The 108,288-nt window shown below is 39.6% G+C and overlaps 2 protein-coding genes across 5 annotated transcripts; one reads left to right on the forward strand and one right to left on the reverse strand.

The window, feature by feature from the left end:
• Window positions 1-10,208: 10,208 nt before the first annotated feature.
• On the forward strand, window positions 10,209-12,758 carry LOC132142481 (ras-related protein Rab-9A-like). Of its 2 annotated transcripts, none has more exons than XM_059552381.1 (2): window positions 10,209-10,466; window positions 11,393-12,758. In XM_059552381.1, the coding sequence occupies exons 1-2, from the start codon at window positions 10,294-10,296 to the stop codon at window positions 12,033-12,035; spliced, it is 816 nt and encodes a 271-aa protein (XP_059408364.1). In that variant the 5' UTR covers window positions 10,209-10,293; the 3' UTR covers window positions 12,036-12,758. The 2 variants fall into 2 exon arrangements, with proteins under 2 accessions (XP_059408364.1, XP_059408365.1); XM_059552382.1 differs by lacking the exon at window positions 10,209-10,466 and adding an exon at window positions 10,736-11,212.
• Window positions 12,759-14,320: 1,562 nt separating this feature from the next.
• On the reverse strand, window positions 14,321-100,843 carry LOC132142486 (neuronal membrane glycoprotein M6-b-like). Of its 3 annotated transcripts, none has more exons than XM_059552390.1 (7): window positions 100,691-100,843; window positions 21,349-21,535; window positions 20,313-20,469; window positions 19,036-19,204; window positions 18,662-18,735; window positions 17,695-17,760; window positions 14,321-15,353 (listed from the first exon to the last, which is right to left on the reverse strand). In XM_059552390.1, exons 1-7 carry the CDS (start codon window positions 100,692-100,694, stop codon window positions 15,198-15,200), a joined length of 813 nt encoding a protein of 270 aa, XP_059408373.1. In that variant the 5' UTR covers window positions 100,695-100,843; the 3' UTR covers window positions 14,321-15,197. The 3 variants fall into 3 exon arrangements, with proteins under 3 accessions (XP_059408373.1, XP_059408372.1, XP_059408374.1); XM_059552389.1 differs by lacking the exon at window positions 100,691-100,843 and adding an exon at window positions 56,947-57,315; XM_059552391.1 differs by lacking the exons at window positions 14,321-15,353; window positions 100,691-100,843 and adding exons at window positions 16,488-17,426; window positions 56,947-57,311.
• Between the last annotated feature and the right edge of the window lie 7,445 nt (window positions 100,844-108,288).

Raw genomic sequence — 108,288 nt, forward strand, 5'->3', positions numbered from 1 at the left:
TATTTCTCTATGTGAGAGCTAGACACCAGACACAAGTGTGCTTTTTTGTCTATATGTGTGTTTGCATGTTTGCTCAGCTCAAGACACAGAATGTTATGTGTTTTGGTTGTGATAACAAAGTGAGATCATGGTCAAATCTAAGTCAGGCTCCTGAAAAACCACTCATACACAATGAGGTTTGTTGTTTGATCATTAGTTTTGAAGAGGATGTCTTCCACAGAATAAAACCACTCAATGACTCGTCCAAAACCACTGAATGTATGTTAAGTTATGAGGCTTTTAATCATCAAAATCAGCAAAACTCCATCAAAACTTCATCAGCTTTCTTACTATGCTTTCATTAACCTATAATAAACACTACAGTATCTCTCAAACAATACTTAAATGAAAAGTTGAGCAACTGGGGAGAAATTTAAACCAGAGAAAAGCATTATGATGTAACAATGCTAATAATAGCCTACTAATACCTTATTCAAATCCGTAGTATGTAATTTTAAAGAAAAAAAAAAAAGCCAAACTAACTTTCCCAGTGAGTCGGACTCAAGCCTTTGTCTTTGTCTTGTCTTTATTAAAACTGTGACTTCAGTAACAAAGATCGCTGGTATCATTTAGTTACACTGATGATTCTCTTTGATTTCAGGCAGACCAGAGACATATTATTGCCACAGCTTATGGATATTATTAAGTTACTGCATGTAAAACAGTGTCAGTACTGTAACAGTGCAAGCTAAAGCTACAGAAGAGGAAGAAAGACACACAGTTCCACAAGAGTTCTTCTTCTACTGAGTCAAGTTCCCTACAGTCAAAGGTTTACTGAGAGTCGAGCACTTCTGCAATCATCTCTTGGAAAAGGGAAGTGCAAGATTGTGTATACCTTTGCTAAACTGTTTCAGCACTGATATGAATAAAATCTATTTAAAATGGCTAAGAAGTGAAAATAGGGACCTCTTCCACCATCATTTAAATGATGATAATTTGTGTGTGATGTCAGTAATGAGCTCTAGCTGTAAAAAATAATTCACAATCAAGTTTTTATTTACTTGTTTCGGCATGTGTTTGTGCACATGGATAAAAAAAATGACTACAAATCGAGGTTTAGTCAATTAAACAATTCTGTTTAATTTTTTGAAAAAATACTCTGCCTTTTTCCTTCATACATTCAAACAGGCACAGTAGAGGTCATGGCTGGTATTCTCAAGATTCAGCCTCACCTTTATCAAAAACCATCTGTGGAATTTGGCCGTGTATTTCTGCCCTGCTCCCATATGGCAAGCATCTCGCTAAATCAGCTGAAATATAAACATGTCTTAAGGAGTTTTCCATTGTTTATATGAAAATGTACTGTTACAGTAATTTTGTGTGTTCTTGAACATCTTTGTGTAATGCAAGGTGTTTAATCAAAAGTCCTAGAAATTACATAATCTCCCTTTTTTCCTATATTTTTCTTTCTCCTTTTTTGTCCCTCCCATTCCCCACCCCCATTAACTCAAAGAAATTCAGGAAGGTCAACCAACAGGGAATTTTACTATGAATGTGAAAAGAGTTACTTCCTCTGAAACTCTGCTAGACAAATACATTAAGACTTTTTTATGTTTTTGCATTTATTTGATCAAAAATACAGTAAAAACAGCAGTAATGCAGCCTTCGGTGTCACATGATACTTCAGAAATTCTAAAAAACAAAAAATGCTGATTTGCTGCTCAAGTAATGTTTCAGATTATTCTGAAAAAAATAAAAACACATTAAACCTTCATTACATTGACTTCTACAGTATACAGATTTAAATACCTAGTCTCTCTCTCTCTCTCTCTCTCTCTCTCTCTCTCTCACTCTCTCTCTCACACACACACACACACACACACACTCATTAGAATGTATCCTTCACACTCATGGCTGCTCGTTCTCTTTCTGTCTCTCTTTACTTTTCTCCGTATTTCACTCTATTACTCTCAGAGCAGAGTAACTAATTCTGACATGTCTAATAACTAACTGATCAGAACAGATAAAGATGAGGGAGGGGATAAGGAGACTTCCAGACTGTTGTGAAATCTTGAAGAGGCGGCGAGACACCACCACGTTTTTAGAACAAAGTACAGTCACAAAACATAAGATTTGCCACTTGTTATGTTTTTTTTGCCGTGTATTGAGTCAAAACCACCAACAGTTTATTGTTACAGATTCATATTATATATTAAAGAAATTCTGCAACATTATGAATAAGTACAAAATCCCCCCCCCCCCCCCCCCCCACCCAAAAAGGAAAAAGAATTCAGACCAATTTAAAAAAATAATTGTTTTGACCTATAGTTTAAGAAGAAACTAATTTTCTGAACTTTGATATCAGTGCACATGTTCACAGTGTTTTACTATCAGGGTAATTAACCCAGTTCTAGAAACTGTATGTGGTTAGTCTGCAAAGTTTTAATGTTGAGATGATGTGTTTATGTACATAATACCCATAAACAATAATTATTTTAACCTCATAAATAAATGAAGCAGCTGTGAGAAAGGTGAGAAACAATTCAATAGATTACAGAACCTACTTAAAAATATGAATTTTAGATGGAAGACCCCTGACAAGATGTAAACAAAAGAAAAATATACTTTTTCTACACTGACAGCCTTAAATGATTGCTCAATTCCCTATCAACCCTAAACAAAACAGGGTTATACCTTGGTGTGGGTTTAGACTGGATGTTCATGTGGAAGTACGTGTTTATGTTTTGTTTTTGTTTTTTTTTGCAGATGTTTCGTTTTTCTGCAGAGTAAACTTTAAAGATAAGCATGGAGAATCAACTGAGACCTTTATAGAGGGAGGAAATGACATTATAAACCATACAACTGCAGACCTCGAGCTAACAGTCAACAGAAATAATCATTGCCATAAACTAGGCCCAAAGCACGAGCAATGAGTTGAGTAATTTTCAGCAATTTCTCTTTCTTTTTCTCTTTCACTCAAGGTCACACTCATAGCAGCAGGGCTTCAGCTCCCCCCTCTGCCTGTCTTACTATGTTTCTGCCTGCGAGAGTCTATCCTCATCTCACTCTGAAGCCTGTAGGACCTGAAGCCTGTCTCACTGCATCTGCCTGTTGAGACTCAAACCTCACTGTCTTCCACCCGGCCCTGTCTTGCTCTTACTTAAAGGGATAGCTCACCCAAAAACTCATAATTACATAATTCTTTATTTTTCTTTCAGTTTCACTTTATTTTATTAATATGTTTTTCATTATATTTAATTTATTCATTTCATACTTTTTACAGTGTAATTACACAAATAAGTACTGAGTAATATTGATTAACAATATAATTAGGGTTAGAGTTTGGATTAAGGTTAGCTGCTTGTAATTAAGGATATGTAATATGTGTAACATGGATGCAGTAAAATAACAGAAGAACATATTTTGTGTAAGAAAGAAGACATTTTTAAGAATTATGGTATAGTATAACACCTGATCACTGACTTCCACTGTCTTGAAAAAAAAAGAAAGAAAAGAAAACTTAAAATATGTTCTTTCATGTTTCACAGAAGAAAGGTTTGGAAGTAAAGTGAGTAAATGATAATAAAACATTTAATTTTTGTGAACTATCCTTTTATTGTCACTGTTCAGAATATAGGCTACTACAGTGAAAAAGTGGTAACATCTAAATGAACTGGTTTTATGTGAGTCAGAAATATTATATTTACTTTATTTTATTTACAATATCTATTTTATTTATTTACAGAAAAATGGCATTTTAGTGTGATCTGAGCTCATTTCATTTAAACAAAATGTATTGTATTTATAAAACATGATCTGGATAAACGGTTTTGCCATTTGGACTAGAAGCTGTGGATTGTCAGAGTTGTCAGAGTAACTGAATCTATCAGTTAAAGTGTGTATGCCTCCTGTTCTCTCACTTATCACCATCATGATCAACAACAATGCATTTACCCATCTTAATCTGGGACAAAATATAGGGCTAACAACAGGATAAACTAGTTAGACTGTCTTATCTAACAATAAGTTTAAAGTCCACAGCATTTTTCCACTACATAGATGTGTAAGCAGACTCTTACAATCATTTGGAAACCCAGTTATCTTTGGATGCCATGAAAAAACCTTATACAAAACTGCTAATGGGTTATATGTGATGTCACATGATGATGACAGGACAAGATTATAGAATGGGTGGTGTTTACAATACAGTGGAATAAACACACTGATAATGTAAGAATCCAAGTAGTGCAAGTAGCCATTGCACAATATACGGTTAACAGAATAAATAATTAACAGCAGCGTTCTTACATTCCTCATAACACTTGTATCTAATGTGTTTAAATATAATCCTAAAATAGTATAACAAGGACCAGGAGCTGGACTCCGGAGGAAATGAAAGTATTGTAAAAAAAAAAAAAAAAAAAAAAACATACAGGAGATAAATGTTGTGCCATTTTGTGCACTGTTATCTGAACAGGCTGCAAAATGTTACTCAAGGGGAAAGGTCATGCAGTTTCATACACTGACAAAAATGGTAACATCTAAATGAACTAGTATTATTTAATATTGTTGATTCAATCTACATATATTCATTTATTTATTATACCAAATCTACTTTATATGGATTAAAAGATGTAGAAATATCTCTTTAAAGTAATAGTTGCAGGTTAGCACATGTATGTCCTTCTGCAAGTGCCAGCGTGTAGAAACATGTTTCACTTTGTAGTGGAATGCTTTGTTGAATCTGAATAGAATTTAGTTTGTAGACATATGGTTTGTAGACCAATCTCCGCCTTGAATACAACATGTGAGCCACCCGGAAATGACAGTATTTGTTTTATTTCCTAATGGTCTGAACACAAAACTATGTATAAAAACTATGGTTGGATCCCCCTCTTGTGGTACAGTATGTGAACTTAATAACAGTACAAAGCCCTGTTAATTTCCATTCAGTATTAACAGTAATTTATTTGACAGTAAGCAAATAAATACCAACAATAGTGGGACCCCATTGGGACATCAGAAAAACAACAACAACAACAACAAAAAAAACCTCTCTGTAGGGAGAACTGGAATACATGGGAGTTGGTGCAGCTCCACCCAAAAGTCTAAACAGATGGAGCACTGAGTTGGAAGTAACAAAGAAAACAAGTTTGAAAGACTTAAAATTCTTTGTTTTAACGCATGGCACCCTCAGATTACACCATATGGCTCTAGTTACACCTGTTGAAAAAAAAAAAATTTAGAATGTGCTGTTCTGTTATGTGAGGACCCATACAGCTACAGTTAAGCCATTCCGGATATAACAGAACCCCCTGTGAGAGTTTTCATTACTTTTTATTTCAAAATGGAAAATAGTGCACCTGTGTCTGTTTATGCAAGAATATATACACACACACACACACACACACACACATATATATATATACATACATACATATATAGTGTTTGTGTGTGTGTGTTGATAGATAGATAGATGGACAGACAGATTTATTAGCTACTTTAAAACTTACTTAAACATGTTTAGACAAATGTAATTACATCGATTAATTTATTTTTAACTTAATAACAATGTACATATTATAACAAAAAGTAAAGTTGTACAATATGATTTTAGTGAAAATATAAAACCTGGAAGACGCACTGCGCCCTCTGTAGGACGGATGTGCTGCGTGTAAGTAATATGAAAGTGAAAAGTGAAGTGACATTCAGCCAAGTATGGTGACCCATACTCAGAATTTGTGCTCTGCATTTAACCCATCCGAAATGCACACACACAGAGCAGTGAACACACACACACACTGTGAGCACACACCCGGAGCAGTGGGCAGCCATTTATGCTGCAGCGCCCAGGGAGCAGTTGGGGGTTCGATGCCTTGCTCAAGGGCACCTAAGTCGTGGTATTGAAGGTGGAGAGAGAACTGTACATGCACTCCCCCCACCCACAATCCCTGCCGGCCCGGGACTCGAACTCACAACCTTTCAATTGGGAGTCCGACTCTCTAACCATTAGGCCACGACTTCCCAAATATGTAAAAGTATCAGACATGGCTGAAGGATTATCATTATCATAGACATGGCGAGTAATTTATATATATATATATATATATATATATATATATATATATATATATATATATATATATATAGGGTTGTGTACTGTTGAATGTTTTAGCAAGAAGATTCGTCTTTGTTTGAAGGTAAAGGCAACGCAACGTTAGTCTGCAATTTATAAATTATTTTTTGATTCATATTTTGCAGCAGTTTCTATTTTTTTTTATAAACCCATGTCTGCAGGCTGTAAATGCCGCTACAGCCAAGGACAACATATTTTTTTCTTGGAAATGTTGGTGTAATGTTAAAGAGGTCTATGAAGATATTATATCACTGATGACAGATCTGAACAGCACGAGTCACATTAGAGCAGATGCAGACTTGTTAAGGTCCTTTATAAGCTACTTAAGTTCTGTCCAATTGTGAGAGCTAGAAAAATAGCAAAGGACTTGCAGTCAAAATGGAAAAAGTTGTACAAGTTGTCATCTGTGATGAAAAATAATAATAAAGACATGTGGGAGGACAAGGAACTATTCACACATGACCTGCCTGATGTTGAGGTGCCCTTGAAAATTCCACCTGTAACCAATGGATCTCGGCACTTAAAGGAACAAGCTGAAAGTGCTACCACCAGACCCGGAGATCAACGGAATGGATTCAAAAATGGTAAAACTCAAATGTTTAACTCTAGTGGAGTGTTCCTTGAAAATGGGGAATAAGAATCAAGAATTTACATGCATCACAGAGCAAAAAGATAGAACAAAGGATGTAAACCAGGACAAATGTGATGTATGCTCAAATAAGCAGTCTTTTGAAAGGCCTAGCCCAGCAAAAGAAGCTGCAGTATCTGTTCAATGTGAGAAAAAGATCTTCACTCTATAGCTTCAACATCACATAGCTCTGATACAGAGAAAGATTCTCAAACCCCGATTCCTCAAAACACCAATTAGCCTTGGGTTTGCCTTTGAGTGTGTATTTTTGATAACTGTAATAAAGCTGAATAGTAATATTATTCAGTGCAATTCAACCTTTTTAGTGCACAGTTAAACCAAGTTAAGATTTTTCACTGTGGCCATCGGTTTGGTACAGTGTACCCTCACAATGATTCTTCTGCACAATCTGACTTTGCTGCAGCCTGGAATTGAACTACTGGTTTCGTCTGGTCAGAGGAGAACTGCCCCCCCAACTGAGCCTGGTTTCTCCCAAGGTTTTTTTCTCCATTCTGTCACCGATGGAGTTTCGGTTCCTTCCCGCTGTCGCCTCTGGCTTGCTTAGTTGGGGTCACTTCATCTACAGCGATATCGTTGACTTGATTGCAAATAAATGCACAGACACTATTTAACTGAACAGAGATGACATCACTGAATTCAATGATGAACTGCCTTTAACTATCATTTTGCATTATTTACACACTGTTTTCCTAATGAATGTTGTTTAAAGCGCTATATAAATAAAGGTGACTTGACTTGACTTGACAATGCATACGGGTCTATTTTTAACTCAGAAGAGATACAGACTTAAATGCATAGGGTTTAATGCAGGAACCACTCTGTGCAAATGCTCCAGGACTATCAAATTAAAAAAAAAAAAAAAGATATATAACTATTAAAAATGTTAGACCATTCAGGTTTATTTTGACCTGGGTATCAACTGAGGATTTACGGATGATGTTATGCAGATTTCTTTTTGATCTACGTGTTAGATTATCAAAAATACTTTTCCTAAATATATTTAGCCTCATTTTTCATACAAGTAGGCTTTTGGGACGGAATATTTTTCATTAAACATACCTATTAATGAACCATTGCATGAAAAACTTTTTAAAACTTTTTTTATCTGAAAGTGAACATTTATGCAATTAAATGTATTGCTCTAGAATCATTGTAGAATTAATATTTATGATGTCTTGTTAGAAAAATATTATGTAGGCTATATTTTATAAAAAAAAACAATTGAGTAGTTGTGAGTTAAATTCAAATATAAATACACATTTCATAATAATATATTCAAATGTTGAAAAAAGTACTTAGGAATATATTGTGCAATAATATATTTACTAAATAACTGTCACTTCCACAAACTTCATACATCATCATTTGTTAAAGAACTGTCACCCCGTCCCGTATACGGGACGCCTAAAATTTACTTCACTATACTACAATTAAATTTAATCAAATCTTGACAAACTATATATCATTGGAAAGGTCTAAGACTCCCAAATATATATTTTACCAATGTTTTTTGTTAAAAATTATGTAGGAAAAGTAATAGATTAATTTATGACAAGAGTGCACCCTCAGAAATCTACATTATAACACTAGTTCTGACCTTTGTAAAAAAAGAAAAACTTCTTCATTGCCTTTTTCTCTATCACATTTTAGAAATTATCAGAAATTATATATCAACTGAAAACTTAAAATCTCAAAATTCATCCTTTAAAACCCATTTTAAAATCAGACATTGCATTACCATGTAAATGATAAGTCAATATCATGTTTTAAAATGTTTTCATTCATGAATTATAAAAATTTAAGTTTGGATCGTGCGCTATTAAGTCTATGTTCAAAAATGTGAGTGACAGTTAGATCTCTTACTAAATGTAAAGAGATCTTTTTTTGACTTTCTCAGTTTGTGTACATCCACAAAGGGTTCAGAATATATACATTTTATATATATATATATATATATATATATATATATATATACACAGTAATTTTACAGTTGTCTTATATAAATATTTCACTTTGCTTCATAATTACAGTGTATACGTTTTTATTTATCTACCCTCAAAAAATAGAAGTGAAATGTGACAACATGCCCCATAGGTGGGGTACATTGTAACATCTGAGGGGCACGTTGTAACATGACCATATGACAGGTTAAAATGTTATCTGATCGAATGAAAAAACATATACATGAAAAACTAATATATTTTGATAATAATAAAAAAATCTGCTATCAAAGCAATAAAAAACACAATCTGATTAATAACAGATTGGAGATTAAAATAATAGCAGATTTGTCTCATTTTAAATTAATAAAAAAAATATAAGATGAAAAATTTACTTAAGCAAGAATTTTAATTTTACTATGGTCAAATAAATGTTCAGGGATTTCTTCAAAAGATTATTGAATTTTGCCGCACATTTTTTCTATATAATGTTGATACAGTAACTAATAAATACTGTAAATTTTGTTATGCTAGCATGTGTGGAAACATTCAAACCACGTGCGTTACAACTAACCCCGCGTTACTTTGTGCCCTGCGCTCCCCTACTTAATCTGTGACTCTGGTAAATGGTCATTACTAACTCCACTTCCTTTAACTTCTCTTTCAGAGATCATGAGTTTGGTTTTTGCTACTCTATTTATGACTCTGACCACAGTTTAAATTAAATGAATGCATTAGAGCCAGCGATGTTACTTTCAGATCATCCAAAAATGGGGAAGCACAACCCATGCAGCATGAGCCAAATGTGATCTTGTGTCTAGGCTCAGCAAACATGTGACAGAAAGTGTGCCACTTGCAGAGAGCATATGACCTGGTAATCCGCCCAAGATAAGGTCCAAAGGCTGATTTCTTTGGATGCCTCAGTCCAAAGAATGTATGCACACAGATATCTCAATCAACACTGTTGAACATGAACACATTTGTAATGAAAAAATCAGGTCTTCAATGTGGAAAGGTCCACATGGGAAAATATATTTTATATAGGTCATGTTGTTATTAGCCAGAATTATCTCTTGGTAGAATAATTACAGGTTTAACCTCATATTGCACCTTATGTTTGATTTAGTGCTTTATATAGCCTATTAAAAAAACAGTTTTATTACTAAGGTAGCCTATTTGTATAGCTGTTCAAAAAAAAAAAACATTCCATGTTTTAGATAATCCACGATGAGGCAAACATTATTGTAATCTTTAAGATAACATTATATCCTCTGGTACAAGTTCTAACAAGCTCTAAGCTTTATGATGTAATGACATGTTGATATAACCTTGTGTAGCCTACACAAGAGAATTGGTGCAACTAGCAGGGAAAACATTTGGTTAGTCACTCGCTGATAATGCTGTCGTGAATCAGAGACGGTTAATAATTAATATCAAACACCAACCCAATATTAAGGGCAAAGGCATTTTAAAGGGAATATATTTAATTTACAATGAACCTTTCAGCCATTGTTTTCCGTATCAGGCCTCAGTTATGAAACTAACTTCATTCATTCCAGTGTTGTTTTATTAACCTGATTTCACGTTACATGTCTTATATATATATGAGTACTCTGGGTCATATGAGCTTCAGTAGCTGTTTGGCCAGCCCAGGGCGCCATGTCTTGGACACGCTCCATACTGCTTTAGATGCTTGTAACGTTACTTTACGGAATGGCGCTGCTAGCAAAGCACTTCGATGCTCGTTGCGGAATTCTCAACGGTAATGTACTATTTTTAAACTAGCGGTCTGTTCCTCGCGCAACAAACGTTTGATATGTACATAATTCAATGTGTAGAAATTACCTCTAAAGAGCTGCCGGTTTGATCATGCGATTGAATGGAAAACCACTGAAGCCATGTCTTGCCACAACATTACATTTACCTTTGACGATTTGCTTAACGACGAGAAAACAGTCGCATTGTAGCAGTTGTTTAGCTTGTTCGAGTAAAAATGGGCTCGAATTCAGTCTACGTCGCACTCCAGTATGTTTTCTGCTGTAAAGGCATAAACAGCGCAGTATGCTTGTTAAATGTTTGCTATACGTTAAAATATAAAACAGCAGCCCAGGCTTACATTTCATCTAGCTTTAACGTTACATCGTAAATCTATCATTTCCTTAAACATGTTCAGACAGGCTCGGGTCAGCCTTATTTTGTAGTGAAAATGTTAGGTGATGTAATAAGTCCGACATTAATTACACTGTGATTGCTTACATTGTGAGTTTTATTATTTATTTTCATATACAAGTTATGAGGACAGCACAATCTGTCAAGATGTGACTCACATGATCAGCGCTTCCTGCTCCAATGAATGGACTCCTGTCACAGGACATTACTAAACAGAATTATTACCATCTCTGTGATGAACAATGTTTAGAGACAAAGGGTGTATCAGAACTCCATTATAAAGATACCAGTAACTTTAACCCAAGCCATGCTGATTTCAAGTCACGCTGCCATTAAAAGGTATTTTAGGCTAGTGAAAATCATCACGAGGCATATTTTCTAGAACCAGCCTCTCTTACCTCACCTCTCACAAAAATATTTTTCTGCTTTAACACGTTTCTATGGTAGGCCTACATTTAGTTCACTTCAAAGTGAATTGACGTGCCTTTCAAAGCTTGTTAATTCTGATTTTCATTTCAGGTCTGTAGGTGAGGTAACCTATCAAAAGTTCTTGATCATGACCACCAAGTCGTCTTTGTTAAAGGTGATTCTGCTGGGTGATGGTGGTGTGGGAAAGTCCTCCCTCATGAACCGGTATGTCTCCAACAAGTTTGATTCACACCTGTTCCACACGATCGGTGTCGAGTTCTTAAACAAAGAGCTGGAGGTGGATGGTCACACGGTCACTCTACAGATCTGGGACACAGCAGGCCAGGAGAGGTTCAGAAGTCTCCGAACGCCTTTTTACCGTGGCTCTGACTGCTGTCTGCTTACGTTTAGTGTGGATGATAATCAAAGTTTCTTGAACCTCAACAACTGGAAGAAAGAGTTTGCATTCTACGCAGATGTCAGGGACCCAGATAAATTTCCGTTTGTTGTTCTAGGAAACAAAGTAGATGTGACGGAGCGTCAGGTGTCAATGGAAGATGCTCAAAGGTGGTGTCAAGAGAATGGTGGATATCCATACTTTGAAACAAGCGCAAAGGATGCCACTAATGTTTCGGGTGCATTTGAGGAAGCAGTTAGACGTGTGCTTTCATCTGAAGATCGCGCAGAACACCTGCTGCCCACAGACACTGTTGACTTGTGCAGGAAGCCACGGGCCAATGGCTCATGCTGTTGATGTTGTGTAATGATATGAACACAACTGAAACACTCCTTTGTGTTATTGAAAAAAAAATGCATACTCATAAGTTCTCAACAGCAGATGCCAGAAAAACGTCTTGTGTGCATTATGCAAATTTTGCTACATCATTTCTGTCATTGTAGAGTTACAACATCTCAAACACTTGCTCTGAACAATGAACATGTAATGGATCACTGAGATCCTTTAGTTTTAGCACTCACACTAGTTCTAATGCTGTTTACAGTTGAGAAATAAAATCCAGCTGTTACACTCATAAACACTAGAACATATTCAAATGTGTTTTGTCTCATTTTCTGGTGTTGTGCTACTTTAAGTGCCTTTAGCACTGGTTTTTTGTTTGCCTTATTTTAACAATCTTGCATTTTAAGATATTTTTTGGAATATCTTGGAGTCATGAAGTGTGATTTGGTAGCATATTTGCAAAATATATTTTGTATTAATTACCACTTTTAATTTCCACAGGCTTTTGTACCTTATCAGGGGTAACAATTTATTTTTTAATATGCTAGAATATACAAGCTGAGCACTGAAATGATACCATTCTAAGAGATTTAAGGGTTAATTTTATTTTACATGGACATGATTTCAATGTTACACAGTGATTCTTATAATAATCCTGCACGCTAATCCAAGTTTGCTACATTTGCGTGTATTAAATATTTAATTGAAATAATGCTGAATTAAATGTATTTGATTATTGATTATCCTCTTCAATGTTTTTATTTATAGTTAAACCACAATTTTATCATCGTGCAATGAAATATACATTTGCTGAAAAGATGTAGATGTGTTTGTTTGTTCATGGGAACAGATTTGGAGACATTTAGCATTACAACTCGCTCACCAAAGCGTCCTCTGCAGTGAATCGGTGCATGTCTCCTTATTCTAAGTCTGATTAAGATCATCAGCTCATGATGGGGTGCCCAGTCCTGTACCTGGAGATATACCTTTCTGTTAAGTTCAGCTCCAAACCCAACTGAACCGAATACAGACAGGTGTGTTTTATCAGGTTGGAACTGAACTCTCCATAATATTGCTTTCTCATGTGAAAAAGTTGCCGGAATCAGGAGAGAAATACGCACATCAAGCACTGTGAAAACAGTCCAAAACGTGAGAGAGGACAACAGGAAACTTTTTTACTGGATGAAGTGTTATTATGGATTAAGGACTAGTATATAATTCAGACGAATTTTAAGTTAAAATGTCTTGATCAACACTGAACAATTCCTTTAAGGACAATGTATTAAGCATAAAAAATTACACCATGTTCTCATTCCTACACCAGGTGGCGCAACTAGAAAAAAAGAACACATTTCAAATGCTCAAGCTGCAGAAGGATTCAAAATAGAAATGATGACGTTTCCTTGCAGAGCAGTGAAGTTATAAATCCGTGTTGCCAAGATATGAAAATTAATCTCTTGCACAGGTGCCTTTTTAAAATAATAATAATACACACAAAACAGTTCTTCAATCATATAGATCATATAAAATATTTTACTAGAGAAGGTTACAAAAATCACTATACAGGATTCATAAAACATCTGACTTAAAATCAACTATGAAACATCTAAGAGTACAATTTCCAATAACATACAGTTTTTTTTTTTTTTTTTCGGTGAGAGGTGGGACATGTCAAATGTAGTTCATTAGAACAATGGACTACACATCACTTACAGTATTTTAAAACTAAATGAAATATCTCTCCTTCATGCAATAATCAGGGCGCTATAGAACATCCAGGCACACATCTTCTTTTTCAAAAACAGGGTAATCAACATCTTACACATCCCTGTAAGCTCCCTTTAACAGAATTTAACATACAGCAAAAAACAGCATATAACTGGTATTAAACATATGTATATGTGGACAATACTAACATGCTTATACAGTATTTACAGAGACATTACAGAGAAGAATTCTTTTAGTTAAAAGACAGATTAATAAAAAGTCTTATTGTAAAAGTAGTAATAGAAAGAGAGAGAGACCAGTTAGGAAAAAGGTACACTGCAAAAACAAGGCTGTTAATTGATATTTGACTGTAAATTCAAAAACCATTTTCAGAGTTTCACGTCCACATAGCAATAAGTCACAATCATCTCATTGAACTCGTGGTAAACATCATTCTTGCCATAGGAACAAATTCTAAAAGACTGAAAAATACCTAGATTTATCAACAAAACTGAAGGAAAGCATATACTCTGTATAGCTGTGAAGGTAGCTTCTATTAGACATTATTATTAGTAATTAATTTAGCATTAGTTTTTCTATCTGTCAGAATTATATTGGTCATAGATACTGTTTTCAGAATATCATTTGGAGTTTGAGTACTTAATAATGATACTTGACAGCTTTGAGAAAATGTCCTTTTAAACATCCCTCAACTATATGTGAATGTATGTGTGTTAATATACCTGCTTTCTATTACAAGATTAGTGCAATTTGTAAATAACCGGTACTGTCCCCCACCCCTTCCAAAAAATAAAGTAATAAAGAGAACTGGAAAAAGAGGTGAATTCAGACATGTAATATAGCCATAGAGACCAGAGAAAGGTTTTAGATAAACAGAAATTTTCAATACACCCATAAAAGAAAAAAAAAAAAACATTCATCCACTTTCACACATTTCGATATATTTATATTGTATAAAACACCAAAAAAGGAAGTTCCTGCAAAATGTCTGTGAGGAGTTAGTGCACACAGTCTATCATGTAAGCAGCGCTTCACCGAGACAATGCATCATAAAACCAAACATAACCTAGTTATAACCATGACTCTACACTGTACATACACTTTCTACCAATTCAAAAATACTAGCAAAATGACAGTACAATACTAGAATACATACACTTTTATACCAGTGGTAATATGAACCATGAAGTAGACGAGCAAAACACATCAATTGCATGATTCCACTCATCATTTGTTACAGATGTTCAATAACTTGTCCGACATGTTTCATCATGATTATAACCAACTTATAACACTATTATGATGTATAGTCAGGATAGCGCAGCGCTTAGCAGTGTTAGTTTGCGTAGTGTTTCATTTGAGGGTGGCAGGTGTGTGCGTGTGTGTGTGTGTGGTTTTGAGCAGGTTAGATAAACAGTGGGTGGGGTAGATCTGAATTGGGAGAACTGTTTATGAGTAGGAGGAGTTCAGACCCTCCTTGGAGTGTGACTGCACATCCTGCAGCTCTTGATCATCTCTGGTTTTGATGTCCTGGTAGGCATGAGTCTGCTGACACAGTCCCTTGAGATAGGCCCAGTTTGCTGCCAGGATCATCAGGTAGTGGATCTGTGGACCGCAGAGAAGGGGAGGAGACAGACAAAATAGACAGAGAGAGAGAGAGAGAGGGAGGGAGAAAGACAGAGGAAGAAACAGTTGGAGGGAAGGATTAGTCATGAGTGGGTTAGTTAGCCAAAGCCAGCTATAAGAGTTAAGACAGTATTAATTAGTTATTAATAAGAATCCCTAAAGAAACCAAATCTAAGTGAATTGTTATACCTGCACCACACAGAAATCAAATGTTAGTTGATCAGAATACATTAAAAAAAAAATGGACCAATTTTATATTATTTATTTACATTTTGAATAAATAATATATATGGTTAACTGATTATCTTTAGACATCTTGTATAATGTAATATTTATTTTATTGTGATGTCTTTTAAAAATATGTGTTATATATTCTATTATAAACTTTTGTGACATAACCTGAAATTATATGTGTATATATTAGGGGTGTAACAGTACACAAACATGATGGTTCGGTATGTACCTCGGTACGGTTTGGTTTCAGTATACAAGCTGTTTTATTAAACTCTTTCCATGGTTGAAACACTGTAAAGTGTACTATATATATATATATATATATATATATATATATATATATATATATAAAATGTTTTAGCTAGTTGCCATAGGGCAATATTTCTCATTTTCATTTAGTTTATCTAGATGTACTAAAATAACTCAAACTAAAACTGAAATAAAATTTATGGTAACTACATAGACATATTAAAAAAAAGAGAAATGACAACTAAGAAAAACACAAAACAAAATTACTAAAACTAATTAAAATATAATTTTTTTTTAAACTAAGTCCAAGTATTAATTAAAAACTAAAATAGTATCTCAGTGATACCACATTAACCCTGGTGTCAACAAAACTGTTTGTTTAAAAAAAAATTCTACACAAGTATAATTTGGTTTTATACAAACTGAACAAAAAAGGTTTTTTGATTTCTGATTAGAACAAGATAAACATGCACGTTAAATAAATGACATGGTCATTGTACCCTTTTCAGTGGATCTGTCGTCACATGAAATCTGGTTATTTCATAAGTTGGCAAATAAAAGATGAAGTAAAAACTACTGATATCCAAAGAAATTTAAAAACTAAAAACTAGCAAATAAAGAGAAATGAACTTCTCCACAATCATTTTTTATTTCTGAAAACATGAACTATACTGCTTTGAGAATAATACAAAAGGCAAAAACTATATGCTGTCTGAATTCAATATTAAACAAAACATTAAACTAAATAGTAGTTGGATGTTTCTAAAAACAAAGGCTCGGAAAGACAATGGCATTTGTCAATTCTATGACTCCAAAACATCTCATAAAGAGTTAAAAAGTACAGTCACACCCTTCACAGGTACATGTAGCATAGAGTAAAAGTTTATGAGCACAAACACAACATTCCAAAATATCTTCCATAACTCCAACAACTATGCCCTTCTCATGTACTGTACTTGACCTGCCTTTTCTATCTGACTGGATTCTGGACTACGGGTGCCTCAGGGTGCATATGATCCAATGTAAAGACATCATTACCAAATAGTACTATCTTTATTTAATTTGAATCCTGTCCATTAAGTGTTGTTGGACTGTCAAAGAGTTAGATTCTCACTACTAAAGTCATTTTTTTAATAAACTGTAAATAAGTTACATTATTCTAGATTGTTCATATACTATTCTTTATTTGAATTTGTACCTAGATAAAATGTATGTAAAACACTTATGTATGATGTAATGTCCTTGTTTTGTTAAGAGATCCCACCGTGTCAAATTAGTACAGAAACACAAAGATACAAATGATATGAACATTAGACAATACAGTTAATATGCACTACACTGGCTATACATTAAGGCCCGTGCTATGAATTAATATCTCTCAATTTATTTCTCTCCTTTGCCTATTTCTTGACCTCTTTTACACACTCAATTCATCCTTCTCCCTCTCTATCACTTTCTCTCTGTGTCTCTGAGAGCAACAAAAGCTCAAAACTTAGTGGAGTGACTGTGGTCGTAGCTCTTAAACTTCAACACTGCAAAGTTATACGTTGTGGCCATCACATAGATGAGCTGAATGGAAGAGAGACAAACCAGTGGGTGAGACCAAACATAGTTCTAGATGTACAACCACATCTCTTGATAACAGAAATTACAGTTGTTCAATCTGAGCCTATAAAGATTCTAAACCGATGACAGGATTTAAGAATATAGCTTTATATTGTACCAATTCTTTCCTAAGCTAATTTTCAACATCAATGTAAATAATTCTAAATATGTAATAGCTAAGAAAGCAAGTATGAAATGAACAAGTGAATGGATTAATATCATGAACTCTTACCAGTGCAATCACAGTTGCTCCAGCTCCAGCACAGGCAACAATATAAAGATGGTAGGAGAGATAGAACTGTAATGAAAAGAGTTCAGGAAGTCCATTAAACATAACCAACACAGATCTACAGACCTTGTGTAGAAAATGTAATATATTACTCATTCAAAATAAAATGTACCCGTCATACTTAAAAAAAAAAAAAAAAAAAAAAGGATATTTTCTAAAGGCGAAGAATAAACATGTTTTACATTTCTCTGGTCTGTCAAGATTAAAACAAGTCAAAATTGCTTAAAAGTCTGTCTTTAACCCTAAAAAGCCTACAACCTTAAAAAGCCTAGAGGGCCTGATCAAAATTTGCTGTCAAAGCTGTTGGAAACAATCTACTACTTGCCTTCAGTTGTCTAACTGATGATAATTGTACAAACATTCACATACAGGTCATGGTTCACAGTTTTGTTTTGTTTCTTTTATATTAGCTGTGAAACTTTTACTGAGTTTTATAAAGTAAATGTAGGAATTACTTTGATAATGTTAGTAATATTTGAAGATGAACATTTACTTAAGTGAAACAACATTTTTTGAAAATTCATGTTCAAATGTATCAAATATTATCCATCAGGCTTTTGAGGAATGTTTAATCATCATTGTATTGCATTGCCTTATATGTTTTTATTTTTCAAAAGCATTCTTTCAGACATATTATTTGATTTAGCATACAGAGTGACTGATCTGATATTTATATATTTTAATTGAAATAGTCTGCTATCAGTGTATCATACCATTTGAGCCATAAAAGCTTCACATAAACACATGCAAATTTTTTCTTTTTAGATTTTGTCTAAAGTTTCAATAAACCGTTCCATTAAAAAAATGAAACTATTATTTCATGTGCCAGGCTTTACAGATATAAACATGAAAAAGATCTTCCTGTGAGTGCACATGTGGTGATCTTCAGGGACAAATGAGGTATCTTTACCTCACTAGTATTGCAGATGTCGCTTAGCGTGGAGCCACAGGCTTTACCAGGAGTAGCGTTCCAAGGGATAATTCCTGAAAATGATTATATGCATTACATACATTAATCTAAAAAGATACAAAGACTACTAAAGCAATGAATAATTATAACAGATTATTAAATCTATATACACATTCATTTTCCCACTGATAGGGATTTTAGTAAATGCCAGAAAAGGAAATATCTGACTGTACTTGTAAAAAGAAGTTTTTTTGACAGATTTATCTCAACAGATACATTCCATTAGAATAACTCACTCCTTACACTGTAAAGTGATGTTGATTTTGCAACTAAATATCTGTTGATTCACGATTAAGGATGGTCAAAGTTTTTACCATACTGCCGCACATCGACACAGATGTTGTCCACAGAGGTGAGATTGGCAATAGGGGACTTCATGGCTCCACATGTGGTCCACATGTTATAAAACAGGAAAACGGGCACTGCAGAAAAGCCAAAAATACCCAGCCATCCCAAGCCCAGAATGTAGGTGAGGAACACAAACTTCAAAAAAAAAGAGAGGCAGAAAGTTGTGGCAGTTAGCCTCTCATGCTCACATATTCATTCAATACCCATATCTCTAATTTCATGATGACTAGAATTATCCCATAGTTTTTAAATCCTGCAGTAAATGTGACCCAGAATCATGGCCTATTTACCGCCAGATCACCTTAAATGTGTTGCCACTTGATTATCAAAGTCACTCTTGTGAACATACACATATGTTTTTCCAGAATAAACACATGGCTCATGCATATATGGCCTAAAGGCTTAAAAGATGGATGCTACTGGACATCTGCAGCTATTAAAGCAATTGAGGCACATTGCACTGATCGTGCCAGATCTGTCCATAGGGGTCGGCCCATGTTTTTGTAGTGGGCTTATATGTGTGTGAATGTGCCAAGTACCATGTTTATGGTTGGGAGGAAATGCATTTGTATGAGTGTACATGTTTATATAATTATGTGTAAGAGTATTTCAAACGCGTTTGGGGCGATATTTCTGCAAAATTCATTTTACAAGTTTTATTAAATAGGCTGTTGTACGTATCGCAACAGTTTGGAAAAAGGCTAATGTTCTATCAGATTTGAAAATAATGTACCATCTACATTAAACCCTACTGTAAACATAAGTGCAAAAGTGAGATAAAAACACATTTGCTGAAGCAATGATGTCATTTTAGCTTACTTCTACAGGCCTTTGAGCAGGATTTGTACTTGAGCTCAACACATCACAAGTACAAAGCTGTACCAGGTGAGATTCTGAGCAAGTTTACGCTGTCAAAACATGTGATGCAAACATCAAAATGTGTTTTTACAAATCATGTGTTATGGTAAAAGTGTCTGAAGTCACAATAGAAGTACTGTGCAAGGAACTGTATGAAAACAAGTGTTTAATAATCAATAACCTACCATCATACTTTAATCATACTTTGTGTGAAAAGGAATAAAAGTTGTCAGTAGCCTCTAGTGTACATTTTCGCTGGAAACTTGAACTGAAATGTATGTGTAGGTACGTTTTTGGAGTTGCAGAAACATAGGTAGAGAAATGTTTTTCCAATGAGCCTGGTGTATTTTTTATGCTCATGCTTGTATGTGCGCCTTGGCCTCACCATGGCACTGATGCAGCGTCCACACACAGTGGTCTTGAACTCGCTGTGCATCTCTTTGACAGCACTGGTTGTGTAAAAGCCCTCAGCCAACAGGATGATGCCGTACAGGAAGAAGAAACAAGCAATTCCATAGATGATGTACTGCATAATCTGAACCCTGTATAACAAAACAAAACATTTAGTGAAAGTGATGTGACATACAGCCAAGTATGGTGATCCATAATCAGAATTTATGCTCTACATTTAACCCATCCAAAGTGCACGCACACACACAGCAGTGAACACACACCTGGAGCAGTGGGCAGCCATTTATGCTGCTGTGCCCGTGGAGCAGTTGGGGGTTCAGGTCCGAAACTCGAACCCACAACTTTAGGGTTAGGAGTCATACTCTCTAACCACTAGGCCACGACTTCCCCACAAATCTAGTAAACATACTGATGTGAGAGATGTAAGGTGGGCATAAATCTCTCAACATTATCCAATATTTATATAGAGAAACTGAGATAATTAAATTCTCGTTCTTGATGCTGTCAAATTCACATGCATGAAAAGGTACCAGTTTAGATGAAATGATACAAAAGTAAAGTCGTAGTTTATTTTAAATCAAATTTACCAGAGTTCCTGCTCAGTAAACAATGGTGGCAGTGATTCATTTGACTTGTATGTGAGGGGATAAAGATGTACTCCTGGCAGATTTTTTTCAGAGGCACAGGGCTACTCACAGTAAAATGTATACAGGAAATAAAAGGTAATTTCCTAGTAAAGCTCCAGATGACATGATGGAACAGAGAGTTCTGCCACTTATTTGCTGGCATTCTAGAGGTCATTACTCACCACATACTTATCCCTAGTACATGTCATGGACAGAAATTGAATAAGTCAAAATTAGCTTTTTTCCCTTTCATCTCACTAAGTTTGCCTCTAATAATTATCATAACTCACAGTAGTAATCTTAATAAAAGAACAACCATCACTGGGAAGTTATTATTTATGGTATTTGGTGTATTTTAATGGCTGCTTATATGAACACACTTACACATCAGTGAGAGTAGCATGGTCAGAGGTGATGCGAGAAAAGTGGTTTTCCACCATGGTCACAGTGCCCGTCAGTGCCACATGCCCACAGCCGCAGAACAGAGCCACTCCCGAAAAGCACAAGATGGTGGCCACCAAAGAGGCGTAGGGGACACCGCCCAGACACTTGATGCAACACTCGAAGCAGCCTGCAGGGGGAGAAAGTAAGATTAGATGTTTTGACGGAATTCACTATAGCAGTGGTTCCCAACCTTTTTCAAATTGCGGCCCACACAACCAAACACAAATGTTTGCGTGGCCCACTGCAAAAAAACTGACCTTCTATTGTTGGGTTAATAACTTAGTACTCAGAAGCTAGATTGTTAACTGTCTTTATTGAATGAACTGGCAATGAACAGAAAATAACTCCACTGGCACCGCTTGGCACAACTGCTGTTGTTCTGTACCATATGTATTACACATACATAAACATATTTGTATGGGCTGGATATATATACGCTACTATATGAATTTTCTTTCCAATTTCTAAAAAGTTTCATATATGTTTTTACTTATATGACAATATATTTAATATGTAATATATTTACATATATTACATTTGTGTAAGGGTACTAGGACTTGTATTTGCAAAACCACTTTCAGACTAACCAAACATTTAGAAAATACAAAATTCAACATTTAGAATAATTTGGAAATACTTGGGAAAACATATTGCTGTTCCCACTTAAGCACTTCCCTTTAAAAATGTGAACGTCAATCCTAATATATTCTAAAGAGTGAGAAATATTCTGTGTGCAGTGAAGTCATTTTGTTCTTTGCCTATTTATCTTCTTCCAGAGACTTTAAACAACACCAACTCCCCACATACATGAATAATTCATCACAGATTGACTGCAATTTATGATCTTATAAGACATCAATGGTACACAGAAAAAGATTGCTGAGTGTCTCTCTGAGGAACTAGATTTTGATGTAACTACACAGTGATGGGACAGATGGTAATTTTTTTATTTGTATAGAATGTTTTACATTAAGTAAAATACTTTAATATATGAATTTTTACCAGATTAAATGTACTAAATGACCATGGTAGATTTTCTAAGTAAATAAATAAACACCCATGGCAATAGCATTTTTTTGTGTGTGCTTGTTTTGCAAGTTTACTAAAGTTTGAGGGCTAAATGTGTTTACAACTGTTGGTCTGAAGCTTTCTGCACAATTTAAGAGCAAAATGGGCCTCTTACATAATCCAAACAGGATGAATGTTTGTATGAAGACAACTGATGTAAAAAAACAGAAAAAGATTTTTACACCTTGCTTTGCTTTATTGATACTGCTTCCAAACTGTACATAGATTAAGAATTAATAGGGATTTTGACCGAATAGGGGTCTTTGGAAACTCATGCTAATAGAAGAAAACAACAGCAGGGTCATTTCTGACATCAGTGGGCCCTTTGACCCTCCTGTCACACACCCACATTAGCGATGCGTATTCATTTTTACAGTGAACAGAATTTTATGAATATACAAAACCATCTGTTCCGCACTGTCATCCTGTTAGCTACTACGACATCTGCTGCTCAGTTCATAATAGACCATTTAAAAATGTAAAATGATTTCTCAACATGAAGAGGATGATTACAGTAGCTACCTGACAGCAATTTGAAATTTCATTTAATGTGTGCCGTGACTGGTTAGATCAGGAGTGGTCGTAAAAGAACATATGGCTACTGCAGTTAAGCCTGGGAATGAAATATGGCAGGTTAAGATTTTTCTGAAGTGCAAATAGCTACATTCTATTTATACTAAAATAGCAGGATATTCTGCTAATTACTTATTGCAAATAGTGGCAATTATCTGCCAGTATGCAGTAATAACTCATTTCATTTATTTCAAATAAATATATGAATTGAATTCAAATTATTAAATGGATGCCACCTACTGGATACTTTATTTTCAACTTTTTGATTATTTCCTTCATTTTTATACTAAAATAAACGCTATTCTGATTTGATTTGAAATTTGAGTAGGGAGAAAAAAAGTTCGCCATAAGGCAGATTGGAACCAGGGTCAATTGTGTCAAAAAGAATATGTCACACACTTTATCATCTATGCCACCAAACCTGATGCCTGATGAACATATTTTGTAATGTTGACTAGTCCAATCACATGTTGATGGGTGAAGCTGGTACTGTATCTCTGCCAAAAAGGTGACCTATTCCCACTTAGTGTAAACAGATAATCTGATTTTTTTATCATTCCCAACAATTAAACAGTTGCCCACAGAATAAAGACACAAAATTCCTGACATTTTCAGGCATAAATGGCACTAGAGAGTGAGGTTTTCAGAGAATGTGCTGTGTTACACATGCAATCAATCAGAAATTTGGACATTCAACCAACCACATTTATTATTATTCATAATGCTCATGCAAACTCATTTCCTTGAGTGAACTGAATTAAACCAGTAGTGTTAGTCGTAGGTCAGGCAAACCTGAAGAATAGAGACAACAGAGCGAGGGGAGATACATGCTGCTTGTGACATAGAGTGGTTATATAATGCTTGTTAAAAATAGCTTCAAACACACACACACACACACACACACACATGCTCACAAAGAGGAAAAAAGATAAGCGTAAAATTGCACGCTCTTGCATGTACCACTGGTGTTTCCATGGCAACCTTGTGCATTTGGTCTCCTTAACACCTCATAATTGCATCCCTATGAATATCTTTGGGATATCTTTACTGCTTTAGAAATGTTTTTCATAAAATAATGCGAGAACATTTGCTCTCGGGAAGTTAGTAAGACACTGTGAAGTGACACTCTTTCACATGAAATGTTCTGCTTTGTACGGAGCCCCGAAAGGGACCTTTGCAAAAGTAATTCATTATTACTGGTTATTATTAGGCCTACTGGTTGCAGAGTGTGCACACACACACACACACACACACAAAATTTATGGTGGCCGATATGAGCTAAAATTCATATCACAATATTTTACACTGTCCAGGTGATATCGATATTATATTGCAATATGAGAAAAAAACTATAAAAAGTGATAAATTTGACAGGAAAAATTTGTGCCGCTTAATATTTTTGAGGAAACTATTTTTTCACAATTCTCTTAGCTATGAATATTTGAAACTGTTCTTTGTGTCAGAGCGCTGGAGTTCGTCAGAAATAGAACGCGGCATCAGTTTACTGTCATGGATTTGTCGTGTCACACAGCATCCACAGCAGAGAACATCACTGGGTTCTATTTGCTTTTGTCAAATCACGCCACTCACGTATTTAACGGAGCACACACACACGGGTACTGTGAGTCATGTTGGGGTAATTAAAATGTTAAATTAATATTTTGCACTTAATATTTACTTATCAGGTAAGTGGCCACATAATAAACGGGAAATTACGCAGTGTAGTCTTTATCACCCTGCAGAGGTTTATTTTGAAAAATAATCTACTGACTGTACACTATCCCTCAGCCTTTCCGTGCCCCCTAGTTTGGGAAACCACTGGACTAGGCGATTTGTGCTATATTAATCTGGTTTGTTACGAATCTCCATATTTTTGATTACTAATGACTCTGTAGTACGGCGTTGCATACAGAGGACAAAAAAGTTCAGCCTTGACTCTTTATCATCATTTGTGTTAAAATTTGCAAAGCATACCAAATTGAACAAAACTATATGAATGCAAAACTTGAATTCATGACTATATAATGGTATTCACGGTATAGCAAAATCAATATCATGGAACAGCATAATACTGATAGTCACTTTCATACTGGTATAGCACCCATCACTAGTCTATAGTGATTTGTACATTGTCATCAAATGCACAAATGTAAATTCTCTGTTTTGACAGTCAACTCAAACCATAAAGCCCTGCAGAAATATGTTGGTCTGAAAATCTGTCAGGGGATTAAGCTCTGAGAGCAGCAGCTGTGCGACTACATTGCATAATAAATCTATCCCATTAATGTTAATGAGCTAATGAGGTTAAACCAGAGGTGTTGAGATGCTGCCTGACACTGTAGATACACGTGGGGTTACAGTAAATCTTAGTGGTGCTGACAGAACACTGATTACAAATAATGAAATGAAAATGTAATGTACATTATGATTTCATAATTAATTGGGATAAAAAGTGCTTTCACTCAAAGCTTTTCACTCAAATGCCTGTTGAGGACCTCCAATGGGCATCTGTGATGGTGCCTGAACAGTTCTCCATTTATCAACAGTGTATAAGAGCTTTAATAGACCATAGACAGGCAAAACAGGGCAGCTCTCTTTGCAGCCATAAAGGAAATCAATGAGCTATTCATTAGTGTTGAATTTAGAATGCAAAGATTACACGGGTCATCTCTCTCCGTCTCTACACTCCACTGTCTCCCTCAGCTATTTAGTATCTGACAAAATACATTTTTCAACTACAGTACATACAGAAGACCTAAAGTTTGGCACTAAAGGAAAACACAGAAAAAAAATAAAAATTATCTATATTTATTAAAAAAAAAAAAAAAAAAAAAAAAAAAAAAAAAATATATATATATATATATATATATATATATTATAGATAATTTTTCTTTTTTTTTCCTGTGTTTTCCTTTTTCAACCTGTCCACTGTAACAAAAAGGGATTTGAGGTCTCTTCATTATTAAACTGGAAGCTCTAGGATGTTCTATGGAATAAGCTCCACATTAAAAAGGATTTCTTTTTCTAATGTATACATTTATTATTTATTTTTCAAATTATATTTATTGTTTGGTTCAAACCTTCCATTGAGATTTTATATTAATCAAAAATACAAATTTTTACTTAAGATAAAACAAAAAACATTTTGTTAGTCAATGTTTAATTTAGTTTACGTACTATAAATAAAGACAAATCACCTTAAAATGACCCAAAGCAGACGGTCTTGATGTTTTTTTGTTATTCACTAAAAAAAAAAAAAAAAAACTGTAGAGATATTCCTACATGATTTAACCTGTACAATGTGGTATATAAAGCCATATAAAGTATTTTGGTATAAATGTATTTAGGTTGTTTCTGCGATATTAAATAATATTTTTGACCTAAATAAAACCAGTTAATTTAGATCATTTTTTTCAATTTTTTTCAGTCTGTTCTGCATATTATCATTATCAAGCCAAAATACTATTTTCTTTTCTAAAGGATGTTATTTGAACAATTTTTGAACCAACTGAACAAAACAGCTTTAAATTGATTTGAACAATAAAAAATGCATTTTAAACAAACAACAATCATTTCACTTTTTTCCAGTAAAGACACAATACCAATTAAATGGTAATAGTCTTCCATCAATAAAGCATTGCTGTCAACATTATAAAAATGCCAAAAACCAAGTTTGAAATCTTGAAAACACAGAGCCATCAGCCTAATGGGACTATAACAAGAAGACCAATAAAGAGCCGATTGATCTGAAGCTCTGCTGACTGTTCCTGGTTCAGGATCATAGATCAGGTCAGCTTTCATCTCTGTTTGACATCCAACACTAAATAACCAAAAGGCGAGCACCAATGTTCATTTTGCATTTGGCATTGCTGCATTTGGTAAATTAGTTCAGATTATTCGATGTCGGTAAATCAGTGCATTTTGATGGAGAGAAAGAGAGAGAAAGGCAGCCAGGAGTTTTATGAGTTTAACAGACCTAGATGGGTAATGGTTTGGAATTGCTTTCATCCACCCCCACCTCAGCGGCCACTGCCAGATGCAGCTGCTATGGCTGGGAATTGTTATTTGAATTTATATATATGTAGCTGGAAGGCAGCAACAGCTGTAAATAAAAAAAAAAAAAAAAATTTGAATGGCTCTATGATAGGCTTTAAATGTAAACTTGGCCAAACCTTGATGTTTATATGGTCCAATAACAAATCAATAAATGATTACAAAATAGCTTACCTCTTTTTGAGCACATAAATGCCTCAAACCCATGAAATATTGCAATAGGGAAAATAACCCAATAAAGTTTTACACACTTTTTTCCATAAATTTCCAAGATGCAAATCTGATTTATAATAAAAGACAAAGCTCAAAAATGTTCGATTCAGAATAAAACAAAAAGCCCTCTACCCTGCAAAACATGATAATGTAGGTGTAGATTTTCTAAAGGCTTCTGAATTGTTGTGAGATGTCTCTGTGAGATGTTCTGCAGTGACAAGCAATCAGAGCGAGCACTTCCCGCACAGCCAGTGTTGGGGAGAATGCATTACAAGTAATGTGGGTTAAGTAATCAGATTACTTTTTCAAGTAACTAGTAAAGAAATTCATTACTCATTACTAGTAAGTGCAGAGGCGTTGTGACATGATGATCACTGAAGTTCTATCTAGACTAAATGACAACATACATTTACTCATCTCACTTGCACAAAAACAGATTCAGTATTCCTCCAAAGGAATAAAAACAGTCAAATGCAAACTAATTAACTAATCAAATTTTGTTAACCAGTCTCTTTGCTGCTGACCTTTGATGATTCAATTCGATAAAACTACTAAGCAAAAAACACTTTAGATAAACATAGCATTTGTGTTTAATTTTGTATTGTTGAAGCGTGTTGAATCTCTTCTTCTGCATCCTTTTCTTTATGCAATCCAGAATGGCAGTACAGCTGTAAGGTTTGTTTGAGCTATGCCCTCTACTGTACAGAGATTAATTAACACTTCCTTCAGCCTGACGATTATTCAACAGTGTGTCAATAATGCAAAAAGACAGGTAAAGGCAGTTCATCATTGAATTCAGTGATGTCATCTCTGTTCAGTTTTAGTGTGAAAGGCAATGCATTACTTTACATAATAAGTAAATAAGTAACGCAATTAGTTATTTTTTAAAGAGTGATGCAATTTTGTAATGCATTACTTTTAAAAGTAATTTCCCCCAACACTGCTCACAGCCTCTTTTCACAACAGTACAGTAGATACTCTGCCGCAGAGTTTAGCAAGGTTTTCTCAAATGAAAGGGAGCGAGAGAGACAGAGAGATAGAAGAGAGGAAAGAAAGAATGAATGCAGATTTTTTTGGCCCGGAGGCTGCTAAAAAGTAGTTGCCATGGTAGCATTCTGCCCACGACCCAGTTGAGTGCATCCACATCTGACTGTCTCCGCAATGCCATGGTTTCTACATGCTTCCCACTCATATACTAGCCCAGGGGAAAGAGTGTTTGTGTGTGTAAACCTGACCTGAACTGTGATTACTGGAAGGCCAGAGATATTGGTTTGGCAAGCTTTAGTCTATTATTAATCTTTACATTTATTGGGATAGTTCATTCAAAAATCTGTTTAGTTCCAAACCTGATTTTCTTTCATCTGCAAAACATTTAATGTTTTTTGTCCATATATAATGAAAGTCAGAAGAGGAGGGCTGCATGATTATGACAATTATGATTATTGAAATTGTAACTGTGATTATTAATTACGATTATCGCAATTTACATTGAATGATTTCATGGTTTATACCATTGTTTGAAGCAACTGCATGCCAAATTTTTTTATGAATTTTTTTATGAACTTTACACAGTTATTGAACTGAACTGAATCCATACAGAGCTGAATAATGACAGTATTGTCTTATTTGATGATGATTGCATCATTGATTCTGTTCATTACTGAGAAGCTGCTTTGAAAGAATATACTTCATATAGATTAAATCATGTAGAAATATCTCTAGTAACAACTGCAGCTCACTACTTTTTGCGGAGTATGGACCAAATTTTTTCAAATTATACTTTTGTCTGTTGAATGGGAAAAAAAGAAAAACATACAAAATCATCAAAAATCTAAATCATTGGAACGACATGAGAGACAGTAATGCTGATGACATAATTTCCCCTGTAGGACAGTCCTCACCAGGGTCACCCCCTCCCACTTTGTCTCCTTTTCTGCTAAATGGGAAATATATAAAAAGTCCCACAGGTAGAGCTACGCTCCTAACAATGCACTGAATTGTATTAAAGAGTGCTTTCCTAGATTCAACATGCACTTAAAATAGCACTTAAATATTTCAGTTAAATTAAATCTTAACATTTAAGCATATTAATTAACAACACATTGTATGAAAAAAGTAGAACAAGAATCCGAACATCTTTATTTAAGGACTGGTGAATATTTAAAGGGTCACGTGCATATTTCTGCTATAGGCCATTCCTTTTTAGGAGTGGCATATTAATTTGTAGGCCAATTTCCTGTGCACTCTGACAAGAATTCTCTCTCAAGCGAGAAAAACACTGACGTGATGTCAGTTTTGGTAGAGACACAGCCGATCTGTTCAAGCTGTTGGAGCCCTGCCATCTCTCTATGCCCTTATGGTTCATTATACATTTCTCTTTAATTTCTGCCACTGGCAAAATGTCCCATATTCACCCTATGCAAAGACTATATAATGTAAGCCTGTATATTCATTCACGGCACTGAAGAGCTTTAGATTGAAAGATGCTCATTTATCTAACAAAGCACCAGAGAAATTATAATTTTAATGCTTGAATAACACTGAGCTCCAGGTTACAAATATTGCCAGCTCCTTTCATTTCTCCATTTCATTACAATTCTTCAGGCAAACCAGGTATTACATTAAAAAATGGTAACATCAAAATCCATCTAAATTAACGGACTTTGAATCAAATATATTAGGTTATCTTTCATTGCTCAGTCAACCTAAATACATTAATCTATTCCACTTAAACTACTTTATATGGGTTAAACCATGTAGAAATATCTCTTCAAAGTAACAACTGCAGGTTACCACTTTTTGCACTGTAGTTAAAAAAGGTTGTATTTACGAATTTCAAGCAAATTAATGTCCAGTAAAAGACATATTTACAACTGGAAATTTTAGATGATGAACAAGTTGTGATGTAAGAAGGGTAATGAATGATTTAGCAAAGTACTTTGAACTTTCTGATTTTTCAGATATTTCTACCTGATTTAACCCATATCATTTAGCTTTATTGGTACATTATTTTACAGAGGGTAAAATACTGTGGAAAGTATGTGTATAATTCAACTGAACAAGTGCCCATCAAATGATCTTTTTTATTTATTTGATTGAGTTATCAATATATTTTGTATGTGTACCTGCTTATATCTTTCGTTTGTTTTTCAAGCCTTTGTACAGCTTTCAATCTATTCACTAATGCGTTGTGACTTTTTCTGTTTCAGTTTACCTTTACTGATTTACTAAAGTTGTAAACCAAGTTATGTTACAAATTTAAATATGTTGATTCAGCAATAATAATTGCATTGTTTTGACTTGACTTTGATATAAAAAAAATTCAGTGCAAATACACAATGTTTCATATAACCACATGACTTCTTATAGCTGTATATTACTGCCAAATGGGCATTACTTTGACATACGCATCTCTGACTGATTATAGAATACTTCCTGTAACACTGAAACATCCATTTTCGGTAAAGCTGCTTTGAAACCATATGTATTGTGAAAAGTGCTATACAAATAAAAAAATCAATGTTACTTAAATGTAAAGTTAATTCCTTATTATAGGATGCAGTTTAAATCAAGCTTTTTTGGTGGCTGATCAGAGATCAGTTTGGTTATATCTTTTGATAGTTAACCAATGTTTTTGTTAGTAGAAGCTTGTCGTTGTTCAGTGTGGAGGAGGTGAGGTCTGACCGCTGTGAGAGCCTGCTGAGAGACAGACAATGGTGAGTGTGAGTAAATGGCTGTAATTAAGTGGACAGCTTTTTAAGTTGTACCTCCTCTCAGCACTTACACAGTGTTGATCGATGCTCGATGCTATGGGTTTTAGATCCAGTTCTGCATGTGTTTTTCAGTTTATGTGTAGTAGCTGAATGTCTGTTCACATCCATCAAGGATGCTTGAGAGGAAAGTTTGTCTTGACCTCACCCCTGCCCTTCCAACATATTCAAATGCTCATGTACACATACTCAACTCAACATATAGATGACACATACACTGTCCTTAACATCAGACAAAATTAAATACATAACGCAGACTCATAAATCATAAATTCAGACTCACAAACTGAGCCTTTCACATTAAAACACTGAAAAAAATGTTAACACCTTAATTAATAAGTCAAAAATATATATTTTAATATCTCCAAATCAACCTAAATAGATTCATTTATACCACCCAAACCATTTTATATGGTTAAATCATGTAGAAATACCTCTTTAAAATAACAATTGCAGGTTTCCACTTTTACAGTGTGTGTACAATTATATGGGCATGCAACATTTACAAGATATATATAAGCGCTTGTCTATTAGCTACTTTAACTTGTGCTCACAACTACAGTACATTCGGAGCAGAGACCTTCAGATTTATGATAATGTTCCACTAACAAAACATACTGAGGGTGAGAAAGAAATGCACTGTTCAGTAATAGTTTATTTTACAGTGGTTCACTTTACACACATTACTATAATTAGATAAAATACTACATGGAGTCAGTTAGAATCACCCCTATATTATATATATATATTATATATGTAAATACATGTCAACCTGAACTGTGACCTACTCTTCCTGTGCTGAAATTTAAGCAACTTTAAATTACTTGAATTTACTTTAAAAATAGGTATGATGCTTGTTCACTTGCCACATAAGTAACAATTAGACACAAAATATTGATTTGAGTTGACATATTTGAACACAAATCTTCTGTGAATACAGCAATTGCTAGCAAGCAGCAAGTTCAAACTACGGACATTTAAAGGATACGGTGCAGTCATACCACTTATTATGCAACAATTTTTCAACGCATAAATAATTATGACGATAAAAGATACTGATTTAAGACAAAACTGTTTTGAAATCTTACCAGTATGTTAGTTATCTTATAATCTATTACTGTGTACAAACCAATTGTGGCAAAATGGCAGTAGCTGCATTGAAACGAGGGAGCGAGTCTGTGATACCAGGATGATAAAATTGTAATCGTAAAGATAATATTGAATTGTGTTTTAAGTTTTTTTTAGCTGACCAAATGCAAAGATTTCACCAAGAAAAACTGTTCCTGGCAAGCATATAGCACCAACTTCAGTTACCCGGATGAGCCTGTGTTATCAGCTTTTACAGGTTGTAATCGAGGGATAACATACCTTGGAATGTCATGACTGACCAATCAGAATCATGTATTTCACAGAGCAGTGTAATAAAATTAGCTATTAACTGCATGAAATCTGTTTAAAATAGTAACATTTTTACTTTATCCATTTGCTTTGGGACTATGTTCAAAAAAATATTAGCCAGGATGCACTGATGTAACTGGATGTGAACATTATTATTTTTTTAATCAATAATATAAAAAATATTGTGACGTGTGGCCCGAGCTCTCATCAGCGTCGCCCTTGGAACAGAGCATTACGGGCTGAGCGGTCACACCTGCAGCCCATCAGGGACGGGCTTTATAAGCTGCACCGACGAACACAGAGGTGATAGATGTCTTCAAAAGACTCTGCTAATATTTCTCTGTGTTTCCCTCCAGACAGCAGCGTTGTGACCGCCAGCCCTCATCAGACAAGTACTTCACGGACCCACACAATACTGCTCACCGAGAGAGAGAGAGAGAGAGAGAGAGAGAGAGAGAAAGAGAGAGAGAAAGAGAGAGGAAGGCCGAGCACTGAGCACCAGAAACCCCTCACATTGGCTACTTCCCCTTCACAGTTATCAATAAAAATCCACCCTTCGGGGAACTCACCTTGATCCTCGTGTCGTGTACTTCTTCACCCCGTCACACTGGTGGAGAATGCGGGCATTACAGTGAAGAAATTACCGACCAGGATCCCACTACATCCATTGTCATCGTTTTTTTCCGGGTTGTTTTGCTCACGTCCTCTTCCTGTTTCCCCAGGTGGTGCTCCTCCCCCAATGATGGATATCTGCTGAAGCACCTCACCGAGGTGAGCATCCGCCAGCAGCAGATCATGGAGCACATGGCCTCCCGACAAGTTGAAACGGAACGATAGCTCGCCGCCCTCCGCCTGGCCACCGCCCCGCGAACTCCGCTACCTAACCCCCGAGTCCAGGCTACCCAGCTCATCCCCAAAATGACGGTGCATGATGACGTCGAGACATTCCTTCAGATGTTCGAGGCAATCGCCACCTGGGAGGCGTGGCCCAGGGACGAGTGAGCGCGGATTGTGGCGACGTTGATGATGGGAGAAGCGCAACGGGTGTACTTTATGCTTACCCCTGAGCGGAGCGGTTCATATGAAGAGCTGAAGAAGGAGATCTTGGAGTGGGTTGGACTGTCGCCCAACTTTTCCAAGACTGGTCCTACAACCCACGGCGACCCGCCTGTGCGCAAGTGACTGACCTCTCACGCCTCGTCCAACACTGGCTACTGGCCAGGGGTCCCACCACACACCAGGTAGCGGAGCGCGTAGTAATGGACCGCCTCCTACGGGCAGCTTCCCCGCCCTGTCTGGCAGGCGGCCGGTATGTGGAACCCCACCAACGTCGATGAGCTGGTGGAGGCCACCCAACACCGGGAGGCTGGGGAGCGAGCGCCGCCCTTTCCCCCACGGCTGGTCCAGGTGCAACGCACGCCGGAGGGCACCCAGCGACCAGTTGGCATGCCTACTGAAGCTCCCCACTCCCCTGGACGCGCTTGGCTGGAAGGCTGTGCCGTACATGCAGAAACTCCGAAGCAGGCCCAACGAGTGGAAGTGAAGATAAATGGCTGACCGGTGTTTGCCCTCCTCAATTCTGGCAGCGCGGTCACCCTGGTCCGGCCGACTGTCCTTCTTACACGGCCTGAACCCAAAGCCAGACTGCCAATCACCTGATGCCTGGCCGGTAGAAGTCGGGATCGTCAATGATCTGCCAGTTCCGGTCCTCCTCGGCAGGGATTGGCCGGGATTCAACCGCCTGTTCGCCTCTGCTAGCCAGCCTGTCAGCCCCGCCGGGAACCGCCCCCAGCGTCGGACGACCACGAAACCCCAACGGCGCCCTGTGCTGCTGGCCTCGGACAGCCCCAGAGAGAGTGAGTCTTCCCATCATAACCCTAACCTCTACTATGACCTCTTCCAGCAGGTGACTGGGGCTGGGGCCTTCGCCCGGGAGCAGCACGATGACCACCTCAAACACTGCTGGGCCCAAGTAAGGGTCGCCGATAGGAAGGACCTCCAGCCGGCACCCCACCCAACACCACACTTCATGGTCAAAAACGGCCTGCTGTACTGTGTTGCACAGCGAACGGGGGAGGAAATAACCTTGCTGGTAGTCCCGCGGACCAGACAGGAGCGGTGATGGAGCTGGCGCATGCCCATCCCATTGCCAGCCACCTGGGGCCCCAGAACACCATCCAACGTATATGCGACCGTTTCCACTGACCAGGCCTGGAGGCCGAAGTCAAACGTTTCTGTCAGGCCTGTGCCACCTGTCAACGGACGTCTCCACGCACCCCTCCCCACCGCCAGCCGATTCCGCTGCCCATCATTGAGGTGCCCTTTGAGCGGATCGGAATGGACCTAGTGGGGCCGCTGCCGAAGTCTGCCCGTGGACACGAACACATCCTGGTCATCCTGGACTACGCCACTCGCTACCCTGAGGCCATCCCCCTCCACAAAGCTACTGCGAAAGCCATTGCACAGGAGCTCTTCCTGCTGAGAAGTCGGGGTGGCCTACCATCCCAGATACTGACTGACCAAGGCACCCCCTTCATGTCCTGGGTGATGGCTGACCAGAGGGACTTTATAGAACAAGGAAGACATCCGCACCACCGTATACCACCCGCAAACGGACGGCCTGGTCCAGCGCTTCCACCAAACGCTCAAGCAGATGCTGCGGCGAGTGGCTGCTGAGGACAAGCGTGACTGGGAATAGATGCTGCCCTATGTCCTGTTCGGCATCCCGGAGGTATCCCAGGCTTCCACCGGATTTACCCCCTTTGAGCTCCTCTTCGGACGTCCACCGCTCTACAATCGAGCATGTCCGGGAGATGCGGGAGAGGTTTGACAGGGTCATTCCCATCTTCCGGGAGCACCTTGCCAAAGCCCAGCAAGCCCAGCAACAACATTACAACAGGGCGGCCCAGCCACGGGAGTTTCAGCCAGGAGACCACGTCATGGTCCTAGTCCCAACCGCCGCCTGTAAATTCTTGCGGAAGGTGCTGTCGGAACTCAAGAACCAGTTGCATCGATTTTCGGATCACCAGTAGTGATGGAAAGTTTGGTTCTTTTCTGCGAACCGGTTCTTCCGGACAGTTCGATTCAATAAACCGGTTGAAGAAAAGGGTTCACCGGTTCTTTTGCGCTCAAAATAATGACGTCATTGGCGATGATTGCCCTTCATTCAAGCCTTCGGTTTACCCGTGCTCATAACATTAGCACAGAATCAGTTCAGAATCAATCACCAAAAGAATCAGTTCGGTTCAGAAGCTCTGTGTGTCAGTCTGCTTCACACTGAATCACACATGCGCAGTATCATCAGCTCCTCGGTTCTCAAATCGGACGAGTCTGACAAAAATGGTTCTTGACTCGAGAACGAGTCAATCATTCGTTCGTTATCTGGCTCTGCTCGGTGTCATCTTCAGTTCTCTCTTCACAGCAGTTCAGTCAGTGTACTGTTTGAGTAAATGAATTACTCTGGGATATTGGTTTGTTTTAACACAGTGTTAGGACTGTCAGCCAAATTAAATAAGTTAACAGCTTAAGTCATTTGTGGATTAATGCTTATTGGAGACGCGAACCGTTTCAAACGATTCAGTTCAAATTGGTGAACTGGTTCAAGATGATCCGGTTATATCTAGTGATTCGTTCGCGAACCGGATATCACTATACTGCAGTGAACGCTCTCACAACAGACCCGGAAGAGAAGACAATGCTGAATAAATTCATAGCTTTTGCTATTTTTGGACCAAAATGTATTTTCGATGCTTCAAAAAATTCTAACTGACCCTCTGATGTCACATCGACTACTTTGATGATGTTTTTATTACTTTTCTGGACATGGACAGTATACCGTACACAATCTTTCAATGGAGGGACTGAGAGCTCTCGGGCTAAATCTAATATATCTTAAACTGTGTTCCAAAGATAAACTGAGGTCTTACGGGTTTGGAACGACATGAGGGTGAGTCATTAATGACATAATTTTAATTTTTCGATGAACTAACCCTTTAAAACCTACCAGAAAAAAATTAAAGAACTGTTTAATTTGTATCTGTATCTTTGTTCTTGTGCTATTAGTGGTCATTTGTTTAGCTGTTAATATTTTATTACCGTGTGTTTTCTTTTTAATGATGTTTAAACTTTGTTAGTTATGCTAGTAGTTTTTTGCTGTGGAATCGGAAATTGGATAATTTTTAAACAAATGGGTTCATAAAACCGTTTTAAATTCATTTATGAATGTAAAGTATGAGTGTGTAAAAAAAATGGTAACACTTTATAATAAATTTCATTTATAAATCATTAACAAACATTATAAAATGTTTAACAGATCATTAGTTAATATATATTTACATAGCTAGAAATGTGAGATAATGTTCTTGTTCATGTTTGCCAATGAACTTACTAAACATTACCTAATGATAAGCATAAGATAATTTAATGTAAATTGAAATGCTTACAAATGTCAGTAAACTTTTCAGTAATCTTCTTTGTTGGTATTTGTTGTATAGACCTTTATTTATACATCTTTACTAATAATTTATTAATCATTTGTTCATGTTTTTGCAGTAGTCAGTCTAAAATAGAAACTATTCATCATTTGTAAATGTTTCTAAACAATTACTAATCATTTAGCATATGTATGGGCATTGGACTTTTAGCTAATGTAACAAAGTTTGTGTAAAAGGTGGCTGGTTAGGTTTAGTATTACTACTTTAGTATACTACTCTTAAGTATATCATTAAACAGGATATCATAAATAAACACAGGGAAAACAAATAATTTGTTAAAAGAAAATACTTGATCATTTATCAAAACAATATAATATAAACAGTTTGAACCGTGTTCCCTTATAACAGGGGTGCCCAACCCTGCTCCTGGCGATCGACTGTCCTGCAAAGTTTAGCTCCAATCCTAATCAAACACACCTGAAGCAACTAATTAAGGTCTTCAGGCTCACTTAAAAATGAAAGGCAGGTTTGTTTGATTAGAGTTTGTTTAGTTTGTTTGATTGGAGCCAAACTTTGCAGGACAGTCGATCACCAGGAGCAGGGTTGGGCACCCCTGCCTTATAATAATCAAACTGACCCCTGTACACTGTTGACCCTTTAACCAACCCTTAAACCTTAAAAATTCTGCAGTACAGAGAATATCTACACTGGTGCATTGACTGACAGCCCATACCACACCTCAAAACATTAGATTAATTTGCGCTGAAGAGCCGTGCCAACAACCGAAGCACAACCCACGCAAAGAAGATAATTACGCAAATGACTGCAATTGCAGGTGTCAAACAGAGATGGTAACAAAGAGGCAAAACTTACAGAATGCAGCTTTAAAGGTCCTGTTCCTCGTGATTCCATGTTTCAAGCTTCAGTTAGTGTGTAATGTTGTTGTTAGAGTATAAATAATATCTGTAAAATTATAAAGCTCAAAGTTCAATGCCAAGTGAGATATTTTATTTAACAGAACTCGCCTACATCGAACGACCAGTTTGGACTACATCCCTCTACTTCCTTCATTAATGACATCACTAGAACAGTTTTATGACTAACCTCCGCCCACAGGAATACACAAAAAAGGGGGCGGTGTCTTGTTGCGCTCTGAGAGAAGTGGAAGTGTTGCGTTTGTGTTTGTCACCATGTCGTTGAACCGCTGTTATTTTCATCTTGGAGTCCAATCAGCTTTGTTTGGCCTTCCCAGGGACGCTGTACTTAGAGATAAATGGTTACAATTTATGTTTAACCTGGTTCCCGAAAATTATAATCCACATGTAAAACTATGTGCAGCACATTTTACAAAGATTATTCTTGAAAGATGGAGCAGTTCCCTCTTTGTCTGGAGAAGGCGTTGTTTATGGACCACGACCGGTAAGTGTATTCTATTATTTAAGTTGGTGCGTTTAACAGTTTCTGTAACTTATTACACAAAGGGCAAAGGGTTAGCTTTGTTAACTAGATTGTAGCGCTGTGCAAAAAATCGAACGCGTCAGTAAAGGCGTTCTGTGATTAGAAGTACATCTCCAGCACGTGCGTTCAGATCAGGATTGCCAGGATTTCAAAACAAATCCTGCCCACTTGCTCCACAAAACTTGTCAAAAACTAGCCCAATCGCGTTTCCAGGAGGGCAGCGTGCGCTAAGCTGTTGTCGAATCACAACACAGGAACCGCTGGCACAATCAGAACTTGTTACATATTTCTGAAGGAGGGACTTTATAGAACAAGGAAGACATCAGCCCGTTTTTATGACAGATAAGTTAATACTGTGTTTTTTTACACGCGAAACATGAACACATGTTATATTGCACACTGTAAACACAATCAAAGCTTCAAAAAAACACGAAAAACGTGACCTTTAAAGTCACAATTGCAGGTTGCCCCTTTTTGCAGTAGTTCATTGGCTTTAAACTTTTCTCTAAAACTGGACAAAAGCTTAATGCATAAATAATAAATAAGGCATCACTATGAATACATATGTTTTCTTTCACTGATAGCGAGATGGTAAAAAAGGGATCAGCGATCAGCAGATTGCGCAACAGTGGGCCGAGTGGAGAGGATCCATATACAGGAGGATGAATGGTATCATGCAGGAAAAAGACATGCTGTGCCAACCTGCCTTTTAGTGCTGTTCAATTCATACCTAAATGCAACATAAATGTATACAAACACAGGCCAATATTCATACACAGGTACATGTAAACACACAAAAGCATTCATGCACAAGGACAACTATAGAAGCACTTGCCCATGCTCATTACACATACACAAAAGTGGCTAAACAGCCATGTGAGAACAGCATGCCCTGAATGAACTGTTCCAAATGAAAGCCACATGAGGTTGTCTTTCCTCTCTATGATTACTCTCACATGCTTACAGACTTGGTGACCATATCAGCATTTGGGACTGAGAACCATTGAAACTGTTTCAGAGAAATTGTTTCACCTTTATTTATATAGAAATTTAATACAGGTTGTGTCAAAGCAGGTTTACTGTCAAATTGTCATGTTCATTCAAAAGCACAGGAGAATCCAGCCCTTTATTATACAGCTCTGACTAATGCCTGGAACCACAGTGACAGTGATAAAGTTATATCAAGGATACAGGTTTACATAAAACTGAAAAAGTTATTTAATAAATGGGTTAAATCCAGGTGCAAGTTCACCTGTAAAATCATACTACACAATCTACAATCTACTACAACTACAAAACTACACAAGTATAGGTACAAGCTCTGGTCAAAGACAGAGGCTGGATCTGAAGCCTTTAAATAAAAAACTGCTCTGTCTGTGTTAGCTGGTAATATCATGGAACCCCAGATGAAACAACATACCTCACTCAAGATAATATTATGATTTCCACACTATGACATGACAGGGAAAATTATAGTATTATTCTGTACACACACACACACACACACACACACACACACACACACACACACACACACACACACTAGTGAAGACTCAAAGACCTCAAATATTTGTGTCAGATAAGAGAGACACCAAAAACGTGCAGTGCTGGGGGTTCTCCAGGATCAGGATTGGGAACCACTGTATTATGAGATTAATGTTTTGAGAATAAAGGTAACATTTTTAGAGAATTTAAATAATAGACAGTAAAGTTATAATATTTTGAGAGTATAGCCTCAAAATAGTATAGCACCAGTCCACCGTAATTGATTTGAATATTGTTGCTTTCAAGCGGCCACATCATCATACTTGGATAAGGAAGAGTAAATTTTAAGGACTCGCAGAAACAGTTTAATATCAAGAACATGATATTTATTAACAGACTGAACAGGAACAACTTTTTATCTTAATATCAGCTCACACCATGGCTGGACTGGCCATTGGGCATACCGGGCATTTGCCCGGTGGGCCGATGTGCTTTTTGGGCCGATATCTCATACTCATATTTTTTTTTTTTTTTTTTAACGGCCCATAAAATTTGTACATCGGCGGCCCATTCGTTTTGTTTTGTTTAGCTTGGCGGCGCTGGGTTTGTGCCGGTGTAATGCATTGGTCAAAGTCAGTGTTAGTTTTTTTTTCTGACAGACCAGCCCATGAAACACATAGATCAGCGGCCCATTGGCTCTTTTCTTTATTGACACTGGGCTGGCCCAATCACAACTTTAAACAAGTGAGCAAGCGGCAGCAGTGTCAGTGTGTATCTGTAAAAAAAGATGGAGAAGAAACGCAAGGAATGTGCAGATAAATAGCGAGAAAAAATAGAACCAGGCCCTTAATGCAGACACTGTAAACTGTGTCAAAATATATGTTTTCATCAGCTCCTGTGACAGATGATGATAGTGAGGACGGAGGATCAGGACAGAGATGAGAAAGTGTAGAGCCTGCGGTAAGCATAACTACTTTCAAAACACTTAGTCCATGTCATGAGTGTAGATTATTTCCACATCTGCATAGTTGACGATTACCGCAATTCACTAGAAATTTAATAAGAGGCGTTTGTAAACCATGTTTTCCGCCAAAATAAAAGCTTGATGCAGTTTGTGTCAAAATAAAAGATCATGTGCTTATCTCTTTCAAGTATAGAAATTGGTACAACTAATTAAGAAAGTTTCCTTTATTTTTTGTGCATTTGTTTTACAAAATATGGCTATTACTGTCATTGGATTCATAGTATAACTATTATTATGTATAGGTGTAATGTAAATAGAAACTGTAACTAAAAGAGGTTTGGATTTTTCTTTGTTTAATTTGCACACTGAATATGGGTTGGAGCTTTTAATTTTGAACTCTCAAAGTGCACCAGATTAATTAATTTAACATTAAAATGCACAACATTTTCTCACGGGGGGGCATTCCCCCCGAACCCCCCTAGAAGGACAGAGGACACACCACCATAGTTTTAACAAAAATCCTGTAAGAAACACTGGTATTGCTATGCCAGAGCCGCTTATAGCTTGTTTTAGGATTTACCGCTGTGGAGTATAGTTCGACTGTATTAATAAATATACAATTTTGACTTATTTCATCTGTTAAATCTCACTCGTTCCTATACTCACTCATTACAGGCGTTAGTGGTTTTAATGAATAGGAGTTAGTATGCATATAATTAAGGGCGTGCAAAGATGGGTGGTGTTTATGATCATATAGTGGGCCGGTCTGGGCAAAAATGCCCGGGCCGATTTTTTGTCCCAGTCCAGCCCTGGCTCACACACCCAATTGAGATTCCTTTGGGGGGTGCTGTAGCTCTTTTATTTAACCCTTTTTTTAATACAGTATAAATATATTTGGGATTATTAGCAGAAATCATACCATGTGTCATACTAGTGGGGCAGGCAACCTGTAACTAGTGGTCAACCGATATGTGTTTTTGACAGCCGATGCCGATATCTTGGAAATCCTGGAGAGCTGATATGATTTTTATTATTATTATTATTTAAGAAATTTGAAATCATTTGACAATGGATTAAAAAATAAATGTGTAAAAGAAACATGTTTATACTTTAGATGGTATTTTTCACAAATAAATACATATTTCATACAAATATAATTAAAAAGAAAGCAGTATTCTGGGAAGTTTGTGTGGACTGGGAATCACATCTTTCAAATAAAGCCAGGGTAACCCTCATTTTACATACAGCACACAATGATAATGACATGAATATGACAGTGGGCAAACGCATAAAGCGCAGTATAATTTGAAATCACAAGTATATAAAGTTTAAAGCATTCAATTCACACGGACTGACCATCACACAAAGAATACGTGATCATGCTGGATAAAAATGCACACTTCATAAGATCTCACAGCTGGATTTGACTAAATTTGCAAGGTTTTTGAAATTAAATGTTGATTAGTCATTCAAAGATTTGTTTAAATTATATAAACGCATATTTGCTTAATGCTGATGGCAACCAACAAGAAAGTATTATATTGTTTGCCTTTCTATTACTAACAGCCCTAATATATAAAAGCAATCGTTATAATACTTTCTGTACACATTAATTTCTTTGTTGAACCGTTCTATCTGATTATTAGACAGACTTCTATCTGTGTTAGACAAAACTGTCAACGACGATGACAAACAAGAGAGAGAGTGTGAGCACTATGTGTGCTCAGGCACTGCCGCTCTCAGCACCATCAAAACAAAAGTCCCGCCTTGAACACATCGTCCCAGCAGAAAAACTTATCGGCCAATGCCGATATTTGAAATTTGATATTTTTCGTCCTTGGCGATTGATCAACCACTACCTGTAACCTTTGAAAGTGTACTGAAATGGCAGTCAAACGCCTGACTTTCCACCCGTGAACTCGTATTAGGACTCCCAGTACTGCACTCTGATGTCACATAGCCTGCAAAACAGCAATTGCAGCCCCTACAAATGCGGTGTTTATGCAAGTGGTACACGGTGAGAAATAGACTTTAGGACAATGTAACAATGCACTCAAATTAATATAATAATAATAATAATAATAATAAATAATACACACATGATTATTTATTAAAATGTTATGTGTCTGAAACGATAAGTATATCGTGAAAGTATATCACCACATGGAAATGTTGGGCATAGCTAACATTAAGGTAACGTTAGGTAAACCTGAACTGCAAACAATCATGCGATAGAATTTAATTTTAAATGAGCTTAAGCCCGTATGGTCCGCCATGCTGGTTTGTTTAAATCTAGGTACCACAGTTATTTGCGTTCTGGCAGTTTGGCGTGACTTGCCTGAAATGCTAAAAAGTTGTGAGTCATGACTTATGGGCTCAAAAACTTGCCTGGAACGCAGCATAATATTTAATGTCTTCCATTGCATTCTTTATTTGTAGTGTGCCAGTCACCCAACGGCAATAAGCTTTGTGCTCTTGGTAGGCCTACTTTTAATATAAGTCTCAGCTTTCAAAATCAGTTTTATAGCGAAACACAAATTATGTGTCTTACAATAATGTGTTTTTCAAGCTCTTTAATGATCAGATCATTGTATTTATGGGACCTAATTCATTAAATTATAATGTTTTCTTTGTGCAAATTGCAAAATTCTACCACCTACTCCGCAAAAACGTCTTTTATTCCTCACATGTACGTAGGCTGTTAAATTAATAAAACATTTTAAAAGTTGAAGTGGGCTCCAACTCCTTAACATAACTTATATTGTTTTCTTTCTGAGGTAGCCTGTAGGCTATAACATGTAAGTGACTATTCACAAGCTGTTTAATTCATGGTATAATACAGTAAATGATTGGACATAATATTTAACTTCTTCCATTCATTATTTGTAGCGCGCCAGCCACCCAGTAATTGCAATAATTTTGTGCTTTGTTGCTATAAATAACACAGTTCAGCTTTCAAAAAAGCTTAAACAAAATACAAATTATGTGTTTTTCTTCTTTATTTCAAGTTTATAGCAGGATATAAAAGTGAAGGAACATCAGAAGGCATGAAAAAACAGTATAGCTTAATTTATAATGAAAATAATGTCTCATTATTGTAATTGGAAAGACTCACATGCCGTTTAACTGAAGCAAATATACAGGGATCTGTCACACCACATTAAAGAGCATTAAAAAACACATTATAATATACATATTGTTTGTATTTCACTATAAAACTGACAGATTTTGAAAGCTGAGACTTTGGAATATTTAATACTATTTACTATTTAATAGCGCTCAATCAACCTAAATACATTATTTCATACCACCAAGTAATAATTGCAGGTTACCAACATTTGCAGTGCAGCTCACAACATTTGAAAGTGAATTCTCTATCAATTATCCCATTATTGACATGGCAAGCATACAGTGGGCAATAAACATTGCAGGTTACCAGCATTTGCAGTGTAGCTTAGGTTGCAGTTCAGCTTAGGTTAACTTTTTTTTTTTCATAACATGAGAAAGAGAAACCTGAAAATTTAAAATCAAATCATTTCAGTTATAGAATGCAGCTGTCACTCCTGTTTAAAACCAAATAGTGGGTAAATGTAACCGTATATAGTACTCTGAAACTGTAAAACTGATAAAGGGTAATGAAAAGCCCAGTGTATACAAAAAAAATGGTAACCTAAAAATGGTAACATCTACATTAACTGATTTATTAGAGTCAAAACCTATTACTTAACATCACTGAATTAACCTAAATGTATTTATTTATACCAATAATCAGAATCAGAAATAGCTCTTTAAGGTACCAATTGCTGGTTACCACTCTTTTACAGAGCAGAAGAGAGATGTTAAAAACACTGATTAAATCAACAACAACGATCTGATCAGTAAATGAACAATAACCAAAAACAGAGATTTTCATTTGAATTTACTTATGAAAAAGGTATAGTTTGCTGCCAAAAGTTTAATAAATAGTTACTGTAATGTAAGTACAGAAATGTTTTTCATTAAAAAAAGAATTGTAGATTCATGTGTTCAGATTACAGTTAATGACCTTTAATTACATACTACTTGGTACACATATTTGTTACATTTGTGCAAAAATATTTTGAATGTGTATTTATTCATTCACCTCCAATTGCACTCATAAGAACTATTGACTTATTCTTACTATTATTACACATCCCAGTGTATAAGAAGAGTTAGTAGGGTTTTGGTAAATTACTTTTAAAAAAATCGGTAGTTAACTATTTTAAGTAACTTCCCCCACACTGCTATATTTAACACTAACAGCAAATAAATGTTCCAAGAAAATAAATACTGTACATAAACCTGAGAAACTGTCTTTATCTCCATGTCTGTGCATCAATTCTTTCATCTATAGAGAAGTTATCTAAGCTGTGCAAGCTTAAATCTATCTTGACATGGTCCAACCATGGTCATCATCTGTTTCTGAACATCCACAAGTGTACCTTAATGTCAACAATGTCAATATTGGTCTAATGGCTAAAAGCAGACCACAATCCCCCCCCCCCCCCCCCCACCCCTTTTTGTAATAAACTAGACAAAAAATCAGAACAGTTATTTCTTGTGAGCCAATTTATTGAGTACCATCCTACATATTTCCTAACTGCAAAATCAGATTTTAAAGATACAATGACTCTTATGGTAATGAGAGCCTTTTTCTTTTTTATCTTTCCCACATTTAGTATTACTACATGTCTCTCCCCTTTCATGTCACAGGAATGATGTAATGCTGTTGATGTCGAAAGTGCAGTAGTTATGTAAAAAGCGAAGCGTATACATGCTGCCTCTTCTACCCATCCCTTTTATCTACATGTGAGAGAAAAGAGAGAGAGAGAGAGAGAAGAGAGAGAGGAAGACTATACTCTATCAGTTCTCCCATCATAGGTGTGGGAAGCATAAACAAGTACTGCAGTACACTATTACAATAACATTGTCAAATGGTATTGGTATGGGATTAAAAAATTTGATGGACATTGAACTATGTGTCCAAAATAAGGAATGATGGAAAAAATGCTATATTATCAAAAAGACAAGCATATGAGCCTGCAGCAAATGAGACTTAAAAACACTTGTTTTTAACACTTGTTTGGTCTAGTGTTGTCACAGTACCAAAATTTCAGTATTCGGTACTGATACCAGTGAAAATCCACGGTTCTCAGTACCAATTTCGGTAAAAAGAAAAACACAAAAATTTGCTAATTAAAAAAAAATTAAAACTTTTTATCACTAAAAATAAAACAAATGCCATTCTTTATAATTATTTACAATTGTGTTTAAAGTTTTTCTACAAGTAATATTTAATTATGAAAAACAGTAAAGAAGTTTCACCCAAATTTAATTTGTCTTTTAATTAATAACATTTAAACATTTTATTTTTTGGTAAAGAGGATTTGCTATTAAAATTAAAACATGGAAGAAATATTTTGTGATTTACTTCTTTAAAAAATTAAGTTAATAAAGTTTCAACAGTAGTAGCAGTATCACATACATTCTACTAAATAATAGTAATATTTCTAGTACAATGCCTTAATGTAAAAATGAACTTTTATTTTGATGGGTTACCGTGAATACCTTTATTTTGACACTGGTTTTACTCAAATGAAACGGTAAAATGCTTGTGAAGTGACTCAGAACAGTTCTGGTGATGTTGTTTATGTATTTATGTCCTCATTGAGATGGCAAATGCTGAAATTAAAACGTGCTTCAGTCTATGTAGTAAACAAACCCGCACGCCTCTGCCATTCATTCATTCACACAGAAATGCGCAGAACATGCAGGATTCATATTTCAACCAACTTTTGCGGCTTAACATTTACAGATACTGGTCCATATGGAGATTTGATTTGATTAAAAGGTTAGTTCACCCAAAAATTAAAATTATGTCATTAATGACTCACCCTCATGTCGTTCCAAACCCGTAATACCTATGTTCATCTTCAGAACACAGTTTAAGATATTTTAGATTTAATCCAAGCGCTTTCTGTCCCTCCATTGAAAATGTATGTACGGTATACTGTCTATGTCCAGAAAGGTAAGAAAAACATCATCAAAGTAGTCCATGTGACATCAGAGGGAGAATTTCAGTTAGAATTTGTTGAAGCATCGAAAATACATTTGTTTGGTCCAAAAATAACAAAAATTACGACTTTATTCAGCATTGTCTTCTCTTCCGGGTCTGTTGTGAGTGCATTCACAACACTGCAGTGTAGTGATGTCCGGTTCGCAAACGAATCATTCGATTTAACCGGTTCTTCTTAGTGAACCGGTTGAACCAGTTCACCAAATCGAACTGAATTGCTTGAAACGGTTTGCGTCTCCAATAAGCATTAATCCACAAATTACATAAGCTGTTAACTTTTTTAAGGTGGCTGACACTTCCTCTGAGTCAAAATAAAGCAATATCCCGGAGTAATTCATTTACTCAAACAGTACACTGACTGAACTCTTGTCATGAAAAAATGGCGGCACCTGCCTTGGGTGGTTTGGAAGGTTCCACTCATGTGCTGGAATTTTATTTTTTTTTTTTAAATCGCTGTCTTAAATCTTTTTTGCATGACTTTTATGGTAATTATCTGGCCTTTTAACAATTTGCAGTATGGTATCTTGAAACGAAGCTGTAAACACAAAGGCAAACATGAACAAAGCAATTTTGCATTTTGTTATTTGTACCTGTGTTGTTCTAGTACTGATGCCTGTTTTATTCACGTGCAATACACCAAGGAATCTGGTTGTAAAAGCTCACCGAACTATCGTTGACCCACTGGGTATTCTATCAGAGAAAACACAACTATATTTTTTTGGATTCGGTTATGCCGCAGTCTTTACACGGGTTCTTAATGACGGCCGAGCTCTGGTCTTTAAGCCAGCGTTCAAAATTACAAACAGACGGCAAAAGAATAGCTTTTCCTCGGCAAGCATACTACTGCTACTGCTGCTACTATCGGGAGATGTTCACCTAAATCCAGGGCCACTTTTCCATGCAGAGCCTAATCCAACACCATACGAAATCTTCCAGATGCAGTCAATGTCACCTGCAGTGATACTCCAGTCCGTTAAAACTTCTATAATATCATCGCAACTCACCTTGGCTCCGGATCTTGATGGCGTCTGTTCCGGTGGAGGAGCTTGCACTACCCTTGTATGTGGGCCGGTCGGAGGGAGTTCTCTTCAGCATGGTTCTCGGGGGGAGGCATGGCTGGGTGGATGTGCCAGTCCAGCCGGTGCTGTTGGAGACGCGGAGCTGGGTGGCTGTGAATCCACAGGTGCTCTGGGAGAGCCGGATGGACTCGAGCAGCAGTTAAAGTTACAAACTCCGGGCTCAGAGGGGAGCGCGGAGTTATGTGGTCTAGCAGAAGTGGCAACAGCGGCAGTAGTGTTCGATCAGTCCGGGCCCACTGACATGGACACTGGGGTGAGTTTTGTGCCTAATAATAATCCATATAGTATACCAACCTTGGACTGTTATTCTCATGACGGCCCGTCTGTGATAACGGATGCATGTCAACAAAGAAAGAGTCCCGCGAGGCCAAAAAAACTAGAAATAAATCGCGCAACGTTGAAAAAGAGGAAGTCAAGGATCTTTTAAACTGTCAATCATGCTAGAATCATTTGGAATTCTGAAACTAAACCTAAATGAATATTGGGAGGACATATAAATATAAGAAGCATACTACCAAAAATAGACCAGATACAGAACTTACTTATTGATTCTAATTTGGATTTTTTTTGTGTATATCTGAGACTTGGTTGAATCATGATGTCCCTACTGACCTAATTAATATACCAGAATATAGTTGTTATAGAAGAGATAATATATAGATATATTATCTATATAGATAATATAGAAGAGCCAAAGGAAGGGGAGGGGGTGTTTTAATTTATATTAGGAAACATTTTAAATGTTTAGAACTTGATCTGAATGTGAACCTGGAATGCTTGGGATTGAATGTAATTCTTTCTACAAATACGAAATTTAATATACAGTAGTTGTGCTTTATAATCCTCCAGGTCATGATGTAAATTTTTACAATGAACTGAAGAATCTTCTTTCTCTTGTTGACAGCTGTTGTGAATGTATGATGTTTGGGGACTTTAACATAAACTGGATGGTTAAAACTAGTAAATCAAAATTAAAATCAACTATGGAGAAATTTAAATTCAAACAGCTGATTGATAGATCCACTAGAATAACTAGAAAGAGTGAAACTCTTATAGATCTAATTTTTACTAACAGGCCAGATAGAGTTACAAAAACATATAATCTCATCACTGGCCTTTCAGATCATAATGACACTGATGGTAAGAAAGTTAACTAAAAAACGTCTACTTCACCATAATAAAATAGAAAATTCAATTTTAACAACAGGAATTCCCAAGTCAAAAATAGCCAGTTTTGAACATGATTTGAAGGAAGTTAATTGGGAAGAGGTAATTAAAGAATCAGACTTAAACCATAGTGCAAGCAATTTTGCCTCTAATTTAAGTGAAATAATAAGTAAACATACGAAAACCTGGAAAAGTAGGCCTAAGAAACTCTCTCTTCCATGGTTTAACAGTAACATCCTTCAGATCGTTAAAAAGCGAGACCTTGCTCTTAAAAATCCTTAATAACAAAAAATAATACTGATCACCTTATTTTTACTGGTTTGAGGAACAAATTAGTATCAGAGCTGCGAAAGGCTAAGACTAATTATTTTTCCAAATTAATTGAAGAGGCCAATGGCAGCAGTTCTAAATTGTGGCAACATATAAATAGATTAACCAATTCGAGTAGACAAAAACATTTAAAAATAAATTGTCTGAAAGTTTGTAATAATCTGATTCATAGTAATGAGGCTATTGCAAATGTTTTTAATTGTTTTTTTTTATTGAATCTGTAAAAGAATTAGCAAGTAATTTTAAATATATTGATTCATCTCCTGAAGAATTTTGCAGTGCTCATACAGGCTCCTTTTATATTAAAGAGGTTTCTCGTGATAAAGTAAAAATGGTGATCACAAACATGAGTAACTCCAGGTCTAAGGACATTTATAACATTGATGCTGCATTAATTAAGAGATTTAGTTAATTTATTGATACAAACTAAAATATTCCCAGAGAGCTGGAAAACAGCAATAATTACGCCGGTCTTTAAAACGGGAGATAATGATATAACAAGCAACTATAGGCCTATTGCTATCCTTCCTGTAGTCTCAAAAGTTTTGGAGAAGATTGTCGCAGAGCAATTAATGGAACATTTAGAGTCTAACCAGTTGCTTTATCGACAGCAATTTGGATTTAGAAAAAAATATTCCACTGAAACTCCTAACTGCTATTTGGTTGAAAAAGCTTCATTGGATAAAGGGAATGTTGTTGGGGCAGTGTTTTTGGACCTAAAAAAGGCCTTTGACACTGTTAATCACAGTAATTTAATAAATAAATCAAATCAATTTAAAATGTCATCCGAAGCCATTCAGTGGTTTAGGTCTTATTTGGGTGGAAAACAGCAGTGTGTCAGGGTTAACGGGGCTAAGTCTCCTTTGCAGATAAACAACACGGGAGTACCGCAAGGTTCTGTACTTGGCCCTCTGCTGTTTACAATGTACATTAATGACTTACCAAATTGCTGTCCAGGCGTTGGCTGTCAGATGTATGCTGATGACACTGTCATCCATGTGTCCACTACAACACCCAGCCTTGCAGGTGGGCACCTGACTCAGGTATTACATAACATCTCTAAATGGCTTGAGTTGTCTCATTTAACTCTTAATGCTAAAAAAACTGTTTCCATGTGCTTCTCCATAAGAAATAGGCCTACAAAGGATGTATTTGAGGTGCAGATTAAAAATGAAGTACAACCCGAATTCCGGAAAAGTTGGGACGTTTTTTAAATTTTAATAAAATGAAAACTAAAGGAATTTCAAATCACATGAGCCAATATTTTATTCACAATAGAATATAGATAACGTAGCAAATGTTTAAACTGAGAAATTTTACACTTTTATCCACTTAATTAGCTCATTTAAAATTTAATGCCTGCTACAGGTCTCAAAAAAGTTGGCACGGGGGCAACAAATGGCTAAAAAAGCAAGCAGTTTTGAAAAGATTCAGCTGGGAGAACATCTAGTGATTAATTAAGTTAATTGATATCAGGTCTGTAACATGATTAGCTATAAAAGCTTTGTCTTAGAGAAGCAGAGTCTCTCAGAAGTAATGATGGGCAGAGGCTCTCCAATCTGTGAAAGACTGCGTAAAAAAATTGTGGAAAACTTTAAAAACAATGTTCCTCAACGTCAAATTGCAAAGGCTTTGCAAATCTCATCATCTACAGTGCATAACATCATCAAAAGATTCAGAGAAACTGGAGAAATCTCTGTGCATAAGGGACAAGGCCGGAGACCTTTATTGGATGCCCGTGGTCTCCGGGCTCCTGTGGGCCAAGGCTCATTTAAAATGGACTATTTCAAAGTGGAATAGTGTTTTATGGTCAGACGAGTCCAAATTTGACATTCTTGTTGGAAATCACGGACGCCGTGTCCTCCGGGCTAAAGAGGAGGGAGACCTTCCAGCATGTTATCAGAGTTCAGTTCAAAAGCCAGCATCTCTGATGGTATGGGGGTGCATAAGTGCATACGGTATGGGCAGCTTGCATGTTTTGGAAGGCTCTGTGAATGCTGAAAGGTATATAAAGGTTTTAGAGCAACATATGCTTCCCTCCAAACAACGTCTATTTCAGGGAAGGCCTTGTTTATTTCAGCAGGACAATGCAAAACCACATACTGCAGCTATAACAACAGCATGGCTTCGTCATAGAAGAGTCCGGGTGCTAACCTGGCCTGCCTGCAGTCCAGATCTTTCACCTATAGAGAACATTTGGCGCATCATTAAACGAAAAATACGTCAAAGACGACCACGAACTCTTCAGCAGCTGGAAATCTATATAAGGCAAGAATGGGACCAAATTCCAACAGCAAAACTCCAGCAACTCATAGCCTCAATGCCCAGACGTCTTCAAACTGTTTTGAAAAGAAAAGGAGATGCTACACCATGATAAACATGCCCCGTCCCAACTATTTTGAGACCTGTAGCAGAAATCAAAATTGAAATGAGCTCATTTTGTGCATAAAATTGTAAACTTTCTCAGTTTAAACATTTGCTATGTTATCTATGTTCTATTGTGAATAAAATATTGGCTCATGTGATTTGAAAGTCTTTTAGTTTTCATTTTATTACAATTTTAAAAACGTCCCAACTTTTCCGGAATTCGGGTTGTAATTAAAACAGTGACTAAAGTCAAGTATCTAGGGATTATTCTAGAATTTAAAATTTGTCAGTCACATTAAGTACATCTGTAAGAAGGTCAAACCAAATCTTAATTGTTTTCGTGTTATTAGAAGAGATTTGTCATGTCAAACTGCAAAACTTTACATTCATGCAATGATTTTTTCACATTTATCATATTGTCACATCATGGTCCCAAGTCTCTATAAATAAATTAAAGCCTATTATTTCAATATATAAACAGGCAATAAAAGTTATGGACCAGAAACCCATGAGATGGCATCATTGTAATGTTCTAAGAAAGCATAACCTTCTTAGTTTTGATAGTTTCATTGATTTTAATTATCTCAAATTGGTTTTTAAATGTCTAATGAATCATGTTTCACCACTGTTTTCTGAATTGGTCAGTAGGCGTCAGAACTCTCATAGGGCAAACACACGAGCCACTATTAGTGGTGACTGTCTTGTTCCAAAGTATAAGACCTCCTTTGGCCAATCTGCTTTCTCTGGAAAGGGGCGAAAACTTTGGAATGCCTTACCAACTAATTTAAAACTAGAGACCAATGGTAATGCTTTTAACAGAGGACTTAAACAATGGTTAAAAAACAAACAACAGTGCTCACATGAATAGTTCTTTACATCATATTACTATTGCGATATTGTCTGATTATGTTGTCTTTGCTTTGCAGCTTCTGCATAAATGTTTTTTTTCTCTTAATTAGTATCATTGTGGTAAGGATGGTCTTAGTTGTAGCTAGGCAGGCAGCAAAAAGAAATAAAACTCTGAAGTCTATTAAAGATGATTTAATTTCCTTGTCAGGACATGCTCCAACAGTGTAACAGGGTTCCATCCACCAAAATTTCAACACAGGTAAAAATAAAGTACAAATAAATAAAAGGGGAAAAAACAATAACAAACTAATATCTACATAAAGAACATCAAACACGTTGGCTATTGGCCCAACAGTCACCTTTTTTCCTTCAGTCCAAACAATTAGACTCTTTATAGTTGAGGCTCCTCCCCTCAAATTCAAACATACCAATGGCAAGGATATCTCAATTGCAATATACATAAGATTATTTATGAGTCCAGATTTAACCTCAACATTCAAAAATTAATATTAGCATCTTCTTTATCAAGCTCCATTTTCATCATGAAAACCAACGAGAATCTTAAAAGACATGCATTCAATGTAATAACATTTCACATTCTCAATATTTGAACTCCTCCTCCTTTGGGAAGGTATAAATCAGGCTTCCTGTTCGCGAGCCCCTCCTATTAGGATGTTCCAGGAAGAAGGTAAGACAAGAGGTTCACCATTAACAAACAAATCATTATTTGTATAAATTAACATTCACCTTTTCCTATTTCCAGGCACAAAAGGCTAAGACAGACACAACATGAGTCGCACTGGAATGTGCACCTTCCACTCGACACATGTGTGGGACAAACCGTAAATAAAATCATCTTGAACACTCAACCAATTGTTTGGTTCTTTGAAGTGAAAGTTACAAACCTCATTTTATCACAATCATTATTATTAGTTTTATTGTAACATTGTTATTGTCATTATTATTATTAGCATTGTTTTGTTTTTGTTTTTTTTGTTTTCTCAGAAAAAATCTCCTGTGGACTGGTGTTGAAAATTAGCATGCGTGCTAAAACACTTAAACAAGTGCATATGGTTTGTCCAATGTAACTGTGATGTCCATGTTAAATAAAAAATTTAATAAAAATAATAACTGCTGTGAAGAGAGAACTGAAGATGAACACCGAGCCGAGCCAGATAACGAACAATAGACTGACTCGTTCAAGAGTCAAGAAGCGGTTTCATCGGTTTTCGGATCACCAGTACACTGAACCAAGAACCGTTTCTGTCAGACGCGTCCGATTTGAGAACCGAGGAGCTGATGATACTGCGTATGCTTGATTCAGCATGAAGCAGACTGACACACAGAGCGTCTGAACCGAACTGTTTTTTTTTTTGGTGATTGATTCTGAACCGATTCTGTGCTTATGTCATGAGCGTGGGTAAACCGAAGGCTTCAATGAAGGGCAATCATCGCCAGTGACGTCATTACGTTGAACCGTTTTTTTCAACTGGTTTATTGAATTGAACTCTCCAAAAAACCTGTTCGTGAAACTTCCCATCATTACTGCAGTGACTTATGTCAACAGCGTCACTGCAGAATCGTGAAAGCGGATTGACAACAGACCCGGAAGAGAATACAATGCTGAATAAAATCGTAGTTTTTGTTATTTTTGGAACAAAATGTATTTTCAATGCTTCAACAAATTCTAACTGACCCTCTGATGTCACATGGACTACTTTGATGATGTTTTTATTACCTTTTTAGACATGGACAGTATACTGTACATACATTTTTAATGGAGGGACAGAAAGCTCTTGGACTAAATCTAAAATATTTTAAAGGTCCCGTTCTTCGTGATCCCATGTTTCAAACTTTAGTTAGTGTGTAATGTTGTTGTTAGAGTATAAATAATATCTGTGAAATTCTAAAGCTCAAAGTTCAATGCCAAGTGAGATATTTTATTTAACAGAATTCGCCTACATCGAATGACCAGTTTGGACTACATCCCTCTACTTCCTGCAGTAATGACGTCACTAAAACCGTTTTTTGACTAACCTCTGCCCACAGGAATACACAAAAAAGGGGGCGTGGTCTTGTTGCGTTTGAAGAGTGCGCTTGTCACCATGTCGTCGAAATGCTGTTATTTTCATCTCGGAGTCCAATCACCTTTGTTTGGGCTTCCCAGGGATGCTGTACTTAGAGATCAATGATTAATTTATGTTTAACTCGGTTCCCGAAAATTATAATCCACATGTAAAACTATGTGCAGCACATTTTGCTGAGGACAGCTTCCTCAATCTCAATCAGTTTAATGCCGGATTCACACAAAGATTATTCTTGAAAGATGGAGCAGTTCCCTCTTTGTCTGGAGAAGGCATTGTTTATGGACCACAAGCGGTAAGTGTATTTTATAATTTAAGTTGGTGCGTTTAACAGTTTCTGTAACTTATTACACAAAGGGCAATGCTGTTTAGCTTTGTTAACTAGATGTTAGGGCTGTGCAAAAAATCGAATGCGATTTTCATGCGCATCTCATCAGTAACAGCGTACTGTGATTAGAAGCACATCTCCAGCATGTGCGTTCAGATCAGGATTGCCAGGTTTCAAAACAAATCCTGCCCACTTGCTTCTCAAAACTAGTCCAAAACTAGCCCAATTGCGTTTCCATGAGGGCAACGTACGCTAATCTGCTGTCGAATCACAATACAGGAACCGCTAGCACAACTCATTACGTATTTCTGAAGGAGGGACTTCATAGAACAAGGAAGACATCAGCCCGTTTTTATGACAGTAAAAACAGTGTTATACAGATAAGTGAATTGTGTGAAAAATACAGTTTTTTTTTTACACGCGAAACATGAACACGTGTTATATTGCACACTGTAAACACAATCAAAGCTTCAAAAAAACATGAAAAACGTGACCTTTAAACTGTGTTCCGAAGATGAACGGAGGACTTACGGGTTTGGAACGACATGAGGGTAAATCATTAACCCTTTAATTTATGCTAACTTTGACAAATTCCTTGAAGTTTCATTTTCAAGGGTGGATTTTGAGATTCCGTCCGCGTTTTCTGCTTCACGGAAATCAAGCGCTGTATGCGTCAAGAACCGGGTTGACCGGGTACTTGGGACCACCGGTACTTAAAGAAACCTGGTACCGTGATATTTTAATTTCTTTAGTACCGACTTGGTAGCGAAGTACCGGGTCTTTTGACAACAGTAATCTGGTCTCTGAATTTTTTTTGTAACCATCCAATCTATTTGCGTATTCTAAATTATGCAGCAATTATGAAATATGTAACAGTATGTTCTACTGTCTTATTTTTATTTTGCAGAAATTTCAAATCTCATCAAATCCATAAATCAGGCAACATAACAATATCACACAAATAGTCCAGAAGCATGAATAAAAAACTCTGTGGTGGGGAGGGTCAAGAGAGGAGTCCTCGAGCAATGCTTGTGTCATGATGGATTTTATTATTACGAAAAACCTTGTTTAGATAATCCAGAACCAGAATCATCAGTGAACTCAGAAATCACATGTATTTACAGACACAAGCTTTCGATTTTTGTAGTGCCCTGCATACAGCGTTTTAAGGGAAGGTGTTCTTCAGGTGCTGTAGGTTCCACTACAGTGCACGTTTACATAGTCAAAGCATGCATTCGGTTTCTGTATCTAATAATTATATTACGTGAAAAAATTATTCAGTGATTTTGTCAACAATGTTTACATAGCGCGACATTGAACAGCAAAGGAATTCATCACATTTATAAAAACCTGATGAATTCTTCCATTAGTTTTAGCAGCGAACACTACAGCAATGTAAACAACACCTTCAATACAATGCGACACCTCCATCTCGTCACCATCAACACCAAGACAAATTTAAAAAAATGGTTTATTGCGGAAATTAAATCACTAAGGTAACAGGAGCAGCGCTTATTCAAATCGCCATCGCGTGAAGGAAGCGATTCTCCAAAGACGCAGAGGAGAGATTTGACATCACCAACATTCCAAAGGTAGCATAAAACAAATGCGCATTCCTTAATCGAATAAACGACGTGAAAAAATATTGTAATGTTATGCGAATGACACGAGAAGGATCACAATCACCTCAAACAATAAAATATTCGATTGATTCGTAAATGAACAAAAGCCTCCGCAAATAGGTTAAGCCGCTCTCTAAACATCTAGCACGAGCAGAAAACATCCGAGTCGAAATACAAGACGATTACACACGGCCACAAACCTTTGCTTTCTTCCCTTTCATCCTGATTCTCCTCAGCCGTCGTTTCTGGTTTCATCCCATCCATTTGGAAACGAGTGTGTTGGATATTCTTATGCCTGGTTTCTCTCGCTCCCAATACAGGAGTATATTTTACAGTCCACCTCAGATATGTAGATAATTTGTCAGAACGGATTTGGCGTAGATAATTGGTTTATAAACGATACGAGCTCAGCCAAAGAGGGTCTCGCGTAAAGAAAGACTGCAACCTACAAGCAGATACGCGGAGGAGAGAGAATCCGAGAGAGGCGAGGAAAAACATCTACTCCACTGCCAGTCAGGTTGACATAAACAGATAGTCCCAGCTGTAAACAGTCACACATGCTCTCTCTCTCTCTCTCTCTCTCTCTCTCTCCGTCCTCCTCCCTCTCTCTGTCCCCCTCCCTCCCCGAACTGATGAGAAGACAGAAAGAATAAACTACTTATTAGGACGGGGTCACAGATATGAACTAAAAGTGATGTGTGCTAGTGAGACCAGTAAAGGTACAAAGACGATTCATTTATTATTTTAATATATACATCCAGATTTAAAAGATGTGTTCCCCTAAGGTTTTCTAAAAATATAACATTGTTCAAACAAATAAATGCCATCTGTCTGGAATCCTCTTAAGCATTATTAATTCTTATGCGCATGACCTTCTGCTGCATTCAGCTAAACAAAAGACTTACACGTATACCGGTAAAGTACAACTGTCCAGGAAAGAGAGCACACTAAATACCATCTCTATCATTACCATTTAAGGAGCCTTAAAACCCAGAGGGTAAATATGAGGTCATATTTCAACAGTCCCCCTGTTAGAAAAGCAGACACTCATTAGGAGTGCCACGTTAAATCCTAATCCTGAAATAGATGCCATCTTAAAATTTATAGGGTTAATGAATGTACAGTATAATCAGACACAATTAATACTAATAACATGGATAACATTTTTCTATTACCTGTTACTTTACAAAACAAAACCAAGACCCAGAAAAAAAAGAGGATGCATGGTCAGTACACTATAAAGAGTGATTGACTTACATTTGTTACACTACAGATATTGTTACCTGATTTAACCCATAAAATTGAGTTTTTTTGGTTTAATGTATTTAGGTTGCTTCAACAATATAATATTAAATTATATAATAAACTTCTGTTATATAATAAGCCGACTTAATTGTATGATAGTCAAAAATACTATTTCATATTTAATCTAATGAATTGATTTCTAACAACAAAACTACTTGATACTGTTTATGGGTTATTATATGGGTTATATGATATGGAAATATATCTTTAAAGTAACATTTGCAGGTTACCACTTTATGCGGTGCATAAAAATACAAAAGTGGACTGAGAAAGGTGTAAGGAGATTTTTGTATGTATTCACATTTATTTGAAAGATATGTCTCCTAACATGAATTTTTTCTAATGATAGTCTCCAAATGAAAAATCACAGAGGTGTCTCTTTTCTTTGTTTTTGGCGCTATTTGTCATCAAGTCACTTTTCAGACTATTGGAGGGTGGAGCCAAAGACCACATGATCCAATGGGACACACTGGAACTTGTCATGAGGTGGGGCTATGGAACTGTGTTGCTCTGACAACAATAATCTGAAAATTTGTAGGTCACTGTCACAGATTAAGTGTTTGTCTGGCAGATGAGAAATGGTGTCTGGCACAGTTTATCTTCTTATCATTATCAAAAAAATAAATAAAAAAATGCACATGCACACACACAAAGCTATTATTATTTGTATCAGAGAACTGCTTATTATTTGTTATATATCACGTGTTGCCACCACAACACATTTTTGGCCTATAACTGGTCCTGAACCCATTTTATTAAACACAAAATCATAAGATTTTGGCAATGGTGTCAAGGTTACAAGCCATGGAAAAGGGAGTGGTTAATTTAATAGAAATCTGTTTTCACTTTGACATGAAAGAACACATTTGCAGCTCACTGTCAATAAATAAATAAATAAATAAATTCAGTTGTGGTTTGGTGTTAGAAAAAAACACACACACATTTCCAAGGGGTGAATGCTTTTTTATAGGAATTGTATTCCTGCCAAGTTTTTACTGCAAAGCCTTGGAGCTTTTTAAACCTTGAAGATTTTTTAGAGATACTCTCTTTTACAGGTCAATGTAAAACTGAGGCTCTTGGTCAGGAAGAGAAGTTTGTTTTATCTATTTCTCATATGTTCCCTAAGAGCACAACAGCCCACTCTCCCTCAAAATAACTACATAATCCCTCATCGCGGTGTAGTTTAATTATTCTGTTTGCTGTTTATTAACAGGGACAATAGCTACATTTGAGGTCTCCAGAGAAGTTCAGAGAAAGAGCCATTTAGCTGACAATAGAGAAAATAACGGATAACATTGGTTGCAATTTATGTTGTAGAACTTCATTAAGCCTACAAACTGTCAACCAATAAAAATCCTTTTATGAAAACGGTTTAGTACTAATCTGAGTTTTACATTAATCATTCATAAAAGAAAAGATAACACTTTAATTCTTCATTCGAATAAAAAAAAAAATTTGTGGGTTTCTAATGATTTTCGAGTAATGTTTAAATGACCACAGAAGAAAACAAAAAAGGGACAAAACTACAGCATAACAGCATATAAAATAAAAATAAATTACATGGTACACATTCAAATATTAATATGACTAATGTCTTTTTTTGTGTGTGTGTTTAGCACATGGTCTGAGTAAAGAGTTTTTATTCTTGTTGAACAAAGCAGTATTTCCTTTTAGAAATGTACTTTATTACCATTATAAAATTTATTACATACAAGGGAGATATCTTTCAAGTATTTTCAAATAAGCGGTCCATTGTGTAAAGGCCAAATTCAAAAGGAAATGATTAAAAAATTGAAATAAATAGCAGACGAATTGTCTCTGCACATTAAAAGCAGATTTGCACAGGAACAGTTCACTACCCCAATGCACCTTGCAGATGGAAGAACGGAATGCAAAAGCAAGTTCAAGCCTCTAATTTCATTAATAACTCCAAGATGCGCTGTTTGATTTATTTATGAGAAAAGAAATTAAGAAAACAATCTCTAGCTTCACATCCATTTTTAATGCTGTTACTTTTAGCGTTTCATTTGGGCTAGCAAAACACCTTTCAATACATTAGCGACACTGATTGCAAATACACATACTGTATATCTGCAGTGGCTCCAGACATGCGACCCAAAGCTCAGATTTTGTTAGTACATCTGGTTAATTTGTTTTCATTACCAGCCCATATGATCATTTACTCCAATATGATAGGTGAAATATGCAATGGGTTCATATGGAATGAACCCATGTCTCAATCTTCAAATCTTCTTCAAATTCATAAAAAAAGAGACAGACTGAACTCCACAAAAAAAAAAAAAAAAAAACATTGGATTGTTGAGTATAAATAGGTCTTTATAAACCCCTGCCCTAAGACCATGTGTAACAGGATTTCAAGATGCATAATAAATACTTTAAGATGGTGTGTATAGTTGCCTTTAAAAATATAGCCCCACTGAGGGTGAAAACATTTGTTAGCTTCTCAAATTCTCAGAGAAGAAGATTTGAAAACTAGGTCAGAATTCTACTTATTGAACTTGTTATTTTTTCCCAACTGATCACAGCTAAATCAAATAAAACCAATATACCACACACAGAAATAGTTTTATTAATGCCTGTTCAAATCAAGAACAACAACTACAAAGATAACTAAAACTATAACTGAATCAACATTGAACTGACTGGAGCTACACAATGACACTAAATATTGGAGCTTCTATACAGCATAATTAGAATTTGTCTCATTTTGAAGATTGTCTCATTGATTCAGTTATTTTCCTGTTTAGTACTGTAAAGCTGCTTTGACACAATCTTGTATACAGTGCAAATAAAAAATAAATGTGAATTAACTATAATGATAAATGTATAGCATTCACACCAACACACAATAACATTGTTTATTATTCTGTTTAATATGTCTTCTGCTGCTTTAAATGCTCAAGCTCTTTAAAGCAGGATGGATTCTGATTGGTTGTCAATATTTTTATGGTTTATCAGCTCAAAACAAATAATAAAAATACAGTAATAAAAAAGCAATCTGAAAATGATTCCAATAATATCATTCCTCTGTCATTTTTGTTATGGTATTGATGCCACTATCATTATAGAATTAAATAAATTATTAAAACTTTATAGTTATTGCTATAGTTATTGTCCTTGGTGTGAACGAGCCTATATTTTATTGTACCTCTTCACATATAGCTACATTCTATTCCAACATGTCAAATTTGGAAATCTAGACATATGGTTGGTCTAGTCTAGTTAACTTGAGACAGAACAACCCAGTGGACACATCCCTCCAGTAATGAGCCCATTACTGTTCGTTTATGTGCCCTGACTACAGAGTTAATGTGGAAATATGGGTTACAGCACACTAAAAGGTTTCCTTTTGAAGTCTTGTAAACAAAAAAAAGCAATTAAAGTTGACAGAAGTGGGCCTAGTATTGTTCCACTTAATAGGGAGGTCTTCAGTGAGACCAGAAAGATGCCTCAGATGTCAAAGATTACAGATATGCAAAGTAAAACAGATGGACTGACTTGTGAGATAAAATTTTGAGTATTTTTGTGAGGAAGAGAGAGATGAAAGGTGAAGTGTGAAGTGTCAAGTTAAAGGTGAAGTGTGTCCTTTGTAATTTCATGTTAAAATACTGTCTCCTGTTCCATCTTATTGCAGAACAACTGTAAGTAATCCACAGCTAGGTTTCCTCCAAAACATGTGATTCTAAATGTGTTCTATATGACTGTTACACCATTGAGAAGCCTTACTTAGAAACACTGACTTAACCCATAGTGGGATTGAGAAGTAAATACTCCATTTACTATGAAATCACAAGGCTCACATGCTCCTGTAGGTTGAGTTTACATTATCTGCAGCTAAATAACACCAGATTTTTATGAAACAAACTTTGCCAGTTTAAGTAAGTACTTTAGTCCTGTGGTGCATTTACACAAAGTACTCCTGTTTAACGCCAAAGAACTCATGACAAGTGTCTCTATAGCAACATGTTAGCACTGCTAAGAGACAAAAGTAGGAATGTTAGGAGAGGTTTTAGACTGCTATGAATCAACACTCGGGTATTGCATTCGGTATCTACATATTCTATATATATAGTATCTGGTTTATTACCATTTATTTCTCATTAAATGATCATAACATTACACAGTCACACTTGTTCTAGTGAGTAGTTTTACATTTGTTGGATTGCAGCTCCATTTTAAAATGGTATAGTCAAGCAAAATATTGGTTATCTGTATCAGCCACAATGAGCTCAGAATTATCGATTAGTATCGTGATTATTTGATAATTAAAAAGTTCTACTGAACGTTTTGGTTACGAATGTAACCTTCGTTCCCTGAAGGAGGGAACAGAGACGTTACGTCAGTGACTGACAAAATGGGATCTCGCTAGAGAGATGAATCACCTTCAAGCAGGGCTGGACTGGGACAAAAAATCGGCCCGGGCATTTTTGCCCAGACCGGCCCACTACATGATCATAAACACCACCCATCTTTGCACGCCCTTAATTATATGCATACCAACTCCTATTCATTAAAACCACTAACGCCTGTAATGAGTGAGTATAGGAACGAGTGAGAGTTAACAGATGAAATGAGTCAAAATTTTATATTTATTAATACAGTTGAACTATACTCCACAGCGGTGAATCCTAAAACAAGCTATAAGCGGCTCTGGCATAGCAATACCAGTGTTTCTTACAGGATTTTTGCTAAAACTATGGTGGTGTGTCCTCGGTCCTTCTAGGGGGGTTCGGGGGCATGCCCTCCCATGAGAAAATTTTGTGCATTTTAATGTTAAATTCATTAATCTGGTGCACTTTGAGAGTTCAAAATTAAAAGCTCCAACCCATATTCAGTGTGCAAATTAAACAAAGAAAAATCCAAACCTAGTTAGTTACAGTGTCTATTTACACTACACCTATACATAATAATAGTTATAATATTAATCCAAAGACAGTAATAGCCATATTTTGTAAAACAAATGCACCAAAAAATAAAGGAAACTTTCTTAATTAGTTGTACCAATTTCTATACTTGAAAGAGATAAGCACATGATCTTTTATTTTGACGCAAACTGCATCAAGCTTTTATTTTGGCGGAGAACATGGTTTACAAACGCCTCTTATTAAATTTCTAGTGAATTGCGGTAGTCGTCAACTATGCAGATGTGGAAATAATCTACACTCATGACATGACTTAAGTGTTTTGAAAGTAGTTATGCTTACCGCAGGCTCTACACTTTCTCATCTCTGTCTTGATCCTCCATCCTCACTATCATCATCTTCCACAGGAGCTGATGAAGGTCAGAAAACATATATTTTGACACAGTTTACAGTGTCTGCTTTAAGGGCCTGGTTCTATTTTTTCACGCTATTTTTCTGCACATTCCTTGCGTTTCTTCTCCATCTTTTTTTACAGATACACACTGACACTGCTGCCGCTCGTTCACTCGTTTAAAGTTGTGATTGGGCCAGCCCAGTGTCAATCAAGAAAAGAGCCAATGGGCCGCTGATCTACGTGTTTCAAGGGCTGGTCTTTCAGAAAAAAAAACTAACACTGACTTTGACCAATGCATTACACCGGCACAAACCCAGCGCCGCCAATTAAGCAAAACAAAACAAAACGAATGGGCCGCCGATGTACAAATTTTATGGGCCGTTAAAAAAAAAAAAAAAAAAAAAATTATGAGTATGAGATATATCGGCCCAAAAAGCACGTCGGCCCACCGGGCAAATGCCCGGTATGCCCAATGGCCAGTCCAGCCATGCCTTCAAGTGTTTACAAAACAAGCCAATGAATGTTGGTGTGCAAGATTTGCATCGTGCACCCCGCCCTGCAGTGTGGGTATATAAGGAAAGCGTGTGCATTCACACATTAAAATTTTCACTAAGAAGCCGAGATGGTGTGCCTCGGCCGTACAGCGGGGGTAGAGCAATTGTGGAGACAGAACGTAATGTCTCCATTCCCCTTCTTCAGGGAACAAGGGTTACATATGTAACCTAGATGTTTCAGTCAGTCATGTTCAACGTTACGTTGGTGACTGACGAATTGGGATCAGTATGGAAAACACCACTATTGCTGCCCCCCTCCAGTGGCCTGCAAAAGCCAGCAGTTCCCCCCACACCAGTTGGGGCAGAAGATAGGACAGGGCTTAGGCAAAGGAATCCACCAGTGGTATATTGGATAACACTGAGCAAGCGTACCCAAATAGGGGAATGCTACCGAAGCCACATCCTGCATATAGGAGCACTGCATGAAAAGAGGAATTTTCAGGATAAAGCTGACATGGGAAATTTCAGTGAAACTTAAGGTGTAGGCAAGGCAAGGCAAGTTTATTTATATAGCACATTTCATACACAATGGTAATTCAAAGTGCTTTACATAAAAGAAAGTAAGATAATAATGAAGAAAAATAATAACAAGAATAAAAATGCAATTTTAAGACTTTTTAAATTATAAAAAAATGTACTTGGTTAAAATGAATTTAAAACAGTTAGAAAATTATTTTACATAAAAAAAAAAAAAACAGTGAAAATATAGTGCAATCAATTCGGACATTGCACAGTGCTCATTCAATAAATGCACAGCTAAACAGATGAGTTTTAAGCCTAGATTTAAATGTGACTAGTGTTTTAGCACATCTGATCTCTTCTGGAAGCTGACTCCAACTGCGGGCGGCATAGTAACTAAAGGCGGACTCGCCTTGGTATTTCTAACTGACTCGATCCTAGTGATCTGAGTGCTCTGTTAGGTTTATATTCAGTGAGCATATCTGCAATATATTTCGGTCCTAGGTCATTTAGTGACTAATATACGAGTAAAAGTACTTTAAAATCAATCCTAAATGTAACTGGAAGCCAGTGTAAGGACCTGAGGACTGGTGTGATATGCTCAGATTTTCTGGTTCTAGTCAGAATCCTGGCAGCAGCAGTGTTCTGGATGAGGTGCAGCTGTCTGATGGTTTTTTTTGGGAAGGCCGGTGAGGAGCCCATTACAATAGTCCACCCTGCTGGTGATAAAAGCATGAAAAAGTTTCTCCAAGTCTTGGCTGGAAACAAAACATCTAATTCTTGCAATGTTTTTTAAATGATAGTATGCTGATTAAGTTACTGCTTTGATGACCCTTGTACGAAAATTTCCCAGGTAAGTGTGCCGAGTCCCGTACATGACCATACACTTGAGATGCACAGAGATTTCCGGATACAGGATATTTCTGATTGCACACACTGGACGTGTTCAGAGATTTCCAGTACACCAGCCCTCATAAAAACTTAACCATGGTTTTATATTAGTAAAAGTGTATACAATGTTTTTTTGGCAGTTTGACTGCTAACGGCAGTTTTACTACAAATAGGCTACCATGAAAAACTATGGTTAGTGTACCATGGTTAATTTATGGTTACCATGGTGAGTACAATAATCATGTTTTTTTATTTTTACAATTGGTTAATATCATAATTAAGGGAGTAAGCGCTGTCATGTTTTTTCCGGGTGTTTATCAGTTAAAAATTAATTGTCCAGTCATTTTAAATTAATCCGAACTGAATTAATCTAGATTAGTCTTTTGAACAGAATCGCAAAATTTGAGTGAGATTAATTAAATAAAATCCACACTATTCACAGTAGTGCTGTATTTTGGGGTTTGTTGTAGTTTGGTAATAGAGTTAATGAACAGTAATATATCATGCGTTGACATTCCAGGCCTCGCATTTAGAGCTGATTCACATAAGATTTGCAATTTTTGACTCTCTTGAATTGAATCTTTTCGTAATTGACTCACTGTTCTTACTCCTCCCGCCGCAGCTTTTGTTTGAATTTCCGCGGGCGTGCTAACAGGAGAGTTTGTGTTCTGCAGTGAGGGGCTACTGGCTGACAGTGGTATGTCATTTCTAATAGATTTACCTCAGACAAAGGTAAGTGTGAATACATAAATCCATTTTGAAAAACATGTCTTTTTATCTGTATTTCTAGCATGAAGTTGTTTCGAGCTGTTTATTCCCACTTCAGGTGCTTCGCTGTTGCGCGCACTGATTTTCTGAGAGATTTACATCAGACGAAGGTTAGTATAAATTCATAAAACCATTTAAATAAAAATTCTGAACATAACATTACAATTGGTCCAATGTTGTATTATTTCTCTTGAATTGCATTTATAGCACCGTGTTGTTTCGAGCTGTTTGTTTCCGCCTCAGTGGCCTTCAGTCAGCGCACGGTCACAGCCTTCAGAGAGATTTATATCAGAAGAAAGTAAGGAAGAATTTACAGAAACATTTTAAATAAGCTATATACTAAAGCTTAATGTTAAGTGTTGTAATGGATGTATTTGAGTGGGTTTATGCTGTAAAATTAGTCTAGATATCTTGATTAACTGCTAACTTAGTTAGGAACTGCTACGTAATGTTACATTTTTAAATTTTAGGTTTTAGTACAATATACATGTTTATAAATTAATGTTAGTTTAGCTAGCATGCTTTAGTTGGTAACATATTCCCCATTGACAAATCTGCAGATACATTCTGCTCATCTGATTTCAGGGTCTCCAAACACTGCAGCTGACTTCTGATTCACCGGAGACAGCCTTGGAGGAGAAATGGTGTCTTGATTTGTTAATATATCATCATTTTTAATGTGCAGTGTAAAGTACTGTACACTTGTTTTGTTCATATCAGTGTTCTAGTTTTAGTTTTTAGAAAACTACAATGCATTTTGTTTTATTTTGAGGTGATTTAATATATATGTTTTAATGTGTATATATATTTAATGTTTTTAGGTCAGATAGCAAATGTTGCCATTCTTCTGGAAAACTCCTGGTCTTTAAAGAACAGTCATCAATCAGGTAACTTGAACACAGTTTTTGAATACCATTCTATTACAAAAGTTATCTTTTATTATGTTACTAAATCACTTTGACAAACTTTTTAATTTTTAATGAAGTTTACTTTAACAAAGTTTAGGAGAAACATTTTCAGATAATCCAACAAATTAGCATCAGAGTTAGTCTATATCGCCGCTTTTCTCACCTCCATTCCCAGATGACAGCAGGCCAAATATGCTTATTCTGTCTATTTTATATACATATGTGACCTTGTGAATTGCTAACAAAATAACTGCCTGGTTTCATTACAGTTGTATTATCATGTTATGTTTCATCATTCTAACTTGTGTAACTTGTGTTTAAACAGTGAAAACTGTACAGTGTATTTATAGAAAGTGTGTTTTATTATATTTTTACAGGGTCCTCTGTTCCCAGACCCAACCATTCATCTGAAGGACTGTGAAAACATGAACCCTTTGAAACACCGGTGACAGTTCCTAAATGATAAAAAGAAAGGACATGACAAAGGATGATAGGGGTATTGATATTTCACTGAAATTGAATATTATTTAAATACATTTAGTCTGCTAGTCAGAATTATAGCTGATTAAATAAAAATAAATAGTGTTTCGTGTTTGTTTTGGGATAATTTAATAAGTTTGTTTAAGGGATCACTCAGGAAAACTGAGTGACTCATACACAACTATTTCAAAAGATAAACACATTTATTGATTTTCAAGAAAGCAACACAATTTATTAAGAGACACAGGGTGTGAACTACTTGAATTGGATGATCAGGGAAAACTTTTTTTTCTTTAAATCAATATTAAAAAAGTATGTAGCTTCTGAAGGACAGTACTAAATGAACATATATGATCTTTAAAACAAAACAAGACAAATTTACTTAACATTCTGTTCAAAATGTACACCCCCAATTCTTAATGCATTGTCTTTCCTTCTGGATCATGAGTGAACAATGTTTTCACCTTTTATAATAGCTGTGTATGAGTCCTTCAATTTTCCTCAGAGTGAAGAGATAGATATAAAAATTATTAGTCATTGTTGGACAGGGGCCAAATATGCAGAAGATGCTGGAAAACCAAAAAATTTGCGGGACTTGGGGGATTTTTCTGAAGAACAGCAGGCAGTTGAAATGCTCTGGACTCATGAAAAACTATCCCAAAAGAATAACAGCTGTAAATATCTATAATGTAAAATTGCTTATTCATGACGGTACTAAATATAAATAGCATACATTTTGATCCCTCTTATATTGTTAAAATCATTGTATTATTCTGCTAGGGCACAGAGGGGCAAACTCAGTCCTGGAAGGGCTAATGTCCTGCAGAGTTTTGTTCCATCCCTAATTAAACAGACCTGAAGCTAATCAAGGTCTTCAGGATTACTAGAAGGCTTCAGGCAGGAGAGTTTGATCAAGGTTGTAGCAAACCTCTGAAAGGCAGTGGCCCTCCAGGATAGAGTTTGCTCATCTCTGTGCTAGGGGTATGTAAACTTATGAGCATAACAGTATCTTCTGTAGCTTCTGAAAAGCAGAATTAAATGAAAAAGCATGGCATGGTCCTGATGGTTCCATTAGAGTTGTAGAATATGTGTGTATGTGTGTGTGTGTGTGTGTGTCTGATTGAGAGAGCAGTAATCCCTGTACTGACTTTGCAGTGTCCATTGCAAGTGTATCCATTATTGTGTTTGTCTTTTGGTTAGTATATTTATTTTTATTGTTTCTTTTTAAAAATATATTATTTTTTAATCAGTTTAGTGTCTGTGTTTGCAAATTATTTAAAATATGTTTCTCAATCTAAATGATATTGCAGTCCTGCTAAGTTTCTTTAATACTGTTTATTATCCTGTTAAATGTTTGCATTCTTGCATTAGCTGAAAAATAAAAATTGAGTTTTGTTGACGCCTTGCTGTGTTTGTGGCTTTGTCGACAGTTTTTATTAGTGCATATGACGCATGTTTGTATAGAAGGCCCGTAGCACTTATAACATATTATGTGGACAGTGATTTATAGACGTTTACTGAAACACGAGTGTCCGTTTACGGAGATTTAACTGCCTGGATTTTGCAGAGACTATTGTCATGCACAGGGATTTATGTGGATTCTGCTTCTTGGACTCTGCTTCTTGGACTCTCTGATTTCCCAGGCTGGCCTCTTCAGCTTTGCACAACAGTTCTACGCAGCACAGAAGCAGACGGAGGCGATTAAGCCTATCTTGCCCTGGCGGCCTGCTGCTGTCTTCACTCTGTCGCCGGCTGCAGCCCCTCTGCCTGCTCATCGCCGAGGGCACCCTCCTGCTGCCTCCACCTCTGGGTACAGCCCATCTCCACCCCCGGCCCAGCCCATAAAGCGCCAGGGCAAGTGGAGACTCTGGATCCTGCTCTTCAGGAGATGGTGAGGACACCACTTCTTCCCTTGGAGGAGGGTCGGGTGGAGAATCTTTTGTTTCCTTTTTGTTTTGTTCCAGCACTGGCTCCAGCCAAAAGAGCAGTTCCTGTTTCTCTGGCACTTCTGTCCCCCTCTCATTTCACCAGTGGGCAGCAGTGCCCGGTTCGAGGACGCTATGCCTTATGATGCGCCCACTGCCCAACCGTGGAGCCAGGTAAGAGTTGCACCACTCACTCAGACCCCACTTCTAGATGCTGTGCCTTCCGGGTCGGGTCCCTGTGCCTTACCTCACTGCCCCACTGTGGGTACATCTATGGTTTCTATGGTTTCTCAGGTGGTTGGTGCTTCTGGTCAACTGGGAAAATAGCAAACTCTCCCCTGTGCAGAGAATCTCTTTTCTTGGTATGGGTTTGGACTCGGTCAACCTGACAGCGCGTCTCTCGATAGAGCGCACTTAGTCGATCCTGAACTGCCTGGAGTCATTTTGGGGCAGGAGGGCAGTTCCACTGTTTCAGAGGCTCCTGGGGCATATGGCATCTGCTGCCGCTGTCATGCCACTCAGATTGCTTCATATGAGACCGCTTCAGCACTGGCTTCACGACCGAGTCCTAAGATGGGCATGGCAACGCGGCACCCACCGGGTCTTAGTTACCCCATCCTGCCACCAGACCTTCAGACCTTGCTTTTCTATGGCTTTTCTATGAACTTGCAAGCGCTGCCCCGGGAGGAAGCAGACCCAGCCATTGCTCTGCTCCGTCCTGTCCGTGTTTTACGCATTTACGTGGACTGCACACAGAGCTTCAGGACCTCAGACCAGCTCTTTGTCTGCTTCGTAGGCCAGCAGAAGGGAAAGGCTGTCTCCAAACAAAGACTTAACAGTACAAGGCCCTCCCCTTCGGGCTGGCCCTGTCGCCTCGTGTCTTCACCAAGGTCGTGGAGGCAGCCCCTTTGTCCCATTGAGGGAAGGGGGCATTCGTGTTCTCAACTACGCGACTCATATTGGCTCAGTCCCGAGCTCAGTTATGTGAACACAGGGACGTAATAGTACTCAGCCATCTCAGGTGGTTGGTGCTTCTGGTCAACTGGGAAAATAGCAAACTCTCCCCTGTGCAGAGAATCTCTTTTCTTGGTATGGGTTTGGACTCGGTCAACCTGACAGCGCGTCTCTCGATAGAGCGCACTTAGTCGATCCTGAACTGCCTGGAGTCATTTTGGGGCAGGAGGGCAGTTCCACTGTTTCAGAGGCTCCTGGGGCATATGGCATCTGCTGCCGCTGTCATGCCACTCAGATTGCTTCATATGAGACCGCTTCAGCACTGGCTTCACGACCGAGTCCTAAGATGGGCATGGCAACGCGGCACCCACCGGGTCTTAGTTACCCCATCCTGCCACCAGACCTTCAGACCTTGCTTTTCTATGGCTTTTCTATGAACTTGCAAGCGCTGCCCCGGGAGGAATCAGACCCAGCCATTGCTCTGCTCCGTCCTGTCCGTGTTTTACGCATTTACGTGGACTGCACACAGAGCTTCAGGACCTCAGACCAGCTCTTTGTCTGCTTCGTAGGCCAGCAGAAGGGAAAGGCTGTCTCCAAACAAAGACTTAACAGTACAAGGCCCTCCCCTTCGGGCTGGCCCTGTCGCCTCGTGTCTTCACCAAGGTCGTGGAGGCAGCCCCTTTGTCCCATTGAGGGAAGGGGGCATTCGTGTTCTCAACTACGCGACTCATATTGGCTCAGTCCCGAGCTCAGTTATGTGAACACAGGGACGTAATAGTACTCAGCCATCTCAGGTGGTTGGTGCTTCTGGTCAACTGGGAAAATAGCAAACTCTCCCCTGTGCAGAGAATCTCTTTTCTTGGTATGGGTTTGGACTCGGTCAACCTGACAGCGCGTCTCTCGATAGAGCGCACTTAGTCGATCCTGAACTGCCTGGAGTCATTTTGGGGCAGGAGGGCAGTTCCACTGTTTCAGAGGCTCCTGGGGCATATGGCATCTGCTGCCGCTGTCATGCCACTCAGATTGCTTCACATGAGACCGCTTCAGCACTGGCTTCACAACCGAGTCCTAAGATGGGCATGGCAACGCGGCACCCACCGGGTCTTAGTTACCCCATCCTGCCACCAGACCTTCAGACCTTGCTTTTCTATGGCTTTTCTATGAACTTGCAAGCGCTGCCCCGGGAGGAAGCAGACCCAGCCATTGCTCTGCTCCGTCCTGTCCGTGTTTTACGCATTTACGTGGACTGCACGCAGAGCTTCAGGACCTCAGACCAGCTCTTTGTCTGCTTCGTAGGCCAGCAGAAGGGAAAGGCTGTCTCCAAACAAAGACTTGTCCACTGGATAGTGGAGGCTATAGTCTTAGCATATCAGGCCCTATGTTTACCTATACTTTCTGGGCGTTGGCACGGGGTGCCTCGATAGCAGACATCTGTAGAGCTGCCAGCTAGGTGACACCTGACACATTTGCGAGATTCTGTAATCTCTGTGTAGAGCCTGTGTCCTCTCGTGTACTAGCCTCAGGTGGTCAGTAGCACCGGACTCACTCAGTGTCGATCACGCTTGCTGCGCCATTCCCCTCTGCAGACTGAATACTTGTGTCTAAGAGCTTCTCAGTTCAGTTTCCCTTTTGGTGAATGCTGTTGAAGTTCCTCCTGCACCCTCGACAGTCAGGTGTGGTGGAGCGCCAGATGCCAGGTCCAGTCCTCGTGTGTATGCCCAATGTCAGTCCTTGTGCTGGGCTAGGTGCCCGTGTGTAGTGATTCCCCCTTCGGGTGATCTCACATTTGTATTCTTCCATGATATGGCTTCCCTCATGGTAAGCCCATGTCTTTCTCTGGCAGAATCCTTCTGCCATCCCTGGTGTGCATTGACCTCACCCCAGGTGGGCTGAATCTGCCACAGGGACTTCCATGTGTAGTACTGCCGTATGGCCAGTCCAAATGTGTAATTTCCAAAAGGATCCAGAGTCTCCACTTGCCCTGGCGCTTTATGGGCTGGGCCGGGGGTGGAGATGGGCTGCACCCAGAGGTGGAGGCAGCAGGAGGGTGCCCTCGGCGATGAGCAGGCGGAGGGGCTGCAGCCGGCGACAGAGTGAAGACAGCAGCAGGCCGCCAGGGCAAGATAGGCTTAATCGCCTCCGTCTGCTTCTGTGCTGCGTAGAACTGTTGTGCAAAGCTGAAGAGGCCAGCCTGGGAAATCAGAGAGTGCAAGAAGCAGTGCTTGTCGTACTCCCTCATATCAGCCAGGGTAAGCCAAAGGTGGTGTTCCTGAACCACCAAAGCGGACATCGTCTGACCCAGGGACTGCGGCGTGATTTTCATCACACAGTGCGCTGTTGCTGCATAACACCTGGGTCAGAACTACCCTCATGCAGCTGCTTTAGTAGTGAGGGCGGAGGAGGCACTAAATCTGTTTCAGTGCTGGGCCCCGCCCTGTACAAGGCCTCAGCATCCACATCCCAGTACACCAGAGGGTACGATGAACTAGAGGAGTGATGGGCTGGGTCCGAGGAGAAGCGAACCACATCCAGAAACACACGAGTGGAAGGCCATCTTTAAAAAGATACCTCGTCACTCATAGGGCTCTTTTTGTAATCCTCTTTTAGATAAACTCCAAAGTGTGGAAGCACCCAGGAGGGGTTGCAGTGTGACCACAGAATGGGAAGCTGCAGCACGCCAATCAAGCAGCAGCACTGGCAACCCCCGCTGACACACCATTACACCAACACTCTTTTCAAAAAGGCTGTCTGAAGCAAAAAGCTGAATGTGCGAATGCACGCGCTCTCCTTATATACCTGCACTGCGGGGTGGTGTGCGTGATGCAAATCTCACACGCCAGCATTCATTGGCTTGTTTTGCTAACACTTGAAGGTGATTCATCTCTCTAGCGAGATCCCAATTGGTCAGTCACTGAGGTAACGTCAAACGTGACTGACTAAAAAGGAACCGCATTTGTTTGAAATATAAATCTTTTGTAACATTATAAAATGTCTTTGTTGTCACTTTTGTCCAATTTTATGTGTTCTTGCTGAATAAAAGTATACATTTCTTTATCCATTTTTTTATCTTACCCTGAACTTTTAATAGCATTCCATCATGTTTTCCACAAAAAATTGCAATATTGACATTCTTCAAATTCTTGAGCAGCAAATCGGCACATTAGAATGATTTCTTTAGGATCATGTGAAGGCTGGAGTAATAGCTGCTGAACATTCCACTTTGCATCGAAACATTACAATTTAATATTACTTTTCTATTTCAATAATATCTCAAAATTGTACTGTTTTCTTCATATAAAAAAACTGCATTACTGCTAAAAAGTTTTGAATAGAGTATTAAATTCTATGTAATTCTCTTTTGCCCAAATAAAACAAAAACCTATCAGTAACATATAAAGAGATGCATGCACAAAACAAATGCGAGTTTGTTGCTGATGCTTTAATCTAACCCAAGTGGTTCAAACAGGCTAAATAGGCTGACAGCTTGGGTGGGTTTTACTCCACAGAAGCATCCATGATTATGTGCAACTTTACAAGCTTATGTCATCAGCTGTCAGTTGTGGCTGTGTCTAAATCAAGTAATGGGACACTGAGACAAAAAAGAACATGGCAGGTATATGGACTGTGGAACCATCTTCTGTTACACCTGCATGTAGAAAACATAATTTGGTCTATTCTGATCTAGCTTTTAGAAAAAAACTTAATTGGGTAGTTTACCCTAAAATTTAAATTCTGTCATCATTTACTCACCCTCAAGTTTTTCCAAACCAAATCAAGATATTTTAAAGAATGTTGGAACCGAACAGTTGACAGTAGCTATTGAACATAGTATTTTTGGAAGTCAATCACTACCGTAAACTGTTTGGTTATCAACATTATTCAAAATATATTTTGTGCTCAACAGAATAAAGAAAATCATACAAGTTTGGAACAACTTGAGGTTGAGTAGTCGATGATACATTCAAATTTTTGGGTGAACTATCACTTTAACTTAATTATAAGAATAAGTAAAACTGTCGCTGTTAAATGTTATGAAAACTACATCTCCAGCAGTTTAGCACAAAGTTGGTATTAACCTTCGCTGACAAAATATTTCAAACTGACATTGCACTGCAGGTACAATAATTACAAAACACACACACACACACACACACACACACACACACACACACACACATCACAAAACTAAAGGACTCTTGATAGGGTGTCCTTTAAACAGATGAAATCTCCTGCTCTGACAGCTGCACAGTGAGAATAGAAGCGATCATGAGAGTGTATCAAGAATGATGAGTATATATTATCTCATCAAAAGCTCATTTACCATCAGTTATTAGTTCACCTAAAATAGGCAAAGAAAGGTGAAATATCTTTCTCTACCCCTCTAAATGATATGTGTTGTCACAGATTTAAATCCCTCTTTGCAAACCCATAATCCTTTTGGCCCAGATTCTCTAGGGCGGGGACTTAGGATGACATCACAGCAGTGGGCAAGCTGCTTAGCTGTTAATTCCCAAAGTAAAATTTTAAAATATTCGGAAGCAATGCATAATTTTAATTACAACTTTAGACAATAAAAACTTTGCTTTCAAATATAAACACAAATTGTTAATGTGTTGCATGTGCTTTCTTTCTTTCCATAGAGATGTGTGCCAGTTATATGTAAGATTTATGATCATGGAAACTAAATTTGAGGTTACCAGATGTAACATAACAATAGTCATATCTATGAATTATAATTGTCACTATGAAAATCATTATTTACTCACCCCTATGTCATCTGAAACCCCTTCTTTTCCTCCCATGGAACACAAACTGCACCATTTACTCCATATAATGAAACTAATGTGTTGTATTTGGTCCTTATGCCATGTGACAATAGTGTGCCCAAAAATGACTTACTGTCGGTGTGAGGGGATGCAGTTATATCAGCCAAGAAGGGTAGCAGATTTACACAGGATATTATAGACAATACCAAACAAAAAAGGGATCAAGCTGAGGGCATAAATACACAATGATCAACTACTGTAATCACAGGTGATACTAATAAGCCATGGAAACAAATGAACAAAGAAAAATCAAGACAGCAAAAAACACACTAACTAAACAAAAGAGCAGAGCCAAAGCAGGATGTCACATTTGTCTAGTGTTGGGGGAAGATGGATGTGGGAAAAAATTGCCAAAAAAATTCTCACAATGATTTGTCTAACAATGGCTGTATAACAGTCAAGTCAATTCAAATGTATTTGTATAGAGCTTCTGACAAACCATGGATTCAAAGCAGCTTTATAGAAATTCACAGTTATGTCTGTAATGTCTTAGTGCGTACAGAGCAAGTTTTAGTGCAAGATGACATGAATGATAATATATAGCAAAGATAAGAGTGATTGTCCGGATATAGATTAGTTCTAGCTACATTGTACTTATAGTGTTGTCTACAGCATATTTCAATGCATATATATTCAGACACGGGCAATTAAGAGATTAAAACATTGGTCTGTATTGTTCTATTTATTTGGTGGCTGGTTTTGTTCTAAGCGAGAGTAAGTATTTCACTTAAAGGAATAATGAAAAAAATGTATATACAAACAATACGTAATACGTAGTACACAGTATGTATCCAGACCAGATGGAAGACCAGCACCTAGAAAGGACCTCTACAGCCCTGAAAGACAGCGGAGACCAGGACAACTAGAGCCCCAGACACAGATCCCCTGTAAACACCTTGTCTCAGATGACCACCGGGACAAGACCACAAAAAACAAATGATTCTTCTGCACAATCTGACTTTGCTGCAGCCTGGAATTGAACTACTGGTTTCGTCTGATCAGAGGAGAACTGGCCCCCCCAACTGAGCCTGGTTTCTCCCAAGGTTTTTTCTTCATTCTGTCACCGATGGAGTTTTGGTTCCTTCCCGCTGTCGCCTCTGGCTTGCTTAGTTGGGGTCACTTCATTTACAGCGATATCGTTGACTTGATTGCAAATGATTGCACAGACACTATTTAAACTGAACTGAGATGACATCACTGAATTCAATGATGAACTGCCTTTAACTGTCATTTTGCATTATTGGCTGCATCCAAAAACTGAAAAATACTGCCTTCAGAGGTCGCATTCCAAGGTAGGAAGGCATCAAGGCACGTCCGAAATCAATGTCAGCTTCATTTCCTGTCTCCTGAGATGCCTTAATATATCAGCTTCCGGCTTTGCTACCGTTCGGACATTCTAGCTTACTGCTCTGCGCTTTGCTTCTTATTTCTGTACTTTTCTCTGATTTTTCTAAGATTTCTACATCAGCAGATCAGCACAGTGCTCAAAAAACTGATTTTTTGGCACAAACGCTAAAACTAAAAACTCTTTGGGACTGGAATAATACTACGAAAAGAAAACTTTGCCTCCCACTGCCAGCAACTTACATTCCAGAGACAGGAAAACAACTGCCTACATTCAAACAGAAGAGAGAGAAAATGCCTCCTGTTCAATCTACTTGTCGCATGAACTGCTGCAAACTTCTACAAAGGATTGTGATTCTTGAAACAAAGTTACTTGCTGGACTTCCAAAACAGACGGAACACTTAGCAGACCGTCATCATGGACGCTCTCAGCATACAGCCGGTAAGTCCCATGAATCTTACGAATCTCAACAGTTTATACCAAGTGTAGAGGAACAAGCCGAAACAGATCGCCACACTAATCGATGGCACAAACAGGGAGCGAGACCCAAAGGAACACGAAATATCAGATTGACACGAGTTTCTCGTATTGCTGCCGTAGCTTCCTCTACCCCAGATTCGACTATGACAAGGCTTGTGAATACTGGCATTCAACCACCCCCTATACATCTTGAGAACAGATTTGAAGCATTAATGAATGTGGGTGAGGAATCCCCAAATGTATTTAAACATTGATCTGATCAGCCAGCAGCTAACATCGCTACTAACAGGCGCTCAAGGACGAGCAGACAGCAGCTTTCAGCTCAGAGCGCAGCCGAGCCAAGGACTCTGATAGTGGGTGACTCTGTTATCAGAAACATCCGTAGCAGGACTACAACAACATGCTGCCTTCCTCAAGCAATGGTCTCTGATGTGAACAAGGAACTTCAGAACATTCTGATGAAGCACAAGACTGCAAATCGAATCATCATCCATGTGGGGAAGAATGATATTCGGAAAGAGCAGTCAGAACTCCTTAAGAAGGATTTCAGTGAACCTTTTAAAACACTTCGAAGACTCAAAGTTCAGTCGTTCATCAGTGGACCACTCCCAGCACGTGGAACAAACATGTTTTCACGGTTACTTGGGCTGAACACATGGCTACAAAGATCTTGTAATATAAAAGGAGTGAATTTCATTGACAATTTCAATCTTTTCTGGGGCCATAGACAATTGTTTAAACCGGATTGCCTCCACCCAAACAAACTTGGTGCTAGAGTGTTTAAAGGGACTGTAAGTAGGAATTACTCCCATCTAGTGGTGAAATTGTATTTTGCATTCAAACTAATTTTGCTCTCCAGCGCCTCGCTTTTTCAAATGCGCGTTGCATCTATGGTAGGCGATATGTACCAAAAAGCTTTAACAGGATGTCTTCTAACAGCACTTTGTTTTGGCGACGATGTTTTCTTCTCCTGTGGCGCGGCATATGTATGGTCCATAATAAGAATGCAATCCAGACTTTTAAACTTGCTGGTGCAGTTTCAAGCGCCTCTCACTGCTCTGCACCTGCGTTTCTGGCTCTGACCGAAAACACGTTGTGGAAACGCGTTTGCTTAGTACTTTTTGTCCCTCTCTGCTATTATAGTTTTGCAAGATGGCGGAACTACATGGAAGCCTCCGTCGACCTACCCGTCCCATGTATATAAAGATAATAAATTATTCATTTACGAGGATTAGTTTAAACATTGGCATAGGTATTTGTACACCATTGAGGGCATATTTATGAATAAAAATATTGATTTTAGATAATAAAATACCTAAAAAGTTACTTATTGTCCCTTTAAGGACAATATCTACTTTTCCCTCCGTCATCCTTCAGCAGAGTGTGTCAATCCATTCAGCACACACACACCGGGTCCGAGTCATCATGTGGTTGACATATCCCACAAGGACACTGATAACACCATGCAGACAAAACAATCACTGCTGATAGACACTATCCCGGCTGAGCCCTGCCCACAGAGCTCCTCACAGACTGACTGTGATGTATCAAAACAGCTACAAGATTCAGCACCCAGGGATGACTTTCTGGAAAACAGCCAGGGAAGCCAGTACAACATATCACTGCCATTGGAAACACCAGAGACGCAGCCCATCTCACCAGACACATTATCACTTTCTCCAGCATCTCCACTTCTGTGCTTTTCACAGAAGATGGAGGAATTGGTGTATGCTGGGACTAAACTCTCTCACTCATTTGCTGCAAGCCCGCAGATATCAACAAAAAAACAGCAGGCCCCAAAACCACCAAAGCCTGTGGTCCCTGCTCCTGCGAGAGCTCTTCGACCACTGCCACAACGCCAGGGCCCAAACGCTCTGTCTGCTGAAGGTGAACCAAAAACAACTGATAGCAGCTCTCAGTGATATGTGTCGGGTCCCCGCTATAATAACAGCAACATTCACAAATGCTTACAGAACAAGCGGGAATCCAGTGTGCCTGTAGCTTTCTCTATTTCAGTTTTATCACGTGATAGAAAGTCTAAGGCCATCTCAAGCCGAAGGGCAAACTCATCTAATCTGCGGCCTATTATTCATCAAACTAAAATTGATGCAAAGACTCAAAGCACAGCCATCAAGTTAGCATCTTTAAACATTCGCTCACTTAAAAATAAATCATTTCTAATCTATGACTTTATAACCACAAACAATCTTGATTTTATGTTTCTAAATGAAACATGGCTTGAAGACAACTGCAATGCAACAGTCCTTAATGAAGCAGCCCCTCCTAACTTCACTTACATGAGTGTCTGCAGGACTGTTAGGAGAGGTGGATGTAGCTGCTCTATTTAAAGATGTCTATCAATGCAAGCAAGTGTCATTTGGTCAGTACTTGTCTTTTGAATATCTAGGGATTGTGCTGAAAGGTGCTCCACGCATTCTGTTTATTATTATTTACAGGCCTCCAAAATACTCTCCAGCCTTTGTTGAAGAGGTCACAGAAATGTTATCAATGATTTCCTCAGAGTTTGACTGTTTTGCTATTGCAGGGGATTTTAATATTCACATAGATAATGCAGAAAACAAAACTACAAAAGAAATGATAACGGTTCTAAACACTTTTGACTTGACTCAGCATGTGCATGGACCCACACACAAAGGTGGACACACTCTAGACTTAATCATCAGTAGGGGTCTAAACATTTCATCCATTGTTATTAAGGACATAGCACTATCTGATCACTTCTATATTTTCTTTGATATTTTGATGTCTGCTACAACTGAATCTAGATCGGTCTCTGTCAGAAGGAGATGCATTAACGAGAACACAAGTGTACTATTTATGGAGGCTATATCTTTAACACCAAGCATTTCTGCAGACTCTGTTGATATTCTCCTTGATTCCTTCAACTCAAAAGTTAAGAATGTTACTGATGATATTGCTCCAATAATAGTCAGTAAGAAAACAAACAGACAGAAATCAGTTTGGAGAAGATCAACAGCAGTTCAGACTATGAAAAGACAATGCAGAAAAGCAGAGCGGATGTGGCGGAAGACAAAACTTGAAATTCACTATAGCATCTATAAAGACAGCCTTCATGCTTTTAATGTGAAACTAGCCACAGCTAGACAGAATTTCATCTCAAACCTTATAAACAGTAACTTAAATAACACTCGTACTCTTTTTGCCACTGTTGAGAGACTGACAAACCCCCCAAGTCAGATTCCCAGTGAAATGCTCTCAGACAGCAAATGCAATGAGTTTGCATCCTTCTTTTCTGAGAAGATCATCAATATCAGGAAGGCGATTAGCACATCCTCAAGTAATGCAGAGGTCAGATAGATTAGGCCACAAAATCAAAAAGATACTATGTCTATTGACACACTTCCCACATCTTTTTTTCAAGAGTGTGCTTAACTGCTTAGAGTAGATCTTTTAGAAGTGGTGAAAGCCTCACTTCTTTCTGGGACATTTCCTAACTTCTTAAAAACTGCAGTTGTTAAGCCCCTCCTGAAAAAGAGCAATCTTGATAACACCATTTTGAGCAATTTTAGACCAATATCTAATCTTCCTTTTATAGGCAAAATTATAGAAAAGGTCGTTTTTAATCAGCTGAACAAATACTTAAACTCAAATGGATACCTGGACAATTTTCAATCTGGATTTCGACCTCATCACAGCACAGAGACAGTACTCATTAAGATGATAAATGATACTCTGTGTGTTAATGTCAATTGTTTGTCTTGTGAGTTTTATTTACTGTTGTCTGTCCAGTTAGAGCAACTAGACATGCCAAAGAGCAAGGCGAAAGTAAAGCATTCTGATGGCGATTCCAAGTCGCGTTATAGGTTGTGTGTTCCTCCCTGCCCGCGATATATAACGGGTGGGGATACACACAGCCTATGCGTGGTTTGCCTGGGAGCGAAGCACGCTGAGTCGGCTCTCGAGGGGGCCGACTGTCCGCACTGTGAACGACTGTCGCTGCGGCTGCTTCGTGCCCGGAGGGCCCTCTTCGAGGAGGGGGCCTTCGCCAGCGTTCCCCGCGGTGCTGGTCCCGCTCCTGCCGAGGCAGAACGGCGGCTGCACTCGTGGGGTTCGCAAGTGGATCTGGTTGAGGGAATGGAGACGGGCCAGTCCCTATCTCCTTCCACTTCCGCCAGATCCGGCACCCAATCCCTAGAGTCGGAAGCATGCTCTGCGGTTCCTTCCACTCAGGGAGAGGGGTCGACGCTCCGCCTCTCTTCCTCCGAGGAGGTTGATGTGGAGTCGGTCGACAGGGAATAGTCACACCACTCGCCGCAATATGAGGAGCTCTTGGAGGTGGTTACTCGAGCGATGGCCAAGTTAAGCATTGATTGGCCCGCCGGAAAGACAACCGAACTGCAGCGAAGCAAGCTCGATGAACGCTTCCTGCGCGTGAGTCAGCCACCTCCCAGCCGGGGCCTTCCATTTTTTCCCGACCTGCATGAAGAGATCGCCAGGTCGTGGAAACGCCCATTCTTGGCCCGCCTCTACATCCCCTCATCTGATTATTATGGAAATGTGGTGGGGATGGGAGAGCACGGTTATTGAGCGATGCCCTGGGTGGAACAGACGCTCGCGAGCTATCTGTCCCCCGGCGCGGCATCGTCTCTCAAGGCCCCGGCATTGCCCTCAAAGCCCCTCAGAACAACTTAGGCTTTGGTGGGCAAAGGGTATGCGGCTGCAGGTCAGGCTGGTGTGTGTCTGCACACCATGGTGGTGTTACAGGCATACCAAGCCGACCTGCTTAAAGAGCAAGACGAGGGAGAGGAGATCAAGTCCCATTATATCTCAGAGCTAAGAAGGACCGCTGATTTCTCCCTCCGCGCCACCAAGGAGACTGCCCGAGCGATTGGGCGGTCCATGGCAGCTATGGTGGCCGCGGAGAGGCACTTATGGTTGACCCTGTCCGATATGAAAGAGCGGGACAGGGTCTGCCTCATGGACTCCCCGATTCAGCCTACTGGCCTGTTTGGCGACGCAGTCAATTCTGTCGTCGACAGGTTTCAGGAGGCCCGCAAACAGGCGGCGGCGTTCCATAAGTTCCTCCCTCGTCGCTCCCTCGGGCATCTTGGGCGGGAGATGCCCCAGCCGCACCCTAGTTCCTCGTATCGCGAGGCCCAAAAACAGAGCTGAGGTCTTCTAAGCCTAAACAAGATCTGAGGGCAGTTATTGAAGCTAAGAAGTCCTCGGCCAAGAAACCCTGACGCCAAAAGCCCAGAGTTTCAGAGGGCAGCCTCTGCTGTGGTAGAGCGCTACACACCGCAGTACACGGTCCCCGTCTCCCCTCAGCGCCCTCTGGGGGCCGGTCTGCCAACCCTGCCAGTGTTCCAGGGCGCAGCGGTCCCCAGCGAGCATCGGTCTCAGTATCTTCCGCCCGTGCGCGTAGCGGGGCTGAGACGCTCGCCGCCCCTGCGGGGGCCTCTTACACCAGAAGTCAGTCTCGAGAGACTGATTCCCTTAGTAGATTAATTAGCAGCGTGGAAACTACTGCCAAATGTATCTCAATGGGTCCTGCACACAGTAGAAAAAGGCTACCGTATTCAGTTCGGCTCCACGCCACCAATATTCAATAGGGTTATCCCGACGATAGTCGGCCCCAGGCAGGGTCTGCTTATGGATAAGGAAGTGAAAACCCTATTAGAGAAGGAGGCCATCGAGGTGGTCCCTTCTCAGGACAGGGAGTCCGGATTTTACAGCCGGTATTTCATAGTTCCAAAGAAGGACGGGGGGCTGCGTCCGATTATAGACTTGAGGGTCTTAAATCGTTCAGTTATGAGATTGAAGTTCAGAATGCTCACAATCAAGCATGTTGTAGCTCAGATCAGGTCCGAGGACTGGTTTGTCACAATAGATCTCAAAGACGCATACTTCCACATATCCATCCTTCCACAACAATGGAAGTTTCTGAGGTTCGCTTTCGGGGGCGAAGCCTACCAATATCGAGCACTTCCCTTCGGCCTTGCACTCTCACCCCGCAAGTTCACAAAATGTGTAGACGCGGCTCTGGTCCCCCTGCGCATGCAGGGCATCCGCATTCTCAACTACATCGACGATTGGTTGATTTTAGCTCAGTCAGAGCAGGTTGCGATTCGGCATCGAGATCTCGTTCTCGCACATATGGGGGAGCTGGGTTTGAGACTGAACGCCAGGAAGAGTGTGCTTTCAACCGGATTCAACCGTGATGCAGGCACGATTGTCCCCTGCTCGTATCGAGTCGATCCTCATCTCAGTCGAGAGAGTCAGAGTAGGCCAGTCACTCACTGTCAAACAATTTCAGAGATTGTTGGGTCTGATGGCAGCTGCGTCCAACGTGATACCTCTTGGCCTGCTTTACATGAGACCCCTACAGTGGTGGCTTAAGACCAAGGGATTTTCCCCGAGGGGCAATCAACTTCGCACTATCAAGGTCACGCGGCGCTGCCTCCGTGCCTTAGACATGTGGAAGAAACCTTGGTTCTTGAATCAGGGCCCGGTGCTGGGAGCTCCTTGTCGCCATGTAATATTAGCGACGGACGCATCTCTCACCGGCTGGGGTGCAGTCATGAGTGGCCACCCTGCCCGTGGTCTGTGGAGTGGTCGCCATCTAACATGGCAAATCAATTGTCTAGAAATGCTAGCAGTTTATCGTGCACTGAAGCACTTCCTCCCAGACCTAAGGGGTCACCATGTGTTGGTGCGCACCGACAACACATCGGTGGTCTCTTACATCAACCATAAGGGAGGTCTGCGTTCGCGCCCTTTGTACAAGCTGGCGCACCAGATCCTGGTGTGGTCCCAGAGCAATCTCCTCTCATTAAGAGCAGTATATATTCCTGGGAAATTAAATGTGGGCACAGACATACTGTCGAGGCAGGGGCCGAGGCCCGGGGAATGGAGACTTCACCCAGAGGTGGTGAAGCAGATATGGAGAGTATTTGGCAGGGCTCAAGTAAACCTATTTGCGACTCAAGAGACATCACAATGTCCCCTTTGGTTCTCTCTAGTTCACCCAGCTCCTCTGGGACTGGACGCTATGGTACAGACCTGGCTGAGGCTTCGTCTGTATGCCTTTCCCCCTATTGCTCTGCTCCCGGGAGTTCTGGCGAGAGTACACCGGGACGGGGTCTGTCTGTTGTCAGTAGCCCCGTTCTGACCGGGCCGAGTATGGTTCGCAGATCTAGTCTCGCTCCTCGACGGCTCTCCGTGGGAGATACCGATCAGGACAGACCTACTCTCACAGGTACACACCCAGCAAACTGCCCAGTTGGTACAGTTCTGGAGTTTCTTCAGGCTAGGCTCTCTGCAGGGTTGACCCACTCCACGCTGAAGGTCTATGTGGCGGCCATTGCGGCCTACCACGCCCTTCTCGATGGCCAGTCTTTGGGAAGACACCCCCTAGTTACACGTTTCCTCCGCGGTGCGCTGAGGCTGAGACCTCCAGTACGGTCCCGTATTCCCCCGTGGGACTTGGTTGTGGTGTTAGAGGCAATGTGCAAACCCCCGTTTGAAACCTATTCAAGATATTTCAGACAGACATCTTACGCTTAAAACCTCCTTTCTGTTGGCTATCACCTTTCTGCGGAGAGTAGGAGATCTTCAGGCCCTCTCTGTGGCCCCCACTTATCTTGAGTTTGCACCTGGCATGACCAAAGCATTCATATATGTTCCTAAGGTTCGCTCTGTTACACCACGACCTTTAGTGCTGCAGGCCTTCTGTTCTCCTCCCTTTCGGGAGCCCGACCAAGCGAAGCTATATTGTATGTGTCCAGTTCGAGCGCTAGACACATACGTCCACAGAGCTGCCATGTGGAGAAAAACTGACCAATTGCTTGTATGCTACGATCCCCCCAAGAGGGGTTCTCCTGCTTCTAAGCAGACTATTAGTCGTTGGATAGTCGAGGCTATCAACGCCACCTATGAGTCCTCTGGTCATCCCCCGCTGTCGGGAGCCAAGGCTCACTCTACTCGGGGTATGGCGGCCTCCAAGGCCTTCCTAGCAGGTGTATCCATGCTGGACATCTGCAATGCTGCGGGGTGGTCCACGCCTTCTACATTTGTTAAATTCTATGGCCTAGACATGCCAGTCACTCCAGGCACTTCTGTCCTCTCGTCCTAAGCTGTGCTCTTCGGATACACACTAGGCAGGGGTTTGGTAGTCTGGCGGCGTTGATACTCGTTCCCCAAAGCGCATTTGACGCAGCTCGAGTTCCTGAAGAGGAACATCTCTAGGTTACGTATGTAACCCTAGTTCCTCGAGCGAACGAGACGCTGCGTCTCGGAGCCATACCCCCGGCACCCCTGCCGGCGCTTGCTGGTACTCGAAGCTGACGCCAGCTGCGCAGCACGTGCTTTTATAGCTTCCTGGTCGCTTACGTCACCCAGCCTGTGACGTCACACTGTTCCATTGGACTGATTACACACAATATTCAGAGTTGTTCACGCTGGGCGCGTTCCCCAAAGCGCATTTGACGCAGCGTCTCGTTCCCTCGGGGAACTAGGGTTACATACGTAACCTAGAGACGTTTTAGTAGGTTTATAAGCTGTTTAATAGGTACAGAGTCAAGAATAACTCACTGGATAATGTTAAGTCACTGAATAATATTCTCTGGAATACTGGAATATAACAAACAAAACTTTGTATTTTATTGAATTTCTCAACTCTAATGCTATATCAAAATTATTAGTAATTTTTTTTTGTCCTTCTAGATTATGAAATGCCTGCTGACAGCGCGGTTTATCTATGCAGTTACACAGAACTAGCCATACTCCAACTGCGATCACTCGTGGTGATAGTAAATAATTAATTTCCTAACAGTTGTATTTATTTAGATGTTTATTAGCAAAATAATGGTTATATATTAAATGTTAATACAATTAAGGGTGTTTTAAACAAATTAATTTTGTTAAAAGTTACATGCAGTGGCTAAATGCTGGAGCATTTCCTGAGCAGTGGCCAGACGGGGTGATGGGATGGGGGGCTTATAATATTAGACTTCATAGCCTATAATAAAAGATAATGAATTTCAAACCTTAACTACACACATTTTTATTCAAAGATCAACCGTCTGTCATTACTCTTTAGTCTGCCACAAGAAACAACAACATTAAAATCATGAACTCAAATGTCATTGTAAAAAAAAACAAAAAAACAATGACTGTTGTAACAGTGCGTAAATCAGACCTTTCTGTAACGCTAATGCTAATGAGTTTAAACTTATTTATGGTACACAGTGCCTCGAACTGTCAATCACTCCTGTACGCGTGCATCACTGTCCTCCTCGCAGCTGCAGCAACTTGCGCTCTCTTCATCAAGATTTAAAACAAAAAGGGTACAAAAAGGTCGTATTGTCTTTGTGCATATAGATTAATTATATAAATGAATATCTAAATTCGTGCCTAGCCGCCTACGGTATTTTTTTAGAACTTAGAAAAAAGATGCTGCAGCCAATGAGCAGCCGGCGGGGGCTGGTTGCAGGAAGACTCAACCTCCGCAGCCAGTTTTTAATGTTTATCAGACAAAAACTACACAAGATTTTGCTTTAGTATAATTTTCAGGACAATTAGGGCCAGATTCAGGGCTCGGAACAACATTTTAGATTTCAGGACTGTCCCGAATTTTTCGGGACGTCTGGTCACCCTACCTGAAAGAGCTACTGCATTACTTCATTAGCTTGCGGCTCATGTGAAGCGATATCATTCAGGTTTGGTGGGGTGTCAGCCAGTGAGTCATCTGATTCTGACTGTGTTGTTTTAGTACTCAGAGTCTGAAGCCAGGAGAACATATTAAGTGTTGTTCACTGTATTTGAATATTTTCCAAGCCGAGTGTGCGCGTTTCATACACCCTCTCCTGCCACGTTGAGTTGTTACTGAAAGCGGCAAAAGCGACGCATGCGCTTTTCACTTGTAAAACTCAAGGGTGTATGGGTAATGTAGTCTCTGCTATCGGTGGGACGAATTAGGAAGCTTGCATTGTGAAGGGCGCTCTGAAAAGCGGCAGCGCAGGCAAAAGATTAAAACCTCTATTAAAACAGATGTACAAATGAGCGTACCGGTACGCTAAAAGCACGTTCTGGGCGCACGGAGAGGTGGCAGTATGCTCAAGAGCTATATTTGGAAGTGGCGGTACTGAGTACCGGTGCATACCAGCCCACTTAAAGCACTGCTCTAAGAAATATAGACCAACTCACGGAGTCAAGCTGCATAAACTACATATCAGGCGTTTATGTATTGCATCTAATTTGTGCATAATTGGCTGTTATGTTAAATAAAGTTTACTAACTACAGCAAATCTAGTATCTGCTTGCCATTTTTGTTGTCTCGTCTACCTTCAGATAAGCTGTAATGGTGATCCAGCATGCAATTCTCATAACACCCAGCAGATGGTGGCATTTATCGGTGAATCTGATATTACAAAACTGATACCTGATTATGGAAAATGCTTAAATATCGAAGAAAATATTGGTAAATCGATATAACGGTCAATTTCTATCCAGGAGTGTCACCTATGGCTTATCTGGTCAACATAAGGGATGGAGAAGAGTTTGTTTCATCAAGGTCCCTGTGTCCCAGCCCAGACTGTGTTGATCCTTCTGCGCCACAGACCATTGCTGTGGTTTGCATTCAAAGGACAAGCATATCAGTACAAGGTCCTGCCATCCGGGCTGTCTCTGTTGCCCAGTGTCTTCACAAAAGTTGAAGTGGCTTGACTGGCTCATACTAGCTCAGTCTCAGGATCAGTTGTGCAAACAAAGACCTTGCATTTCTCCAGGCAGAAGTGCCCATAGAACAGGTTTCCAGGCATGGTGTGGTTTACACAGATGCCTCGACCACCAGCTAGGGGGCCACGTACAAATGGGCACGCAGTGTTGGGGGTCTGGTCAGGCCCTCAACTGCACTGGCACATCAACTGGCTAGAGTTGTTAGCAGTACGCCTTGCCTTGAACCGTCTCAGAGGAAGCTTAGGAAGCAAGAACTTGCTGGTCTGCACGGACAACACTGCAACCATTGAGTACATCAATCAACAAGTTGGTCTACGCTCCTGTCACATTTTGCAACCTGCCACCTCCTCTTCTGGAGTCAGAAGCATCAGAGGTCACTTCATACCATTCACATTCCAGGATTGCACAACCGGGCAGCGGACAAGCTGTCATCAGCTGCGCTACTCTGGGAATGACGGCTCCATCCCCAGATGGTCCAGCTGATTTGGAGACATTTCAGAGCCATCCAGGTAGACCTGTTTGCGTCTCCAGGGAATTATTACTACCAGTTGTTTAACTCCTTGACCTAAGGAACACTTAGGCACGGACGCACTGGTACACAGCTTGGCCTTCACAAGTATGCGTTTCCCCCAGTGAGCCTTCTCGCACAGACATTGTGCAAGATCAGGGAGGATGAGGAGCAGGTCCTGCTTGTGGCGCCTTATTGGCCCACTGGAACCAGGTTCCCAGTACTGATGCTGTAGGTACTGGGGAAGGATCTACTGACTCAGAGACTGGGCACTCTTTGGCACCCACGTCCAGACCTCTGAAGAGTCGTGCTGTCCTTTCTGCAGCAGGGGTTGGAGCGAAGGCTGTCTCCCTCCACCATTAACTCTTTCAGTGGTGAGTTTAAAATATTCTAACAGTTCCCCCAGAGTAACTTTTTTTAAAGCGGCCATTATTTTAGAATGTTTCCCCTTACCGTTTCCATGAAGACTGTCATGCTTGTCACGTAACACACCGCAGCCACAATAACATTGTATATGACAGATGGATCGCTTTTATTTGTTTTTGTCTTTTTATTTAAAATATTCACAAACTTGCCTACCATGTCAAGAACAATCTGATATTCTGATATTCTGATATATCACGAATATGTGTAAATGAGTGAGTTTTGTCATTTAAACACCTGTCTTAATTATGTTGATTGTGATCTGTAATGTGACATGGGCACTGCAAGTCCATCAAATTTACAGCACTTATAAAATATAAATAAGTGGCCGGTGAACTGGGTGAAGAATAGAGTGAACTTATCTTATATGTATCTTATATGAATAAAACACATTGGCAAATAAAATTTGAATGGATTGTTATTGCTGCTTCCATAAACATCTGTGTGTATTTTACACACTCTAGATGTATTGTTTTTAATTGTACTTATGTGTATTCAAATGTCAGAAAACTGAAATATGCATTATGTGGTTAAGAGCAATGCACAGTTGTGATAATGACAAGCTCAGTGCACATCTCACTCTGGCTCAGCGCCAGCTAAATTTGAAATTTGAATTAAATTTAAGTTTGAATTTGGCAGTTATTGTGACATCACAAAATAGAAGACGCTTTTGGAGATCGCTGGAGAGAGGTAAGCAGAGATAGAGTTAGTCTTTAGAGTAAGCATTCATGTAAGATCTTTTTGCGAACAAGACCGGACGCTGACTGGGTGCGTGTGTGTGGTATTTTTAGTGAGGAGGTGATTGCAGGTGGATGAGGATCAGGTGGGAGTGATTAGTATTCAGGTGAGGTAGTGCGTTGTGATTGGTTGGTGGTGGAACCTGGCGTGTCTGTAACAGTACCCCCCTTGCCATGGCCCACTCCTGAGGGCCGAGGACCCCGACGACATGGTGGACATCCTCTTCCTCTAGGAGCCGGTCTTTCGGGATGATTGGAGTGGAAGGTCTAGTAGGTTCGGATCCAGGATGTCGTTGCATGGGACCCATGAGCGTTCCTCTGGACCGTATCTTTCCCAGTCCACTAGGTACTCAAGTTGTCCACCACGCCGCCGGGAGTCCAGGATGTCATGAACTTCGTAGGCAGCTCCTTCTTCAAGAAGGAGAGGGGGGGGGGGCTTTGGCTACGCCAGGCTCTGTGGAGGGAGAAACAGAGGGATGGTAAGGCTTGAGGAGTGACACATGGAAAGTGGGGTGAATCCGGTACTCAGGTGGTAATTGGAGTTTGAAAGTAACCGGATTGATCTGCTCTATGATGGTGAATGGGCCAATGAATCTGGGACTTAGCTTGTGGCATGGTAGGCGCAGGCGGATGTCCAGGGTGGACAGCCAGACCTTCTGTCCAGGTTGGTATTCCGGAGCGTCAGATCGGCGAAGGTCAGCTGTCATCCTGCACCTACGTAGAGCCCATTGCAGTTGGTGGTGAGCCGCGTCCCAGACCCTCTCGCTCTCTCGGAACCTGTAGTCGATGGAGGGGACGTCCGAGGGTTCACCTGACCACAGGATGAGCGGTGGTTGGTAGCCGAGCACGCACTGGAATGGACTGAGTCCAGTGGTGGGTTGTCGCAGGGAGTTCTGTGCGTACTCGGCCCACCCTAGGAACTGGTTCCAAGAGTCCTGGTGGCCATGGCAGAAGGTACGGAGGAAGCGGCCGATCTCCTGAACCTTCCTCTCTGTCTGGCCATTGGATTGGGGATGGTATCCAGAAGACAGACTGATGGCCAGACCTAGGAGTGAGTGTAAAGCTTTCCATACCTGGGAGATGAACTGGGGACCTCTATGGGAGACGATGTCTTCTGGAATGCCAAAAAATCTGAAGACATGGTTAAACATGTTTCCATGGGTGTAGGTGGACCTTTCAGAGGGAGAAGACGACATAATTTAGAAAACCCGTCTACAATGACAAGGATACAGGTATTATTGTCAGAGGGAGGAAGATCAGTGATGAAATCCAGCCCTAGGTGTGACCACGGGTGGTTTGGGATGGGCAGAGGGTGGAGCTTGCCTGATGGTAGATGTGTGAGCGGAGTGGATGAGTGGAGTGCGCCGTGTCCTGGGGATGTACTGATGTCCCGGTGGGCAACCCGGCGGAGTGTTGGCAGAGGTATTGGAGGAAGGTAGGGTCTCGGCGGACCAGGTAATTGGGCTGACGATTACCTTCCCAGAAAGAATAGTTTCAGGTTCTTCTAGGTTTTCTTCTGGGGCGTGACACTGGGACAGGACATCAGCCTTAATGTTCTTGGCCCCTGGGTGGTACGAGATGGAGACGTTGAAGCGGGTAAAGAATAGCACCCAGCGGGCCTGTCTTGGATTCAGCCTTTTGGCAATGCATAGATACTCGAGGTTCTTATGGTCTGTGAGGACTAGGAAAGGGTGTTTGGCTCCCTCCAGCAAATGCCTCCTTTCCTCCATGGCCAGCAGCTCACGGTTGCCGATGTCGTAATTGACCTCCGCCGGGTTGAGCTTCCGAGAGAAGAAGTCACATGGATGGAGGCATCTGGGATTCCCCTGCTGCTGCGACAGGACTGCTCCCACTCTGGTGGTGGGGGTGTCGACTTCGACGATGAAGGGTCGATTGGGGTCAGGATGCACCAGGAGTGGAGCGGTAGTGAAAGCCTCCTTCAGGGAGTAGAAGGCCTCTGTGGTGGCTGGGGTCCAGGACAGAGACTTGCGTTTGTTTTGGAGGAGGCTAGTGAGAGGGTTGGTGATAGAACTGTAGTTTTGAATGAAGCGTCGGTAGAAATTGGCAAAGCCGAGGAAACGTTGGAGTTCTTTGATGGTGTTAAGAGTGGGCCAGTTTCTGACAGCGTTCACCTTCCCCTCGTCCCCTGTTGATGTTATACCCAAGGAACTGCACTGAGGGCTGATGGAAGGAGCATTTCTCGGCCTTGATGTATAGCTGAAAGGCCCTAAGGCATTGCAGGACCTCCGCAACGTGGCGACGATGTTCCGCTAGGCTCCGGGAGTAAATGAGGATATCATCTATGTAGACTAGGACGAACTTATGGAGGAACTCCCGGAGCACCTCATGGATGAAGGAACACGGAGGGGGCGTTAACAAGTACATACGGCATCACCAAGTACTCATAGTGGCCAGTAGGAGTGATGAAGGCAGTTTTCCACTCGTCCCCCTCACGTATCCGAATGAGGTTGTACGTTGTGGTTCTTTTGGCCGGGCATTCACGAGAATGTGCGCAGGTGGTGCGCGTCTTGTCGTTAATGTCAGTTGGTAAACCCACCGGCCACCCCAAAAGCGCCATTGCGCCCTCTTCCTCTAGTACAGGTCCCCTTCGAACGAATTGGCATGGACCTCATCGGGCCATTAGAGCGATCGGCACGCGGACATCGGTTTGCGCTAGTCATAGTCGATTACACAACCCGATATCCTGAGGCAGTGGCGCTCCGCAATGTCTCGGCAAGGAGTGTGGCGGACGCCCTGTTTCGTTTAATCTCCCGCGTGGGAATCCCAAAAGAGATTCTCACGGACCAAGGCACCGCATTTATGTCACGCACAGTACGCGAATTGTACGAATTATTGGGCATTAAAGCGGTACGTACCAGCGTCTATCACCCACAAACGGACGGTCTGGTCGAACGCTTTAACCGCACATTGAAAACGATGATTCGTAAATTCGTACAAGAGGACGCGAAAAATTGGGATAGATGGCTGGAACCCCTCTTATTCGCTGTGCGCGAGGTCCCCCAAGCCTCCACTGGGTTTTCCCCCTTCGAGCTTCTTTACGGACGCCAGCCCCGGGGGGTTTTGGATGTCCTGAAAGAAACTTGAGAGGACGGATGTTCGGAGAGTAAAAACGAAATTCAATATGTCATGGACCTGAGGGCAAAACTCCATACACTGGGGCGGCTCTTTATGGAGAATTTGCTGCAGGCCCAAGGCAGACGGAGCCAGTCGTATAACAGGGGAACTAGGCTACGAGAATTTGCACCGGGAGATAAAGTGCTCGTTTTACTACCCACCTCTAGCTCAAAATTATTAGCGAAGTGGCAAGGACCCTTTGAGGTCACACAGCGGATAGGGGATCTCAATTATGAAGTAGTACGAATGGATAGAGGCAACGCACGCCAAATTTACCACCTCAACCTCCTCAAAAAATGGAGCGCGGAGGCGTCAGTGCTGTTAGCGACGGCAGTGAGCGGAGAGGAGGATCTCGGGCCAGAAGCGATTGTCAAAGAGAAATCCCTCGCCCTGGCCCCAGGGGGGGATCACCTCTCGCCCTCGCAGCTCACTGACATCGGGCGGTTGCAGTCCGAATTTGCCGATGTGTTTTCGCCTCTACCGGGTCGCACTAATTTGATTCAGCACCATATTGAGACCGAGCCGGGCGTGGTAGTTCGCAGTCGGCCATATAGATTACCTGAACACAAAAAAAAGGTAGTTCAGGCGGAATTAGAAGCTATGCTGGGGATGGGAGTAATCGAGGAGTCCCACAGTGATTGGGCGAGCCTGATAGTTTTGGTGCCTAAACGGACGGCTCGGTGCGCTTTTGTGTGGACTACCGCAGGGTGAATGCAGTGTCAAAATTTTATGCTTATCCAATGCCGCGGATTAACGAGTTGCTCGATCGGTTAGGCACGGCTCGCTTTTATTCGACATTGGACTTAACAAAGGGATATTGGCAGATCCCCTTATCTCCCATGTCCAAAGAAAAAACAGCCTTCACCACGCCGTTTGGATTGCACCAATTTGTGTCACTTCCGTTCGGTTTGTTCGGGGCCCCGGCTACGTTTCAGCGTCTCATGGATCGGGTGCTAAGACCCCATGCTGCATATGCCGCATATCATCTATAGTGGAGACTGGCAGCGGCATATGGAGCATGTGAGGGCCGTCCTTGGGGCGCTGAGACGGGCGGGGCTAACGGCCAACCCGAAGAAGTGCGCAGTTGGGCGGGTGGAGGTAAGGTATCTGGGCTTCCACTTGGGTCACGGGCAGGTGCGTCCCCAAATTGACAAGACGGCAGCGATTGCAGCCTGCCCCCGGCCCAAGACCAAAAAGGAGGTGAGGCAGTTCCTGGGGCTGGCGGGATATTACAGGAGGTTTATCCCTGACTATTCGGAACTCACCAGCCTGCTGACTGACCTCACTAAAAAGGGGGTACCAGATACGGTCCAGTGGACGGAGCTGTGCCAACAGGCCTTCACCCGGGTTAAGGCTGCCCTGTGTGGCGGACCGCTCCTGCACTCTCCTAACTTTTCTCTCCCCTTTTTGTTGCAGACTGACGTGTCGGACAGGGGGCTGGGCGCAGTCCTGTCCCAGGAGGTGGAGGGGGTGGACCGGCCGGTGCTGTACATTAGTCGAAAGCTCTCAAAGAGAGAGACTAAGTACAGCACCATAGAAAAGGAGTGTTTGGCCATCAGGTGGGCGGTTCTCACCCTTCGCTATTACCTCCTGGGGCGGGAGTTCACCCTCTGCTCGGATCACGCACCCCTCCAGTGGCTCCACTGCATGAAGGATACCAACGCGCGAATCACTCGTTGGTATCTGGCTCTGCAGCCGTTTAAGTTCAAGGTGATTCACAGAGCCGGATGGCTCCCCGGCCTGAGTCGGGCGGTGGGGGTATGTGGCGGCGGAGGCGTGGTTCAGCGAGGTCTGCGTCGGGAGAGAGGGTGAGGAGATTAGCGGTGGTAAGTGGTTCAGGTGAGAAACAAGTAACACCTGGTTCTCGTTGCAGTGATTGGCATGGGGAATCGGCATTTAAGCCGCCCGCGAACCAGCAGAGACTGAGAGAGCTGAGGACTCGTGGGAGAAAGCAGCAGACGTGCGGGAGAGACCGTAGACCAGACAAACAGTGAATAGTGTTCAGTGAACGTGTGAAGTGAAGCGCATGTGGCGCGACTTTTTCCTCTTTGAGTTTAATAAATATTCCCACGAGCCTCAGAACGCCGACTCCTTTCTCCTTCCTTCTCAGCCGAGCTTGAGCCTCAATCGATTACATACGTGCTGCGGAGGTCCAACTTGGTAAACACAGTGGCACCACGGAGATGTTCCAGGGCAGCTGGGATGAGGGGAAGAGGGTAGCGGAACTTGACTGTTATGTTGTTGAGGTCACGGTAGTCAATGCAGGGCCGCAAGCCTCCATCCTTCTTCTCCACAAAGAAAAAACTGGAAGCAGCAGGGGAGGTAGACGGACGGATGTAACCCTGAGCCAGTGCCTCCTTGATGTAATCCTCCATGGCCTTCTCCTCCGGGATGCAAAGGGGATATATCCTTCCTTTAGGCACTGGTTCACCCAGAAGCAGATCGATGGCACAGTCTCATGGCCGGTGTGGCGGCAGCTTGGAGGCCCGTTTGGGGAAGAATACGTTTGCTGAATGGGGCGTAACAGGTCGGAATGGATATGGATTGCTTTTCTACCAGGCTCTCGATGGAGGTAGTACATACAGGTAGAGGGTCCGGGGGGAGTTTGGCTGGAACAGGGAATACAGTGATACAGCCCTGGAAACAAGAATCGCCCCACTTTAGGACCTCGCCTGTCTTCCATGAGATGACTGGATTGTGCTGCTCCAACCACGGGCGCTCTAGGATGACGTCAGCAGTGGATTCCTCCAGAACCAGCAGGTGGATCTCAGGCCCCCACTATAACGAATACATCTATGACTCAAAGGTTTTCCAGTTATTGTGTGGACCTGGTAGGCTGACGGCGTTGCCGTGGTAGTGAGCTTGAGCAGATGATGATGAAGTTGCTGGCTGACCCAGAATCGAGGAGGGCGGAAACTGGAAGAGAGATGTCAGCGGCAGTAAGTGTCACTATAGTGGTGAGTGGTTTCATTTGATACTTTGAAGGGAGAATGGCACTCACCATGGGACGAGGAGGACGGACAGGGTATATGGAGATGATATGCCCCGGAGATGCACAGTAGAGACACAGATTCTGGGCCAGCAGTCTTTGTCGTTCAGCAGCAGTGAGTTGATATTGAGCATTGAGCATTGGAGCAGGAATCCGCTGCAATCCTCCGCCAAACCAGAGTAGGGAGACGGCTTGGCCATGGGACTGGCGTGCACGGCAGGTGAGGAAGTGGTATTGTCAGCAGAAGTGCACGCAGGTGATGGGGATGCCGGAAGAGTGGTTAGTGTTCAACGCAAAGCGTCAACCAGGTCCTGGAAGGGGTCCGTGAGGCTCATGCTTGTGCCGATCGATCTTGGTCCGGTCTTCTGTTACGGAATACCAGGACAGGAGGCTGAAAGTAACAGAAACACCATTTATTGAGGCACAAGCAGAGAAGCGGGTAGTGCAGGGTGATGAGATGGTGCTGGAGGCAGTGATGAAGGGATCCGTAGTAGAATGGTTTCAGACACTGGAGGTAGTGGACACACACACACGCACACGAAGAAGACGGGGAGCTTCTGGCGATCACTAAGTAAGTAGAGATAGATTTAGTCCTTAGAGTAAGCATTCAGGTAAGACCTTGTTGCGAATGAGACCTGACGCTGACTGGGTGCGTGTGTGTGGTATTTTTAGTGAGGAGGTGACTGCAGGTGGATGAGGATCAGGTGGGAGTGATTAGTATTCAGGTGAGGTAGTGTGTTGTGATTCGTTGGTGGTGGAACCTGGCGTGTCTGTAACAGTACTCCCAGGGGCACGAAAATAACCATGACCATGACCCCATAGAAGGGAAGTCGGTGGGGAAGCATGACCTGGCCATCAGGTTTCTTTTGGGGGCAAGAAGGCTAAATCCTCCATGGCCCCCTCTGTACCCCCTTGGGACCTGTCTCTAGTGCTCAGAGAACTACAGCAGGGCCCATTTAAGCCTTTGCAGACAGCTAAGCTGAAGTTTCTATCAAAGACTCTGCTCCTGTTTGCACTGGCCTCCATCAAGAGGGTAGGGGTCACAAAGTTTCAGGACCTCAGACCAGCTGTTTGTTTGCCACGGAGGCAGGCAGAAGGGGAATGCCATCTCTAAGCAGAGGATGGCCCACTGGATAGTGGATTCCATCACCCTGGCTTATCAGACACAGGGTGTACCCTGCTCATTCAAGTTTCAAGCTCACTCTACTAGAAGTGTTGTATCCTCCTGGGCGTTGGCTCATGACGCCTTGCTGGCAGATATGTGTAGAGCTGCGGGCTGGGCGACCCCCAACACATTTGATGGATTCTATAGCCTTTGTGTGGAGCCGGTATCCAGTATCCAGTGTCAGCTTGCTATAACTGTTCCAAAGTGTTCGTACTGTAGACCCTGTCGAGCTCTGGATGCAATCATTCCATGCCAATGTCCATTGGCTTGTTTAGTTTACACTCAAAGTAGATTGGTCTCTCTAAGCGAGATCCCAATTTGTAAGTCAAGGCGTAATGTTTTCGTTCCCTCCTTCAGTAAGTAACCGAGACGTTCTGATTTCAGTCAGAATTATTTTATCTTGATGACATTGCTTATTGTGGTGGAAAAATATTTAGATTTGGTACAATGCCTGAATAATGACTGCCTTATGTATTTTATTTTAATGTCTTTTTAATTAGTTAAGTACAATTTGTTTAATGTTTATACAACAATGCCTGGATGATGATTCATTCTGATGATTACTTCTTCCATACATGAAGTTGGCATTTTTTATAAGCATGGTTTATTCAATGAAAAGCAAATAATGCAGTGTAAGCATATGTACGCATGGTCCAGGGTACACATTTTTATGGCAAGTTTACTTTTTTCCCCACTGTTTGTGAGAGCATTTTTCAATGGATTTTTTTATACATCAAGAATCCATAGTTCTTTTATGTGTTTAAACTACCTAAATCTACCAGATAAACATTGGACCTGACAACATCCTCGGATTAGTAAAAAAGGGTATCTCCAGCAAATACTGTCACTTATTCCCCTTGATAATTCTAAATGTGACTGGATAAGTGATTTGATTTTCTATTTTAAAATGAAGCTTATAATTGAAGAGTGTGGTGTTATCTGCAGTGACCTTTTCTATTATGCTGCACAAAATTAGACTTTGCAAGGGCTAGGAGCCTCAGATCTGTAGTTATGGCAGTAGTAGTAGTGCTTTGCATAATGGACACAGAGGTGTTTCAGACTGGATAAACAAGATTGAATTCTTACAGAATGCAGCCATGAGCTTCGCGTTGATGGCACAGGTTGTGAGGTCTAAGGTGGAATTATGTGAGTAGGATTATGCACAGAGAGATGCTGTTGCTTGGAAACAAATACTGCAAAGCAGCTAAATGAAAGGTGACATTACTCTCACTGACGACACTTGGTAAAGTGCAAATGCTCTTTGAAGCTAAGCAGTTCTCAATGTAAAGGTTCATTCACCAAGAACGATATGACAGTAAATATATTGGCATCCACACAAGCTGAATAATAACAAGTCTGATGTTGTTTACAGACTAAAACTTTGAACAGCTGTACAAGAAATGTTGTTTCTTTGTTCCATCCATTTATTGCAGCCTAAAAGCACAAACAAATTCTTCACTTAATTTAAACCATGTCACTTTTTGGTAGAAAAAGCAAGAATGTGATGGAAAAAGAGAAGATATTAAAAGTATTCACTCCAAACTTTAAAAAGCATATTAGGTTTGGTATATGAACCTAGAATTATGATATAAAACATATAAAAATCAGTTAACACAAGAATCATTGTGAGTAATCGAGCTATCACAGACTCCTTTAGTGTCAGAATGAAGTGACTTTCTGAAGAAAAGGTTTAAAAACGAATTGACTTAGAGGGAACCTTGTTTTAAGAAATACTTCCAATGCCATTTAAACAGTTATGTCTGAGTTAACTTTTAAAGAGAATCCCAGGTCATAATCCAGTTTGGTTAAAATATACTGTAAATTTAAAAACCTGGCCTACAAGGGCCTTGTGAAAGAGTCTGTGTGTTAATTAAAGGGGTCATATGGCGTTGCTAAAAGAACATTATTTTGTGTATTTGGTGTAATGCAATGTGTTTTTGCAGTTACATTATTATACATTATTTTCCACATAATGTATATTATTGTTGCTCCTCTATGCCCCGCCTTTCTGAAACGCATAGATTTTTACTAAGCTCATTGAACTCATTGTACTGAAAAGCGAAGTGTACGTTGGTTGGTCAGCTATCGTGATTGGTTGAATGCCTCAAGTGTGTGACGGAAATGTTACACTTCTTAACATACTATGATGCCGCCTCCCGGCATGATGAGACAAAATCAATAAAACCCATTATGAACTAGGGATTTGTTGCATCCAGTGGGGACCTAATTATATGATTGTAATGACTTATACTGTCTTATTACACGTTGCATTGCGTATCGCGCTGCATGTCTGCATTCGTGATCGGAGAAACAACAAACAAGCTCTACTCTACACTACTCAAAACTAGCATTTGAATCATCAGTGGCAAATTCTTTAAATATGTAAACATACTTACAGGCTGTGAGTCTGAAGCATCAGACTGTCCTTGCAAAGTTGGAAGTGCCCCACTTTATAGAAACAGCCATTGTACACAGAAGCATTGTAGGCTTCTGGTTCAGGAAACAGTCCTCTGTAAAATGCATTGCCTACATCTGAATATTTGGGTTGAACTGTTCTGGAACAGTGTTGTAAATACAACTTAAACACTGATTTCTAGTTGTGTCCTCTTTTGGAAGGCCAAACAAAGTAGTTTCGCTTCCACAATGAAACGGCACAGTGTCTCTACAACATGGCGGTGGCGGCAACAGTGAAAATAAAAGTTAAGCCTTCTTTCTTTGCATGAACATTTAGGTGTCGTTATGCAAATCTTCCCACATCCTGACATTGACATGTGGGGGCGTGTTAGAATGAGCCATTTTAGGAGGGTGTGGTTGACTCTTAACTTTTATAAAGAATATCTCTTTGGATTTGAGACTTTAGTCTTTGCAACATTACAGATCTTCTTTATGCACCAAGAGCTTGTAACACTCCAAAGAGAAAGGAAACATTTAAATCACATCATATGACCCCTTTAAGATTGTAACTGAATCTCTTCATGAATTGATCAACAAATTGTAGGCAACAATCATCACGAGTAGAAAAATCACACGCAGATTCTATGAGACATGCCATTCTGTGGGAATGCAATTCTATATATCTACTAACTAAATTTCAGGGATATGAATGTTTAACAAACTTCAATCATAAAACAAGTGTATCCTCCCTGGGAAAAGAGAGAATTTATTAAAACCATTTATTTAAATGCCATATAAATGCATCTTTTAAGCAAATCATTATCAAATGCTACATAATATATAATTTCTAACAAATACAGTAGGTGTTAGAGGGAAGCTTCCATAATTATTTGCTGACTGAAAGATCTAAGACAAAGAAAGTGAGAATGGGAGACACTTTCGGTTCTGACTCATACAATAAGCACTTTCTTTATTCCTGGTCCTCTAAAGAATGACATTCTCCCATCAAGGAATACAAACCCAATATCACTCTCTTGATGAGAACTTAAGCTGCAGTCTATGTAGATCCAGGCAGCTGGCAAAGAATGTGCTTTATAACTAAGCATTCCAAGGACACAGCTGGGACAAATGAAAGAAGGAATTCTTTCCCATGCATTAGCTCTATTTTGCATGCTGGATAAGTACAGGATAAACAAGCACACAGATTTCATAGCAACGCTCATTAATTGCACTCCAATTGACTGATGAATGCAGAAATACATAAAGCAGAATTTGGAACGACTAAAATTAGATTAACATTTTTTTCTAATAATTCTCTTTTTATCTATTGCTGTCTATCTGAACTGAAACAAAACACACACACACACAAAAAAGTAATATGGAGAAAATGTATATAGGCTACTTGACATTCATTCCAACATTTTAGACTGGGAAAGTGGCTTTTAAACACGTAAAAGAAATTAGGGAAAAAGTAGCCTAATTTGGAAACCATAGCTGCAAGCAACAAAACAAACTGCACATTGACGCTATAAAATGTTACATAAATACTACAAATTATTAGCAGCTAGAGTATGTCGAAAAACGCGCATGCTTGCAGCTGCAAACTAAAATGCGTCTCAAAACGAGCAGAAGAGAAAGAAACGTCAAAAGAAATTATGGAGCAAACGCGCTATTGAGGATGCATTGACCACCATGCACTCACCCATGTTGCGTTCTCTGTGTTCGGGGGGAGTTAGTGAAAGTTCGGCGGGTGTTTGGAGTGAAAAGTGTTTCGCTCAACTGAACAAATGTGCCGCTCCAGTTCAAGACCATCGCTGCGGTGACGTCACTGTGTGGGGTCCCCGGACGGGGCTACTTTTTCCTCCATAAGCGCAATGATGGTAGAAAGAAGTGCTTTGTATTGCTAGTGGACTATTACAATAAAAAGTCATTAGAAACATATGAGCGATAAACAAAGTACGATAAAACACATAGTAATATACTCGCTCATGGTAACGAAAAGTGTTGGGAGAATGTTGTTTTCTGTTTATTCATTAGAAAAGAAAATCACAATTATATAGGTTACACACCAAACAGGCATATATATATATATATATATATATATATATATATATATATATATATATATATATATATATATATATATATATATATATATATATATATACTTTTTTGGGGCATTTCATGTTGTTCTAAACTTTGATACTGAATGTGTGGGGAGCCCAGAGAGTACAACAGAATATAAATGGCCTGATGCTCAGAGAAATCCACCATGGCAACCAGCTGGGAACTCTATTCAGTTTTGGCCATTTGGCATTATGCCAGCATGGCCTCACTAAGTGGACAAACAGAGAAGATCCAAATTTCTCAGATCCTGGAGAAAATAATGTTACAATGCTACATTTGGGGGTCTCATATTTTTATAGTTTATCTGAATTGTCAGTTTTCCATTGGCTATTTAAGAAAAATACAATAAGAGACTGTGTACACAATTAGACAGATTGCACTTTAGTTCTTGACTAATAATTAGCATTAAATAAAATATTTAATGCAAGTTTATCTTGACAAAAATGAGCCATTTTAAATAAAGGAATAGTTCTCCCAAAAATTAAATTTTGCCACAAATAGGATACTCAACTTCAGGCCATCCAAGATGTACAGAATTAGAATTTTGGGGTGAACTTTTCTTTCAACTGTTTTAATTAATTTTGGAAGTAACCACTTTTTCCACTTTATCAACATGCAGTAAGACTGAGAATAAGTTTTTGTAGCCACAATACCAAAGGCTCGCCTTTTAAAATCTATTCACAAGCAGTCACAGGGGACACCACTAAAAAAGTGATCTTTAATTGGATCTCCAGAGATGGATGTTCAAAATAGAATAAGATCTTCTTTTATTTTCATTGAAAAACTGTAATCAGACAGGATTATCATCTCTAAAGCATAATAAGCACTAACAACTTTATAGTAACTGACACACCCACACAGATTTCAATGCAATACATTTATTAATCAAATCACGTTCATTAAACAATGACTAATCTGCATTGAAAAAGGAGAAATTTCAGTGTAAAAACTGCACCAGAGAATAAGCCGGGAAACACTGTCTCAAGTGCTCATGTGAGATGCGAAAAGAGGAGACAGACAAAACACATTAACCAAAGACTGTGGGGGAGGCAATGACCCAGTTAGGGAGAAATGACTACATGAAAAGAACGACTCTGAAATCTACACAGCACTTCCATCATTTACATGATATGAGAAACTTAAGATAGAACTGTGTTGTCTGTGGATGCAACTACTTACAGGCAAATGTAGCTATCGCAAAAGAAAATGAGTGCAAGTCAGGAATTACAGAACTCATTTTAAGAGTTTTTACTGATCATACTGAACTGAGTATTTATTAAATATACTCTCTATATGTTTTATCTGCTATTAGGACCTAATAAGTGTTTGTTCTATAAATGCAAAAGGTCCTCTAAGATGCTGATTTGATGCATCACTTCAGTAGTCAGCACAGGAGTTCAGCAAACAGGTTCTTCATTCTGTGATGTTTGCCAGTCTTACTAATGATGGAGTCTGATCATCCTACAGGTTTAGTGGTATAACAGGCCAGTACTTGGGCTGTTTTTTGTCAGAGCTGTGGTCAAAGGTAAGCTGCATTACTGTTTCCATCCCCAGAATCTTTGCTGCATCTTTACCATACAGCTTCTTCATCTCTGCAGTCCTTTCTCCAGAATGATCTGAAGTAGGCAGGATGCTGCACCAGGAATCTCTACACAAGTCTTGGTCAGCTGTAACATATGAGTCCTGCTGCTCTGCCTCCATCTGCTGTTGTTTCTCTACATAGCAGAGAATTGAGTAATATCATGACTAGGAAAATCCATTGAAGGGATAGTTAACCCAAAAATGAAAATTTGATGTTTATCTGCTTACCCCCAGGGCATGAAAGATGTAGGTGACTTTGTAGAATGCAAACAAAGATTTTTAACACAAACCGTTGCAATCTGTTAGTCTTATAATGGAGGTGAATGGGAATCACGACTAAAACATACAATAAAACAAACAAAAAAACAAATACAAACAAAACCAAATTGAACTCTGCGGCTCGTGATGATACATTGATGTGTAAAGACACAAAACGATCGGTCTGTGCAAGAAACTGAACAGTATTTATGTCGTTTTGCAAACTGTTCCAACTCTCCTAAGTGCGTTCTCAAGCAGGCGCTTGAGGCATCTTCTTCTTCTTGATGTCCTTACCTATCTCTCAAATGGACCATTGACACTCCTAATTGAGATTGTAGATACAGTGTCGATGGTCCATTTGAGAGATAGGTAGCGGAAATGCACTTACAAGTCAGTAAAGCAAGCAAGAAGAAGACGCCTGCCTGCTTGAGAACGCTCTCAGGAGGACGAGCTTAGGACAGTTACAACTATATAAATACTGTTCAGTTTCTTGCACAGTCCAATTGTTTTGTGTCTTTAAACATCAATGTATCGTCGTGAGTCGCAGGGTTTAATTAAAAAAATAAAAATTATTGTATGTTTTAGCTGTGATTCCCATTCACATCCATTATAAGACTGACAGATTGCAATGGATTGTGTTAAAAATCTCAGTTTGTGTTCTACTGAGGAAACAAAGTCACCCCTACATCTTGGATGCCCTGGAGGTAAGCAGATAAAAATCAAATGTTCATTTCTGGGTGAACTATCCCTTTAAGGCTTTAAAACCCCTACTTGATATTCTTAGTTTTTTTATTATTAATATTTTGCCTTTTCCTTGCCATCAGTGATCATATCAGAAAATATTCCTGTACAAGTTATGAATCACTGTCCCACAATATTGTCAACCAAGCCAGTACATTAAATATGAGATCACATACTGTACCATCAGGTCAATATTCAACGATGAATGCATAATCCCAAAATGATTGCAGTGAATTATTAGAGTGCACCTCTCCTTTAAGCAGGCTTAGTGTGTAAAACAGATGCCCAGTGTGAGGAGACTGCATGACTACAGTGGGGACATTCTGGGATAATGAGTTTGGCACAGCACCACCGCTCCTTTCAAGCTCTCATCCAACATTTCCCCACATAAAAGAATTATCTAAGCAAATCAAATTGGAGAAGGGGAGATTTAGGGTTGTCTGTGTCTTTAGTATGCTTTTTTCCTGATATTTCCTGGTTCTCACTTCATCTTGGTTTTTGTTACTCTATTGTATAACATCTATTTTTTGTTTGTTTGCTTTGATTGAATTGTGTATGCTTTTTTTTCTGCTGTCCTCTGTTTATACTTACATCCTATTCTTTTATTGTTTCCCTTTTCATTTTGTTAAGCTATCATGAGGTAGTGAAAGGTGGCATATAAAACTTTATTGAATAAGAATTATTATTATTATTATTATTATGAATTAGCTTAAAAGAAAGGACTAATACAATCACCATGTTCCAGAATTAAACACAACCAAAATAAACCAAATTAGCATGAAAAAAGCATGAAAACAACTAAAAATATCTCTATAATAATAACAATAATGTAAACTACATGGTGGTCCTAATATTGGAGTGAAACCCCAAAAAGTGCAAGTTCTTGCTGCTGAAAGGTCAGATTTTATAAAAGTTTCTAAGCATGTTGCTAACCAGTTCCTGCCTGTGTTGCTCTGTCTGGTCAAAGTATTGTTGCAGCTCTTCTGAGATGTCAATGTTACTGACATCACACTCGATCTGGCTCTCATCCGAACTCTCCTCCTCAGTCTCACTGTCTGAATCAGTGGCTTAATTTCCCCGTTATACTTCTCTACCTGTTGTTCTGTCTCTGTGACCATTCCTCCAACTCTCGTCTTCATGCAACCCGAGTATCGATGAATGGCAGAGGGGTACATGGAATACAGTGCCTGGAAGTAGCCAAGCTCCAATGCTTTTCTGTATACCCAATTATGCCTCTGGTACCAGCTCATGGCCTGCTGGTATTGCTGCCAGTATCGGGTGTAAACTGGGTGGGTGTACCACGCTTCTCCATCACCCTGACTGACCTGGAACACAACATTTTGACGTTGACTAATCAGTAAAAAGTGCTTGTAATGATCACTCTGTGTTTGAATGCAGAATCAATCATATAGCATTGAGTGGCTGAATAATATTGATGAAACAGTACACAGTAACAATTACTTACTTACACAGTAAGATATTAACATTATGAAGAGGCGACTATATGGAATCTATTTCTGTACCTGTTAGAAAGAAATGTATTAGCTTTATTTCAATTACCAGTAAACATTAATATATGTACAGTGGTTGACAATGGAGGCAAATCCTTTTGCCATAATACAAGTAAACGAAGTTATCTATTAACTTCGGGAGTGCTCTTTAAACAACACTATCAATACTCTAATAAATAAACATATTAGACATTAAATTTAAAGTAGAATTGTTTAGTTGTACTTCTAATTACTCGTGCCTTTTCTTGCCATGAGAGTCAGTAGAATGAGTTATTTTAAGGAGGAGATCGACCACGTGCTCCTTGTAAACCAATCATTTAATGTCTCTGAAGTTAAACAGCAGGCTCAAAGGGGTCAGCCGTTTCACTTTTTCAACTTTAGTTAGTCTGTAATGTTGCTGTTTGAGCGTGAAAAAGACCTACAAAGTTACAAAGCTCAAAGTCCATTTCAAAAGGAGATATTTTATTTTATTTAACAGACATCACTTTTCAAAAACTACAATGAACTATCGTGTGGACTACAACGCATATTTTCCGGGTTTTCTGATATCACAAATATCGACGAATGGGACGAGACCTGGTTCAGCTGCACTAGAGAAGGCACCTACCGAGTGTTATCATTATATTTCGGAGACACACTAGCTTTCCCAAGGCAGACAAGAGTGGTTACAATCATCCTCAATTGTAAAAGAATGGTGTAAATTGCGCACAAATTGATTTGATTTTGACACGATATTTACACCGAAGCTCGCAGCAGGGGGATATGGTAAGGGGCATGACATTTCCCAACCAAGAGCAGAGTGCTGCCAATCACAACACACACTGGCCCAGCTAAACAATCACAGCATAGACTGTCCCAGCTAACCAATCACAGCACAGATTGGCACAGCTAACCAATCACAGCACATTTCATATTTCAGAAGGCAGGCCTTAATTTGATACAGGAACTTATATTTTCATGACAAGAAGCACAAGCAAGTTGAATTCTCTCAGGATACGTTTTAATAACTTCTGCACAAGCAGGATAACATGCGAGCACACATTCAGCACTTACTCTCACTCTTCTCTCTTTATACTTCACATGTATATTTTACCTAAGGAGCTTGAGTGCCATCTAGTGGAGTATTAATGTAAGGACATCACATTTTCCCCTCTTAGTTAAATGAATTATTTCTGTAGCCAACAATTGACATGAAATAGAAATAAAGAACATCAAATCCTTAATATATCACCAATTTCACATGTATAAGAATACACTAGGCAACACATTACATGAATACAAAGGAGCATTTAAAACAATATGAACAAACTACTCAACTGCTATTCAGTACTTATGCGTGTGCAATGTGTGCAAAAGTCCATGTCAGTTTCTGTGACTAATAAACATAGTCCTTTAGCCAACCTGGCTCACGTCTTTGACGTGTTTCACGTGAACAAGCATCAGAAGACTCTGAATTTCCAGACAGTGGAACTTGAGAGGGAATCAGGTTTTCTGCATTTGTGGTCAGTCTATTATCCCTTGCAGTAGTCGGCACAGATGCGAGACACGATGCATTCCACTTCTTTCCATCGTCTAAGAGGTAAGTGTAAGGGCCAACTTTTTCTCTAACCTCAACTGGAGGAGTGAATTTTGGGTGTAGAAGAATGACGCACTCGATGCTTGTTATCAAAGCGAGATTTCATGACATCCTGACGTGCTGAAACACGCTTCTTCAGTTGTTCATGACCAGAAGGTGAGGGTTTCAGGACATTGAGGCGGGTACGCATTTTCCTCCCATGAAGCAATTCGAAGGGGGAAACACCTGTCACAGCATGAGGTGTGGCACGATAGATCTGCAAGTCAGTCACTGTTGCTTTCCATGGTGCGGATTGTAGGATTGCTGATTGAATTGTACTTTTCAACACTCTGTGGAAGCGTTCAATAGCTCCGTTTGCAGCCGGATGATACACTGATGTGCGAATGTGCTTAATGTCTCTGTCTTTCAGGAATGCAGTGAACTCAGGTGAAGTAAACTGAGGCCCATTATCACTCACCAGAGTGGTCGGGTTGCCATGTCTACTGAAGACGGAGGTAAGAAAAGCAGTCACCTGTTTTGTTGCAATAGATGCAGTAAAGGCTACCTCGGGCCATTTACTATAGTAGTTAGTGAGTGTCAGAGCGTATCGACAGTCCCAGACAGCAGTCTCAAAAGGACCCACAATGTCTATTGCTAATTTTTCCCAAGGTGCAGATGGTAAAGGAACAGGCTGGAGGGGCACAGCAGAGGTTTTTGCAGTTTTGTCCAGAGAAAGACATAACTGACAGGCAGTAATCTTTTCTTCCACACGTGTGTCCATTCTGGGCAACCAATACATTTCACGCAGGCGTTGCTTTGTTCTGACAATCCCCTGATGGCCCTCATGTGCAATGCGGATCAGTGACTCACGCAGTTCTCCAGGTACCACCAGTCGAGACCCTCTAAAAACAAAATCAGCCTGCACACTGAACTCATGTCTCAGTTTGTAATATGGGCGTAGAACAGGATCCAAAGCAGCAGGAGATGGAGGCCAGCCACGGACCATTTGTGTGCGAAGTGCAGAGAGTTCAGGACAACTAGCAGAGGCAGCAGCAAATTCATCCTGAGATATGGCAGTCGGACCAGTGGACAGTAATGCAACAAATTCGGGCTCTGTATCTGACTCAGCATCTGAAGTCAGAGGCAGGGGCAAGCGGGACAAACAGTCTGCAGTGTAATTTTGAGATCCAGCACGATACTCAACAGTGTAATTAAAACAGAGCAACCGAGCAGCCCACCGAGCTATGCGCCTGCCAGCTCTATCAGTCCCTTTTGTGGTCAGCAGCGTCGTCAAGGCTTGATGGTCAGTCCGCAGAGTAAATCTGCGACCCCACAAGTATGTCCTCCACTTCTCCACTGCCCAAACACACGCCAGAGCCTCCTTTTCGACAGTGGAGTATTTTTGTTCAGTTGGGGTGAGTGTTCTGGATGCGAAAGTGACAGTACGTTCTTGACCATCAGTGCTTATTTGTGCGAAGACAGCACCTAGTCCGTAAGCAGATGCATCAGTAGAAATGACCACTGGCA

Source organism: Carassius carassius, chromosome 6, assembly GCF_963082965.1.
Source record: "Carassius carassius chromosome 6, fCarCar2.1, whole genome shotgun sequence".
Taxonomy (NCBI): domain Eukaryota; kingdom Metazoa; phylum Chordata; class Actinopteri; order Cypriniformes; family Cyprinidae; genus Carassius; species Carassius carassius.

What these genes read in the sequence shown, in the direction of transcription:
- LOC132142481 (XM_059552381.1), top strand. Translation starts at nt 10,294, where the DNA reads ATGTCTTATATATATATGAGTACTCTGGGTCATATGAGCTTCAGTAGC. An exon ending in TCGTTGCGGAATTCTCAACG is followed by an intron (nt 10,467 to 11,392) that starts GTAATGTACTAT and finishes TTTTCATTTCAG; the next exon opens with GTCTGTAGGTGAGGTAACCT.
- LOC132142486 (XM_059552389.1), bottom strand. Translation starts at nt 57,010, where the DNA reads ATGGATGGGATGAAACCAGAAACGACGGCTGAGGAGAATCAGGATGAA. An exon ending in TGTCGATGTGCGGCAGTATG is followed by an intron (nt 18,736 to 19,035) that starts GTAAAAACTTTG and finishes AATCATTTTCAG; the next exon opens with GAATTATCCCTTGGAACGCT. An exon ending in GAGCAACTGTGATTGCACTG is followed by an intron (nt 15,354 to 17,694) that starts GTAAGAGTTCAT and finishes TGCGGTCCACAG; the next exon opens with ATCCACTACCTGATGATCCT.